The 143,194-nt window shown below is 48.8% G+C and overlaps 1 protein-coding gene across 2 annotated transcripts; it reads right to left on the bottom strand.

Moving 5' to 3' along the window:
• Window positions 1-32,837: 32,837 nt before the first annotated feature.
• On the bottom strand, window positions 32,838-131,308 carry WNT3A (Wnt family member 3A). Of its 2 annotated transcripts, none has more exons than XM_009085750.3 (4): window positions 130,973-131,308; window positions 76,541-76,782; window positions 40,074-40,339; window positions 32,838-36,708 (listed from the first exon to the last, which is right to left on the bottom strand). In XM_009085750.3, the coding sequence occupies exons 1-4, from the start codon at window positions 131,041-131,043 to the stop codon at window positions 36,229-36,231; spliced, it is 1,059 nt and encodes a 352-aa protein (XP_009083998.1). In that variant the 5' UTR covers window positions 131,044-131,308; the 3' UTR covers window positions 32,838-36,228. The 2 variants fall into 2 exon arrangements, with proteins under 2 accessions (XP_009083998.1, XP_050826822.1); XM_050970865.1 differs by lacking the exon at window positions 130,973-131,308 and adding an exon at window positions 129,886-130,925.
• Window positions 131,309-143,194: the final 11,886 nt, after the last annotated feature.

Genomic DNA, 143,194 nt, shown 5'->3' with positions numbered 1-143,194 from the left:
TGCATTTTGCCATTTTACCAGCAGGATACTGCTCATACCTCGGATTTCAAGTGGGAGAGGAAAATCAGATTAAGCCTGCCCAGTAACTCCTATTAAAATTTGTTGGTTTTCTTTCTTTTTTTTTTTTTTTTTTTACATAGATCTACACAGTGATGGAATTCCTTTGGCTTTCTGATAAATGCTTTGAACTTCCAGCTGTTCTTGTGAAGAGAAGAAACATCAAAGGCATTTCTGCAAAGGCCATTCATGTACCTGAGCAGCTCAGGGCTCTGTTCTCCTCCTGGGGTGCCTCGAGGAGACTGTGGGGAGGGACTGAGGGGTGTGAAAGTGTGGCTTCTCCTGGGAATTCAGGAGAATTCCCTCTTTTCTGTGACGGACTGGCCTCTTCAAAGCTTCAGTAAAGATCTTTTTCAATCCATTGCTGTTCTTCAAGGACCCACAACATCTCAGTACTGATTGCCCCTCATGTGCTGAGCTCCTTTCCCAGGTCTTTCAACAATTTGGAACAATCCTGTTTCAAACTACCAAACAGCAATCAATTAATTACATGGCATGGATTTATGGGTGAGGGACCCTCAGATGGTGACTTGGTTATAAAAAACAGGATCTGGCACTGCTCCCTTGTGGGAAATGGATTTGTAGAGACTCCTCAAAGGTTGGTAGAAGGTTGGTATGGTGTCCATCTGTGTGCAAACCTTGAGGTGAGAAATGCTGACTGGGAAATGCCATGGGATGGACAGACACTGCTGAGAGAGAAATGGAGCCAGGAACAGCTTCAAAGGGTGGCCTTGCAAATAAGGCTGGATCCTTTGGAGAAACAGAACAGGGAAGAGGCATTGGAGTGGGACCCACGAGGGGTAATTTTAGATGGGGGCTTTAAGGCGTTTTCAGCATGGTGTGGATAAAGCTGATAGGCCAAGAGACACTTACAGTGTATTGTAATTAGACAGTAATTAGCTTCTGATTGTGATAGAGATGTCTTGTGAAGGCTGAGGTAGAACAGAGGCTGGGCAGAGCTAAAGGATAAAGCAGGGATTGATTCCAAGGATCTCCTCCATGGATGCACCTTGGGCAGCAGCAGAGCCCAGCCAGGGCTGCACCCAAGATGACCCAAAATGGCCCCAAAATGCACCAGCGCTCCCGGGGTCTCTCCCTGGGATCAGCTCTGCTCCATTCCCACCTTGCAGTTCATTGTCCCAGCCCAGCTTTAGCCCAGGCACTCCCACCCTGCTTGTTTTTCTCTCTCCAGCCCACGGGGTTTGTGCTCCTGGGCTGAGATTGGGATCATTTGTCCTTGGTGCCCAGCTGGAGCAGGAATTGTTTTGTCTCCCTGCTCTGTGCACAGAGCTCACCATGCCCTGATGGGAAGCTCAGACCCACACACTAAAGCAGCACAGAATGGGAAAATATAAAAGCCAAACCTGAGGGATCAATTGTGTGAATGATAACATCTGTATTGTCTCACCCTTCATATGAGACTGAAAATGGAATAAAAGTTTTTAAAAGCCTCCCAGTAGCCCCAGCTCTGGGGCAGAAAAGGGTTTAATCCAACACTCCCTCAGCCCAGAAAGTTTCCCTGGTGAGGCTGGGACAGGGAGGGTGGAAGGGCTGTGCAGGGCTCTGGAGCCTGGAGGAACCCCCTCACACTTCATTCTTAATAAACCAAATGAGTGGGGGAGAAATGGATCAGAAGTGATGGAGACAACGTCAGGTGCATTTTTCTTTTTCTTTTTTTTTTTTTTTAGCATTTCAAATATCCATTTGAAAATAAATTTTTGAAACAAACGAATAATATTTTTGATAACAAAAACAGAATTGAGACAATTTCTCCAATATTCTTCCAGCTGAAGATTGGGAACTGCACATCTTCCTTGGGAAACACTGAAATAAAACAGTTCCATTTTCCTCAGACAGGTATTTTTATTTTGTCCTTTACAAGGCAAAATGAAGGAAAACCAGCAGTTAGACTGCCAATAAATCAAAATGCATTTCAGGACCAGCGATATGGGGCCAAAAAAAGAGATGGTGGATGAAGAAAAGTGACTTTGGCAGGCTCTTGCTTTCACCAAGGAACTCCCAGTGCCTGTCTGGAGGAAAGCCAGAGCAGCTGGAGAAGGAATGGCACAGCCAAATTTTGGGGCAGCCCAGACAACTCTTGCTGCCTCATCCAGGGCAGAAAGACTTTCCTTTAGATTTCCCTGATAACAGGAATTTTTTACAGCTCTTGCACTGCCTCTTTTCTACAAAACCTGAGGCTTTCCCCAGGAAATAGGGCTGGCACCCCTGCCCCTGCTGGGGAGGTTGGAGCAGATGATTTTTAAGGCCTCTTCCAACCCAAACCATTCTGTGATTTTGTGGTTCTGTGGAATATCTGCCTGGGCCCCTCAGGAGAACGTTTGGTGGGAGTTTTCTCAGCAGCACACAGGGAGTTTTCTCCCCTTGGAAGGGGATTTGGTGTTTCAGCCGTGGTGCAGCAGCACAAGGAGGTGGATGGTGCTGGCAGGGGTGAGCAGCAGGCACAGTCCTGCACTGGGGGCTGCAGAGACCTCTGGGTGTCACCTCAGCCTTGGAAACATCCCAGGGAAGGGTTCAGAGTCCAGTCTGCCAGGAAAAAACCCCACTGGGATAGAAAATTATTCAAGTCAGATTCTTCTCCTGCAGTGGGGGGATGCAGGAGGGGAGAGAAGATGGTTTGCCATGAAAAAAACCCAACTGGAATATAAAACTATCCAAATCTTCCAACCCAAACCATTCTGTGATTCTGTGGAATATCTGCCTGGGTCCCTCAGGAGAACATTTGGTGGGAGTTTTCTCAGCAGCACAATGGGAATTTTCTCCCCTTGGAAAGGGATTTGGTGTTTCAGCTGGAAAACAACTGGAATAGAAAATTATTCAAGTCTGATTCTTCTCCTGCCGTGGGGGGATGCAGGAGGGGAGAGAAGATGGTTTGCCATGAAAAAAACAAACAAAAAAACCCAAACAAAAAAAAACCCAAAAAAACCCAAAAAACCAAACCAAACAAAAATTAAAAAAAAAAAAAATCTGTAATCTAAAGTTATTCAAGTCTTCCAACCCACACCATTCTGTGATCCTGGAGGAAAACAAGAGCAATTTTGCTACAAAACATGCGGGATGGAGATGCCTTCATCCCGGGATGCAGGAGCAGCCGCTGCCCAAAGATGCTGGCAGACATCAAAGCCGAATGACCCTCCCTGGGCTGTGACCCGTCCCGCTCCTCCTGGCAAAATCAGCTCGGCAGGGATGGATATGCAGGAACGCCGTCCCCCCGGGCTGCTCCCGTCGTGGCCGGGGGGTTTGTGCGGGGCTGGGGGCTCGCAGGGAGCTGATTGCCCCCCGAGCCTTTTATATGGTCATTAGGGGAGCGGGAGGAGCGCGGTGCGGGGGCTCCAGCCCCTCTCTCAAGTACCTGCTAACAGGTCCCCTGCCTTTGGTCTCAGCCAGCTCCCAGGGCACCATTTCCTAAGCTAATAGGTGTGAGGGCAGCCAGGAATGTCACTCTTTTTTTCCTTTTTTTTTTTTCCTTTTTCTTTTTTTTTTATAGGGCTTTTCAAGGCAGGCTGTAAACCTCTTGTTTTCCTCCTCCTCCTCTGGGTTTGTTGCTCTGCTTCCTTCCCTTCCTCCCCTCTCCCAGGTGGTGTTAAAAGTCAACAAGTTCCTTTATCTCGGGGCTGGCTCCTTCTGGGGGATGCTGGAGCAAATCCACATTGCTGAGGAGGTGGCAGTCCCACATCCTTTGGGATTTTCCAAATCACAATTGAGGCTGTCCCCAACCTGGCTGTGGCTGGAGAAGGTGGCAGTCCTACATCCTTTAGGATTTTCCAGCTCCTCACAGGAGCTTTCCCCAGCTTGGCTGTGGCTGGAGGAAGGTGGCAGTCCCATTTTCTTTGGGATTTTCCAGGTCACAATTGAGGCTGTCCCCAACTTGGCTGTGGCTGGAGAAGGTGGCAGTCCTACATCCTTTAGGATTTTCCAGCTCCTCACAGGAGCTTTCCCCAACTTTGCTGTAGCAGGAAAAGGTGGCAGTCCCACATCCTTTGGGATTTTCCAGGTCACAATTGAGGCTGTCCCCAACTTGGCTGTGGCTGGAGAAGGTGGCAGTCCCATTTTCTTTGGGATTTTCCAAATCACAATTGAGGCTGTCCCCAACCTGGCTGTGGCTGGAGAAGGTGGCAGTCCTACATCCTTTAGGATTTTCCAGCTCCTCACAGGAGCTTTCCCCAGCTTGGCTGTGGCTGGAGGAGGTGGCAGTCCCATTTTCTTTAGGATTTTCCAGCTCCTCACAGGGGCTTTCCCCAGCCTGGCTGTGGCTGGAGGTACCCAGGCTTGGGGGCAGGGTCCTGTGTGGGGAAGTTGCAGCCAAAAAGGGCTGGAAATTCTCATTTTCCTTCAGTTTGCAGTGGTGCAGCTCAAGCAGTGCTGCAGGACTCGGGCTGGACTGGGTGATCCCAGAGGTGTTTTCCAAATTTAATGAGTTTTATGGTGAGCTGCAGAAATGCTGAGGACAGCCTGGCAGGGGATGGGAGCTGAGTTCTCCCTCCTGCCCTGGGAGCTTTCTGAGCTGCAGAAATCCCAGTTTGCCTTTTAGCTCCAGCCAGGATTCCAGAGCAGAAATCCCAGAGCATCTGGAGCCTGGCATGGGGCTGATCCTGCTTTATTCCCCCTGGGATAAAAGTGCTGTGAGCTCTGCTCCCAGTGCAGCCCAGCAAGGAGGGATCAGCCCCAAATCTGAGGCTGTTTCAGTGGCTTTGGCCCAAATCCCCAACATTTTCTTTGAATTCCAACATCCCAGGTCTGAAACAGGATTTTCTCCCCTCTCAGTGTAACATTGGGGTGAATATCCTTTGCTGTTACATTTTCCCTTTAGGAATTGCTGGATGATGTTGGGAAAAATTTCTGATTTCCCAACCAGCTTTGCAAAGATCTTCTCCTTCAGAGGAGGTGGATTGGGCTCTGCTCTTTAAAAACCAGATTTTAAAGCTGTGACTGCTGGAAAAGTAGCAAAAGTAGTTGCAGGAAAATCTTATAGGAAGGACCACTTTGGTTTCTCCAACCACCACAGTAAGAAAAATGATATTTATGAGCATTTCTTCAGGTGACAGAGAGCAGGGTGATGTCAGAAGAGTAACTGTGAGCTGTCAGGGGTGTTCTCCTGCTGTCTGAGCAAATTCCCCTGCCTCAGTTTCTCCCTGGAAAAAGAAGGATGGAGAGGCAGAGCTCTGCACTCTGGGAGCTGCAATGTGGCTTTGTCTGAAAGGGCTTTGAGGTCTCTCCCCTCCTGCATCCCCCCACTGCAGGAGAAGAATCTGACTTGAATAATTTTCTATCCCAGTGGGGTTTTTTCATGGCAGACTGGACTCCCAAATCCCTTTCCAAGGGGAGAAAACTCCCATTGTGCTGCTGAGAAAACTCCCACCAAATGTTCTCCTGAGGGACCCAGGCAGATATTCCACAGAATCACAGAATGGTTTGGGTTGGAAGATTTGGATAGTTTTATATTCCAGTTGGGTTTATTTCATAGCAAACCATGTTCTCTCCCCTTCCTGCATCCCCCCACTGCAGGAGAAGAATCAGACTTGAATAATTTTCTATCCCAGTGGGGTTTTTTCCTGGCAGACTGGACTCTGAACCCTTCCCTGGGATGTTTCCAAGGCTGAGGTGACACCCAGAGGTCTCTGCAGCCCCCAGTGCAGGACTGTGCCTGCTGCTCACCCCTGCCAGCACCATCCACCTCCTTGTGCTGCTGCACCACGGCTGAAACACCAAATCCCCTTCCAAGGGGAGAAAACTCCCTGTGTGCTGCTGAGAAAACTCCCACCAAATGTTCTCCTGAGGGGCCCAGGCAGATATTCCACAGAACCACAAAATCACAGAGTGGTTTGGGTTGGAAGAGGCCTTAAAAATCATCTGCTCCAACCTCCCAAGCAGGGACAGGGGTGCCAGCCCTATTTCCTGGGGAAAGCCTCAGGTTTTGTAGAAAAGAGGCAGCACAAGAGCTGTAAAAAATTCCTGTTATCAGGGAAATCTAAAGGAAAGTCTTTCTGCCCTGGATGAGGCAGCAAGAGTTGTCTGGGCTGCCCCAAAATTTGGCTGTGCCATTCCTTCTCCAGCTGCTCTGGCTTTCCCAGAAGAGAAACAGGGATTTTGCTGTTGACTTCCCCTGAATTTTTGGGCTGGGAAATCCTCCAAGTGGCCTCTGTGCCTGTTGTGGAGGGCAGTGCAAGATTTGAGGGCATGAAGCCTGGGCCATGTCCCTTAAAAACCTTGGAAAAATTCAGATGGGCTCCTACAGTGTCTCTAAATTTCCACAGGCAGAGGGGATGAAGGGCTGGATCATTCTCTCACCCTTTTTTTGGTCATGGGTTGGGTTTTGGACACCACCCTGGAGGTGGTGGGGATGGATGTGGGGTTCTTTGGGAAGTGCAGCCTGGGGTGTTGGGGGTTAATTGTATCAGGACAAATACCTGAGGAATTAATAATGATTTGCCTCTCCAGAAATGTAACGCAAGAAAAAACACGTTGGGAAATGTCAGAAAAATGCAGAGAAAAAACAAATTGTGGGGGTGGGGGGGCTGGTGGTGGGAGGAAGGTTTGGGACCCCGTTCTGGCTCGGTCTGGGGGTCACACAGGAGGATTTTCCCTGCTGGATGAGGTCACCCAGAACCCCAGGGCCTGGATCTGTCCTGTGCCCACCTCTGGCAGTCCAAAGGTTTTGGGGGATTTCGTGCAGGGCACGACCTGTCTTGCTGTGGTGCTGCAGCTCCATAAAAGGAGCTGGGAGGAAAAAATCCGTCTGCTCTGGAAGGAGAGGCAGGGCTGTGGTATGAAAGGCATTCCTGAAGAGGATGGATCACCTGGGCTCCTGTCAGAGTGCAAACCAGGGATGCAAACCCAGCACAAGCCATGAACAGCTGTGGTGGTTTGTCCCCATCTGGGGAACTCCTTGCTGTGCCATCATAAACAGGGAAAGGGAAAGGAAAAAAAGGAGAAATAAAGTGATGTACAGGAGTAAAAGCATCTGAAGGAGTGCTTGGGCCTCTGGAAGCTCACAAGTGCTCATGTTCCAGGGAATAAGTGAAGCAGAGGGAGATTGTTTTTACAACCCCCCCCCCCCCTAATTTTGCACATCAAGGATAAACAGCTGGCTTGGCATGGCAGCATCTCCAAATTCCTGGATTTCCCTGCTGCCATGGGACATGCCCAGAGGGATGGCAGTGCCTGGGGAGGGGACCTGAGGTGGCTGAGCCTTTTGGAATGACACAGGCAGACAGTCCAGGCCGGAGCCACGTCTCCAGGATGGCCCCTTATTCCCTGGCTGGGCCCTGCCAGGGATGTTGGGTGTCCCAGGGTGGGGACTGGGCAGCAGGACACATTCCTGCTTGGCAGCCTGGCTGTCCATGGTCCCCCACTGCTGGGATGGAAAATCCCACTTTCCCTGGAGGGTGAAACCCTTTGGTTTCTCTCATTCCCACTTGGTTCTCCTCGTTGATTCCACCATGGCTTTCCCCCAGGTGAGCCTGGAGTCAGTTTGGGACCTGCTGGCTCACGGATATTTTGGCAGCAGAAGAGTTTTGTGGTGGTTCCAGCTGTGGGTGTCTCTGGCTCTGCACTGAAGGCACTGAGACAGCAGTTCATGTTCACACTCAGGTGTTTATTATTCCTTATCACTAAAACAGTCTCACTGCTGGGAGTTCAGCAGCTTTTCATCAGAAGGCACAAAATGGCCACAATCTCTTGTTCCAAGGGCTTTTAACACTGAACTCTCCAATTCAGAGCTGACACCTGGATTATTTTCCCTTTTAACCCCATAACTGATCCCACAGAGCCCCCAGTGCAGACTTGTCTGCCCAATTACAAAATGCCACCCAAACCCATGGAGAAGAAGGATGAAGAAGCAGCCCAGGATGACACCCTGTGCCCTCCATCTTGCTTCCATCCACAACACCCTAAAAACCCCAAACCCTCAATTTCTCACCCAGTGACACACCTGCACTGCTCTCTAGAATCCATTGCACACTTGTGTGGGTTCCAGTCTGTCTTGGAGTCTGGGAAACTTTCTCCATGAGTGAGGGTCAGAGTCAGAGCTGCCCTGGGGGTCAGGGCACCCCAGAGCAGGCACAGAAATATTCCCAGTGCTCTGGGTTTGCACAGACTTTTGCCATGAATTTCCCTGTGGGCACCAGATTAAGGCAGGGCTGTTCAGGAATAACAAGATTTAGGTGTTTTCCTCCTGTTTTGGAGCCTTTGGGGATGCCCACCCTCCCTATTAAGCAAACCACCACAATCAATGCAGTCAGCTGCTGTCAGCTCCACTGCCAGAGAATGACACAGCTGGTTTTGGGGTCAGGAGGAGTTTTTTGATCAAGAAAAACTGGGAGCAGGGAGCTGCCTGACCCGGAGCCAGCTCCTTGATCGATGCTGTTGGGAGCTCGTGCTGCTGCCAAACAGCTGCTGAGCCACTTCTCAGCCACCACTTCCTCTGCCTCTTTTTGCCAGGAATAATTTTAGTCCTGAAGCTGTGGAGTTGTTGAAATGTGGAGAAGGAATTTGAGAAGAAATTTGCAGTGGTGCTGTGCCCGATAAATACGGCACAGAAGGAAAATACCTGGCTGCTTCCCAGACATCTATTCCGTTCAGCTTGGTGAATATTAGAATTAATTTATGAAAATCCAAGAACCTTCAGCAGCCTTAAAATGCAGAGATTGGATCCTGGCAGCTGGATTTTACTTCTGATATAATCCTGCCTGAATGACTTTTCCTGACGCTTCAGTCCCCCAGAGGAAAGAAGGGAAAAAAAAAAAAATAAAAAAGGAAAATCAGGACAATTTGTGTCCATTTACAGATCTGTGGTTCAACACCCCAGCTCATTCTCTCCTTTCTAATTGCTGCTTTCTTCTCTTTTGTTTCTCTCTGCAAGCAGCCGCAGCTTTCAGATGTTTTAGGGTCATTCCTCCATGTGCTGCAATGCTAATTATTTCTCCTGCCCTAATTGGCTTTTCCATATCACTCCCAGGCACCCAGGACACCCAATTCACATGAGAAACCTCCCCACAGCCACACTCAGGACAACACACAACAACAACAACAACAACAAAAAAAGACACTGGGGGGCAAACCATGGGTTGTGTCATTTCTTAATTGTGCTGTCTTAATTAGGGGGTTCCAAACCTGCAGCAGCCATGTGCCCAATCTGCCCCATGGTCACTTGGGACTGATGAAGATGGCAAAGATGAGAGCCAAGATTCCTTTTCTTGATGGTTTTTATCCACAATATGCAAAATATTCAAAGTGGAAACCCCTCCAAACACTTTCCAGCTCATGAATGATTTGGGAAAAAATCTCTCTCTCTCTCCCAGACAATCTGGGAATTGGTGCTGATGTCATGGAACAGATCCCATTCAGAAAAACTATTGACAGGAGTCCAAATTCCTCCAACTGTTAAATCTCCTTTAATTTCTCCTCTTTGTGGAGATATAAGCTGTGGGGGTTTTGTTTGTTTGTTTATTTCCCCCTTGTGGAGAGTAAGTTTTCATTTAATTTGCATGTTGGGTTGCTGCTCTTTTTGTGTTGCTTTTAATATATTCAGAGCATTTGGGGAGCCTGAGGTTTGGAGGCAGAGGAGGGGGAGATTGTTTTCATTGATGGATCTGGCTTTCAGAAGAGAAAGTGAAAAATTGGGGAAAATAAATTCCACGAGTGCCAGCACAGGCAAGGAAATGGAGGATTTTTTTTTTTCCATGCATTTTTCCCAGGAAAAATAAGCAAATCCCCGTATTTCCTCATTTTTTAATGGTACAGCTTTAATAGAAATAATTGCAAAAAGGACAAGGGGAAAAATGAAACAACCACCAAACAACTAGGCAGGGATTAAGGTAGATAAATTCCAGGGAAAGATTAATCAGAAGGATTCACAGGGGCATGCAGCTTTCAGCCAAAAACACGCTGGAAAATTAACAGAAAGAGGATTATGGAGAGCTTTCCATGGACATCCTCGTGCCCTGCCTGTTCAGATGGAGTTTTGCATCCTGTCCGTGAGGATGAGGCTGTGTGGGATGGGGATGGCAGCTGCAGGATGGTTTCTCTCTTATAAAATATATAAAGATCTCTTCTTTTCCCTCCCCTCCCCACTTCCAGCTTGCTCCTTTCCAAAGTGGAATTCCTAATTTCGTGTTTTAGAGCCCAAAATGAGCAACTCGTTACAAAGAGGAGTTTCCCTGCAGGCTGAGGATGGTGACAATGCTGAGGACCCTTGTCTCTGCCAGAGCAGGATTTAATGCTTCTCAAGGGTTTTAAAACACCCCAAAAGCAGCTGTGGGAAGTTTGTAGCTGTGCAATCTAATCAGATTTTACCCCCCGAGCTGCTGAGGTTTGCTGTGGTTACAACACCAGACCCGGAGCCAACCTGGCAAACCTCTGTTTTTTGGGGATCGTGTGGCCAAACCCATTTCAAAATGAGAGAGGAGGGTCCCTAAAGGCGACAGGGGATGTTCATTTTTGTCCCTCCAGCCCCCAAAAAAGCCCATTTAGTAACGCCAGCCACCCGAGGGATGCGCGGCCAGAGGCGGGGACAGGTGACACCCAGGGATGCTCAGCCAGGCTCAAACCTCGGCTTTTCCCACTCAGCGCCATCCCCGGCCCGATGTGAATTCCAGGAGACAATGAGAGCTGCCTGAGGCCGATGAAAAGCTCCTGCCCTGCTGGGTCTTGGGGGAGATAACCCCGACAAAACCCCCGCCGGGCTCCGCCGGGCTGCTGCCGCCCTCCCCCCGGGGTTGTGTCCCCGTGCTTGCAATTGGTGTGTGTGGCACCATTAAGAATTGATATGGTCGATATGAATGGCCATACTTCAAAACCCCTGAATAGACCCCGAGCTTGCCCCTACCACAAAAAAAAAAAAAAAAAAAAAAAAAAAAAAAAAAAAAAAAAAGAAACCAAAAAAAAAAAAAAAATTGGTGGGGGAAAAAAAAAAAAAGTCCCCTACTCAGCCTGGGAGGGAAAGTTTGTGTATCAATCTAGTTTTATAATAGTGTAATTTAGTGTCTAGGCCCGGGCTCTGGTGGTGATATTGTACTGCAATGAATGAGCCAGAGGGCTCCAGGCTGAGCAGGAGCTCGAGGACCCGGCTGCTCTATTCAGGCCAAACTAATCGGCTTCAGCTCAGCTCTCCGCCAAAGCTCCCCTCTCAGTAGTGGGTTTTTCTCTGGGTTTTTGTTACTGTTTCTTAAAGAGCTCAGCTGGCTGCTGAGAGTGAAAAGAATCAAATTATTAAAGATTTTGTGGAAAATCCAGTGAGAATGGGCCCATGCAAGAATAATAGCATTGTGCCACCGTGGGCCATTCCCAGCTTCCAGTCGGGAGAAATTGTCAACTCTGTCTTTGTTTTCTTAACCCTTTCAATGGAAACAAAATAATATTTAGCTCAGCACAAAATACCTTCTTTTTAATTTCTAATCCTTTCAGGTTCTTTTTTTTTTTCCTCTCCTTCCCCCCTTCTCCTCCTCCTCCTCTTCCTCCCTCTCTTTCTCTCTCCCCCTCTCCCTCTTTTTGTTGGCTGTCCTCTGAAATACATTTATATCCCTCATACATTCCCCTTTTCCTTGCCAGTTGGCCAGAGGGGCATCTGTTATCAGGAAAGCCCCTTCTTTTTTAAGCAGGATGTAAAATGGGTGATTAAATCCTTTATTAACAGTTGCCACCAGAAGAGGGAAGAGGAAAGGGAAGCGATTTCTTTCAAGCTTCTATTTTTAACATTTAGAAGCAGTTAATAAATGATTAGAGTGTTGTTCAGAGGGCTGGTTGTAAAATGTGCCATGTTTTTAAATGTCACTACATTTTAAATGTGGAGAAGTATTTAATTAGCATATTGCAGTGGCATTAAAGACCTGTAAGGAAATGTCTGTCTGTCCATCCTCAGCCCATCAGGGAAGATACAGCCAAGCCATTTAATCACTCTCCTCTTTTATTTAGGGACTAAGTAGCTTTTCCTGTGTGATCCATCTCGTTTCTGGGCTATTTTTCCTCTGCACACAGCAGTCCTGAATGCACTGAGAGAGGCATTGTCTGAGGGATGGGAGGAAAAGGCTGCTGGACACAGCGTGGATGTGGAACCTCAGCTCCCAGAGGAACTGGGGGTGGGCTGTGTGGAGCACCCCAGCTCTCCTGGGGAATGGAAGCCCATGCTCACAGCTCCTTTTTTTTTGGCTGCCACCTTTACCAGGCTTTCTCAGGAATGGAGGAGAAGCAGGAAAAGAGCGGAAAAAATTTGAAATTATTAAAATAAAACCTCTCCATCCCAAGAATCCGGCACCAGGGATGGGGTGACAAAGCACGATGCCAGATCTTCTCCTGGTGTAAAGCTGATGGCAGCAGCGCTAAGCTGGGCTTAAACTGGGTGAGCCTGTAGCCCTCCAAGTTATGACACTGATGGAAAGCTCAGGATCAGGGGCTGGGGGTGAAAATTAGGGGACAAAAGGGCACTCCTGTCCCATGGTGGGACATCCCTCCAGTCAGGGTTTCTTCCTCAGCTTTGCTCTGCTCCAACCTCTGGTAACAGAACGAGGTCATCTCGGAGAGTGGGGCAGGTGTGGGGCCACTGATGTGTGCTTGGGGCTGGGAGGGACTGTGTGTCCTGTGCCACAGACTGGGCACTGTCACAGACTGGGCAGTGACACAGGCTGGGCAGTGTCACAGACTGGGCAGTGTCACAGACTGGACACAATGTCACAAACCTGTGCCACACACTGGTCACAGTGTCACAAACCTGTGCCACAGACTGGGCAGTGTCACAGACTGGGCAGTGTCACAGACTGGACACAATGTCACAAACCTGTGCCACAGACTGGGCAGTGTCACAGACTGGGCAGCGTCACAGACTGGACACAATGTCACAAACCTGTGCCACAGACTGGTCACAGTGTCACAAACCTGTGCCACAGACTGGGCAGTGTCACAAACCTGTGCCACAGACTGGACAGTGTCACAGGCTGGGCAGTGTCACAGACTGGTCACAGTGTCACCAACCGGATAGTGTCACAAACCCATATCACAAACTGGACAGTGTCACAGGCTGGACAGTGTCACAAACCTGTGTCACCAACTGGACAATGTCACAGACTGGTCACAGTGCCACAGACTGGACAGTGTCACAGGCTGGACAGTGTCACAGACTGCACAGACTGGGCAGTGTAACAAACCTGGGTCACAAACTGGACACTGTCACAAACTGGACAGTGTCACAAACCCATTTTACAAACTGGGCACTGTTACAAACCCATGTCACAAACCTGTGTCACAAATTGGACAGTGTCACAAACCCATACCAAAAACTGGACAATGTCACAGACAGGACACAGTGTCACAGACTGGACAATGTTACAAACCCATGTCACAGACTGGACAGTGTCACAAACCTGTGTCACAAACTGGACAATGTCACAGACTGGTCACAGTGTCACAGACTGGGCAGTGTCACAGACTGGACAGTGTCACAGACTGGGCAGTGTCACAGACTGGACAGTGTCACAAACTGGACAGTGTCACAGACTGGTCACAGTGTCACAGACTGGGCAGTGTCACAGACTGGACAGTGTCACAAACTGGACAGTGTCACAGACTGGTCACAGTGTCACAGACTGGGCAGTGTCATAGACTGGTCACAGTGTCACAGACTTGACAGTGTCACAAACCTGTGTCACAAGCTGGACAGTGCCACAAACTGGACACAGTGTCACACACTGGACAGTGTAACAAAGCCATGTCACAGACTGGACACAGTGTCATAAACCTGTGTCACAAACTGGACAGCGTCACAGACTGGTCAGAGTGTCACAGACTGGGCAGTGTCACAGACTGGACAGTGTCACAAACCTGTGTCCCAAACTGGACAGTGTCACAGACTGTTACAGACAGACCTTCTGCCCTTCTGTCCCCAGCAGCTGAACCAGAGGACAGCTCCTGTGTTTTCCCTGTCACTAAGGGAGGGTCCCATCCAAGCCAGCCTCGCCAGCTGGCTTTGGGACAGGGAAGCTTATTCATGTTTTCAGAGCTCAGCCAAGCTCAGCCAGGAATGCTGAGATGTTTTAAACTGGGGGAAGGGCTCGGGGACCCAGGGAGGTGCCAGCTGGGAGGAGGGAGGCGTTGCATTACCCTGGTGTGCTCTGGAGCTGAGCCCCTTTTGTGTGCACTCCCAGGACAGAGCTGTCTCCCTACCCCTGGCATAATGCTGTCTTGGGAGGGGACTTTTTGTGGTTCTCCTGGCACTTGTTGAGAGGACAAGTCCACCCCTGCTTGCTTGAATCACCTACAGTGGCAGGAGAGGAAGGGAGGATGTGCTGCAGCACCCTGCTGGTGCTGAGGGATCTCACCGGTGAGTCAGCCCGGTGTAGGTGGGTGTTACACTGCAGCCCAAGACACTGACACGTCTGCTGATGAGCCAGACAGAGGAGCTGTTGATTATCTTCCTCTGGACAAGGTGTTTGCTCCCCATCCTACCTCAGGATGTTTCCTCTTCAGTCTGCTCCGAGGAAGGAGAGAGCATCGTGGTGCTTTCTGTCTGAGGTCATGGAATGTCCCAGAAAAACACTTGAACCACCTTGGTGTGATGCTGCTCCTGGCCCTTTTCAAGTGTAAAAACATCCCCAGATCTTTCAGAGCAGGTGATAAGAAGATCTTCTAAGGAATCCTGCCCTAGAGATCCCTCAGACGTTAGCTCATGGCCTCACATGCCTTTTCCTTGTTAGTCAAACCTCACCACCATGGCTCTGCTGCCCTGGATCCTTCTCCACCCATTCAGGAATGTCACCCATCCCTCACTGAACACCACGTCCTGTGGATGACAGGAGAGAACACCCAGTGTGGGAATCCACAAAATCAGAGGGGTTTGGGAAAGCTGCAAAAGGCAACCTCAGAGACAGCAGAACTGGGATTGGAGCTGAGCAGTGACCATGAGATTGGTCAGCAGAAAAATTATGTGAGAAGTGGAAAAGGACAAATAGAGCAATGGTCTGTGCATTAATGCTTGTCTAGAATAACTCCCTAAGCTGCAGCAAAGTCTATCCAGTGAGATATTAGGGAGTTCTAGGCTCAATAAGGAGCTCTGTGCATTGTGTTTGAAGGCTCACAAGCAGGTGTTGTATTTGAAATAAGCATTGTTTAACCAAAGGTACCTGTGCTTAGAGTGGTTGGATGGAACTATGGTCAGTGTGCTTTTCCTTTGTGTGATTGGTCAAAAAAGTTATAAAGTGAGTTGTAACATTGAGTTCTTGGTCTGCTGCCTGGGATGTGAGCTGATGGCATCTTCCCATTGCCATGACCACGGAATGAGAGTGATGCTGGAAAATCAAACAGCTCAAGGCCCATTCCTGGCAGTCCTGTCCCGTTGGTGATCTGTACACAGCCCCCAGCTGGGGTCTATGCACAGCACTGCCCATCAGGCTCCCCATGACTTTCATGCTTTCATGATTCCCACTCCTGGCCCCACAGCCACTCCCAGCACCCTTTGCTGGACACCTGGAAGGGGCTAAGCAGGGGTGGCTGAGGGTGTTTGCTGGAACAAAACCTTCTCAAGGACACTCTCATCCTGCTAACACTCAGCTGTCCTCACCTCAGGCTGGGAGATCAGACAAGGAGCATCACAGGGATCCTTCTCAAAGTGCCCTGTCTCTTGTGGTCACCTCTGTCCTCTTTGGTCTGCTCTTGGAGATGAGTTTTGCACCTCAGGGGGCTTTTGGCTGATCCTCTTCTCGAGCTGTAGGATGCTCATGGACCTGCTACAGCCCGTGCTGAAGATGCTGTAATACAAGAGACAAACTTGTATTGTGTCCTAAACTTGGCTATAAGCCTGGATTAGAAATTAAAGGCAAATAAGGCAGCCTAAGCTCTGGAACTGCATCAAAGGCAAAGCCAGGATAATGGGAAGGATCCAATTTCACAGTAAAGTTTGTTAAACAGGTGGGTGGTGGCTGTCGGTGCTGCACACGTCCCTTTATTAACAATTTAAAAATGAAAGGTCCCTGCCTGGAGACAGCTGGAGGAGCAGGGCTTTTTTGGGCTGATCCTTCCTCATGCAAGGTTCCTGCTAAACCCAGCAGAGCTACTCAGGCACGAGGACCATCCTGGATAAATGGAATATAGAAGCCAGGACAGCAATAAACCCTTGGCAGTCACCAATCTCCCTCTTTCATTTGTGGGTAGATCCATGAGTAAATAAGTTCCAGACAGAAATTATTCATCTGTTCATTCACACAAATATGTTTTTTGCTTCGGATGGCTCCTGAATTTTTCCTGGAATCAATTATACCCCGAGGTGTTCCCCTTGCACTGAGCCTCTGACTGCTTTCCCTCAGGTAGGCTCTGGTTAACGATGGCAATTTGGCAAAGAGAATTTGCCAGATGATTTTTTTCCTTTGGCTACAAATCTTAATGTCATCATTACTGGATAATCATTAAAGTCAGAGTTGGAAGAGCATTTTTAGATCTCTTTGTAATGTAAAAAAGGCTTTGCATAACCTTAGAAAAAGTTTAATAGCTTCATTCCAAGACTCTCCCATACATTTGTTTGCATTGTTCACTGGACAAGAATTATTAAAGGTGCCTTTTCTACCTACATCAGCACCAGGAGGAACAAATATGATTTTCATTTATTTTTGTGCATAACTTCGTGTGCCCTGTTGAATTATTGCTACCTTTTGCCTGATTTTTTTTCTTGCTCATGGGCACTTTCTGATTCAACTGCAGACCTTTTATATATCTGCACTTTTCCTCACCTTTACATTCTCAGCCATGTGACAGACGAGCTGAAAAAAACCAAAACCTCTTCCCTGGAGTTTTAGCACTCAGAACCAGGTTGGAGAAACATCCCCTGAGAAAAACCCAGAAAATAAACTGCATGGATCCAGCGTGAATCATTTCTAAGGTGTCACAATGTTTGAACAGACCTGATCATTTTGGCAGAGAAGTGCCTGGAGAGGCTGTTGGGCTGCTTGGCAGGGCCAGTGCTACACAAAACGGCCTTCTGAACAAAAGGGGGTGATTAAAACTGCCAGAAAAGAGCCCCAGATTTCCCATGAAATGTGGAATACTCCAGGCAGCAGAGCCTTTCCCTTCTGTGCTCCCCTCAGCTCCTTGGTTTTGTCACCTCTCAGTCAGAGGCAAGCAGGACAAGAGACATTCTTTGAGGGATTCTCTACAGGGGACACCACGCCGAGATCTGTGGTGCCACCTTAGGACTTGTCTTCATGGCAAATGTGACCAGAATGGCTATTTTGGAGTTAGCTTTCTCTGGTGTCACTGTTCCAGAGGAAAGAGATTTTATTCCAGATGAGTTACCCCGCTGAGGAGAGCGCTCGCTGTTTTGCAGCTAAACCACGTCGTGGGTAGAACAGCACATGGTAACCTGCAGAGAAATCTGACATCAAGAGGGCCAGATGTGATGAAGCCACATCAATGCCATACTCAGATCATGGTCTTATCTGCAGCATCATGTGGGGAAAATAGAGTATTCCTCCTTAAAATGTATTTTACTAAAACACCTTGCCCAGCAGGGGCTGCCCACCTTGTCTCTCTCGCCAGGTAATGGGGTGAGAGGCTTCTCCAGAAGGATCTCAGATGTTTCTTCCACCCAGTTCTTCCATCTTTGGGTGGAAGAATTGCTTTGTGTAAAATTTTTACCCCTCTTTGATCGGAAAGGGAGCCAAAATTCAGAGCTTAATCTAGAACTGCAAGAGTGGTGATGAACCAAATCCTCCTTCAGGTGACCTCTCTTCTCAGACAGGAGGTGGGACTCACCCTGCCAGCCCAGATCAGGCACAGGTTGTGTTCTCAGGGTGAGAACACCTCAGACAAAAGCTGTTGCAGTCCCTGAGATAAACATTTAAGATGCCAGCAGGTCACCTGTGGACAAAATCTGTGCACCTGAGTTCAGTGGTGTCTCAGAAATTGCCACCTTCTCATGAATTCCCCCACACTGCCACCTCTTGCCAAGCACTGATTTTGTGTGTGGCTCAGGTCCCTCCACGTGCATGTTCTGCCCTGGATTTAAAATGTTTTTAGGCCTTTTGGCTCCACTGGGAAGCTGGCCCCCACTGCTTGGCACAGACCTGCCTGCAGAAATATCCATCCTGTCCGTGGTGGGGGTGCTGATTCTGGGTTTTTAACCATTTATGGCCCATGGGGAGTGATAAAAACAAACAGCACATGTCCAGGCAGTGTCTCAGAGCCACAGAGCCTCTGCCCCAGAGGAGAGATGTCTGCATGGGTTCTCCCAGTTTGATGGAAAATAAATAATCTGAGCTTTTTTTTGGGGGGAAAGTGTGAGGATGTTCCCTCCAGTCAGGAATTGTTGGTAAAATTGGTCCAGCCCCTGAAAGATGCTCCACAAATGCAGGGGAAAATCAAGCCTACAATGGATTAAGGCCACTCAGGAATTTGTGGAGAGGGGGAATATCTTTTATTGGGCCATCTGATATGACCAGAGCAGAGAAATGTGCTTCTGGCTACACAAGATCTTCTTCTCATCTAGATTAGCAGAAATTAGGAGAGCTCAGACAAACGAAGTCGTTAGCTTAGACTGTGCCCTGTGGTGGTGAAGGGTTTGCAGCCTCCATCTGTGACGTAGGCTGAGCCTTATCTCATCAAGTTATGCTCAGAATGAACCCCAGGGGCCTCTTCCTGCTGCAATCATTTGTACAATCCCTGAGGATAAGGATGGACAGCTCTGGAGAGCACGGGCTGCAAGTCCAGCGTGTTGCAAGACCCAATGTGTGGATCCAAAATTGGCAAAAAGCATCTTACAAGGGCTGGGCTGGCCCTTGGAATGTGGGGATTCAATCCCTGCGATGCACGTGCAACCCTGGGGGAGTTATTTGCTGTGGGACCCATCTCACATCATTTACCAAAAATTGATGTCTAATGCAAGGTAGTGCTTCACCTTCTGCTTAATTAGAGAGGTCTGGCTGTCTGGAAAGGGATTTACCCCATCAATTTTGGGGGCAGAGCAAGACTCTAATTCCTGGTGTGGCATCAGCTTCACTTCAGCAGCTTTTGCAGAATGAGGCATCTCCATCTGCCTCTCCAGAAGGCAGCAAGAGACTCAACTCCTCAACTTCAGGAGACCAAAACCAAGTGAAACGAATCATATCCTGATTTCTTTGTGCTTCTGCCCCTCACTTGTAAAACAAAGGTGAGCAGGCTCTGCTCCGTCACAGGGAAGGTGTGGAGGGAGATGTGTTAAAGAAGGTGAGGTGTGTGCTGTGGTCACACAGCTGAAGCTGTGGCTGCTCATCCCTGGAAGTGCTCCAGACCAGGCTGGACAGGGCTTGGAGCACCCTGGGTTAGTGGGAAGTGTCCCTGGCCATGATTTGTTATCAAAGGAATGGTGGTGGGAAGGAATGGAGGGCTGCTGTCACTGGTGGGTGGTTGGTGCCCAAAACTGACCTCGGGAATGTTGATCTGAAAAGCTTGTCCAACACAGAGGAGCAAAGAGACTCTGTCTGTGTGGAAGCACCTCTGGTGATGGGCACTTTACAGCCCACAACAGCCACTGAAGACCCAGGGACCTCAGCAAATCCCAGAAAAAAATAAAATACGGATAATGGAAACTCTGCACTTCAGATCTTGAGGTGCCAGGAACAATGGGTAAAAAACAACATAATGTGGGGCAACAGTGCAGAATGCAGCTCATCTGGGTCACCTTTTCTTCCCTGTTATTTCATCCTCTGAGAGGAAAACTCCAGATCAAATCCCTGTGCTGGTGACCCTCTCTGGGTTTGGAGTCTGGAGGGATTTACAACCAGCTAAGGTGTCTGGATGAAGACATCAATGCCCTGGCTCTGACACCTGAAGTTCTTGAGAAGGTTTAATGCCATGAGAGTGGAGAATTTGAGGAATTATTGAGAGGATCTGCAGGATTAAATTCCAGATCCTGTTTTTAGTGCTGCAGCTCTTCTCTGAAGACAGATTTTGTCTTGGAGGACTCCAGGGATGAACCAACCCTCTGCCCCACCTGGACCTCTGCTGCCAAGTGCAGAAGAGCTTCTTTTGAAGCCTAGTGAGAGAAAACCTTACTTTTTTCCCTAATATTTTATTTAGAAAAGGACAAATCAAGATGAGCTTGATCATCACCCTTAGCATGTCCTCTGAGCTGAAGTGAGAGAGGACTGGGATGAGACAAACAGGCTGTTTACAGCAAAATCCAACATCTGAGGCAACGAGAAGAGATCCATTGTGTCATCAGACACATTTTGGCACCTTTTTGGCCCCAAAGAACAGCTGGAAGGTTTGCTGTTGAAGAGGGAGATGTGGCAGCACATGAAGGTGCTTCAGGCAAACTCAGTCTCTTAAGGGACACGTTCTTGTTGAGACATCCCCCTTCCAGAAACACCTCCCCCAACACACATTTCCTGCAATTTTCCTTGCAGGAAACCATTCAGCCACCAGATGTCTCTCCGTGCTGCCCTGCTGAACGAGGAGGACCAAAAATGGAAGTCAAGTCAAATGGAAAGAATGCTTATTTATGGATTTGCACTCTTGTCTTTGTTAAACCAGGCACTTGGAGTTGGTTTTTCACCACCTCGGTGGGTTTTGAGGCATCTCCACGGGATGAGGAGGCTGGAATAAATTGTCTCTGGAGCTCTTTTGGGCCATGGTGGCACTGTTGAAAGATTGGTGCCAATGAGGTCACTTTGGAGGTCAGAGGAGAGTTAAGGAAGAGATGGTCTTTAATGAAGGGATTCCAAAGTGAGAAATGTCCCAGACAGAGTCCCCAAAGAACATCCAGCTGTGAATTTAGAGCATGGAGAACACACCTGGAGAGGATTCAGTTCCAATCTCCACTGTTTCTCCAAACTGATGATTCCCAAGCTTTTCATCCATCCAAGATCCAAACTATCCAAACTCTGAGGCAACTTTTGCTTTCTCTTTGTATTGAGAAGTTTAAAGTTAAAGACCATTGTGTGAACTGGGCACTTCAGAACATTCCCAACAAATGGGGAGTTTCCTATGGAATTCCACATTCCTGAGACTAAGAGGTCATGAGCCTGGAATAAATGCAAGCTCCTCTGTCCTCAAAAATCATTTAATTCTGCTTGGTGGTCAGTCTGCAGCAGATGAGGAATGAAATGTCCCAAATTTCCTCTCTTTTCCCATGGGAAATCCACATTTTTCTTTAAGAACAGCAGCACAGACTGAGTTTGTGGAGCTTGTGGACTTGCAGCCTCTTAAATTTACCCTTCAAAATCACCCCCAATTTGGATTTACAGCCAGCTCCTGAATCCAACAGAAAAATCCAACAGAAATCCTGTGCAAGATGACAGCTCTGATGACTTTGGGTCTGGAAGAGGAGCCCACCCCCCACCACTGCCGACTGGGAAAGATCCAGCAGGGTGAGGGCTGGGTTTGAACACCTCCTGCAAGGTCTGAATCTTCCTTGCAGCCACAGAGTTGAAATCCAGCTGACTCAACTCAAGCCTTTTGTGCTTCTTCAGCAGCTGTTCAGATTAATGCCATCAGGGATTTATTATTTCATGGTCTGGGCAGACACTGAGGGCATTTTTTGGTCAAGAATTGGGGTTGTTTTGGTGTCTTCAGCTGCAAGTTTCTCCCTAGTTAGAGGTGGCCTTCACTCTTCAGGTCCTGTGATTTTCAAGAGGTTTTCCTTCTTATGGGATGCACTGTAGACTTCTCAGGGAGAGCTCATTTTGGGCCAGGGGCTGACATGTTCAAAGGGAAATTCGATACCAAAATTTATTTAACCCATTCAAAACACTTCTGAAACATATGAACATTTTCCTTAGTGTTTTATTCCTTTTTTTTGGATGCTTTTCTCTAAGTTCCACCTCACAGTGGAGAATCCTGCAAATCTGAGGCGAGGCATGCAATTTTGGGAAGGTTTCATCAGCCCTAATTTACACCTCTAAAAGTGAGATGCCCAGGTCCAAGTCAGTCAGCCCAGGCTTGTTTCGTGGTCAAGGGAGAGGAGAGTCACCCCGAGGGGAAGATTCATCTCTTAAAACAGACACCAGGGCTGGTCGTGCCAAGCACTTGCTGGACATGTCCCGCTCTCTCCTTGGCTGTAAAGATTTGTCAGGCTTTTAATCCTTTCAAAGTCAGGTGGAATGACCACTGTCTTCATTTCTTCAGTCAGACCAAGGGAAGAAATCACATTTTCTGAAAGCCATTCCACCCCGAAGTGTCGAAGGAACAGTGGTCTCTCAGGATCTGTTTCGTGGGTATTTCTGCCCACGGATTTATGATCGGCTGGATCTGGTTGTGCTGGCCCCATCCCCTGTCTCTGACACAGGCCAGGTGTAGGGGAAGAGCAGGAGAAGAGGACAAAGCCAGGGTGACATTCCACTCAGCTCCCAGCTGGGACATCCCATGGAAGACTTGAGTCTTTCGGTACAAAAACTCCTCACGTGCCCTGCTTTGGTGAACGCTGCCCAGCTGCTTCTTAAATTCAGATAAATTTAAATACCTACAGCTCCCTGTGGCAGAGATTTCCACCCTCAAACCCCGTGAGCAGAAAACCTCCTTTCTGCTGCTCTCACCCTAATTACAGTGGATGTCTCCTGGGTGTAATGGGATGAGAAATGGTGGGTGTTTGATCCACACTCACCTCTCAGCACTACTGTGTCCCAAAGCCTGGCTGCCCCAAGGATTTCTGTGGTGGATTGTGCCAGCTTGCACCACGTAACCTGTGCTTACAGAGCAGTTCCCACCTTCTCCATGCCAGCAAGCTCTAACCACCTGCTTGATGAGCCAGCAGAACGTTAAGATTTTTTATTGGCTTGTACTAATTGCAAGCCACAAGGGAGAAAAAGTAATTTCCTTGACATTACAGGTTTGATAAATGATGGTGAAAGGTGGACCTGGCTTTTCCCTAGTTAACTTATAGCTTTCTAGCTTTTCTCTAGTTAGCTTTTCATTGTGCTGTTAATAATCTGGTGTTTTTCTGCATTTAGAGGACTTGCAAGACACCTGCTTGACGTGTAGAGCTGTGTGACCTCCTTGGGTACAGCTGTTTTTACAGACAAATGGCTGAGGCAGCCCACAGCAGTGCTTGAGAGCTGGTTTTGCTTATCAGCATCACTGTGGATGGAAACAGAGATAGCCCAAAGCAGATCTCTGGGCCTGGGAGTTCTTTAGGACAGGGCACACCACCCTGTGCTGTGTTTGGGCATCACCCAGCACATGAGGGATGTCTCAGGATGGTGCTGGGCCCAGAGGCACCACCACAAAACAAGGGTTGTCACTGTGATCGAGGCTGTGATAGCAACAATGACACCTGGATCTCATTGTGCTCCCCAGCTATCAGAACATCCTAATGAAAGGGGAGGAAAACTAATCCATCCAAGTTGCACAGCCAGTCCTTTGGTCACATTTTATTCCATGTTTGGAGTGTCTGCTGCCTTTTAATGAGTAACCTTTCTCTCCCCCCAGCAGGAACAGCATCTGCTGCTAAGGCAAGGTGTGCCCAGCAAGCCCTGCCAGCCTGAAACAGCAGCTGGGAGCTGGGGAACCTTTTCAGGGCTCTTGAGGACCACTCAATTATCATTCATTAACAAGCCTAGAGGTTAGCTCCTTGCCAGCCCTCCGTGTGCCAAACTCCTCCTGTGTGACTGTGGTGCTTGGGGGGTGGTGTTCCCACTCCATGGCTGGACCAGGAACAAGTTTCCTTATTGATTTAGCTGTTCAATGCCAGCCAAAGTCCTTCCTTGCCCACTTCAGGACTATTTACCCGTCCTGCCCTCTCCACTTCATCGAGACACTGTTGTCCCAAGGGACACTGAGGAAAGCACAGCAGAGAGAAATCCCCTGCAAAGTCCTGGCATGGCAATGTGGAAGGTAAAACCATCTGCAGGTGCTTGAAGGGGCCGTGTCTCATTAAATTCTGCTCTCACAGTGACAATTCTTGGTCAAAAAAAACTCTCCCATCTTCATCCTGATTAACCAAAGGTCCCTTCTGGGACCTTGGGTCTGAAAAATAAGTAGGACCCAAGCTGCTTCTTTATTTTTGACAGCCCCTGGAATCTGGGTGTGTTGCTTGTGAAGGAGCAGCTTGAGGAACAGAAATTCCAGAGGAAGCATTTGTCCTCTGGAAAGCAGCAGTTTGTTGAAACTGGAATTCCAGCGGGGTTGCTCAAGACCAGGCTGGAGTTATCAGTCCCTGGTGACTCAGCCAGGCCTTCAAGCCTTTCTCTGATAGGGAGGGGAGGCTTGGACCTGGATTTCCATATGCTGCCACAAAGACCTTGACATTCCCAGGATGAAAGGCACTTCCTGCACCAGCCAGCTGCATTGATCAGGACAGAACAAACAGGTTCAAGGCTCTCCCCGGATTCCTGCATGAAATAAATTCTCACTGTAGTGAAGCTGGCACTTCTTCAGTACCACCACTCTTTCCCACAGACAGAATTGAGAATTATCTCACATTTTCCAGGAAAAAAAACTACAGAGCAAGGGTATTTCTGAGAGCTCAAGGGCTTGGTGAGGTGTAGTCAACAAAGCCTTGCTGTGCCTCCTGTCTGACAAAGGAGTAGATGAAATTTAGGGTGTTGGAATGTTCCTGAACCAGGAGAAATGGAAAAAAGATTCAGAGGGTCAGGTCCAGACCACGGATCTGTTTAAAATCACCATAAAGTGATTTAACCTTGCTGCCCTTGCACAAAACCAACTTGAGGAGGAACCGAGCTGACCTCACCCTAACACCACCACCAAGTTCATTAGGGAGCACCTCACCTGTTGACACTGGCAGGCAAATCCCAGACCAGGCTGTAGCCCTGTGGAATGCAAATCTGGCTGTGTGCCTCCAAATGACTGCATGGTGGGGGCAAAGAACCCTTCCACACCTGCAAATAAAAGAGATCAGTAAGCAAATTCCAAAGGCAGGCTGGGTAGCAGTGAGATGGCAGAGCTTTCAGGTTTTATTGGGTCACGGTGTGTTTCTTGATGGCCCGGTGAGCTGCTGGACAGGAGCTGCTTTCAGCTGGATTTCACAGCTTCAAAGGATGGTGGGTTGGACCGATTGCTCAAGCGGGATTCAACTTGCAGATGAAGACATCATAATTTGGGTGGCAGGATGCAAAGTGCTGCCTGCCTGTGCTCAGAGCCCTGAGCTCCTGCTGCAGCCTTTGGAGATGGGATTTTCCAGGTGCCTGACTGAGCACAGCTGTCCTGGGCCATCTCTGGTGTCTCACTGTCATTCCTCTGGCTATCCCCCTGCCAATCCAGAAGGACACAGACCACCCAGAGGGTCTGTATGGGTCAAATCCATGTGACATCCAGATTTCCAAAGGGATACAGGCAGCACTCAGCCCTAAAGGTGAAATGAATCCCTCAACTCACTGTGAACAACAACAGGAACTTGAAAGTCAGACCTCAAGTTCAGGCAAATTGGGCTCAGTCACTTGGCCAAAGTGTCTAATGCCTGGTGACACATCCTGGGGGATCTGAGACATCTCCCTGGAGCTCCCAGACATGGCCCAGAGCCGTGGTTCTCCTGGAGCAGCACCCAGAGGACAGGCAGAGCCTGGAGGGCATCCCTGTGCATGTTTGTGGCTCTGTGGGCACCTTGACTGGGGTGAGTGAATCCAGGAGCTGAGCCCCACTCCCTGCAGTCCTTGAAGCCTCTGGGGCCAGGCTGTGACTTCATGGAGGCTTTGGGGGCCTTGCTCAGGATGCCTTGTGAAGGCTGGCTGGGACAGAGACTAGGTGGAGCTAAAGAATAAAGTATTTCTTAGTAGAAGGTATTAAAGTCTAAGGTGTTTATTAAAAGGATCTCCTCCATGGATGCACCTTGGGCAGCAGCAGAGCCCAGCCAGGGCTGCACCCAAGATGACCCAAAATGGCCCCAAAATGCACCAGCGCTCCCGGGGTCTCTCCCTGGGATCAGCTCTGCTCCATTCCCACCTTGCAGTTCATTGTCCCAGCCCAGCTTTAGCCCAGGCACTCCCACCCTGCTTGTTTTTCTCTCTCCAGCCCACGGGGTTTGTGCTCCTGGCCTGAGATTGGGCTCATTTGTCCTTGGTGCCCAGCTGGAGCAGGAATTGTTTTGTCTCCCTGCTCTGTGCACAGAGCTCACCATGCCCTGATGTGAAGCTCAGCCCCACACACTAAAACAGCACAGAACCTGAAAAACATAAAAACTAAGACCTGAGGCATCACTCAGACTGGGGGTGGTTGGGTTCCACAGAGAGGTGTAAAAGAACTCGGGTACAGAACAATCTGCACGGTTCCTCTGGATCTGGCACATCCCAGGCTGGTTTGAGGTGCTGTTTGTGCAAGGAAAGCAGGAGAGGGGATGAAGTGCTGCCAGAAGTGTCAGCCTGGCCATGGTTTGCTGAGGAGCAGCTCAGTCAGTGCTGAGGTGAAGGACTGAGAAATTTGAGGCTGTTCAGCTGGAGGGGAGAAGGTCACAGCACCTTCCAGGACCTGAAGCAGCTGCATGAAAGCTGGAGAAGGACTTTTCATCAGGAACTGCAGTGACAGGAGAATGGGAAACGTCTTCATTCTTGAGGAGGGGGAATTTAGGTTAGGTACAGCAGAAATTCTCTCCTGTGAGGGTGGGCAGGCCCTGGCACAGGGTGCCCAGAGCAGCTGTGGCTGCCCCTGGATCCCTGGAAATGTCCAAGGCCAGGCTGGACAAGGCTTGGAGCAGCCTGGGATGGTGGAAGGTGTCCCTGCCCATGGCAGGGGTGGAATGAGATGAACTTCAAGCTTCCCTCCAACCCAAACCAATCTAATTGTAATTCTAATAATTCTAATTCTAATCCTAATTCTAATTCTAAATAATTCTAATTCTAATTCTAATTTTAAAGAATTCTAATTCTAATTCTATTCTATGATTTTTTTTGCTGGTGACCAAGCTGCACCAAGTTCAGTGCCCTGCTCCTCAAAGGAACATGGAGCTCTCAACTCCTTTCTGTCTGTCAGGTACCTGGTACCCCTCTGCAGCACCTCAGACCTTAAATTATGCCCGGGGATGAGGTTTGACTCTTGGCTCTCCTGTCAAATTATCTCCCACGTGGTTGTGGAGCAGTTTTAGGTGACTTTTGTGACCTGGGTTGTGTTGAGCAAAGGCCATGGCTCAGTGTGGCCGTAGCTTGTGCTGCCTTCCCATGGGGGAACAACTCTGTGACAAAAACAAAAGAAAACTTCAAGAGTTTCCCTAATAATGAAAAGTCCAGGTCATGATGCAGCAATAAGTTAACAAGACCTTGTTTTCTTTCATTCCTAAAAGGGTCTGGAGGGGCTACAAGCATGTGTAAGCTGAGAGTAACTGAGATGTCCACTCACGTCTTGGTTTTCACTATTCAGGGTAAAAAAAAAAAAAGGAAAAAAAAGAGTCTTGCTCAAACCTGGCAAAGCAGGCAACACAGCTTCACAAACAGGCTTATCTGAAGTGCTCTTTAATAAGAATGTTTATCATTTATTTCTGGAAAATATGCTGAGCCAGGAATGCTGAAAGCTCTCCGTGGTGTTTGACCTGTGCTGTTCAAAGCCAGGCATGGGGGGTGGTTTTGGGAGGGGGATATTTTGTCCCAGTGTGGTGCCCACCTCCCTTCCCAGGGAAAAGCTGTTGTGCATTTATAGATGTGTTCATTTAGAGCCTCATTTCCCCAGAAGGTGATTTATACCAGCTCAGGTCTGTGGTTTAAAGAATTGGGATCAATCTCTGGAGGTGTTTAGATCCCTCTGTCAGTTATAAAGAAGTCATCAGGGTTGGTTTTAGAGGAGGTTCAAGGCTCCCAGCCTAAAGAAATAACAGAGGAAGTAAGGAGTGATTGGAATTGGCAAAACCAGCATGAAATTTCTTATGGTCTTTCAGAGATATTGAGAAAACCCATCCCTTTGCCATGCTGGGTTTTACTGTTCTGGATGTGAGAACCCATCCCTCCCTTTGCCATGCTGGGTTTTACTGTTCTGGATGTGAGAACCCATCCCTCCCTTTGCCATGCTGGGTTTTTACTGTTCTGGATGTGAGAACCCCTCCCTCCCTTTGCCATGCTGGGTTTTACTGCTCTGGATGTGAGAACCCATCCCTCCCTTTGCCATGCTGGGTTTTACTGTTCTGGATGTGAGAACCCATCCCTCCCTTTGCCATGCTGGGTTTTACTGTTCTGGATGTGAGAACCCATCCCTTTGCCATGCTGGGTTTTACTGTTCTGGATGTGAGAACCCATCCCTCCCTTTGCCATGCTGGGTTTTTAGTGCTCTGGAGGAAGAAACTCGTCCCTGTCCTGGTGATGCTCAGCTGAGAAATGGACTCGTGGCAGTTTAGGTGGATTTGTTTTATTTACATTTGTGTTGTCCCCTCCCACAGATGCTGTGCATGGGTTACACGGTGACAGCACAGGTGACCTCTCTTCTTCCAAAGCACACAACTCCTGTCCTACAAGAGGAAGGCAGATTCATTACATTTATTTCTCCCCAGCTGAATTTCAGCCTGTGATATGAAATTCCATCCAGTCAAAACCAGGGAACAGTGGGAAAAAGCACCCAGACGCAGGTTAAAATTAACGCCTTTTTTTTTTTTTTTTTTTTTTAATTTTCATTATAAAGTTAACACATCTATCAAACTTAACTGGTAACAAAAAACAGTTACAAGACATTGCTAATGTGCTGTCAGTAGAAAATGGGGTAAAAGCCAATGAGGTCACAAGCACAACAGCAGAGCAACAACACTGTCCCGATGAGTTATTTCAGCAAATATATACTCTTACTAATATATACATTTATTCATAAAATAAATAATCATAAAAAAATCATCAGACTTAACAAAATACTGAGAGGGGAAAAAAAAAAAGAAAAAGGTGACAACTCTACTTTGTACAATAGCTTTGGAATGTCAGGTTGTATCATACATGCAATCTGTACACAGGGGTGAGGGCAGGGGTTACAGACAGTGATGGAGCTTTGAAGGAGGTGATGGTATCAGGCAGACAGTCTGTGGGAAGGGAAAGCAACAGCAAAAAAAACCCACTCACAAGAAGATACTTGTCCCTGACTGCTGGACAAGCATGTTTTGTACTGTGGGGGAATCCCCTGGGGTGCTGCAGGTTTGTGTTTTATGTCTTCCACACTGCTGGTGGGCTTGTCAGAGAGGCCAAAGCTACAACAGGTCTTGTTCGGGCAGGTTTGGTCCTGGGAGTGACAGAAAGTGATGCCACGAGGGACTGATGGAGAGGGTCCCCACTGGGATGAGGAGGAGGAGAAGGCTGAGCTGCCATCAGCTGGGGACAGGGGCAGTGGGACAACCAGGGCTACAGCAGAGACTCAGGAGGATTTTATCTGGTTTTGGAGTTTTTTGGGAGGCTGACCTGGAAAGACTCAGCCCTCTGGTGCTTTCCAAGGGGCAGCAGCAGGTGGCAAGTGTTGGCAAGGAGCTCTGACACCAGGGTGCCATCCCTCAAAGCCAGGGGTGACACTCAGCTGCTTGCCCAGCCCGTGTCTGTGGCAGACCTGCCTTCAGGATGTTTGGTGGAGTGGAATGAATGGAGAGAAATAAATAAATACTAATAAATAACAAGAAGAAATTCGGAAAAGAAAGGGAAATGGGGAAAGCTTCTCCTCCACTTTCCCCACTTCCATGCAGGGCTGTCCAAGACCTCCCTTGGTGTGCAGAGCATGTGTAAGAAAAGGTCTGCAGAGACAGAGGAGGAGATCATGGGGAACAGACCCCTGTGGCTTCAGGAACTTTCTCCACCTGGTGGTGTCCACCTAAGAGCAGGATTTTGCCTGTGGATGACTTGGTGGGACATGTCCATTCCCATTATGTGGGAGCAGAGATGCTCCCTTGGGGTCAAAGCCATGACAAACCAGGCAGTGAAGTGGATTAAATAATTCTTTTTACAGAGTAGCTCCACCTTCTGCTCCCCTGGAGACACTGGTACCTGATCTTTGTCGGTTTAAGTGAGAATTGAGGCCATGACCAGTTTCCCACCTCAGAGAATCTAAAGGGAGTTTGGAGTCTGGAGTGGGATCCTGCTCATGGATGAAGACACACACACCGGTGTCTGCATGGCAGTCAGACATCTAGACACCCATCTCTGATGGAGAAACATCTGCATGGGTCTGCCAGATATGCCCTGAGATCCAAGGGAAGCCCACATTCCTCCCGAGTAGATTTTAGGAGCCAGTGGGGTACCCTGGAGCATCCCAGCTGGCTCTAGACACCTATTTCAATAATTTAGTTCAGCCCTAAACGCTGAGTTTAGGCAAATAGAGCCCATAATTTGGCTTCTAGGGGGGGTTCAGGCACCTAGCACACATGCAGACACCTGCCTTGAAGCACCTCACTTTGTATTCCAAATCCCACTGTAGGTACCACTGCCTGGGAATCAACTCCTGGCCTCTTGTTCTTGAGGAAAACCTCCTCCTCCAAGGTGGAGATGCACCAAAGACCCCTCTGGAAAATGCAGCAAAGTGGGAAATGCAGCCAACTTAACCAAGGCCACAAAGACACTGGGAGTAGCAGGAACGAGGACTAAAGACCCCTTGTTTGAAATGGAGGCCAGAGGAGCCCCCATTTCCCACCAAACTGAGGAATCTGCACCCCACAGCTGTTTATGGGGACCTGAGGTGGGGGGTGAGGAGCTGCAGAGCAGGAACTTTGCTGGAGAACACAAGGGAGGGCAGGAAACAGGAGGGTGGAAGGGTTAAACCGTGGATAAAACAATCCAGCCAGATGCCACTGCTGCTTCCAGTGAGAGAGGGGAAATCAAGAAAAAAGAGATCCTCCCATCAAGAGAAGTCACAACTAAAGATTTAGCTTGCAGGGAGGTAGAAAACAGGAAACTATAGGTATGAAGAAGAGATGAGGTCTTGTCCTGCCCACCTTCTCTCCCATCACCCAACACCCTCTGACATCTCATCCCAACAGCTGCTGGAGCTCAGGAATGACAGATCTGAGCAAACACCCCCTGACTCTGGCACTGCCAGCAGGGTGATCCCTTCCCCTCAGCCCTGGGGCAGGACTCTGGAAGAGCCAGGGGTTGTTTCCCTGGTGCAGTGGCTGATATCTGCAGGGCCCTTGGGTTTGGTGCCTTTTATGGCCCTGTTTTCATCCTCCCAAATGCATTTTGTTAAAGCACCAAGGAAAGTCTGGAGTAATTTCTGTAGTGCAGATCCTGGGACTGGATTCACAACTCCCAGCTCCTGCAGAGCGCTCATGCTGCAACCCTGGATATCCCCAACAACAGCAAACACCAGATTTCCAGTACTGAAACCAATCTTTGAAGGTAAAAAAAAAAAAAGTGACCCAAAGCTCAGAGTTTTTCTCCCGTATATTAATTTAAGGATGGGGGCATGACAAGAATATGAACACACAATGACAAATACAACACAATCCAGGGACATTTCTGTGGCAGTACATCTGAATGCAATGAAAGCACCAAAAATATCTGAGACTGAGAGGCAGAAGGAATTGTTTTCTGAGGTTTGTTAATACAGAAAATCTGCAATGCTCAGCTGAGATGGCAGCACTGCAGGGCTGACGTGGTCGGTGCTGACTCAGGGATTTCTGTGCCATGTTGCATTTTGTGGTGTGGTTGTCTTTGCAATCCCCTCCAAAAATTAAATCTCAACTGCTTTAGTTCTGCACGTGAAGCTTCCCATAAGGAGTGGAAGCAATTTTGGACACTTGAGAATGCTTTGAGAAGACTGGGCCCAACATTCAGCTGAGAGAGATAACTGGGGTCAAGCAACAAAAATCTTCCCTCCCCATATTTCCATCTTCTCTGAGAAAGAGAAGCCCCCAAATTCTAAAATTAAACCAAAAGAAGGGCAAAAAAACCCCAACCCAGCCAACAAAACAACCAAACTCCTAAACTTTCCATTTCTTTCATAGAAAGAAAAGAGATGAGGCCAAATTCACCCCTTGCAGGTAACGCCACTGTCTTTAACACCTCGGGTGTGGAACTGATGGGGCCCATCCAACCCATCTGTTCAGCTAGAGGAGAGGTTGGATGGCAGCATGGGAGAGGATGGAATGATGGTCCTTTTGCACTTGTATTTTTTACGTCTGTTACTTTGTGGGGTGACACCTTGTCCCTTTTCCCCCCGTCCTGCCAGACAAACCATCTGCCTGAGCACAAACCTCACCAGTGGGCACTGAAGGGAAGGACACCAGGGAGCACAGAGGTGAAGATGGCCAGCTCCCACCTGTGAGAAATCAAGGATGTTTTCCTTTTGGTCATAAACTGGAGCATTACACCAGGGTGGGGGAGAGGGTCTGACAGAAAACCACGTCCAGAGAAGTGCCCCACTCAAGTGCCTACACAAAGACATCTCGGGTCATTTTGGACACCCAGCAGTCTCTGGCTGCCCAGGTTTATGATCTGTGTGGGTCTTAGACCATTGAAACAGGATCTGGACCCCAAGAGGACATTGTGGGGCACCTGTATTGTGCCACCAGATGTTTATGTTAGAGTGAAATGCCAAGACCCTTCCATAAGAAAGGTCCTACTGTTTTCCCAGGAGAACCTGAGGCAGAAGGCAGCTGTGGGTGGAATTCAGACCATCTCCTGTAGGGAAGGATGGCACCTCACTCATCACTGACTTTTTCTCACTGGTGCAGTGGAAACCCTGACTTGAGACACCCAGAGTAGGCAGTGGAGAGGGATCTCAGTTTTCCAAGGACACCTCCCAGATTCATGTGCAGCAGTGAGCAGTGGCCCAAGCCCCCTCTCCAAATCCACGGGGTCAGCCACAGGCCCAGCTCCCAGACCCCTGACAGGCTCTTTCCCCCTCTCAGGGATGGGCAGAGTCAGACCCAGGACTGGAACCCCCCCGGGTGTGCTCGGGAGGATGAACAGAATTCACGCAGGCATTTTTCATTGACTTTAGTAGCAGCTGCTCAGCCCCTTACATTGGATCATCACAGAGATGATTAATTACATCACAAACCCAAACAAGCACCCACAGGCTTCGTTAAAATCCCCTTGAATGGGGGGGGAGGAGTCTCCAGCCACTGAGCTGGTTCAAGCCTGACCCCAGCTTGGAGGGAAGGAGCACAGCTTCCAGCCCATCTCAGATGATGATCAGGTTGTAGCTTCACCTCCTTGACTCATGGTGGATTTCACATCATCAGTCTGGACCCGTGGAAGAGCTCACCGTCTGCTCTGAGCTCAGCAGCTGAAGTCAGAGATACACCCAGAGGGCCCTTAACCAAACATGACTTAGGTACCATCCTAAGTACAATGAATCACCTTCTGCATTAGTTTCTTGCCATTGATCCCAGCAGAAAATTAAGATAAATAGCTTAGACCGGATGAAATAAATTCCACTCTTGCAGTCAAAATTTTTTCACCTCTAGAGGCAATTGCTCAGCAAATGCCCAGTTTCAAAATTTTTTTCCCCCCTGATTCCCAAAAAGTTTCACCTGCTGGTGATGCTGGGCTTGTTCTGGTGCAAAAGCAGAAACGGTGGATGTGAACTTGCTGTGGATGGGCTGGGGGCAGATTCCAGCTCCCACTCGTGGAAGCCAAATCCTCCAGCCCATTTCTTCACTGGTGTGGCATAAGAGAAGGAGTTTGAAACCACTTGGCTTAACAATCTTAGGGTAGAACCAGTTGTGGGTGTGACCCCACTGAAGTCAATGGATTGAAGGGACTGTGGCCTGCAGTGATTTGAATTTTCACTGTTGTGTCACCATTTATTGACAGAAGTTCCTGGTAGGACGTGTCTGACATCTCTCACTGTGGCTGCTTGCACTGCATCATATTAAGTAAATCAGATGTATCTTCCCTTATCCCATCCTCTCCAATTCATCAATGTCTTCCACCCCTGATGTGGCTTTCTGGAGCATTTGCTTTCTTGACAGGTTGTGTTTGAATGTTGGTTATAGGTGCAATCTCCCCCTGCAGTGGCTTCCTTCTCTGTTTCCCATGACTGAGTTTTCCTTTTCTCCAAGACCGCACTATGTAAATTAGTCATGCATCCATTAATTGATCTTCATTTAAGTTTTCAGTGACCTCTTGCCTTCTCCACGTGGTGTGTGGCCATTGATGGGGTGCAGTGTTTACATGGACAGGTGCCACAGATTGATTTTCTCCCCATATTTTTCTTTGCTTCTCTTGATCTCCTCTCTCTTTCTCTCTCTCCTGCTCTCATTTCACTGCAGGTTTTTTTTGTTTTTTTTTTTGCAAAGCACTGATAAAAGTGCCTCCATCAATAAGCAAATCTTGCTTGTGCCCGTGGGCACAGCCCTGAGACAAATGGGTGATGCATAAACTGCACCAGCCTAGGAGTAGTCCCAGGAGACGCTGTGACTCAGAGCCAGCCCTTGGAGGCATCATTTCCTCCTGTTTTCTCTCTGAAGAGATTAAGCTCTGTTTGTTCCCTTCTTCTTCTGCATACTCCCTCCTTTGGTTCCTGGGAAAAGGCTGACACACAGAGAGGAGCACTCTGATTTCTCCACAAAGATTTCCAGGAGTGATCCAGCCAACGGCCATGATTACACTGCCATGAAAGGGGAATTAACTCATGCCCTGTTTCCCTTCCTCTGCTGAAGAGACAGAATAAACACCCATCCATTGTCCTTTTTCCAGGAGAGGAACCCAAAAGCAGGGGTGAGGCAAAGAGGACACAGGGCAAGTGCATCTGGGGCTAAAAGAGGCTGTGACTGTGCTTGGTTCACCCCTGGTTTAGCCCAGCATTGACCAGGAATAACCCAAGCAGGGTTACAGAGCTGTGAGTACAGAGGTGCTGGGCTGAGCCCATGGAGGAGGTGAGACCTGGCTCTGTGAACTGTGATCCTGATCTGGAATTGGAAGCAGAGCAACATGGAAAGATGGGCAGTCAGGGGTGAGCAGCAGAGATGGGCCAGCACTGCAAAGCTGGGATTTGGCTCTGTGTCCAAACCTACCCAAACTCTGGGCTGGTTCAGACTCTGGGTTTTGTCCATTTTAATCTGTGCCACTTCTATAGGTGGGCATGGCTGTAGGAATTAGCTGTGGAACAAGGTTTGGCTTGAGCCTGAGACTGCTCCAGCTTGTGGGGTGTGGTGGTGGCGGTGGGTTGCTTCACCCTCGTGTCAGGTAATGGGTGACAATGAGTCCTTCAGATCCGTGTTCCCAACAGACCTGTGGGCTCAGGCTGCTGCCAAGTGCCTGGGAAGCCTGCATCAGGTGCAGAGAGTGGAAGAACTAAGTGCACTTTCCACTGCAGGCGACAGACCTCCCCAACCAGGTGGGAGGGGTGAACACTTTCCCTTGCCATCCTTTCCCTGGGGTGCTGAGGAGATGGATGTCCTGCGCTCAGGAGTGAGTGCCCAGCCCCAGAGACTCACTGCACCACATGTTTCCAAGGAAGACTCCCTGGCTGAGCCACGTCCCAGGCTGGAGAGCTGGAGCAGCATTCCCAGTTGTGGGACTGTGTCCTTCTCAATGCACACAGAGTCCACTTCACACACAGGACACTGAACTTTTCTGTACTGTGCACATCACCTGTGTGCCAACAGGACATTTACAGGAAGTCATCAGCAGTTTTCTCTCTTTCTCTCCCTCCTCTTCTCCCTCCTTCCCTTTCTACAGATGTCGCAGGATCCTATGTCCAATCTGGCAGAAGCTACTACGCTAAAAATTTCACATCAAGAGCTTGCCCACTCTCCAGCTCTGCTAAATATTTGTAGACTTCTCTGGTTCCAAGGCAAAATCAAAGTAGTCATGCTCTTTATTTGAAAAATCCTTAATTTATCTGCTTTTATTTCTTTTGCTGCTGTTGCTCAAATTACACAGTCTGGCCATTCGGGTTTGCAGAGAGATCTCTCAGAAAGCTCCGTGCTGCTGTTCAGCACAGCCTCTGCCTGGCTGAGGGAAAAGGAGATGCTTAGGAAGATGCAAGTCTTTCAAAGGACACTTAATCACACCAGTCACTTCAGGTGGGTGGGAGCAGAGCAAATCCATGCTTTTGCTATTGCTCTTCTTTCCAGCTCGGTGTTGTGGGCTGGTGGAAAAAGCCGCTCTCCTTCCGGAGGCATCGGCGTCGGGGCAGAACTTGTGTGACTGCCAGATGCACCTCGGGACAGCCCAGAAGTCATTAGACCTATTCTATCCAACCAGTTTTAGCCTTTTTATTTTTAAATTTTTTTGTCCAGTTTTTTATTCTTTTTAATATCAAAAAAAAAGTCGACTTCTCTCACGTCTGCCAACCTCAGAGGAAGTAGGCTCAAAATCCGTTTCTCCACTCGGAGCCCGGCCAAGGGGTTTTACGCCTGATTTATTTGCACGTGTGGACGTCGTAGACTCGTATGCACTCCTGGCAGCGGACGTAGCAGCACCAGTGGAAGATACAGTGACACTTCTCTTTCCTTTTCTCAGTCCTCGTGTTGTGCCCGCGGCCGCAGCACAAAAGGTCACAACCGTCAATCCCGTGGGAAGTGACGTTGCAGATCCTGTCACGAGTCCCAAAGGAGCCTGTCTCAGGGTTGGGCTCGCAAAAGTTTGGTGAGTTCTCGTAGTAAACCAGGTCCTTCTCAGTGGGGGCCTTGAAGAAGTTGTATTTGGGCCGGAGGGTCTCCACCCAGCCGCGGGATTCCCGGTGTTTTTCCACCACCATTTCGGACGCGCTGTCGTACTTGTCCTTGAGGTAGTCGCCGATGACCCTGAAGTCTGGCTGGGACCACCAGCAGGTCTTCACTTCACAGCTGCCCGAGAGCCCGTGGCACTTGCACTTGAGGTGCATGAGCTCGATGATGGACTGCAAAAGAGAAGAAAGGCAAAGGAGAAGGAAGACGTTAACCTGCCATTAAAACTCTTCATGACATTCTGCCACTTGGCCATGATTTTCCAAGGAATTGTGGATGTTTTCAATTTATACTCTCGTGAACAAAAGTCCCCTTATCCCCCAGTCACTCCTGGGTCTAAGCCATAAAACTTCCGAAATTTACAGTTTCCAGTGACTGATTCTGACTCCCAGCTCAAATTTAAGGATTTACCAAAAACTTTCACCAAGGAGATTTATTAACTTCTGTCTTATCAATGTTCCTGTGGGAATATTACAGTGCTGTCACACAGGAAAAGAATTCAAACAAATCTGGGCAGAGAAGCAAAGAACACACAAAGCTACTCAAACAGTGCCTTCATGAACAGAAAATGCAGCTTTTCTGTTGGAAGTAAAAGGAAGATGAAATGTTCTGACTATCTAGAACTCCATCCTTTGCATATGTTTTGTGTTTATTTAAACAAACAAGGTTCAAGCCTTGCTATGACTACTTTCAGAAACTGAAAAAGGATTTATTTTTATTTTAAAGGCAGGGTTATGATTTTTCTAAAATCACTTCAAAGGGAAAAAACAAAAAAAGGAGCCCTACTTTTGATTTGAAAGGCTCAGGCTTCAACCTAAAACGCTTTCCTGGGATAAATGGGAGGGTGATTACTGATCCCAGAAGCTTGCTACTTGTTTTTATCTCTTATATAACAAGTTTAAATAAACAGAGGTGTTGTCCTCCAGTACTCTGGGGTGGGAGACAACCTTATGCAACAGCTCGATAATCTGCATTTTCAGAGCGATCAGCAAATTTCTGGGTACGTGAACAGGCGAGTGCCAGCCTGAGCCCAAGAGATTTGCCATGAATCAGCACCTTGGTGTTCACCAGGTGTTTTCCTGTGTTATTTACGGAGCATCACCCACCACAAAGCGGGCTGAAATTAGTGAGGAGAAAGAACCACAGGAGGTTTGGTTCGTATGATCCCACAGAGCTCAGTCAAAACTCCTGGAGGAGCAGTGGGGCTGGAGTTCCTATGGGAACCAATATGAAACATTGCCCGTAGGTTTAGCTGGGAACACTGGGGTTTGGAGGCCTGGAAGAGCTGTCCCAAGGGTGAGGATGGAAAACACCAGTGCTTTCTAAAATACTGGGATTCAGGTCATGGTGTGATGTCTGTGGGATTTCAGGTCATGGTCTGGCACCTGTAAAATGTCCTAGAAGAACTCAGAGTCGAGGAACAAGACTTAGAGTAAAAAGACCTCTGCAGGCCTGTGATCACAGGGATGTTTGTGTCACAGACATATTTTGTAAAAACTCCTTTTGCCAGGATTTTTTCTCCTGAGAAGCTGAGAGGCCTCAGAAAGGAAATGTAAACAATAATTATCTGCTGCTGTGGAATGCAGCAGGTGCATCTTTGATTGGTCTCATGTGAATTGTTTGTACTTGATGACCAGTCCCAGTCCAGCTGTGTCAGGACTCTGGTCAGTCAGAAGATTTTATTCTTCATTCCTTTCTAGCCTTCTGATGTCTCCTTTCTCTTTCTTTAGTGTAGTTTTAATAAATCATTTTCTTTTAATAGAATATGTATCATAAAACAATAAATCAGCCTTCTAAAACATGGAGACAAGATTCTCATCTCCTCCCTCCTCCTGGGGACCCACAACCACCACCACATGTTTGTTTGTTTTTTTCCAAGGATTCTCACTTTAAAACAAATTCTCACTTTAAAGGAAAGCCCTCCTTTCCACTCCACACAGCTTCTCCCCAGCCCTCTTTTTCCCACTACATATCCCAGTAACTGCCACCAGCACTGCCCCATCCCTGGGGGTACCTGGGATAATTTGGGCCGGAGCTGGAAGAAACCACATTATTCCTTGTGGTCGTCTCCATGGCAGACAATTTTGGTTTCTGGTGGTATTTCCCTTTCAGAAGTTGAATCCCAACAGCTCTGCTGTGGTGTGAGGTGGGATAACACCACAGGGAATTCACAGTATCCACTTCAGGAGCTCTCTCTCCAGAAACCCCAGCCTGCCTGAGGACGTGTCCCAGCACAGCAGCTGTGGTGGCTTTGGTACAGCTCACTGCACAAACGTCCTCCTGGATTTGTGCAAAACCCTCTGCTGTGGGGACAGGACCACATTGCCCTGTTCTCTCTTATCTCAGAGAAGCTGTGGCATAATCTCTGTTAGAAAGGGCTTTGTGGTTCGGTTCTACAAATTGTTTCCCACAAATTGCATTCTTCTGGATTGATGGGCTATTCTTGAGATGGAAAAAAAAAAAAAAAGAATATCCCCCTTTTGGGATTATTCCACCTAGGGAAAAGATTGATTGTACATATGGCAGATTTTGTGCCTTCTTTTCCCTTACAAGTTTTGTTCCAGGGTTGTTTGAAGTAAAAACAGCTTCAGGGCATGATCCAAGTTTAATCAGGAGGCACCAGAGCTACATTGCCTCTAATTTTGTTTAAATATTTCCTGGGAAATAGAACAGGGTTGAGGAGATGGGTTGTGGGAAAAGCTCTCCTGGCTCTTCTCCTCCCTCAAGGCTGCAGAGAAGGGGAATGGACAATTGTACTCCAACTTCAGGAGCCCCACAGTCAATGGAAGGGAGCAGGCACAATTAGGGCATTATTAACTGAGTTAATAACTCTAACAGTGGAATCACAGAGTGATTTGGGTTGGAAGGGACCTTAAAAATTGCTCAGTTCCAACCACCCTGGAATGGGCAGGGACTCCTTCTGCTAGCCCTGTCCAGCCTGGCCTTGGACACTTCCAGGAATGGGGCAACCACAACTTCTGGGGGTAGATATCCTCGTAAAATGGGATGAAATCCCAACTTCTGGGGGTAGATATCCTCGTAAGATGGGATGAAATCCCAACTTCTGGGGGTAGATATCCTCGTAAGATGGGATGAAATCCCAACTTCTGGGGGTAGATATCCTCGTAAGATGGGATGAAATCCCAACTTCTGGGGGTAGATATCCTCGTAAGATGGGATGAAATCCCAACTTCTGGGGGTAGATAGCCTCATAAAATGGGATGAAATCCCAACTTCTAGGGGTAGATAGCCTCATAAAATGGGATGAAATCCCATCCTACACCTGCCTTGATCCATCCTCTATGAAAGAGATCTGGACAGCTGACTCCAAGGCAGGCATTTACAGCTGAGTGGGTGAATTCATGTGGAGCTTTCGCAGACCAGGAATGATCTAGAACTCTCACAGGACAGGTACTACCATTTTGGGACAGAAATGTGCCCAGATTTAGGTCTTTTGAGCCCCCTTAATCCCCTCCCACCACTCACCCTATCAGCTAAGAAAATACCAGCAGGAAAGGAGGAAATGAAAGGTCCTTACTGTCCTTCCAGCTTCGTTGTTGTGCCTGTTCATGGCCGAGCGGGCGTCGGGCCGGTTCTCCCGCGCGTCCGCGAACTCCCGGGACACCATGCTCCCGAACTCCACGTCCTCACTGCAGCCTCCCCACTTCCAGCCCTCGCCAGGAGAGCCCTTGTGGCGCGTGTCACACCCGCAGATGGTGGCCGAGCCCTCGGCACAGGACCTGGTGACAGCGAAAGCCACCCCGGCGGAGGCGATGGCGTGGACGAAGGCCGACTCCCTGGTGGCTGCGAGAGAGAGGAGTCAGTCAGGAAGTGTCACTGGGATATTTTATGAAAAATCCCTTCGCCAGGATTTCTTCTCCTGGCAAGGTGAGGAGCCTCAGCTTCTCCATGTTTTGCTCCTCTGGAATGTGATTTGGAGAACTGTTTACCCAGCATGTGAATTGTTTTTACTTAATAACCAATCCCAGTCCAGCTGTGTCAAGACTCTTGACACAGGGTTTTTATTATTCATTCTTTTCTAACCTTCTGATGTCTCTTTCTTTAGTGTAGTTTTAGTATATAATTTTCTTTTAATATAATATCATAATATAATAAATCAGGCCTTCTAAGAACTTTGAGTCAATTCTCATCTCTCACCTCGCCCCTCACAATACTGCAACAAGGAAGGGCCAGTGAAGGATGGATTTGGTCAGCCCTGCGAACACCTCCTCTGGAGGGCATGGCAGAAGGCCAGGGAATTCTCCTCTTCCCTGTGGTCTAGCTTGGACCTGCTCCAAAAGATGTTTTTTTCTGCTAGGAAATGAGCTCCTGCACAGACAGGACCAGGCTTGATTCAAGGCCACTGAGGTCAGCCAAAAAGTTCTGGCTGGGGTCATCCTCAGGTCTTTGGACAGGGCCATGGCACCACAGACAGCTGTGCAAACCTGAATTTCAGGGGGCACAGGGAATATTCTGTCTGGTAGTGTGCAGTCAAGGCACCACACAGCCCGACCCTGAGCCATGGGCTTCTCTTCAGAATTTGGGTATGCTCCCAAAAAAATAAAAAATGCAGGTTTGCACTTAACAACAGCCTCATGCTTAACCTGGTGATGGGACCTGCACCAGTAAAGCTCCTCTTCCTTGACAGGGAGAGGTGCTGGTGGCTGGAAGGCAGGAAAATGCCAGGATGGTCACATCCTCAGTCCTCAGGATGTAAACCAAACCTTGTCCCCTCCCTCCATCCCTTTTTCCCTGAGGCTGTGGCTCTCACTGGGTGACAGCACTCAAGGTACACCTTGCACCTGCCCCACGTTTTCCTCCCTTGCCTAATCGAGGTCCCTGCCAAGGGGACTGGAAATGAGGGAAATGAGCTTTCCTTTGTGCCCACTGCCGGGGTGGGATCAGCCAGAAGATGGCACGGCTAAGGACTGAGGAGTTTTAGTCTTTGTGGAGAGCTTCCCTCACAGCCTTCCATCCCAGGGAGGGCTGGGCAAGGAAGGGGAGCAGGGAAGGCTTTCCTGGATGGCAGAGCTTTTTCCACGCTGTGCCAAAATGAAAACCAGTCTTTTCAAACTGCTTTGCAAGTAGGGAATACCCCAAGATATCAAATTTATTTCCCTTTCTCCTCGCAGTTTTGATTTCTTCACTCACAAGAAATGACCCCACAGTTCAACACCACACCTCAGAAAACAGCAGTAGGGGGAAAATGGGATTTTTACCATGAGCAGGGCTGTTCTCAAACCCTTGGGGCAGTTCTAAGCAGGTACAATGATTCTGATAACTGGCCTCCCTTAACCTCCTGTATTATTCCCCACTCACCCTGTGCTGACAGACCAGTTATCCTAGAAATTGTGTTCTTCCTGACACTCTTCAGGTGATTCCCCTGGGACATTGAAATAATAATGGATCCATAAAATCACAAGGTCACATTTTCAGTTGGTGCAACTTCACCAAAGCTTCTACTGAGCTTTGTATCACCCAACTACTCAAAAGCCACTCAAACCTTCCCTGCACCATATTTTGCTGATCTGAGCTTTCCCTGGGCATTTTGGCTCAATCTTTGCCTTCCAGATGCTTCCACTAATGTGAAGAGAGTTTAATGCACCAAGCCAAAAACTCAACATGTTTTCGGGGAGCAATCCCAGCTGTGGAGCAGTCCTGGCTGGATTTTAGGCTTAAGCAAGAACTCAAGCTTTGCTTTGGGAAGGCTACCAAATACAACAATATGCAAATCCCATAATGTGCATGAACTTACAGGCTGAAGGGATGAGCAATGTCCTGGAACATGTTTGCCAGGGCACTTGGGGAGGTTATTAAGTCACCGAGGGCTACAACCAAAAAAACAAAAAGAAAAGGAAAATGCAGGAACCCTCAGGTCCCCAGTGTGATTTTGAAAAACCCTTGTTCAGCACCTGGCCAGCCTGGAGGATGCCAGCATCCTGCAAATGATGACCATGCAGTTCTTGATTGTGAAAGCTCAGCTTAGAGCATGGACAGGAGAGTGCTGTTCACACAGGACTGGGGACTCTGCATCTTGCTCTTGCCAAAGTCCAGGTGGGATCCAGAAACCAAATTTTGGGGGTGGAGTGCCTCATATGAGGTGTCCAAGAACATTTCTGAGCAGCCCTGGAGTCTCTGAAGAATGAAAGGCTGCTCACAAAAGCCAGTGAGGTGAGCTGGGGGGGTGGATGCCATTATAATCTGGCAGGGAGGTGGAAGGGGCAGTGTCTGGCCAGGGAAAGGCTGACACACCTCCCACCCCCTCCCAGTGTGGCCCAACTGATCTTGAAACCTTTCCATAACATCACAGAATGGTTGGATTGGAAGGTCCTTAAAGGTCATGTGGTTCCAGCATTCCCAGTTTTCCTACTCAGGGCTGCTTTCACCCCATTCTCCACCCAGCCTGTGTTTGGGATTGGGATTGGCCTGACCCTTGTGCAGGACTGGATTGGTAAAGGGTTCTCCAAACCTGCCTGAAAGCTCACACAGCCTTGCACATCTGTGGGCAAACTCTGAGATAAGGCGTGCTGACTTAGGAAGGCCATGGAATAGAGATGGCATTGCTGAGAGAGAGACTGAGCTGGGAACAAGTTTCAAAAGAAACTTGCAAAAAGACCAGATATTTTGGAGAATTAGAACTGCAAAAGATGCATTGTAGCAAGACCACAATGGGTGGGGTAGAATTATAGGTGATTATAGGTGATTAGAATAAGAGGTGATTGGTGTTAGAAGTATTAGCAGCATTGCCTGGCAAAAGCTAATAGGCTGAAAAATATTTATAAGGTATCTATTTATAAGGTAATATTTATAAGGTAATCAGGAGATAAGTTGGCTTCTGATGGAATGACGTTGAGTTTTTCATCACGTCTCACCCTTCATCGAGACTGATAATGGAATAAAATCTTTTAAAAGGCCTCTCAGTTGCCCCATCTCTGTAGAGTTGGGATTTTCCAACACAGGAAACACCTCGCACTCAGCCTTGCTGAGCTTCATGCACAGAGCCACATCTCCATCCTTCCCTCCAGCATCTGCCTGCACCACTCAGCCTGGTGTCACCAGCAAAGCGGGTGACAATCCTGAGGGTGCCCTGGATCCCACTGTCCTTGTCACCAGCAAGCAGTGCCAGCCCCAACCCCCAAGGAACACCACTGGAGTGCCACCATCCAGATAATTCCTGACCCACCAGGTGGTCCATCCATCAAATCCAGGTATCTCCAATTTAGAGACCAGGATGATGTGCTTTCCTAAAGCTCCTTGCTCAGGCCAGCTCTCATCTCTTGGGAATCCCCTGTTCCTCTGCTCAGGAGAGATCTGATCCAGGTCTTTGGCTTACTGGGAAGGAACTGAGGGTGCTGAACTGATGTTTGCAAACCTCGTGGAGACCCCTTGTGCCTTGCCAAGCTTGGACCAGGAAGAAAATGTCTACAGCCGTGGTGTTTGTGCAGGAAAACTTCTCCTGTGCGGGGATGAGAGGGGGGCCTTGGCTTGGGAGTCCACGGCTTGTGGATCCCAGCTTGGACTCAGCAGGAGCCATCAGCTCACTGGTGCTTCCCTGGGCATTCCCCTCACTACAAGAAAGACCTGGAGGGGCTGGAGCATGTCCAGGGAAGGGAATGGAGCTGGGAAGGGGCTGGAGCACCAGGAGGGGCTGAGGGAGCTGGGAAAGGGCTCAGCCTGGAGAAAAGGAGGCTCAGGGGGGACCTTGTGGCTCTGCACAACTCCTGACAGGAGGGGACAGCCAGTGGGGTTGGGCTCTGCTCCAGGGAACAGGGACAGGAGGAGAGGGAATGGCCTCAAGTTGTGTCAAGGGTTGGATATTAGGGAAATTTGGATATTTGGGTTGGGTATTAGGGAAAATTTCTTCATTGAAAGGGTTGTCAGGCACTGGCACAGCTGCCCAGGGCCGTGGTGGACGGTGCCTGTTCCCAAGTGCCACATCCTTTTAATCCCTCCAGGAGTCACCTGGAGGGATTAAAAGGATGTGGCACTTGGGAACATGGGATTCCAGTGGATGTGGCAGTGCTGGGTTCATCTTTGGGCTCAGTGACCCTGCTGGTCTTTTCCAAGCTTAAGGATTCTACAGTCCAGCGATCCTGTCCAGGTGCAGAGCTCAAACCCCAGGGAGCTTCAGGCAGCACAGCCTGGAGAATTCCCACATTTGCCAGGCCTTGGCCAAGCAGTGCCAGGCAGACAGTTTTGGCTGCAGACACCAAACCCTAAATCTCAGCTCCATCACCTAAACTCCGCACAGTTTTTAGCCCTCGTTGAAAGCCAGGAGGCGATTGATGGGATTTGCCTTAAGAAGCACCAATTACAGCGAGCTCTGCTCTTCCCAGAACCCGCCGGGTGCCTTTTACAGCCTGGACAGGACTCAATCACTGCCCTGCTTTTGAAATGCAGCCACCACTTAAGAGCACACAACAGGAAGCAAATCGCCTTGTATCTGATCGTAACTACCTGGGGAATGCAGGCAGGCAGGGCAAAGGAGCTCAGCTCTGGCCCCGGGGCACCGAGGTGAGGAGTTTGTCTCTTGAGAAAGTCGCAGCCGCTCTCTTAATGACTCCACGAAATTAGGGCACTGGGTTTAACATCTCCTACCCCCTAAGTTAAGGCAGCGGGTTCAATATTGACGCAGATGGAGCCGTGCCATGGTGTGAGTCACGTCCTGCCACCTCCCAAGCCATGGGACATGTCCTGCCTTCCCCGAGCATCCCCGACCCTGCCGGGCTCCCAAAAACCTTCCCCGGTGTAGCCGGGGGCGGTGCGGCTGCAGGAATGGAGCGGGAGCGCAGGGAGATGGAGATAAGCAGAAGGAAAGCATGCACTTGTAATGGAAATGAGGGCTTATTAAGGTGCCATATAAAAATGCAAGAGATTTGGCGAAGATAGCAGGAAAGTGCCGTGTGTTTGTCAGGGCGCCGCGTTCCTCTCGGGGTGGTTCTGGTGGCAGGAGGCAGCAGCTGGTTAGGGCTTGGAGAAAGCTTCTGGAAAGTCACCTGGAGGGAGGAGTTGGCAGGGACCAATGTCTCACGGGGATGTTGACTTCAGAGCATTTCAACCACTTTATTTTGGTCACCAAAGCTCTGGCTTCAGTTTGATTCCTGCCTGCTCCCGAGTTTCCCTGCAGGGTGCAGAGACTTGGATATCTGCTGCTTCTGCTCAATTCCCTCTCCGTTCTGGAGGGACTGAATGGCAGTGAAAAGGTGACTTACAGAGGGCCTTAGGGGTGTCCCCTAAAGCAGAGCTCTCTCTGGAAAGGGTTGCTAAGAAGCCCAGACTGAAATCTGAGAAACTGAACGTCCCCTGAATATTCTGGGCAGAACCTCTCTGACCACTTGTCCCAGCACCAAACCCACCTCAGATGCACAAACACTTGGCTGAGTAGTTTAATTTGACAATAGAGGCCTGAGGATGATGTGACCCAAGATTTGCAGGGCTGTTTTTTGTGACTTTGGACAAATCCTTCAGTCCCTCTGTGCTTCTCCTTCCTTATCTGTCCACCCGAGGACAATCCTGCTTATCTCCCCAGGAGCCTGAAATGCTGAATTCAGTGATGTCTTCAGAATTGCAGGCAGAAGGGATTGGAGCCCAGCAGAGGGTTCTCAGATTGTGGGATGAGGAAGGCAGATGAATAACTGCATGAATATCTCAGCTGCCTGATATGTGGAAACTGCTCTGGTGTGCTCTTCTGCCCAGACAGTGAGTTGTTTTCCCTGAGTCTTTCCCTGAATGATGAAATGATCAACCCCAGGTCAGGTAGGTATCCCAGATATGTGGCAAGATGGACTGTGGTCATGCAGCAGGATGACCAGAATGGTTTATTCTGCTCTGAAAATCCCTTTTTACCACATCTGTATAGCAACACCGAGCCCTGCCATCCCCATTCTTGAAACCCTAAATCTTTCCTTTTTGAAACAGAGTGCTCGGAGTGAAGCACTGACTTAGTGCCTTTTGGGGCTGGATAATGTACAAAGAACATGGAAAAGAACAGAAATGTCCCAGACAATGAAGGAAAGAATTCCCAGCCATGTCTGCCCTTGAGGAGAGGCTCCAGCTCCTATTCCATGGTTGGAAAGCCAGTGGAAAGGTGTGGCTGTGAGCCCTGAATTTCTGACACAGACCTCTGGAGCGCCCTTGGGAGAGGCATTTGGCTAAAAATGGAATGAAACAGAGGAAATGGTTTATCTGTTCAGTAGGACTGTGGGGAGGAGTCGTGCTGGCTCCTCTGAGCTTTGTTTTTCAAAGCTAAGAGTCTCCAGAAAGGTACCTCTACTCCAGCTTCTTGAGACTCCCATCTTTGAGGGGTGGAAGGTGCCAAGGCTTTCCAACACCTTTCTGGTAGGGCAGATTCCCTGGGTACACCAGGGAGTGTGAGAAAGGGTTTCATTCCCTCCTTGGCTCCAGGGGATATAAACCCACAGCTGTCAGCTAAGATTTGCACAACAGTTGACACTACACTGACTCCTGATTAAAATGGAAAAAACCCCACCAAATAAACTAAATAAACCCTAAGAACTAATAGACTGGAAATAAAGCTGGGAACAACCTGGTGTTTGTGGTGTTTGGAGCAGCACAACCCAGCCTTTTACACTGGGGGCTCATCTTAGCTCAGTGTTCCCTGGTTCCTGTGGTCCTTCTGCACCTTTGGCATCCCAGGCATTGGAAGGTGCTGCCCAAAGGAAAAACGTGGTGAGGAATTTGTGAGGAGCTTTGGAAGCCCAGCCTTGACTGAGGTGGGGTGAAGCACAAGATCTCTGAGGAATGACTGAGGGAGCTGGGGGTGCTCAGCCTGGAGAAAAGGAGACTCAGGGGTGCCCCCATCCCTCTGACAGCTCCTGAAAGGTGCCTGTGCTCAGCTGGGGCTGGGCTCTGTCTGCAGCAGCACTGACACACCCAGAGCTCACAGCCTCCAGCTGCACCCAGGGAAATACAGGCTGGAGAGCAGGGAAAAGTTTTCCCAGAAAGGTGATAAAGTTCTGGAATGGCTGCCCAGGAAGGTGGTGGAGTCCCCATCCCTGGGTGTGTTTGACAAAGCCTGGATGTGGCACTGGGTGCCAGGGCTGAGTTGAGCTGTTGGGGCTGGGCTGGACTGGATGACCTTGAAGGTCTCTTCCAACCTGGTCATTCTGGGAATTCTGGGAATTCTGTGAATTTGGGTTTTGACTGCAGCACAAAGATCACCACCCAGCTGCTCTCTTTGAACCCAGTCAGAAACATCTCCATGAAGACAAACCAGAAGGCTCTGAATGAAAGCTCACACTGCATCACTTTGGATGAAAAAGAAGAATCCCAGAAAAGATTAATACAGAACGAGCCAGCTCGGTTGTTGAGGAGCTGGTGGCCCCTGGGAGAAGGAGTTTCTTTAGGCTCTGACAGCCTTGCAGGCACAGCTGCTTTCTGAACAGCAGGAGTGAAATCCAGAGGGACTGGTGAGTCAGAGCTCCCAGGATTTGCAGAAGCACAGGGAGGCATCACTGCTGGCTTATACCAACACAAATGGCAGTGCCTGCTGGCCCTGAGATCCACGTGCAGGAGGAGCAGGGCAGCCCAGCCTGTCCCAGATTCCAGCAGAGGATACCCCAGTCCCTCAGCACAGCTGGGCTCTGCTGAACTTGCTGATCAGCAGCTCGCTGAAAGCCAAAAACGGAGAGTTCAGGAGGTGGGGATGGTGTCCCCCACCTCACAGTGCTCCTTGGGAGCTTGGAAGTGAACTGGGGAGAGACTTCTCAGCAGGGCCTGCTGAACTAAACCAGGGGCAATGGTTTTAAACTAAAAAGATGTGGATCCAGACACAAAGAAGTAATTTTTTATGATGAGGGTGGTGAAGGACTGGAGCAGGTTGTCCAAAGAGGTGGTGGATGCCCCATCCCTGGAAGCAGCCAAGGTGAAATCAGGAGGGGCTTTGAGCAAGCTGATCTATTGGAAAGGTGTCCCTGCTCATGCAGGGAGTTGGACTAGATGGATTTTAAAGGTCTCTTCCAACTTAAACCATTCTAAGAAATGAAGGTGCACATTTTCACAGGACGTATTTCTCCTCAGGGAAAGGAGTGATGGTGGGGAAAAAGGAAAAAAAAAAGTTAAAAGCCTTTTTTTTTTTTTTTTTGAATGATCACCAAGCAGGAAATCATTTGCCAATCAGAACTATTAAATATTGGCCCAGCAGCAGGGGAAGGCAGAGAACAGGGAACTCCTTGGCACAGGCTGGCTGACAGATCCATCCACAGGCTGTGCCCAAGTGCTGGAGGGCAACAAGCTCTGTTCCCATTGCAGGGGAGGAGGAGGAGGAGGATGATCACAGGGGTGTCATGGCTCCTGGGACCCTGACAGTGCTCAAGGGGAAAACACTGGGAACGTTGGAAACCAAATATTGGCTCTGGCAACCTCGGAGGCAGCTGAGCTTCAGCTACCCCACATTCCTCTGGATTGTAGCAGGAGAGGATCCCATCTCAGATCAAGCAACCCAAATGTTTTACACAAGTCTGGCTCAGCCTCCAGCTCCCCTCAGCTTCCCTCTGGAGAGGTCCCTGTTTCCAGAGCTCCCATTTCCCTCGACCCATCCTCACCATCTGCACCTCCTCGATTACCCCTTTACTCCTTAAAAAGGGGCTCCTTGTCCCACAAGGGCTGTTTGCTTTCCCCCCATTAGGATGGAAGATTCCCACCCTTGCATGTGCTCAGCACGAGGACTCTAAGAGGAGAGGACAAGCCAGGATTCCTGCTGGGAGGGAGACTCGTTCCCAAATTCCGCAGAGTGAGCAGTGCTCATCCTGCTTATGTTGGAAAATCCCTTCCTAAAGGAAGAGGTGCTGAGATTCTGAGATCTTTAAAGCCTTTGCTTCTTTCCTTGGTGTCACTCCCAAGCCTAAACCACCAAGTGCCCTGGCCCTGATTTTCTGCTGGACCACAGGGAGCCCTTGTGGAGCCCTGAGGAGCCTCCAGAGGCTTTGGGGAGGTCAGAGCCTGGTGACTGCACAAAGGGCCTCTCTGGACAGGGGGGCTCCAACGCTCTGCCTCAGTTTCCCCATCTGCAAAGCAGTGGGCAGACAGCTCCTCTTACCCTTTCTAGCCTGAGCTTGGGGCACCTTTTCAGCCTGCAGCATTCCACAGGGCAGGGGTGAAGGACAGGGGTGTTCTCCTCAGCCAGTGCTGCCTGGTGCCTTAGCACCCCATGAGTGATGCTGCTGCTGGGGTCACTGCTTATTCATGGAGCCTTCCAGAAGATTCTCAGCACCTGGAGCTGCCCCTGGGCTGAGCTGTGGTCACCTCATTGCAAAGGGGTGGGACTGGAGGACATGAAAATGTCCCTTCCAACCCAAAATATCCCACTATTCTATGACACAGAGACTTTCTAACTGGTTACAGGTCTTGGCAGCAGCTCCAGGATGCTCCAGAGCAGCTCTGCATTGCACTAGGATGTGCTCAGGGTTACATCAACTCCATCAATCTCATCCTGAAGACCTTGATAACTTGGGAACCTTTGGAGAGGAGCAGAGCCCAAATGGCTGCCTGGATCCCTTGGGAGCAGAAGGATCACTAATGGCATTCCTCAAAGATCTCTTTGTGAGACTGCAGGCAGAGAATTACAGAATCACAGAATGGTTTGGATGGGAAGGGACCTCAGGATTGTCTCTTTCCAAGCCCCTAGTGCACACCTTCCACTGGCCCAGGTTACTCAGAGCCCCATCCAGCCCAGCCCTGAGCATTTCCAGGGATGGGAATCCACAGCTCCAGTCTCCCTGCAGCTCTACAGACTGGCCTGAAAGATCTGGAGTCATTCCCCAAGCTCCTGCTGCCATTGCCTTGGGTCACATCCCCTCCTCTTCAGCAGCATTCCCACGTGGGTTTATCTCCAAACCCAGGGAAGCCCACTCCACCAGAGCAGCAGTCCTTGGGGCTGCAGGTGACTGAGGCTTTCCCTGGAATGGGATGAGGGGGGCTCCCAGAGCAGCTGCAGCTCTGGCAGAAATGCAGCACCCACAGCACAGCAGGTGATGCCAACCAGGAGCTGTGCCACAGCTCTGTGTGACACCACAGCCTGTCCCCTTCCTCACAGAGAGCCCTGCCAGCTCCGTGCCCAGCTGGTTCTGCAGTTTCTCATCAAAATCCAGCTCCAGGCTTTGCTTGGCTTTTTTAACCACCAAAAAATCAGGCCCCTAAATGCAAAGACTTATGCAAATGCATAATAACAAGAAGTTAACCACACTTTTGCATATCTTAAAGGAAAGGTTAGGTTTGGGTCCCATCTGTGTTTTGAACGGAGTTCTGATTGAGTTCTTGTTTCCTCTGAACCAGCTGTGCTAGTGTCAACACATCCCTGGGAAGATGAAAGGCCCTGAAAAGACATTTGATCAGATTAGCAGTGATTCAGCTCATTGGAGGGAAATTATTAAATGGGCAATTCCTGCCAGGGAACACGAAGGCGATCCAGATAAGAGGGAATGTTGGATTGAAGGAGGTTGGATTAGTGCAGCCTGTAAAACCCTGACAGCCAAGTTTCCCCAAAACATCTGAGTGATGGGGGTCTTTCCTCATTCTTTTTCTTTTCACTTTCTCCCTGTTGCTTGCTCCTGGTTCTCCTTGCACAACAGAGCTGAACCCTCCAGCGTGGTGCTCAAACCTCCAAACATTTTTGCACTTTCAAACCTTTCTCACACTTCCAAACCTTTTTTGCACCCCCAGACCTTTCAGGCTGTACCTGGAACAGGTAGAGCCAGCTTGCCCAAGGCCAGGGCAGCCTGCAAACCTTGTGCCCTGGGAGCAGGGCCAGCGCTCCCTGCTGCCCTCCGTGCCCAGGGTGGCTCGGAGGCTGGAATGCTCTCATTAATTCTCGACTGTCAAACCAACCCCAGGTGATCTCGCAGGTAACCAGACCCCCAAGATAGGCAAATCAGCAGGACGGTCTGGTATCAGTAACCCGAGTCTGATACCTGCAAAGCAAACACCCCCTTATCTCTGTGCCTATCGCCCTATCTCTCTGCTGATCTAATCATCACCGTGTATGTCTCCCTACCTACCCTGCTTAATGCTTTATCTGTCTTTCTGCTGGCTTGGTCACGTGTGAAACGCTCTGATCCCTCCCTCCCTCCATCCATCCATCCCTTGAATGCCTTCTCCTGAATATTCCATCTTCCTGGAGCAGCACGGTCCTCTCGATCCGCCCCGAATTGCCCCTGGTCTCCCCAACATCCCTGGGAGGCTCCGGACAAAAGGAAGCTGTGTGCCAGTCGGGGGTGATTAGCAGAGATAGAGGGCGCTCATTGTGGCAGGACAGGGTCCTTAATGAAAGGGGAAGGAGGAGAAGGAGCGGGGAAGGACTGGGGTGAAATCCTCCCGGGTGCCTTCCAGGTTAAAAGATCATTGGGGTCCCTCCTGGCTTTGGGAAAGAAAAAAAAAAAAAAAAAAAAAAGGCAAGAAAAAGAAGGCAAGCCCCAAAAACCGCTATGCAAAACAGCCCCAACAATCAGTAGGATACAGGGGAAGCAAAAAAAAAAAAGAATATAATTGTATTCTGTTATCAGAAGCAACATGGTTGAACAAAAGGATCTCCTTCGCCCACCTGAGAATGGAATGCGAGGCTCCATTTCGCTGCTCTGATCGTATTTGACAGCCCCCCTCGAGACTGCCTGGTTGGTATGGCAAATCATCCTTATTACCTGCTGGGGGGAATGAATCCCCCTTTGTGCTGGCACTGTCACGCCGCATTAGGCTGACAATGGCCCGAGATATTTTATATGAAATTTGCCCTCACTTGTGATTAGCCAGCACCAACTAAGTCATAGCAACCTAGAACTATGCATTGGCCGGGCCCCGTTGTCGGCCGAAAGGGAAATCCCTATTCAAATGGTTTAATAAAACAATCTAAAGGGCGTGTGAATCGTGAAAAGCATTTTCACTTTTCTCTTTAGCTTAATCTCATGGTCGCTGGGATATTGTGCTCCGAGCAGACCCCAGCAGGGTGTGGGCTAAGGTCCCCCATCAACTTCTTTTACAGCCTCCTTTTCTGCGAGTTAATGATATACCGGTGTGATTGCCTCCCGCAGCAAGAAGAAACACGCATTTGATGAAAAGGATGGACCTCCTAACACATCCTAAATGGCAACAATTTCTCATCCAAAGGTCACAGGTCATAACCTGGATTTTGAATCACCACCCAGATCTTTTTCAAAGCCCTGCTAAAGCTGGGGGATTCGGCGAGGCCGTTTTACACACACACACACACAGACACGGCGTTATCTCCAGAGGTTCCTGCTCTGCTTGAGACCCGAGCTAAGAGCTTGGAAACAATTGGATTTCCCCCTGGTTTGTGGGCTACACTTTGCTGCTTTTCACATCCTCTCAGCGCTGGGGAGAGGTGGGCAGTGCAGGGATGTGCAGCCCCTGAGGGTCACCTGGAGCTCAGCAGCACCTGGGCTACAAGAAACACCCTGGCTTGAATCTCAGTTGCCCCTTCGCCCCAAACCTGTCCCACTCCCAGCCCCAAACATCCCCTCCAGCAGGGCTTTGAGGTCTCAAAACACTCCCCAGCTGCTTGAAGGTGTGGGGAAGCTCCCCCAGTGCTGACCCCTCCACAGATGAGATTTCCCACCACGGGTGAGATGCAGCCACAGAGGTTTGGAGTGGGGTGGGGTGGGAGGAGGGAGAGGGAGACACACAGGGATCCCCTTCTGCATTTGCGCCCCACTTCCTCACTGGGGCTGAGAGGAAGCAAGGCTGGATCTCACCATTTACCTAAGCAGAGGAAAGCTTTGCCTCTGCAAGACAGGGCTGGAAATCCCCAGGATAACAAGCTCCCTCATGAACCTCCCCAGCCCAGTCCCCGAGCACAAACCAAAGGGGAAGGGGAAAGCAGCACAGGAACCTGCTCAGGTTTCCCCACTCTCCTCTCCTCTTGACTCCCCTCACAAAGCCTTAAGCCAGGTGGGGAGTTCATCTCCTGCTTAAACACCAAGATTCTCCTTCCAGGTTTTCCCACTGGTGCCCAGCAGGAAGAGTGGGGCTGCTTGTGAGGGACCCTCTTGGCTTCCAAAATCCACATTAACCTCTCCTAAAAGGTGCTCACATGAGCTGTGTTGTGTTTCCACTGCAGCTCCCCACATAATTGCAAGCTATCTGGGGCAGGGAATGGTTCTGTTATTAAGTGCTTGTACACTATTTAGCACAATGGGGCCCTGATCTCTGCTTGGGGCCTCAGAGTCTACTGTAATACAAATAATTAACCATAATAGAGCTGGGAAAATATCTTAATAAAACCATGGAATCAATTTGAGGCAATTAAGCAATTTTTCGGCTTGCAGAAATTTTTTGCTTTACAGGCTCCATTTGGAGAAGGGAGGGGGTCTGGGTGCTGGAGGAGCTGCTTACCTCCCTGCAGCAGGCTTGGGCAATCTGGGTTTTTGGGGCTTTTTGGGGTTGTTTTCTTTTTTTGTTGTTGTTTTATTTTTTTTTTCCTGTGGGTTCCAGTTTCACCCAGTTGGGGAAGCAGAAAAATTTGATGTAGCTCCCACAGCATAAAAGCCACTTTTTATAAATAGTTGGTGAGAGGAAGCATGGTTTGGAGGCTGGATCTGTGGTCCCTAAGGGAGAAGGGGCTCAGTCCTACAAAACAGGACTTTCAAACAGCTCCTCTGCCTCAGCTGCCCACCTGTGAGATGGAGAGCCATCATTATCTTCCCACTTTCTAATCCCAAACACTCGAGGACAATGCTGGGGAATTTCAGATCTATTCAGACACACAGGAATAAGGAAATTGCAAAGCCCCAGACACAGGCTGGATGATGTACAAGCAATTTTAAATCAGCAGATAAGCTGGGGATGACAGATATTCTGATTATAGTTGGAGCTCTTGTATAAATCTCAAGCAGAAAAGGGAGATCAATACATTGAACACTTGTCTGAAATTTCTCCATCACTGGGGGAGTGCACATGAGGGCACTGCAAATCCAAAGGATCCCCTGCCTCACCCAGCCAAAGCAGGAACCTCAAAAACTGAGCTACAGCTCCCTTTCCAGAAGGAAACAGCTCCACCTGCCATGAACACATCTGCTGGCCTGGTGGATGAAGAACTTTGTCATGCAGACATTTTTATGGCCCTGGGCAGGAACATTTATCAAAGAACCACAGAGGGGGTTTGGGTTGGAAGGGACCTCAAAAGTCAGGTTTAAACCCCTCTGCCATGGCAGGGACACCTTCCACTGCCCCAGGTTGCTCCAAGTTCCATCCAGCCTTGGGCACTTCCAGGGATCCAGGAGGAGCCACAGCTTCCCTGGAAAACCTGTGCCAGGGCCTCTCCACCCTCCCAGCCAGGAATTCCTTCCCAAAATCCCACCTAACCATTCCCTCTCCACCTTAAAACCATCTCCCCTCTCCTATCACGACTTGCTCTTTCACCCTGACCAACAATTGAGTTCTGAGACTCCCCTTGAATCTTGCAATCCTAAGAAGACACAATCAAAATAATCAGAATAGAAAAAGTGGGAAAAACCCAAATTTCCTCCTTACATTGTGCATTGCCAGCATGGCTGAGAAAAGTCTGTGAGCTGGTGATCAGCCTGGTGCTGATCCCAGCTATGGAGAAATCAGTCCTGGAGGTTAAAAATGGAAGAAGATTATCCCGGCCACAATTTCAAAGTAGACTTCACCCTCTACTGCATCAGGTCCTAAAAATGTTTCGTTTCAGCCACCATGAGGAGCCAGCTGCCATTGTGTTGGGCTGAAAATGTCACTGGTGGGGTTTGGGAAGCTGAGCAAAACACAGAAAGTGAATACATTGCATGGGGACCCCTGGGAATCTGTCACACCCCGAATAAGACATGAGATCTTGTGCTCTTGGTGAATATCAGACCACAGAAATGTGATTTGTGGATGTTCTCCACTGGCTTCAGTGTCAAATCATAGACAGAGGTATAAATAATAATAATAATAATAATAATAATAATAAACAGCACTAAAACAGCCAGAGCTTGTATCTGCTTGTGATTTAAAACATGAAGCTCTCACCTTGCCCTCACCAATATAAATGGGCTACTTGACCTCAAAAAAACCCCAAAAAATCAAATAACCTGCTGTAGAAGCAGAGGATACCAACCACCTCCAGATCATTTTCTTAATCAGTCATCATTTGTATTCACAAGACAAACCAATTTCATTCATCTGATGCTTTCCTTGTTTTATCCAGGTTTCTTAAGCTCAAATAATGACCACCTCTAATTAGAGAGATGCCCTGTGCACACACTGGTCATGTCCAGGAATCCTCTCTCCTCTGGAGATGATCTCTTCCAGCCTGAACTGCACATGGGTTTTGCCCTCTGAAGCAAGGAAAGCACTGGGCACCCAGACTGGGAATAACCTCTGGCTTGGGACTGGGGTCCCTCTGAAGGGACCAGGGCTGTGGGAGAAGGGGAAGAGCAGGGAGCTGCTCTGGGGTTTGATTCCTGCTCAGCCTCTGGCTCTGGGCTCACCCACTGTAAGCCAAATGATAACAGATCCTTTGATGAACCCTTCCCTTGCTCAGGCTATGTGCCATTTCAGTAGGTTTCCTTCTTCTCTTTCGCATTCTGAGGGTTTTTCAGAGCAAGAAACCCCACAATTCCAGCTTTGGCTTCTCATTCTTGCTGCTGTCAATTCACCAAATGCCTGCTGGCTCTTATATCAACCCTGCCTTCGTATTTAAGGACTGGACATGATTTTATTCCTGATTTGACATCTGAGGTTCTGTTTCAGGTTCTTGAAGAGCATCCACACCCCCCAGCTCTGGGTGTGTGCTCTCCAGAGTTGGTGGGAACAACTCATGGCTCCTTATCCATGATATTAACTCGGAGGGGAGGTGATGACCTGCCCAAATTTTGGTGACTTTTGTGGGAGGGAAAGGCACTTGTCAAGCTGCTGGAGGAGCCCAGCACCTTAAGGATTTCCTGCCAGTGCACATTGCTTTCATCCCTGCCTATCTTAGAGCAACAAAATCAAAGCTCCGCATCCTGCGGTCCCTCAGGATGGGAATTGCTGAAGATTCCTCTCTTGCTGTTAAATGTGAGCTCCCTGGGTGGCAACACTGCTGCTGCCCTGTGCAATGAGTGGGGGGGAGATGACATGTGAAGTGCAAAAAAACTGGGGGGAAAAAATAAATAAAGAACAACCGAGCAGCCTTCGGAAATGTCTATGCAAATCAGATGCTGAATAAATCGAGTCAAGGAAAAATAGATATTTTGGCCATCAGCAGAAAAACACGTGGCCTGATTCTCCTCTTGGCCTGGTGTCATTTATATCTAAGTCAGTGGAAGTGGCAGAAAAGTTAAGTCAGTGTAATTAAAGGTGCAGCTTGGTATTAAAATATTCTTTTTTTCCTAGAAAAACTGACTTTGTTTATGATACACTTTTGACTTTGCACTGGATAGACAGCCAGGCTCAGCCCGTGCCTGCAGGAACCCAGAACATCCCTCTGGCTGCCCTGGAGGGCTCGAGCCCCTGGGAGGGGGCTCAGAGACCTTGGCACAAAGCCAAAGACCCCTGTGCCTTGGATTTTAACCCATGGAGAAAATTACCAACTTCATGTGAAGATTTGCAAGCCACGAGAATTTGAGTAGAATGACAGGGAATTTATCACAGGGTGAAAAAGTAGAATTTTGGGGATTTAGAATGGGGGTTCAAGAGGCAAGATGGAGGAATCTGGGTGTGTCCTGTGCTTCTTCTCCTTCTTCTTGTCCTCCATCTTCTGCTGGGATGGTGACACTTCTGGGTTGGTTTGGAGCAGAGACAGACTGTCTGACACAGGTGATAGGGATTGGGAAATTATTGTAAATAAAGAACAGGTAGGTTTTAGTATGAAAAGCCAACAGCACCCCAAGGGCAGGGACTGTGCCACAACCCGACCTGCCTGACACACTTCAGCAGATCAGAAAAAGAATATAATTGATAACAGCAAATAAATAACCTTGAAAACCACAGCCAAAGAATCCTGACTCCTTCTTTGATCTCAGGGCTGGGAAAAAGAGACTTTCCAACACCTCGGGGTCATCCTGACCACAGAGACCCCGAGATGTGCTCCAGAAACACTTAAAATCACAGATCCCAGACTTGGACCTCTCACCCTGCTGCCCAAAGGCAGGACCCAGTGTGCCTGAGCCACGCTGACAGATATTTGTTTGATGTTTTTGTTCTCCAAAACCTCCCAGGTCGGGGCTCCCACCCCATCCCGGGGCCATCCCTGCTCAGCCTCGCTGCCCTCTCCGTTACTCTGCTCCTCCCAAACTCTGCCTGGATGTGGAGGAGAACTTGTCCAGTTCACCTGGAGGGGGTGGGAGTGAAGGGGAGGATGGAGCTGGGGAGTTGTGTAACAGAGCTCAGCTCCCTGGGCTCTGTGAGTTATTCCTGCGTAAGCAAGGGAGCCCTTAATTTCCAATTCCACTGGGAACCTCGCCTTTCTCCTGGCCTTTTTTGAATTTGTTCCCTCTCCACGCTCCTCATGCTAATTTCCCTTCCCTCTCAGCATCTCTCCCATGTGCCCTCGGAGGGAGAGGCTGCTGTAACACGAGCAGTCCCTGACTGAATCATCCCTTGGCTTCTCCATGACTAACACCCCTGCTATTTGTCTAACTATTTCCACTGATGTACATTTAATATGTAAAAAGTTAATTAAAGCCTTATTCATAAAAAAAAATATCTGGGCCAATTTAATATTTTTTTTATAAATACCTCAAGGTAATATTTCAGTTAGGGACTAAATACCAGAAAACACTGTCAGATTCACCACCACCACCTCCCCATCTCTAATCAAAGCACCAGGTTTGGATATTATAAAGGAAAAGCCACCAAAACCACAACAGCATTTAGAGGAATTCGCTCTGCAGGTGCAGAGATCAGTCCTGAGAGAAGCTGAGAACATCCAGCTCTCGTGGAAGTCACTCTGAGGAGGAGCCAGTTCCGTGCCCAGAGCTCCTTCCCAAGTGGATCTGTGCTCATGCTGGGCTTGGAGAACCTGCTGAATCTTTCTGATCAGTTTGGTCCAGCAACCTTTAATCATGCAAATGGTTCAAGTCTTCCGTGCAGCTCCAGACTTGCCAGCAAAAGGGTTTGCAGCACTGAAATTGGGATTTGTCCTGGCACAACAAAGCTGCTGATGGTGCCAGGCTGGAAAATGCATCCCAACGAGCAGATGCTTCTCCCTGATCAGCTGGGAGGAGTGGAAATTCTGGAGCTTGTGAATCACATGGTCCAAACAGGCTGGGCAGTATCACCCAGGAGCTCAGTGGATGCATTGGTGCTTCATGGGATCCCAGAATGATGGAACGGTTTGGGCTGGAGAGGAACTGGAAGATCACTCAGTCCCACCCCTGCCATGGCAGGGACACCTTCCACTGTCCCAGGGTGTTCCAAGCCCTGTCCAGCCCGGCCTTGGGCACTGCCAGGGATCCAGGGGCAGCCACAGCTGCTCTGGGCACCTGTGCCAGGGCCTGCCCACCTTCACAGGGAAGAATTTTTTGCCCAATATCCCACCTAACCCTCTTCCCCTTCAGCTTAAACCACTGCCATTTAACCTGTGAATGTCCCATCCCCTGGAGGTGACCCCAGAACAGATGGCAAAGTGGCAAAGCCACCTCCAGAAAGTGAATTCTGCCAGAGTCAGGAAGAAGTTCTTTACTCAGAGGGTGGTAAGGCTGCCCAGGAGAATCTGGGGAGGCCCCACCCCTGGAAGAATCCAAGGCCAGGTTGAACAGGGCTTGGAGCACCCTGGGACAGTGGAAGGGAGTTGGAAGGGGATGTGTTTTGAGGTCCCTTCCAACCCAAACCATTCCAGGAGTCTGATTCTGGGAATACTCAAAATTTGCCCCACCAAAAGGGAGCCCAATGAAAATGCCACGTGGAAGGAGCAGTCCCCAAACTCTCCAGCAAAGGCCAAGCCATGAAATTCATTCTGCAGAAGATCTCCAGGCCCATTTAACCCAGGCCTTCATTTCAGGAATTTTTATAGGATCACTGCAAAAGCTCCTTCAGAGAGGAGCAGTGGGATTCCTGGAGGAGCTGCTGGCAGGTGATTTCCCTCCATGGAGCCTTGCAGGGCACACCCAGGAGCTGTCAGAAATGCTAATATGGGAGCACAGGCCTCCACTGGAAATCTTAAAGAGGGGATTAGAACAGATGAGTCCTGACTGAGCTCTCCAGAACAACAGCAGAGATAAATCTGGCTGCTCCTTTGGAGGGTGTTAAAGGAGGATTTCCTGGGAGGTGGATCCCCTCAGTGGGGTGTTATTGTGTGGGCTGTGGGGAGGGAAGGAATGGATTAAGCCCCTGGCAAAGGGATGTGGGGGCTTTGCCTGTGCTGACAATGGATCCGAGCTGGGGAGGGTGGAGGGCTGCCCGTGGGTGGAGGAAATCAGGGGTGGCTCCTGGCTTTTTCCTGGAGGCCACACTGCTGCTCTGGAGCTGAGGATTACTGCTGAGATGTTCAGCCATGGCTCTGCTGGACCTCCTGGAGTGCAGGAGGCAGAGGCTGGGTCACCCACACCCTGCCCAGTCCTGTCCTGCAGCAGAACAATGCCAGCGCTGGTAGGAAATGTTATAAATGTCACATCCTGCCCACCAATCACTCCTAGGTATCACCATCCTCTTGACTTCCTTGAAGATGCACAAGTTTTTTTCTGCTGTTTCTTGTGAATTTTGGGATGTTTTCCTTCCAATCTCCATGTTTGATATCTGTTGTGGATGATAGTGCTTTGGGCACCACCACCTGCCTTGGTGCTCATTTTGGGGATTGGTGGAAACTCACACAGAGGTCAGGAACTGAGAGCTCAGCTGAGCAAAGCAGAGAGAGATTTTGGTGAGGAACTGCAGGGATTCTTTGAATTTCAGGGCCTGTGTTTGCCCTTATTTTAATGCTGAGCGCAACACGCGGCCTGTGATGCTCAGAGTCCTCTTGAATAAATCCATTTTTTAACCCAAGACACAAAATGCCCAATATCTGCAGATCCCCACAGTCCCACAGAGCTGCTTAGAGGTCAAGCACTGAGATGAAGAGCTCCCAGTTCTACACAAGGAAGACAAATCTTTCACCCAAGCTGGTTGACCTCAGTTGGGTTAAATCAGTTTTTATGGCAGGGCAGTCTGTGCACTTTCCTGGGCGAGGTTCAAGGCAGGTTTGGGTTTTATCTTGGGTGAGGAGCAGAATCCAAGCTCTGAGGGCTGGAATGATCCCCAGCAGCTCCTGGATCCCTCGTGGCTCTGCAATATTTTGCTGATGGTGGCTGGCTGTGGCCTGTGGGCAGCAGGGCTGTGCCCAGGGGGTGGTGGAGCCCAGCACCACAGGCTGGCTCACTCTGGGATGTGGTTTTCCTGCTCAGGTCAGCTCCAGAGGAGCCACCCCCACCCTCTGAGGGAGTCCTGGCTCACCACCAGGCTGATGTGGAGCCACCATCCCACACTGAGGTTCATCCCAAGCTGCCTGATCCCCATCAGGACCGAGCTTAGCTCCTCTGTCATTTTAAGCCAGCCTAACTTCCCCCAGCCTGAGCTAAGAGCACCCTCCTCATTCTGGCAGCGTCGATGGAAGCAAATAAAAGCCGAAAGCACCACGAGTCAGCGACAAACCTCACAAAAGAAGGTGCAGCCCTGCATTTACAAACCACCTCCAAGCCTCTTAAATATCAGAAGACCCCTCCCTAGCCAGAAAAGCCCAATGTACTTCCAGCTTTTAGCCAACCACAGCAGTGGTCAGCCCCATAAAATGGGTAAGTGCATGCAGGGCATTGTCCTGGACGCAGTGACCTCACTGAGTCCCAGCAGCAGTGATTACAGGCTCTTCTCCAGCTGGAATGCTGATCCCTATGGTTTGAAATTGCATCTACCCCACTCTCCAGGCTGGGAAGAACTAATATTTTGTAGCCAGCACCAGGGTAAGAGGCTTGTCCCACCGCTGGTGGGTGTTGGAGCAAAGTTTATGTGAAGAACCAGGTTAAATATGGAAATATGTTTGGAATCCTTAAAAAAAATCAACTCATGAAACAAAACAAATGCTTTTTGCACTTCACTGTTTCTTTAAAAAAATAAAAAAAACCACTTTATGGCTTTATGTCAGGTTGGTGTGAGGATTTCAGGGATGTCACAGCAGCTTTAACATGCACTGGAAACATCCAAGGTGAGGCTGGATGGGGATCTGAGCAACCTGACCCAGTCCAAGGTGTCCCTGCTCACAGCAGGGCTTGGACAAGGTGACCTTCAAAGATCCCTTCCAAAAATCACCTCCATTTCCCTCCTTTTTTCCCCAATCTTCTCCTTTGGATCCTGACCCTTTTCCTGCTGGCTCCAGAGTGGGAAGAAGGAAAAGCTGGGAAGAGGGAAAAGGGAAGAGCAGGAAAAAGGAAAGGCAGGAAAGATCAGGAAATTATTCCCACAAAAAAAACCTGCTGACATCACCTCCATTTTCCTCCTTTTTTCCCCAACTTTTTATTTTTCATCCCAGTCCTTCCTGACCCTTTTCCAGCCAGCCCAGGTGGCTCAGAAGCAGGAAGAGGGAAAAGTAGGAAAAGAAAAAGCAGGAAAAGAGGAGAGCAGGAAGAAAGAAGGGCAGGAAAGAGGAAAGATCAGGAAATTGCTCCTGCTACAAAACCCACGGACATCACCCCCATTTTCCTCCTTTTTTCCCCATCCAATCCTATGGTTTTCCCAAACTATCCTATAAATGAACAAAAGTGTGAATGACTGATGGGGCAGGAATGTTTTGGAGGTCAGTGGTTGGCATTGCTTGAAGTGGGGAGATTGCAGGGAGAGTTTTTAACTTTAAATTTGTTGTATTGCAGCTGGAAATAGATGATCTTAAAGGCCCCTTCCAACCCAAACCATTCTGTGGTTCTCTGAATTCATTCTTCTCAGAATTATTTTATTCTCTTAAAAATAATTTAAAATAATATCATCAAATAATCAATTGGTTATTGATTATTTGCTGATATTATTTTAAATTATTTTTTTAAATTATATTTAAGGAAATTATATAAAATTTAAAATTTTATTTTAAAATTATTTGGTATTATTTTAGTTCCTGAAAACACTGGAAACACAGACCTGAGAGCTGAGGTGGTGATTTTCTGCTGGTTGGGAAGTTCAGAAGTTCTGTCCTCATGAGAACCAACACCAGCAGACAAAACCCATTTGTCTTTCCCCATGGAAAAACAATGAGATGATAAATTCTCAAATTCTCAAATGATGAGAATTTGATGATAAAACATTTGTATCTCCTCAGTCTTCCCTGATCCACAGAGATCAGTGGCATCAGGGCATGTCTGGGCCAGGGTAATAATTAATAAAGGCATAAACAAAAGTTTACAGAATTTAATATTTGCCCTGAGAGTCACCAAATCATGTCTGAAGTGTTCAGGGGCAAGTGGTGGATCTTGGAGGAGAAGACTCCTTGTTCAGAGGGGCAAAATGCAAAGAATATTCTCAATTTTAGGCACTTTCCAAGGATACAACTGGAATATAATTCTCACCAGAGTACCACAGAATGTTTTCCATAAAACCTGGGCTCCACAGAGCTCCCAGCTACCCCCTCAGGATTCATTCACATCTTCAAATTCACCTCTCGAGGAATCTGCATCTGGAATCCAACCAGGAAAGCAGACTGGAGAAACAAACTCCTCCACCAAACCCAACTGCACTGAAATGAATTTTCACCCTTTGTTTTCCTCTAAGGAAAATCCGAGCAATTTCCTGGGGGAGCATCTTCATGTCAGGACTCAGCAGTTGGAACTTGGGAATAAACCCCAGATTTGGGTCTTATCTCCTACAGCAATCTTTTAGAGAGCTGTGAGGCTCTGTAAATGAATTTAGAGGGGTGTTTGGGTGACCACTGCTCAACTTTAATTCAGGATTTAGGCAGAATGAAGGAGTTTGGGGTTCATACCATGACTAAGGTTAGTAACTAGTGTCAAAAAAAAACTTAATATATCCTAGGAAATTCTGTTCTGCTTTATTTTTAAGAGTTGAAAATCTGATGGACCGTGTAAGAGTCTGACTTTTTGGGCTGATTAAGGGTTTTATCTTGTTAATGTCAGATTTTTTTTTTGTTTGTTTGAGAAGATAAAATCATTCAGCCTCAATAATACAAAACCCACTTCTATATTCTATGAAACACTAGAGGTGTGAGTCTACGATGGTCTAATGATTTTATATTTTAGTACAAGATCACATTAAAATTAAAAAGAAATAAAATGCCTGACTTTCAATAATTCAAATGAAACTATCTGAAATGTGGAAAAATAAAAAAAAAAATTAAAAAGTCAGAAAAAAACCAGAGTTGTGATTTTTTTTTTTTCCCCTGGAAATTAAGGGGAACCTGCAAAACATCTCCAGTTTGGTGCAGCTTCTTTTTCTGCTGGAAAACTGGCTCAGAAGAAGAAACAAACCCACTTTTTGACGAGATGCAATATCTCCTAGGCTGAATCTGGCGTGCTTAGCCTAAGGGGTCTCCAACTTTTTCATGGCTCGGGGTGAGCAGAAACATCTCCCGGTGCCCTCCCCACCCATTCACACTCCCACAACATCCCTGTGGCAACAGCTTCCCTGGGAAAGCAGCGTGATTAGGAAAGGATAAACCGTAATTATTAGCTATCATTGAAGGTGATTTAGCACCTGGAAGCAATGGGGAGGAGATGGTGCCAGGTGCTGAGTCAGCAGAGTGCAGCCTTCCCAGGGAAGCGTCGCTGCCCCGTCCATCAAACTGCAGGGGAAACGCTCATGGAGGCCAATCAAAGCTCCTGGGTTGGGTTTCAGGAGCTGCAGGGCCCTGCTTGAGACCCCCTCTGGAATATCCAGGTGGCTCCATGGGAGATGGAGAGGCAGAGGAAGGAGGATCTGCTCTGCTGGATCCAGCACCAGAGCCAGAACCTCTCTTCTCTGCCTTGTTCCCCACCCACTGCTCCTGGCTGGGTCCTGAGTGCTTTGTGAACTCTTTTCTTCTCTGGGAAGGGTGAGATGAGTCAAAATGAAAGGAAAAGTGAAAGACACTTTCTGTTTCTCCAGTCAGGACCTGCTCCCAGGGCTTGAGGACAGCTCTGCATTTCCCTGGGTCTGGTGGCTTTCTGCATTTCTCTTTGTGTTTTCACAGCAGCATGCCAACATTTGGGTTGGAAGGGACCTCAAAGAGCATCCAGGGCCACCCCTGCCATGGCAGGGACACTTCCACTGTCCCAGGGTGCTCCCAGCCCCATCCAGCCTGGCCTTGGGCACTGCCAGGGATCCAGGGGCAGCCACAGCTTCCATCTGTGCCAGGGCCTCTCCACTCTCTGAGTAAAGAACCTCCTGACATCTCTAGAATTCACACTCTACAGATGGCTTTGCCATCAGATTTTATGGTCACTGTCGCTCTGATTTCTGAAGTTTGTCTGAGCCTTCTGATGCTGACATTCTTGTAACGAACTTCCTCACACACTTTATGTAAACAACTCATTGTTTTGCATTCCTTTATAGAAGAGGAGAAATTTGGTGGGCTGTTGGTTTGTCCAGTGTCATGGGAGAGGTGGCACTGTCACCCTCCAATCCACTGTCACTTTTGGAAATCTATAAATGCTGGAGTCAGAAAACAAACTTCCCTTTTCTTCACCTTGAGAGCAGCAGTGTGTGCTCGTGTTGTTTCGTGTCCTACAGTGAGAGGTCACATCCAGCCAAAGCTCCAGAACTTCCCTGAGGTTCCTCCCACCTCCTTAAAAAGCCTGCCCAGACCAAAACCAGCCCACAAGAGTTTCCTTCAAGCCCTTCCCTGGCGCATTTCCAGACTGTGACACATTCACATCCCTCTCTTCTGGGCCCACCTGGCCGTGCCCTCTCCAGGAGCACCTCTGGGAGCACAGGAGGTGGGCAGGAGACAGAGCACCACACACTGCAGGGCTTTGTGTCTTGGGGTCAGCTTCACACAGCCCTCACTGCATCAGCTTCACCCACCTCATGCTGTTCCCCAAAAAATGCCACTTCTGGGCACCTCCTTGGCACAGGAGAACTCCCCACCTACATCAGGTGGAGCTCTCCGACCCCTTGGCATCCCCCAGGATTTTGGAGCTCCCCAAAACCTGCCTTCCTCTTTTTTCCTCACTGCTCAGCCTCCAGTCAGCTGTGCCCTCATCATTCCTGGGAGCACATCATTCACCTGCCCAGCAGAAATCCAGAGTCACACCAACCCTCCTGAGCCATTCCCTCTCCTGGTGACTGATCCTGCTTCTCTCTTAACCCTGTGGATCCTCACAGATGGCCAAGTCCTCACTTTGAAGGAGATGCTCCCAGAAAGATCAGGCTGAGGAAACAAGGAGTGAGAGAGGCTGAACCATCCAGGCACAGGATTCCTCCTGCACCAGAGCTCAGCAGGGAATGTGTTAAGCAATATCCTGCTGGGAAACTCCGTGGTGCTCTGCAGCATTCCCCTGCCAAGCAAGTCCATCACAGGAAAAAACAGGCAGGGCGTCTTTATCCACCCTGGCTCTCCTTTATCTCCTTGAGGATGGAGAGGAGGAAAATCTCTGCTGGTTAAACAGGAATCCAGCTGATGCCTCAGGTTTCAGCTTTTATATTTTCCCATTCTGTGCTGCTTTAGGGTGTGGGTCTGAGCTTCCCATCAGGGCATGGTGAGCTCTGTGCCCAGAGCAGGGAGACAAAACAATTCCTGCTCCAGCTGGGCACCAAGGACAAATGAGCCAAATCTCAGGCCAGGAGCACAAACCCCGTGGGCTGGAGAGAGAAAAACAAGCAGGGTGGGAGTGCCTGGGCTAAAGCTGGGCTGGGACAATGAACTGCAAGGTGGGAATGGAGCAGAGCTGATCCCAGGGAGAGACCCCGGGAGCGCTGGTGCATTTTGGGGCCATTTTGGGTCATCTTGGGTGCAGCCCTGGCTGGGCTCTGCTGCTGCCCAAGGTGCATCCATGGAGGAGATCCTTGGAATCAATCCCTGCTCTATTCTTTAGCTCTGTCCAGCCTCTGCTCTAGATCAGCCCACACCCAGATGATCCCACAGCCCCTTCTGGCCTTAACATCCCCTCCTCCATTCAGCACTGCCAGCTCCCAGCTCATCTCCCAGGGAAGAAAAGCCACATTCACGAGCTTGGATCCCTCTTTGTCAGGAGGGAATAGAAGACACATTTTCCACTCCTTTTGGCTCTTTGGGACGTAGCAGACACATTTCTGTCCTCAACCAGCCAAACCCACCCAGGGCACGGCACTCCCTGGTTTCGGAGCCATCCCAAAGCAGCTCCCAGCTCATCCCCCTTCCCCCCAGCATCCGGGTGAAGGCGACCAAGCCTTTGCTGTCGCTGTTTCCCCGCTTGGCTCCCGTCCATTCCTCTGTGTGTGTGTGTGTGTTTGTGCCTCCCGTGGCGCGCCAAGGGCCCGTTTGGGGCCGGGATTCTCCCGGGACAAAGGGATGCTAATTCAGCTCCCTCTGCTGTTCCCTTTTGTCTAGGGCTAGCTCCCACGCTTGGACTTGGCACTCTGGGGATGCGGCAGAGGGAGCTCCTTGTTGCGACCAACCTGAGCCCGCTCTGGGGAATGTACCCAGCAGGGAAAGGGGAAGGAGGGCAGGGGGGGAGGAAATCAATCCGTAATTCCGCGCAGCGCGCTCCCTGCCAGCGCGGCGCATTGGGAGCGCAGCCCCAGGCTGGAGTTTCCAGTGCTGGGAGAGACGCCACCGGTTCTGTAGCCACGGGCTGTCTTGTTGCTTTTCCCCTCCCCTGATGCCCTGTCTAATGGTTAAGTAGCCAGGAAAAAAAAAAAAAAAACAAAACCAAAACCAAACACACAAAAAAAAAAAAAAAACCAAAAAAAACCAACAAAAAAAAAACCACCTCCAAAAACCCCCAAAAAACCAAACCAAACCAAACCAAAACAAAAAAACCCAAAAAAACCCAAAAACACAAAAAACCCCAAAACCCAAAAAACACCGCCTAAAACCAACACAAAACAACAAAAAAAGAAAAAGAAAAAAAATCCCAAACCCCCCCAAAAACACCAACCCCCCCCCCCGCAAAAAACCTTAAAAAATCCACAAAAAAAACCCCACCAACCAACCAACCAACCAAACAAACAAACAAACAAAAACAAAAACGAAAAACCAAACCAAGCAAAAAGCCCCTGCGTGTCAGGGTTGACAGATGAGTGGGAGGTGGAGGGAGCACAGAGAGCAAACGGGATGGGCTCCTGGAATTGCTGCCATTTCCTTTTCCCCATCACTCCTCTCAGGGTTTGCAGCCTGTGCAGGCTGTTGGCTGTTTCCAGCTGTTTCCAGCTGTTTCCATGGGCTGTCTCCTCTCCAGATGCACAGGAGCCAGATCTTTATCCCGGGCTCACTGTGCAGGCAGGGAGCTGATGAGGTCAGAGCCTCTAAGAACCCCCCAAAACCCGAGGGCACTGGGGATGGAGAGGCAGATGCAGCCAGGTGTGATGTTAACCACGGTCTCCTGGGCGCCATCCCTGCCCAGGGTTTGTCCTCGCACACCTCAGAAGTCACCAGAGGATGAAGTGACCCCTCTGATGGTCCTACCTGGCTCCAGCAGCAAGAGGAGGAGCTCCTCCCCACCTCAGTGCACTCCTGCTCCCAAAAGCTGAGGGATAACACCTTGGCACCTCTCCTCAGCATCTCTGTTTGCTGCCTTTGCAACCCTGCAGCTCTTGCCAAGGCTCAGGGGGAGCTGCAAATCCCCCAGGACTCTGTGGGCTGCAGCCACAGCTCCTCCAGACCTTCCCAAACTGCTTGTCCAGCGTGCTGCAGCTCCAACACGCTGCCAGCACTGAGCTAACCACCCAAAAGCCAGGTCAGGAATGCTGAATTTGGGCTGGAATGGGCTCAGCAGTGCAGCATCCCCTCAGCCCACGCAGCAATCCTCTCTCCAAGATCAATTCCCATGGGCTGGAATGGGCTCAGCAGTGCAGCATCCCCTCAGCCCTCACAGCAATCCCCCTCCAAACTCAATTCCCAAGGGCTGGAATGGGCTCAGCAGTGCACCATCCCCTCAGCCCTCACAGCAATCCCACTCCAAACTCAATTCCCAAGGGCTGGAATGGGCTCAGCAGTGCAGCATCCCCTCAGCCCTCACAGCAATCCCACTCCAAACTCAATTCCCAAGGGCTGGAATGGGCTCAGCAGTGCAGCATCCCCTCAGCCCTCACAGCAATCCCACTCCAAACTCAATTCCCACAGGGTGGAATGGGCTCAGCAGTGCAGCATCCCCTCAGCCCTCACAGCAATCCCCACTCCAAGATCAATTCCCACAGGGTGGAATGGGCTCAGCAGTGCAGCATCCCCTCAGCCTGTGCAGCAATCCCCTCTCCAAGCTCAACTTCCACAGGCTGGAATGGGCTCAGCAGTGCAGCATCCCCTCAGCCCTCACAGCAATCCCACTCCAAACTCAATTCCCAAGGGCTGGAATGGGCTCAGCAGTGCAGCATCCCCTCAGCCCTCACAGCAATCCCACTCCAAGCTCAATTCCCAAGGGCTGGAATGGGCTCAGCAGTGCAGCATCCCCTCAGCCCTCACAGCAATCCCCACTCCAAGCTCAATTCCCATGGGCTGGAATGGGCTCAGCAGTGCAGCATCCCCTCAGCCCTCACAGCAATCCCCACTCCAAGCTCAATTCCCACTAAACCCAACTGGAGCTCCTGTCTGGAGGCAGAACATGCCAGCCTCTCCCCCAGCAGCGCTGGCAAACCTCTGGATTTCTGCATCCTGCTGGCTGAGCAGAGCTTGCACAGTCACATTTTCAATCCTGATCCTTCCAGTTTCCTTCCCCATAGTTACAGGGCAGAGTTTGTAGATCTCCGTTGTTGATACCAGGGCAGCTGCCCAAATTGCCATTAGCGGGGAGGTAGACGGGGTGGGGCTGGAAATCAGATCCTCTTGGGAAGAGTTTCATGAGAGAGAGAGGAGAGAGAGTACCTCCTACATGTAACAAACCTCCTGGATGGATCAGTATCTTGTGGCTTTCTGTTCATGCCTTACTTTATTGCAGAAGTGGAGAAGGATGATCCACAGCAGGGAAAAGGAGGGGGGAAAGTCTCCAAACTCCGTTTTGCTCGGAGACAACTGAGATGCCAGAATGCCATCAGGAAAATATGATGAGATCTGCTAAATGTCTTAATTTTACATCGTTATGAGATGTTATGGCTTGAGTAGCAAAGGACTGGCTGCACTCAGTGGTCCAGGAGATCCTTTCCATGTGCCATGTGGTTCCATTATTAAAATCATGGAACCCCCTCTCCAGCTGGGGCTGGATGTCAGGATTGCTTTCTAACAGGAGAAACTGGGAACAATCTGCCCCCAAAATGGGCCTCTAAGAAGCACCCATGGAAGTCTGAGGCTGTAGCCCTAGGCTCCCTCTATAGTCAATGGAGAGAAATAAACATCTTGCTATGATTCATGTTATCCTGAGATAGGTGTCTGAGATAGGTCAGATGAATTGCTCCCCGGAGATGCCGACTGCTCTCCACTGACTACAAAGGGAGCCTGGGGTGACTGCTCAGACTCTGACAGCTAACTCTGGGAGATGAGATCAGGCCCATCAGGGAGCCTGGGGAGTGATGCTGTTATGACACAGCAAGAAAAAAAAACAACATGGAGGAGACTTGTGACTCCAAGGGATTATACCTGAATTTAAAAGTGTGGTTCCATTCTCGCCCGATCTGGAGAAAAACTCGCATGGATTTCACCAGACATGAGATGAGCTTCCTCATCCACAATGGTGAAGAGTCAGCCCTTGAACACAGCTTGCTTTGGGCTTTCTTGAGAGAAAGAACACATGGGGCTCATCCCCAGGATGTCTAGAGTCCAAAATAAACCAAACTTCACATGATCCCAGCCCAAAGTCAGCCTGGCAGCAAAGGTGACAGTGCCCAGCATTCCACAAGGAACTGGATGTGATTTGAGTCCCACCTCTCTCAGGAGCTAGACAGATGCCAGCTCTGCCCTTCATGTAGTCCCTGGGAGCAAGAGCCTTCTCCTCCAGGGCCGGTCTCCCTGGATTCCCTCAGTGATTGATGGAGAGATGTAGAAACGTCAGGGTGTGAATAATTGAATCCAAACTGTCTGGAATACCTCAGATGAATCATGCCCTGGAGGACCCCAGCAACAACTGGAACTACCTCGACCTGTCTCACTGTCTGGCATCAAGGACCCACAGTTTTGCTGACCCACTGCTCTTCTGCAAGCCCCAGTTTCAACTTTTTAGGAAGAAGCAAAGGAAATGGTGAGTGCTAGAAGAGAAGATGGAGGGGCTGGTTGTCAACACCAGAGCGGTGGAGGAGATTTGTAAAGAGGAGGCTGTCTATCCCTTGGTGATATGTCAAGGCAAAATGTCCTTTGGGAAGAGATGTTGCAGTCAAATTCAGATTTTGGTTTCATTCCAGAAGTCTCGAGGGGAAATTCTCCAGTCTGGATCATGCAAGGAGCCTGCTTGGATAATAACAGTCACGTCAGGCCACGAACAGGCACTGTGTGCTCTGCTGTGGGAAGGAGTGAGGCTCTGGAGATCCAGGGATTTCAGATCCCTGCTGGTAACATGCTCTCCACTGCCAGGGAACCTTCAAAGGGGTTATTTGGTGTCACTTTCTGAAGGACACTGTAGGACAGTGTCATCTGCAGGAACGTGGTGAGGGAAGACAATAGGAAATGTTTCGGGTTTGTGGTCATTCTGGGGAAGAAAACAGGGAAATCCCATCCCACCTTGATCTGAGCTGGAAGTGCTGGAAGGCAAGACACCCCCCCAGGTTAACAGCAAAGCAGTGCAGTGGTCTGAAATACCCCACATTTCATCCCATGCTCAGCCTGGTGGGAGCACACACAGGAGCTGCACCAAAAGGAGACTCAGGAGAAAAGGAGACTCAGGGGTGCCCTCATCACTCTCACAGCTCCTGAAAAGTGCCTGTGCTCAGCTGGGGCTGGGCTCTGTCTCCAGGTGACACAACCAGAGCACGCAGTCTCGAGGGAAATACAGGCTGGATATCAGGAGAAAGTTTTTCCCAGGAAGAGTGATAAAGTTCTGGAATGGCTGCCCGGGGAGGTGGTGGAGTCCCCATCCCTGGGGGTGTTTGACAAAGCCTGGATGTGGCACTGGGTGCCAGGGCTGAGTTGAGCTGTTGGGGCTGGGTTGGACTGGATGACCTTGAAGGTCTCTTCCAACCTGGTCACTCTGGGAATTCTGTGAACTCCGTGAATTCTGTGAATTCCATTAATTCTGTGAATTCAGTGAAAGGACTGGGCTTTGCTGGACACAGACAGGATTAACCCTGGCAGACACGAGCAGAGGGTCACTCCAGCACTGCTGTGACTCCCGACATTTGCCTGGAGCGGGCTCAGCAGCCGGCCATTATTTCCGGAGTGAATTTTTGCCCCCTGGGCCTTGGTCACCCATCAGGCTCTCATTTGTCCGCTGGGGAATTTGCAGTACATCCTCACAGGGCACATCCCATGGGTGCAGAGCCACGGGACAGCCCTGCCCTGGCTCCTTCCCACCCCCTCGAGCACGCAGGAAGGGCAGGAGTGGCTTCCCAAGGCTGCACACGAGTGTTAAAGTCTAATAAACAAGCCCTGCCGGCCGGAGCTGAAAGAATCCGAGCCCTCTCCAACAAAGCATTTAATCCAGTTTGGCGTAACCTTTGACATTATTAGGGATCTCAGTGACCCTAATCCAATCAGATTGATTAACTAAAGCGGAGACCCCATCAGCAGACCCCCCTCTGGCCTCTGCTATTTAGCCCTGACCAAACAGTGGGAGAGACGTGCCGTATTTACACCACAATGGGTCGGCGCTGAGAACCTGTTTCATTACAGAGAGACTTAAACTCCCATTACTCCATCAATGTATCATTCTTCAATAGTTCATTAAAAGCTGCTCCTCCACAATAACTATTAACCATTTCTCAGCCCAGCTGGCAGGTTTAAAGCCCTGGCCAGTCTTTAGCAGAAGGAGGTGGGAGTGAGTGAAAGAAATAGATAGACAAGGGCTCCCTTTTTGAATTTAAACGAACAGCGGGCTTAAATACTTGGAGGTAATTTACTTTTATTGAATGGGGGGGAGGAGAGAGAGGAAACTTTTATTTTGACTTAATTACGTGCCGAGGTCCTTTAAAGAGACAGGGCCGTGATAAGCTTTAATTGTATTACTTCTCTTGAGATTGGTTCATATTTCTGCCCAGAGGAGTTTCAAAGAGAGCTCGCGCGGCACCGAGAGACTCTGAACTCACAGCTCGAGCATGAACAGCCTCTCCAGGCCACAAAAGCTAAAATAAGGGCAAAAGGCACAATTCCCAACCCATGGCACTTCAGCTGGAGGTGGAAAATGCCTGCCAGGTTGCACTGCTCACTTTCTGCTGTCAGGGATGGGTTGTCCTTCTCCTACATCCTCCAGAGTTTTATCCTGCCTCCTTTTAGAGGCAACTCAAAAATCTCCCCTTCTCCCTGGGGAACTGAAAGGAGCAACAACTGCATTAAAACCTGCCAGGCCTCTCAGGCAAGTGGCTGAGCATGAGCTGGGGCTCAGTGGTCACGTCAGGTCATGTGGCCATTGCCATGTTTTTCTCCACTTCATAAAACACAGGTGGAGAAACAAATAACAGTATTTTCCCTTTCAGTACTACAGTATTTTTCCTTTTGATGTTACCGTTGCAAACATTCAAGTGGGAGGTTCTTTCTACTGTCCAGCAGTTGAGATTTGGGCTTCTGGGAGACTAGACATGAGTTGTAGTGTCTTTATATCAGAAGTGATAAGCAGATTAAGTCCAGGTAGAGAGAAAGAAATCAGACTCAATTCTTTCCCCATACAGGAATCTTTTTTTGCATTCCAAGGAGTCCAAACTGACCAAAACTCCCATTTCCTGCAGATTTGCAAGGAAGACCCAACAATGGCACCTGTCTGATTGTCTCTGCATGAAGCTGCACACCTGCCCATACAATCCCAAGACCACAGAGGAGGAGAAAAACCCTGTCCCACAGCCCTGATCCTAAAGCTCATCTCATTACACCCCTGCCATGGGCAGGGACACCTTCCACCTTCCCAGGTTGCTCCAAGCCCACCCCACCTGGCCTTGGACACTCCCAGGGATAGAAAGTCCACACCTGTCTGGATAATTGAATAAACAGGGTGGGATGGGGGATTTCTGCTCTTCCTCTGCCCTGTGTGACATACAAAGGGCAAGAGGGATTTAGGGTCAAGTGTTGCCTTCAACAGCAGCAGGTCAGGTTCCCCTGGACATCATCATTCCCTGGTAGCTGAGCCCATCAGTGCCATTCCTGTTTAATGTGTGATTCACTCCAAAATCCCAGAATTGTTAGGGCTGGAAGGGAAGATTAGGTCTGGCTAAAAAAGATTATGCATAAGTATAGTCTTAGCTAAGACATGTGGGCTCTTTCTCCATAAAAGGCTGAGGGGGGAAAAGAGCCTGGTTTTAGATGAGATATCAGAACATGGCTCTTAACAGGACCAGAGTCTGCTGACAGTTTGGCACTGCTGAATCACAGTTCCAGGCCAGTCCTGAATGAGCAATGAGCTCCCACAGCAGCAAGGGCAGCCCAGACAGTGAGGCAGCCTCAGCGAGATTTGGGCCTGGAAAGGATTTCCTGGAGGCATTAAAACTGATCCTTTTCAGTGAAAGGAGTGCAGATAGCCTGGGAGGCACAGGGGAGATGCTGCAGGAGCTGCTGAGGGAGGATGGGGTCCCCCCTGACTCCCAGGGGAGCTGCACTCAGACCCTGGGTGACTTCAAATCCAAGCTGCAAACCAGATTTTTGCTTCCTTGCTTTCTCTCTCTCCTTTTCCCCTTCTCTCTCTCTGGGTAGGAGCTCAAGTATGTTCCTACCCTGGGGGATCTGCCGCACAAGAATGCGACTGAGCTGTTTTTTTTTTGCTCCCCCCCCTCCTGCTGTAGGTGAAGTAAAACTGAAGGGTGGTTTGATTCTCCCTCAAGGAACAACATTCTTCAGTTATGAAATCGTCCCAGTCTCCTCTCCCTCCCTGAGCCTGGCTACCGAGAGCCCCCAGTGTGGAGCAGGGACAGAGCCCTGGTGCCGGCCCCGCTGGGAGGTGAGGGAATTTGGCAGAGGGTGGGATTGGGGTTCCTCTGGTCAGCAGGGAGGTGAGGAGCAGTTCATCCACGAGGAGATGTGGGGTGTAAAATCCCAGACTGTCTGGGAGAACATTGCCCAGGGAGGTCTTGGACTCCCCATCCCTGGAAGTCCTCAAGGCTGGGTTGGATGGGGCTTGGAGCAACGTGCTCTGGGGGAAGAAAATGCCCAAATCTGTTCTGATTTGGGGGAAAAACTAAAAAAAACAGATGGGAAGCCCTGCAGAACACACCCCAAGGTGGGTATGGATCAATTACATACACCAGAGTGCCTGAAAATATTGCAAAGGTGCCTTCCTCTTTTATATGAGAGAAGGAAGGAGGAAGGGAGGGAGGATGGGACGGGAAGGGAGGGAGGGAGCGAGGTGACACGGAGAGGGAGCCGATAGGGAGGCAACCGGAGGAAGGGAGGGAGGGAGGGAGGGAGGGAGCGGAGGAGGGAGGGCGGGCGGAGGGAGGGAGGGAGGGAGGGACGGGAGGAAGGGAGGGACGGGAGGACCTTTCAGGGGGGCAGGAATCACTGTCACGTGTATCAGGAATGAGGAAAGGAAGGAAGGAAAGGCACAGTGGACCAGCGACACACAGGAAGGACAGGAAGGAAGGAAGGAAGAGGAAGGAAAGGAATAGGAAAGGAAGCGAGACGCGAAAAAACCACAGGCAAAGGGGGGCGAGGTCAATGGAAGGGAAGGAAGGAAGGAAGAAGGGGCAGGAGAGGAAGGACCTAGCGAAGGACGGAGGAAGGACAGGAAAGGTAAAATGGGATAAGGTAAAGGAAGGAAGGAAGTGAAAGGAAGGAAGGAAGGAAGGAACGGAAGGAAGGAAAGGAAGGAAAGGAAAAGGAGAGGAAGGACAGGAAGGACAGGAAAGGTTAAAAGGAACAGGAAGGAAGGAAGGAAGGAAGGAAGAGGAAGGAAGGAAGGACGGAAAAGGGAAAGGCAGGAAGGACAGGAAGGACTGACGGAAGGCAAGGACGGAAGGAAGGAAGGAAGGACGGAGGAATGGACGGAAGGACTGGAAGAAGGAAGAAGAAAGGAAGAAGGAAAGGAAGGAAGGAAGGAAGGAAGGAAGGAAGGAAGGAAGGAAGGACAGGAAGGAACGCGAACGGAAGGAGGAAGGAAAGGAAGGAAGGAAGAAGGGAAGGCGAGGAAAGGAAGGAAGGACGGAGCCCTGGTGTGTGCTTAAAGGACAGGTTATTAAAAACCTTACTCCAGGACTAGCGAGACCAGCAGGACCAGGCTGGGTTTTAAAAGACACCTGACAGGTTCAAAGAAGGATAGAGGAGCTCTCACAGGCCCCTGCCAACTTACAAGGGAAAAGACCAGATACTTCAGCTTAGCTTAGGGCTTAAATCTCACAAGATTCAACAACCTAGGTAAAAAAATCTCTGAGAATTCCCACTTCTGTCAAGGGGTGCAGAAACTGTTGCCTGAATTGAACACTGTCCTAATTTATTATGTTCACAGCCAAGGAAAGTAGAAGCATTATTGATGGTGATTTCCCCAGGCCCTCACTGTATTTCCCCTGATCTTCACTGTATTTCATAATGGTATAAAAACTGCTGTTATCTGATAGTCCAGTCCCTAGGAACCATCCCCCACAGCCCATCATTCCCCTCTGCCATCCTCTGGAGAGATGAAATCACAGCACGGGCTCAGAAAAGGAGCCAGGTAACACAAACCCTCTGTGCTCCTTCCCAGGATGCAGGATCATGGGATAACTCATGCTGAAAGGCACTCAGGGAGGTCTCCAGTCCAACCTCCTGCTCCCAGCTGGAACTGGGATAACCCCACTCCTTTATCCAGCTCCAGCCCTGTCTCTTGCAGGACATTTTTCAGAACATTTTTTTCAGAAAGCAACGAGTTCACAGGAGGTTTCTCAAGACTTCTGCTGCCAATTCCACCACAGATCATTCCAAACCCGTAGCTCCTCACTCACCTTTATCCAGCACGGGCCCAAAGATGGCCAAGCTGTCGTTGACAGTGGTGCAGTTCCACCTTCTCCCTCGAAACTGGTGCTGGCATTCCTGGATGCCAATCTTCACCCCTTCTGCCACGCTGGGCATGATCTCCACGTAGTTCCGACAGAAGCGCAGCTGCTTGGGCACCAGGCCCGGGATGCTCCCACACAGGATGGGCTGAGTCCCCAGGGAGGAGTACTGGTGGCCAATGGCCAGGGACCTGGGCAAGAAAAACAGGGGAAAAGAGATGCTGTGAGGTTGGGATTCACCTTTGTGCTTGGTTAAGAAGAATGGGGACAGGAAATCAATGTCCTTAGTTCCTCGGCATTCCTCCTCAGCAGAAAGCACAATTTTCATGGTTATCCTTCCCCAAAAACAACATTTCCTGCAGTTCCCTACAGGTCCAGCAAGGCAGCAAACTCTGCTGTTAATACATTCCTTTCATTTACCCCCCCAAAGCCTGAATCCAACACTGTGCTGTGAAAGCACTTCCTGCCTCCTGACAGGCACGGAAGGAAGAAAGGCAGAACGGATAAGGGCAGTCACGGACTACTTCCGTAAGTATTACCTTCATGCATTCATTCCTGCCGTCCTTAAGAGAAGTCCTGAGTCTTAGCTATCCGTCCATGCTTCCGGCCTTCGTTCCTTCCTTTGCCTTCCTTTCATTCTTCCTGTCCTTCCTTCCTTCCTGCCGTCCGTCCTTCCTTCCTTTCCTTTCCAATAATTTCCTTTTCCACCAGGGGGTCACACATGGATTTCTTTCTTTGAGACAGAAACACACCCCTAAAAGCTTTTTTATAGGAAATTCTGGCAGCGAAGTCAAAAGCACTTTTGGAGCTACCCAAAGGAATAACTCCAGCAGCTGAAACCATCAAGCTCTGAGTCTTTGCAAAGGCAGCACCAAGAATTTGGGAAGGGGAACAGCATCATTCTGTGGGGCTCTGGTTAAAGTGAGGGGAGTGAAATTAAAGCCAAACCAACAACCAAAACCCAATCCCAATTAAACTTGATTGCAAACTGTGCTCAGCCCAGTGGAAGTCTTGAAAGGAGTGTCCATGAACCTTAATGTTGGTGAAGCCTTGGAGACAAACAAGTCAGCTCTGCAGGGAGATCAGCAGATATGCACCTAATTAGATAGATTTTAAAGTGTTTCTTACTGGTGCTTCTAATAATAACCTTGATTACTAAAACTGAAGGGATTTTTAGAGTATAATTTCCTTTTCTTCTAATTAAATCTCTTGATTGTCTTCTCTGCCCTGAATTAATGACAAAGAGGAACCTGCCTGGGCAGTGTGTATTTCTGTTTACATTCATTTTTTTGCTGTGTGGTTTTCATTTGGGAACAGCCTGGTGTGTTTAAATTACCAACAGGGCTGTCAGGGAATAAAGCCTTCACTCTCTTTTGCTCTGACTTGAAAAATAACACCAGAATTCCATCGTTGCCAAAGTCCAGAAGAAAATTTGCTTGACTTTAGCTGTTCTCTAGGCTAGGATAAAAATTATTTTAAAATTACTTTGTTTTAAAAAGAAGGGTCCTTGCAGCCAATTAACTCCTCTGCTGGAGGGGACCTGGCTGGAGGGGACAGAGGTGAGAAGAAGGTGACATTCACATGGTCAGGAGCCACATCTCAAGGGCTTTGCCAACTGCAGACTAAGCCTTACAAATCCATCCTTTCCAGGCAAATAAGGACATCCATTTCGGGATCCCAAATGGCTCCAGCTAGGAGTTTAGAACCTGGATAATCAGCTCAGCCAAGAACGTGCCCTCCACTAAATGAACTTCAGGTGGACAAGGTGGAAGGTGAGTGGGAAAGCAAAGGATCTCCAGCTGATTTCTTGAACTTGGGTGCCTCTCTCCACCTCTGCTGGACTTCTGGGAGATGGTTAATCTCCACATTAGAGGACAATTCATCCTACCCCAGGCAGGGAGGCTGAGACAAACAGCATGACCTGCCCTCCAGAAGTGCCCCTTCTCTCCACTGCATTAAAAGGGGGAAGGAGCTCACCCTGACCCAAAACTGTGTCCCTGTCACCCACACTCCAGTGCTTGCTGGGGTGTCCCAGCTCACCCCAGGCTGCTTCTGCAATCAGAGAGCAGCAGACATTTCCATGCCCCTGCCCAGCTGAGGTGCGTGCTTTGGGCTGGGCTGAATCATGGCCTTGCCCCCACTGGCTGTGCTGGCCAGACTCAACCCCCCCTGGGTGGCTGGGGCATGTCTGCACCCTGGAAGTCTCCAGGTGAATCTCACCACCATCCCTGACAACCAGGATGGAGCAGTTCCTTGAAACTGTCCCACCCAGGGAAGTTCAGCCCTGGGTTGAAGGCCCTGCAGAGACCTCAGCTGGAGGAAGGAGACGAGTTCCTGCAGGAACCTGCAGGAGAAAACTGAGGAAAGGACCCATTAAACTCATTCTCCTTATCTCAGTGGCTAGATATGGGGTTTTCTGAGCTTTAGATTAATTCACACAGCTGGCAGAAAGCCATCTGTGAAATGGAGCCCATGCCAAGTGTACATTTTTGTTTCGGTGTTAAATATTATACAAAGCACTGGACTAAAATTTCTAGACTAAAGATACCTTCTAAAACATTGTTTCAGGCTTCAGAGGACTTGTTGAGTTGCCTCTGTCACCTTGTTGAGTTTTAGGGTGCCGCATACCCAAATTTTAATCCTTTGAACTCCCACAAGACTGGGATTTAGGAGGTATTCCCAGCTTTAGGATTGGGAGGGAAGTGGTCCCATCTCTGTAAACCATCTGGAGAGATGCCCTTCATTGAAGTCTCCAGGGAAAAACATCAGCTTACTTGTTCCTACTCATCCTCCAGCCATTGATGACAGAGAGTACAAAATGTGGATGTTTTCTGGTGTCCGAGCTTAACTCTGGTGGGAACATCTGTAGAGTTTGTTTCCACATCAGCTGCAGCCACCAACATCCTTCCCAAAGCTTTCCAAAGCCCCTCACCCAGTTCCCAACAAAGATAAATCATCCACTGAGGTACCATCGACCTGCTGCAGGCTCCATCCACAATGCTGTGAGGCCAGAAGGATTTTCCTGAGCTGTATCAGTAGGACCCTGATGAAGTTTGGGATTCCAACCTCATAAACTTTAATCATGTGAACACCAAACTCAAACCTGTCTCTGGGTTGTTTTTTTTTGGTGGTTACTACCACCAGTGGTAAAATGAAAATAGCAGTCATAGGAAGAGGAGTTTGTAGGTTGGTGCCCTCAACTATTCGTTTCCGTTGCTGGGAAGATTATCTAAGATTTAAAAAAAACAACCCAAAAACATATAGAAATACCTCTAATTGCTTTTTCACACTGCTCCCTGCTCGGTACAGCAGGGAAACAGTCACACCTCACTTTGATCTGTGTTACAGTCTGGAAAGTTTAACCTGCAAAAGACAATCCCCTTGTTCCCAAGGTGTCATCAGGCCCCGCAGGTTGATGGTGCCACGCAAATCTGGCATTTCATGGGGCACTGTGGAGTCACTTGACTCTCAGCTGGAGGTGCAGGCTGGAATCTCAAAACATCTCCCTGTGAGAGGTGGCTCTGCTGCAGAGCAGAGCTGAGCACCTTCCTCCTCCTGCTCCTCCTCCTCCTCCTGCTCCTGGAGTGTGATAACATCTCCCCGAGCACCCTCTTTTGGTTTCTACTTTGCTTCCAGGTGTAAACACTTTCTCCCTCTCTAAAGTCAATTTATCTTTAGGAGAACCCAGTTCTTTCAGCTCCCTGTCATTATTATTGATCATCAGGTGGGAACCTTATGAACCTTCCAACCTTCTCCTCCACCCAGAAAAAACCCAACAACAACCCAACAACCAAACCTTTAGAAAAGATTGGGAAAGTCTATAAAGATCAGAATCTCTTTTCAGCGTTGCTCAACTCTCTCGTGGCTCCCATCATTCATTTTTTTCCTCACTGTTTCCAATGATCAAACCTGGCATTTGCATTTTTCCACTCTCCTGAGTCCTCCTCCTAAACAACCTCCTTCACGTGGGCAGTTTTGAAAATGTGATGTCGAGAAATGGGCTGAGTGTCATCTCCTGTGGTCCAACCAGGCATCACCTTCAAACTCCCTGAGCACCTCCTGGATGCACCGACCCCAGTCTCTCCTTTTCCATGGGGAATTCCTGCCGCTCTCAATTTTCCAAACACACTCGTGCCCAGAACAGGCTCTGCTCAAGTCTGAACCAAGGGAAAGGGTCAAAGAGCTGTTCCTTTCAAACCAACCAGGCTTTTCTTCCCATTAGCACAGGAGGAGCCATGAAAACACTGCTCTGTATGTCCACAGCCAAAGTTCTTAGCTTATCTTTCAGCCTTGCATGCCCTGAAGTGTTTAATTCAACCTCCAGTGAGCATTTTTCTTTGCCAACACACCTAGAGAGCTCTTCATTTCCCTTATCTCAATCTATCTGCTCCTTCAGCAGAGCCGTTGTAAATAAGTACCTGGCCACCTTCTTAATAAATTACATGTACCCTCCCTCTTGGAATGGACACCCCAGCCAGATTAGGAGGGAGAAATATGCAGGAAATACCTGCTCAGAGCTTTTTTTTTTTTTTTTCAGAAAAAGAGAAGGTTTCAGCTCTGGATGACCTGACTGTACAGCACCACTCTGCTGACTCTTCAAGGTCACCACCTTCTCAGCCTGTCAAAAGTCCTTGAGACATCAGGAGCAGCCTGTGGAGGCTCCTACAGCTGCTTGCTTCTCCCTGGATTCTCTCATTCCTGAGCTTTGTTTTGCTGTTCATCCTGGAGAGGCTTTTTGAGAGCTTTCTCCAGGGATGTCCTTCCCGGGTCCCCAACACAGGGAAAATAATTTCATTTATTAATGCTGCACAGCAAGGCTGCAACTTGCCAAACGACCCAGGGTAAGACCCTGAAGGCACCTAAATCCCTCCAAACATTCCAAACTGAGCACCAGGAGTGACTTTGCTCCTTTTGTCCAGCTAGTCCTGGTGAAGAAGTCCAATCAAAGGATGTCCATCTGCCCATAACAGAGGGGATTTATGTTCTCTTGTAGGTGCCTTCAGTGCTTCTCCCTTTGCAGGGAACCCCCTAACAGCAAGATGCCAATCTCCTCCAAACCCTTTCCTATAATCCATCCAGCTTTCCAGAGGTTCAGCTCAGCCCCTGTTCCTTTCCAACTCATTTTGGCTGCCACTCTGTGGTGCCACATCCCTTAGAAGAATCTCAGCCACGTGATGACAGAGGGGACAACTTGTGAGAAGTGGTTTCTCTAAAAAAAGCATTTTCACAACACATCTGTGGAATTATGATCCCAAAATACTGAAATTGAGCAGATGGCTGGAGAAGTGTCCCTAGGTTGTGAAAGGCTGTAAGGAAAACCCCTGCAGGGCTGTCTCACATCTCCTGGCACCACAGTGGGCAGCCCCCACTCCCTCCTACAACATCCCAAACTGACCCTCTCTCATCTCTCACCACAACCTTCAAGGTGACCAGCATGAAATCCATGCACCTGAGGCTGCCTAAAACCACTTTTTTTTTTTGAGAAATGAGCAGCTGGAAGGCTGTGAAGGCTCCAAAAATGGGGGCTGCCATGCATGGCTAATGGCTCTGAATGTCAAGAGGCTCCTGGGGCAGGGTCTGTAAGTCAGTTCCCAAAACCCCTCACCACACAGGGCTGCCCAAGACAGATGGAATTTGGTGTCCATCTGACATGGAAGCTGGGAAGGACATCCCAGAGGTTGAGACCAGGAGCAGGAGATGGAATCTTTTCTGTGTCTTTTCCACTCTGGAGACACAAATGCTCATGAGACTCTTGGGCAGACACGTGGGGAGGACATGGACTGCTGGGGTGAGCCCAAAGAAGAGCTGCAAAGTTGATTGGAGGGATGGAGCGTGGTTCCTACAAGGAAAGGCTGAGAGAATTTTATTTGTTCAGCTTGGAAAAGAGAAGAGTTTCAGGGTGTCTTCACTGTGGCCTTCCTGGACATGAAGGGACACACAAGAAGGGTGGAGAGACAAAATTTATGAGCCTGGAGTGGCAGGACAAGGGAGAATGGCTTCAAACTGCCAGAGGGGAGGGATGGATGGGATGTTGGGAAGGAATTGTTCCCTGGCAGGATGCTGAGGGCCTGGCACAGGTGCCCAGAGAAGCTGTGGCTGCCCCTGGATCCCTGGCAGTGCCCAAGGCCAGGCTGAACAGGGCTTGGAGCAGCCTGGGACAGTGGAAGGTGTCTCTGCCATGGCAGGAGCAGAATGGAATGATCTTTAAGGTCCCTCCTACTCAGGCCATTCATTGATTTTATGATTCTGTGGTTTGAACCACCAGCCCAGAGGCCAGGTGGGTGGACAGGCAGGAAAACTTCTAATTCTACATTCACTGAATGGCCTTATTTTTCACAGAAAACACCAATATTCCAGCATATGCTGTGTTTTTTTTTCTCTGTTTTACTATGAAAACTAAACCTAGAGGAATTTTAGAATGAAAAGAAGAGGAACTTGTCACACCCCATTATTTTAAATGGCAAAGGAAATCCTTCTGCTCACCAACATCCCTCCTGCATCAAAGTGGTTTTATTCTATGACATTAAAACCATCCTAAACCCAAGCAACTACAAATTGTGGACAATAGCAAAAATTTTAATCGTTGTTTTAGTTGAAAACTTGAAAACCACCTTAACACAGATCAGCAAAATGATAGGTTTGGCTCTAGAAGACACGAATCAAGTAACTGATTGCAACCAAAGATGTTTTTTCAGATTGGGGGTTGTTTTTTTGTTTTGCATGGACCAGTAACAATCAAGCTTAGGCCTCAGCAGTCCAATTACAGAAGTGCCATACCTTAATTCAGAAATTACCACTCTCTGCACCATTGATTGCACTGGGGTCTTCAACACTTGGCTCTGGGCATCTCGCTATCAGGACTAAGACATTTCAAAGAGGCTCACAGAAAGAAATCTAAGCCTGTTAGACAGCACAAATTCACTGTACAGCTGTCTGTCCTTCCAGATGTTTTTTTTTTCCTCCAGCCTAGAAAAGAAAAAGGCTGCAACCTACTGGGTTAACTGTTCTTGCTGGATAATTCTTCCTTCACCTCCAAGAACAGCACACAGGCTATATTTAAATCCTTTTTTCCCCTCTAACCCCGAAAGTATGCACATAATTTTGTGGCCGAGTCCAACCCTGCGAACACCCAGAGGTTTGGAGGTGACTTTTCTCCCATAATGATTCCCTCACCCTTGCCCTGTATGAATAACAGCAGTGCTGATGGTGATGATGATGCAGCAGCCCCGTGTTTCTGCAGCACCTTTCATCAGAGGATCTCTGAGCGTGGGACTCACCTCACCCCGCTTTGACCATTTGGAAGTTGGGAATCTCGGCCAAGCTCGCTGTCTACCCGAGCCCATGGAGCAAGATCAGCATCTCCAGAGGGCAGCTCAGCCCATCCTGAGAGAGATGCCTCAGATAGGTGGGCTGAATCACTGGAGATGCCCAGGAGGCAGCACTGGCTGTGGAAAAATGAGGAGCATAAACTGGACACTTTTTTTTTTTTTTTTTCCCCCCAAGCTGAAAGCAGGAATTGGGAATTTCACCTTTTTATTTTTTTTTTTCCTTTTTTTTGGCAGAATCTCAGAAATCCTTGGAGAGCTGGAAGAGGAGGCCAAGGAAGGTCTTTGCTATCTCTAAGGTGGAGCACGACAGATTGTTTAGAGTGGTTTGAGGATGGATTTGAAAAATAATAAGCTCAGTGGCAGCTTCAAGTGGGTGCTAAGAAAGCAAAATTCCCTGAGCTGAGGTTTGGCCGGGACAGCGAATTCCCACAGGAACTAAGGCACACCACAACACTCAGCACCTTCCACTCTGAGTGTAAGAGATGTTCCTTTGACTTTGTCTTCCCTTAGGATCTACAGAACAGAGGAGGAGAGAGAATACAAGTATTAACAGCCCAGTTCCTTGGAAAAAGTCCTTGGAACTCTTTAATTACCCAAGGCAATTAACTCCTTTGCTACACATGTCATCTGAAAAACAACCCAGGCAGCAGAATAATGGCCCCTCCAACCACGTTTTCAAGCCTGGACCCAGGTCCCAGTGACCCTGGTGGTGCTCCCATGCCTCATCCTACACTTGGGGCTGCTCCCTGGAGGTCTCCCCGCCTGGGATCTGCCTCCATGCAGCTCCATGTACCTCCTGAAATGTGCCAGGATGGCAGTGCAGGGTTTTAGAGATGTATAAGCCTTAACATTTTAATCTGCCACCTACACTGCACTTTATGAGCGCTGTAAATCTCGTGGTTATAATGAACTCATCTAATGATATTGCTGATGGATAAATTTACCTGGGACGAGGAACAACAGTTACTTGCAAATGAAAGGGGAGTAATTTAAAGTTTCATGTAAACACCTTTGCTGCCTTACTTCTGACTTCTCCCAGCCTAACCCCTCTCAGGGTTTCATGACAAATGGAAAGAATGTGTGTTTGTGAGGCAACCGCTGGCTGGCCTGGAAAAGAACCTGCCTCCTTCTCCCCAGCACAATGCTTATATAACTTGGGCACTGGAATGAAGTTTTAGGTGAAAATAGCTCTAATTTTCTGGGTCAGGTGTGCTAAATTAGGGGAATGGAGGGAAGGGATAAAGCAACATATTAGGCAATGAAAAATGCCTACACAATGCAAAGATATTTAGACTCCTACTCTGAATTTCAATAATAATTAGGACTGTGGCTAGTCCTAATGCTCCCAGTTCTCCCCCCCACACACCCCTAAAGCATCCCAACTTGAACCTTTTTTAAATGCTCAGCAATATAAAGTACATATTGTGGTTTCAAACCTCTCATTAAGGCTCATCCCCCTGCGCTGAGGTCTGGCCTGGGCTATGTCAGTGCTAAATACCTTGGAGGACTGGGCTCAAAGACCTCAGATCCCTGCAAAGATTGGATTTGGACTTCTAAATTGCTTAAGTGCTTAAGCGCTTGGGGGAATTTTATCCTGAAACTCCTCTGCCATGAATTCTGAAAGGAGGACCACGGATGGAGAGCGCCGTCGTTTTGAGGTTTTGGGTAAGAACAGCAGGGTTTTCACTGTCCACTGCTCTCATCAAGCAAATTACTCTCATTTCTCACCCTTTCTTTGGAGACTCTCATTTCCCACCCCTTTCCTGGAGAAGGTGCTGTGAATATGCATGGGGTGGTGCTGGGCACACACAGACCCTCACACACACACACCGGGCTGCGAGTTCCTCCTCTGGCTTTCACTGACTCACCAGGCTCACCAAATGTGTGAACTCACGCTATAATGTTCTCCCAGAAAAATAACAAATTGATTTCATTTTTACAGGCTACAGCATGCTATATAATTGGAGACACTGCCTTGTCAACTCAGACCGGTCTGACCCGACCAGAGACATTGCTTACAGCTGTTTACGGAGCCATAAAGTTTCCTCCTCTTTGTTTTTCCTTCCTTTTGCACTCTCTCTCTCTTTTCTTTCTTTCTTTTTTTTTTTTTTATCTTTTTCTTTTCCCCTCTAACGAATCCTCCAAGTACTTTTTGTTCTGGTCATAAAATATTCCTAAGGAAAGTGCAGGAAGCCTTGATTTAGAGAAGCACTTCAGCCAGTGCCTCATGTTAACACTGGGGCTTGAGCAGGTATTTAAAACTGAGCATGTGTTTAAGGGCTTTTATGGCACCCAGTCAGTCAATAAGGAACTTGTCACACTGTTATGGGCTTTGTTTTTTAATGTAATTATCGATACCAAATGAGAAGCTTGGATTGGGCAACCTCAGGGATTGTTTCCTTTGCAGACCCACAGCACAGCTCCAGTTTCATCGGGAATTTTGCCATTCCTCGTTGTCACTGGGTCCAAATCTTAATCATCTGAGGAAGGGCAAACTCCTACATCATTTTATCAACTCCACTGAAACTGCCACCTAGGACTGGGCACAGTTTTTTACAGGACAAAAAAACCCACTCTGATTTCTTCTGAGTTTGGCAGATTTGCCAAGCACTCGCAATAAGCTCAATTTTTCTGACCAATGTTAAAATAACAGTTTTATAGAGGAGGAATTTGCAAGCAACTGTATTTTGTGTAAAAATCTTTTATCTTAGAATATTCAGAACCTCAAAAGCTAAGTGAAATGTTTTGATTTTTTTTGGAATAAAAGGTTTTCTGATCACATGCCTGATTTTGCTCCCATGAAAAAGTTGCTTCACTTTGAACTAATGAACTGGAAAAAAAAAAAAAAAGTCCCAAACCCAAAAGGGCTTTTCATCTACTTGCACTATCCATCAAAATACCTTCTAAGTACTTGGCAATAAATTATGGCTGTGCTTCCTTTCATATCACTCATTCATCATGGAATCTGCTCCTCCTTTGGCCTGAAATGTCACAATTCTCCTCTCATTGAGAGCCTCTGAACCACTCAGGGGCTGATCAAGAGGGAATCAGCTGTTCCAGAGTCCCAAACAGACAAAACCACATCTTAAATCTTCTCTGAGGACCACTTCTGTCCCAGAGTGGACTAAGGGGAATATTTGTCTGGATCCTGGTCCTGCCATATGGGAAAGGAACGTGAGAGGAGGTCGGGAAGGACAAACTTCCCTCCAGAAAGAGGTTTCAGGTCTGTATTCCAGCTTTTGGGAAAATGTGGAAAGCAGCAGAAGGCAGAGAGCTCCTTGTGCTCTCCTTCCCTCTCTTTGGGAAGAGCTGCAGCAGAAGATGACCTGGTCTTAGAGAATAAAAAATCCACATGGAGGAAGGGCATGAACAGCACCAGAGCCCAAAGAGAAAACAGCTCTTACTTGGCACTAAAACAGCAACGAGAGTGCCACGAGGCCAAAGCTCAAACTTTACTGCTTATAAAATGTTTTGTTTTTTTTCCCTCAAATGAAAGTGCAGTTTGCAATTTCAGCTGCAACAGAACAACTGGATTTTTTTTTTTTTTTTTTTTTTTTTTTTTTTTTTTTTTTGCAAAGAAACTGCTTTGCATGGGAAAAAATCCTCATGGCTCCTTGACATGTTTGAGCTAGATCTCAGTAAAATTAAAGAGGTACAGACTGATGAGTCGCTCAGAGGTACAGGAAAAATGCCAGTGGATGTCCTGGCATTTGTATACACCTTGAGAGAGAGAAAAAGTCTCTCTCAGAGATCATCTCTCACAACAGAAAGAATAACAACCACAGTAAACCCTGGTGCAGAGAAAGAAGGGAAAGGTTTAATTTGCTTTTCAGCAGTGACTTTTAGCATTGTCTGCAGACTGCTCCTGTTCACTGAAAGGGATGTGCTGGACCTCCTTCAGCCCAAAATTCATCCTGCTGGGAAGGGAGCAGGCAGGGAGGTTCCAGCCATGAGGCAGCTTCATTTCCTTGGGTTGCAAAGAAAAATCCCTCCATTTGGCAACCCCTCAACAGTGACAATGACCTAAAGTCAAGGTTTTATAATCTGTTTTGGAGAAAGAAAGCCATATTTCTATCTATCTATCTATCTATCTATCTATCTATCTATCTATCTATCTATCTATCTATCTATCTATATTTATTTATTTATATTTATTTATATATGTTTAGACTAGGTGTTCACAGGAATTCTTCCCTGTGAGGGTGGTGGAAGGCTGGGATGGAATTCCCAGAGAAGCTGTGACTGTCCCTGGATCCCTGGAAGTGTCCAAGGCCAGGTTGGATGGGGCTTGGAGCACCTTGGGATGGTGGAAGGTGTCCCTGCCATGGCAGGGGTGGCCCTGGATGGGCTTTAAGGTCCCTCCCAACCCAAACCATTCCATGATTTTATGACTCTCAAGCAAGAGGCCACCCACTCTCCAAATCTCTTGGGTGAAAAAACGGTGATTTATACGCAAGGTTCTTCCAGAGCTGGTCTGAATTCCAAACCCAGAGCCAGAGCATTGTGGCACCAGGTGTGCAGCACCAGAGAGCACAGGGAAGGACCAAGCCTTCCTCTCCAGGCCCTTCTCCCTAAACCTGCTGGGCTCTGCTGCTCTCACACCAGGAGCTGCAGCTCAAAGAGTTTCTTCTCCAGGTGGTTTGGCAGATGTGGTGCCTTGGTGCTCCTCAGAGGAACAGAGCTGCTCCCCAGGATGGAAACTCCTTGGCTGGTGAGGCAGTGCCTGGATGGAGAACATCTGGAAGGGGTGAGGCTGTGAATGGCAAAGAAACTGGGGAAGGAGGAAGAATCATGGAGCAGAAACACAGAATGGCCTGGGTTGGAAAGGACCTTGAAGGGACCTTAAATCTACTTCCAGCCCCCTGGCATGGCAGGGACACCTTCCACCATCCCAGGCTGATCCAAGCCCCGTCCAACCTGGCCTTGGATCCTTCCAGGGGCAGCCACAACTTCTCTGGCCAACCTGTGCCAGGGCCTCAGCAGCCTCACAGGGAAGAAATCCTTCCTAATATCTAACCCAGCCCTCCTCTCCTTCCGTGTGCAGCCATTCCCCCTTGTCCTGCCCTTGTAGATAGTTAATCTCCATCTTTCTTGTAGCTCCCTTCAGGTCCTGGCCACAATTAGATCACCCTGAACCCTTCTCTTGTCCAGGCTGAACCATCCCCATTGCAGGCAGGAGGGGAAAGATTTTGAGGAAAGAAAGTGGGTCAGGAGTTGTCCTTGCAGCAGCACAAACTACCCCAAATCCCTGACTTGGGGGATGGAATAAGATTTTGGGTGAAGAGCCAACGACCCCTCAGTGCTGGGGGCATGGAGGCTCCGTGGAAGGATCTGGGAATCTCTCCAGGGGCAGCAGCAGCACCTGCAGAGCTGAGCAGCATCCCAGCCTTAATGATTTCTGTCTGAGAGTGGCTGGGGAGCTGCAGACAGGCTGCCAGATGGTGATCAGCTCGTGGAGGGGTGATCACTGCTAGGCAAAGATACCAGCTTTGACATGCAGCAGGGGAAGCAGCCAAGAATTTGGGAAAGCAATCCCAGCTTTCTGCTGCAAGCTCCTGTGCCAAGATCCCTCCTGTGTTTACTTTAGAAACCAGAGACGAGCTCTCCTCAGCATAATAATAATAATAATAATAATAATAATAATAATAATAATAATAATAATAATAATAATAATAATAATAATAATAATAATAAAGCTTCAGGGTCACTCAGCTTAGCAGATGGATTCCTTCCAGCTTGGATTTCTCTGCAGAACTGAAGTGCTGGTGGATCTGGGGGATCATGCAATGTTCATAACTGGGTTTCACAGGAAATCTGAACGGTGACAAAGCCATTCTGTGGGAAGGGAGCTCCACTGGAGACAAAGCAAACCCACCCATGGATCTCAGGTGGGGCCAGAGTGGCCACAGGGACCATGCAGCCTCTGCAGAGGCAGCTCTGTCTCACCAAAGAGCTGCTCACTCCCTGCTCTTCAGCTTTCCCGTGCTCCTAGATCCCAAATACAGAATCAGAGAATCATGGAATGGCTTGTGTGTGAATGGTTTGTCTGGGGACTTCACAGGTCACCCACTCCAACCTTCTTGTCATGATCAGGAATGTCTTCAACCAGATCAGGCTGCTCAGAGCCCCATCCAGCCTGACCATGGGTGTTTGCAGGGATGGGACCCACCACCTCTCCAGGCAACCTGTGCCAGTGAAAATGCATCAGAATGAGGGAAAGCAGGGATCTAAAGGAGATATTTTGACTGGCCAGGAATATTTAACTGAACAAACCACTCAGGATTTTAGCAACTTTTTTTTTTCCTTTAAATAAAACAATATAGGAATTTTCAACTGCCCATACTGCCTGGACAAGAGAAAGCTCAGTTTTAAAGGAATTTCACAGGAATAACATTGTAAATGGTATAGAGGCTTTACAATACTGTCTTAGAGCACAACCCTGGGGTTTATTACAATGCTGAACTAATTAATTAATGGAACTCAGTTCCACAGGCTATCACCGAGGTTCAGAGGAACAGAAGGGGATTTAGCAGCAATAGGAAGGGCTCAGTTGTTCCACACAAAGCAGGAACACCTGGAGGTCTGACAGCACAAAGACACCGGGGGTTTGAAGGTCTCCAAGCTCTTCACCTGCAGGACATCCCCCCATTTATCCCCAACCAGGAGGGCAGAGAGGGCACTTTCTTTGGAAGGGACTGCTCAACTGCAGGGCTGAAAATGGCAGTGGAAGCAAAGCCATGAGCACGAGGAGTGTTCACCCCCGATGCCACCATCAGATGTTCTCTGCCTTGTGCTCCCTTCCCTCGTGTACCCACACATGGACACACCTACTGACACATCCCTGGGTTTGGAGGCTCAGCTGAACATTTCTCTGCTCTGGTGCACCCAAGCATCCACCACAAACATCGAGGGTGCCCTCAAGGAACTCTTTCTTACACTCTTTTACCTACTAATACTGACTAGTGACGTTTGGAAGCTCAGGACAAGGGGTGAAGTCTCCAAAAGCTGGTGAGGTATTTCAGGACATGCCAGGGTCAGTGGACAGGGACATCTCTTGGGGCTCAAACCTGGCTCCCAAGTGCCACAGGTTTTCTGCAGGACCCGTGCAGTGGCTTCCAGCCCTGCCTGGGTGTCTCAGGTACCACTGCGAATCTACACCAGGATTTGGAGCCTCGATGGGGCCCCCTCAGCTGAGGATGGCCACAACACAGAGCTGAGCCAGCCATCCCACATGTCCCAGGTGTGCAGTGGGAAGAACTGGACACAGTTAGGAGACAAGAACTTAGCCTAGCCAAGATAGCAATTTCAATTAGAAGTGATGGAGTTAAGTCCACTTCAGTGCTGGGCTCCACTGGCCATGAAAGGCAAATGCTACCTGTGCATCCCTGGCAGTGCCCAAGGCCAGGCTGGACAGGGCTTGGAGCACCCTGGGACAGTGCAAGGTGTCCCTGCCTCCAACATGGATGGAATGGGATGATCTTTAAGGTGCCTCCCAACCCAAACCATTCCATGATTCTGTGATTCCTCAGCTGTGAGTTACTGGCAGTGCAGGTGTCCAACGGGACAAATCCCACCTTGATCTCAGGATTATTTAGTCAGGTGATGAACAAGAGCTTTGTGTTCACCTGTACCAAACCCTCTGAGCTCCACAGAGACTTGCTGAGAGCAGAAGGGGGGCTGCAGTGGGGTAGAAACCCCTTCCATGGGAATTATAGCAAACACAGGAGCAAAGACCCAAGCCCAGCAATTCCCACTGTAGACCAAGCCAGGGACATCCTCACTAGGACTCAAAATTCTGGACTGAAGATCCAGCACTGTTCCACTCATTTGACTCCCTGTGAGATGGTTTTTCCTCAGCTGGGGCAGGGGAACTGGTGAGAGGCAGTCACAAAAGCTCAGGAATCCTGCCGAGCTCCCTTCCAACAACACTGTAATCTCATGGATTCATCAACGTGTGTAATTACCAGGTTAGACCACCCATTAACTCATCTCCTCTACACCACTGGCCTGAATCACCTCCTCCAGCAAGGTGCCCACTCTTGATCCAGAGATATCCAGAGACAGGGAATCTGCCAGTTCCCCCAGGGATGTGCTGCCCCTTCCTCCCTGTAAGAGCTGCTGGAGCCACTCTCTCGTGGCAGTGGTGGCAGAGAGGTTTCTGCAGAAGGACTGTGGCTTTCCACACATGGCACTTGCAGGTGCTAATTTTGACTCTGCTGAAATCACTGAGACCTGAATCCTGCCTAGAAGAGGAAGCAAGAAGAGGACGACAGTCAGTCCCCCATAATTTTTAACCTGGGTTTGGTTTATGCCCTTAAAAATAATAATTAGAGGCTTCCCCCTCTCCCGGCAAGAGATCATTTCTTGCTTCTGCTGTAAAAACGAGTTTGTAGGTGAACACACTGGCTCTCTCCTGGAAGTGCTTGTGCTGGGTATTCACTGCAAGGAGGCTGATCTCACCAGGTGGGTGGTGGGGAGGAGGGGAAGCTTTGGGGTTTTTAAGGAGGCTGCTGAGGGAGGATGGGGACCTACCTGCCCTCCACCCCACGCTGCCTTCCCCTCTCTCCCCAGCACGGCTCACCTCCTTTTCCTTTCTGAGCAGCAAACTGCTGCTGCTGCTGCTGTTATTGACACATATTTCAAACAAGCCCGTGCAAGGGACTCGAGACACATTACATTGCACATGGTGCCCCGGGCCACACATTCGCCTCCTTACACCGACAGCACGTTTTGCTTCATAAAGAATGTGCAGGCCTTCACCTGGAGCTATTTATCTGCTGTGCTCCAAAGAAAGGAGAGGGGGAGAAAGCCCCACATGCCCACGTTGGCTGTTAACCCCAAGCTCCAAACCCCACAAGTGGCCAAGCATTGACCTCTCTGGCTGTGAGGTCTGGGCCGCTGTCTGCTGATGGTCCTGGACAGATGCCTGCAGTCCATTCCCAATCTTTCCGGGCACCTGAATTTAGGAAAACCCCTTTTTGCACCCTGACTGACCCACGCACACAGCTCCCAGCACATGCTCCATCAGGGAACACAACCAGAGCTCCCAGACTCCTGCATCACCCCACCCTGGAAGAGGAAGCCTATCTGGTGATTAAAAGTTGCTGATACACACCTCTTTCCAGGATCAGGATAATCTTCCCTTGCTGTTAGCAACATTTTTTTTCCCCCTGCTCTCTCTAAATCTTTCCATCATTGTTATTACAACGATAACAACAATAATTATTACTATTATGCCTTGAACCTGAGTCTGAGATTAGGGCTCCCATTGTGTTCAGAGCTCGGTGGAGAAGTGTCAGGGAGATGATTCCTGCTGTGAAAAGCTCATTTTCTGCACTCAGGCAGGACATGAAGGGGTGGAAGAAAGAGAGAAGGGGCCAGGAATGAGGTAGGATGGGAGGCAGCAGCAAGGAGAAAGTGAAGAGCAGTCAGCAGAATAGCAGGAGTCAGCACTGGTGCATTGCCTAAGCAAACCCCACTCCTTGTCTGTGTCCACACATGTCAAATCTCGACAGGGAGAAGGGGAATGCTCCCTTCAGTCTCCCAGCTGCAGAAATGTGGATTCTATTATTTTTCTTTTTCTTTTTTTTTTTTTTTTTTTGTGTTTTTGACACAGCAGCAGGAGAGCACTCTTCAGCAGCTGCTCACAGCCATTGCCTCTTCTCTGGTAGACCCCTGCTCCCAAAAATTGCCAAACTCCCAGAACAAAAACCCCTTCCTCTGTGGCAAAATCAGGGTGGAGAACTTTCCTCCACAAAACCCCCTGCTCTACTCTTACCTTGAAAAGAAATACCTGCACTCCTGTCCTTTTGGGGGCTGGAAAGCTGCCAGGGATCCGGGGTAAGGAGTTGCTAACATCGTGCCATACTAATAATTCTTCATTTCACCCACCTTTTTTTCTGTCTCTTTAGATTAGATTTGAAGTGCTGCAGGGCAGGGACTGTCTCTTGCTATGTGCACACACTGCTCAGGACAAGGAAGCTTTCCACTTCCTTGGAACTGGCAACTGACTGCTAAGGCATAATCATAAATAACAGGGAAGGTCTTGAAAGGCAAAATGACAACAGGCTGGCTGAGAGGGGCTGGGAGGGGTCTGGAAAAGTTTTGAAAGCTTTTTTTTTGGTTTGGTAAATGATTAAAAACAAAAGGACATATTTGCTGGTTCTAAGAAATCAATGATTCTACTGGGACTGTGATACAGGAGCACTGAACTACAGGGGGAGGATAAAAGAAAAATCTGTCCAGGTAGAGCATGAGAAGTTTAAGAAAAGTGAATGCAATTCCTTAATTCACCTTTGCTCTTACAAAAAAACCAAGAAAATAAATGTAGGTGCAATCCCACGGGGTGGTTTAAAGCCATCCATCAGCTCCCAGCACTGCTCATGAATCTCACCCCAATCTCACTCACCCCAATCCTCTGTGCACTCAAAGACCAGGTGAGAAGAATAGAAATTGCGAATATAAATTTGGACACAAAAAGGCAGATAACTGAAAAGGAAAGCCCAGAGTGGATAACCCGTGGTCAGCAGTGCTGAGAACATGAGGGTGACCAATAAATAATTGTTTAATGTGTTGTTAGAGAACATACAGAGATATTCAAACACACATTTGTAGTCCCTAATAATGTATTAACCTCCTGTAGATGAACAAGGAGATAAAGGAGGAAGGGAATCTTGGATATTCCTGGATAACTACTGTTAACATTTGTAATAAATCTCCAAGTGATGATGGAAAACAAGGGAATGCCAAATAGGTTAGGAATCCACTGTGTTGTTAAAGAGCGAATGGATAACTGTAAATCTGTTATCTGGCCCAAAAGGGAACTGGATGATACAAGAATGAACCCACAGAGGATGGAAAAATTGTAATATAATTAGTGGTAGTAACCACAGGTCTATGGAAAACTAATTTCGTGCAATTTTTAAATGAGACTGTTAAAGAGAGGTGATAAAAGTGATGTTGGTACAGCATTTTTAGTCAGAATGTAAAGAAAAAGAGGGAATAAAGAATTCAAAATGGTCATATTTAGGATCAGCACAGTGCAAAAGACATACACGGGGTGTTGACAACGTTCCAGTGACACTTTGCCAAGCAAAGTGACACTCTGCCATCAAACAAAGCTGTTTTTAACAGGAACTCCCTGAGATCATCTCAGTGCTACTGAACTTTCTTACCAACAGCCCAAAAACCTCCACCACACCATCACTGAGAGAGCCTGAAGGATGTGGAAACATCAGAGGGCTGAGAGTGAAGGATACAGGAGTGCAAAGAGAGGGGTCAGGATGTCACCACCCAAAGCCACCTCCATGCCCCAGGTGCCAAGGCAGGCTTGTGGGAGTGACAGGAGCCATGGCAAATGCCCAGGAGGGTGTGGGGATCTGGGGACTGACCCCCAGGATGGGGATGCTGAGCACAGCAGGGCTGCAGAGTGAGCCCAGAGGAGGAGGGAATAACCCAGAACTCAGCCCAGAGGAGGACTGATCCCTCAGGTTTGGCTTTTATATTTTCAGATTCTGTGCTGCTTTAGTGTGTGGGTCTGAGCTTCCCATCAGGGCATGGTGAGCTCTGTGCCCAGAGCAGGGAGACAAAACAATTCCTGCTCCAGCTGGGCACCAAGGACAAATGAGCCCAATCCCAGCCCAGGAGCACAAACCCCGTGGGCTGGAGAGAGAAAAACAAGCAGGGTGGGAGTGCCTGGGCTAAAGCTGGGCTGGGACAATGAACTGCAAGGTGGGAATGGAGCAGAGCTGATCCCAGGGAGAGACCCCGGGAGCGCTGGGGCATTTTGGGGCCATTTTGGGTCATCTTGGGTGCAGCCCTGGCTGGGCTCTGCTGCTGCCCAAGGTGCATCCATGGAGGAGATCCTTGGAATCAATCCCTGCTTTATCCTTTAGCTCTGTCCAGGCTCTGGTTCTAGGCCAGCCTGCACAAGGCATCAGGACAGGACCTGAACTGCCACATCCAGATGTACTGACAAGCTGGAGAAGGCCTGGAAAAGCAGGAGGACATCCAAATCTGAGAGGAATGACTGATCCACACCATCTGCTACATCATCCTTCCCTTCAGAGGAGGATATTGGACACGGGACTCAAGTCACACACAGAGATTCTTTGAATATCACCAAACTTCTCTCTGGTGCTCAGAACTGGAGTTTTAACCAGAATTATTCATTCCTTTCTTGATCTTTCACATTACAGTGTGTTCCAACAAATTCCTCTGAGGTTTAAGAGGTCTGAACCATGAGCCACAGGAATTTTAGGAAATGCCACCCGGGGCATCTCTTTGAATGCTCTAACTCAAACAGGGGTTGTTAGACCTGACAAAGGAGCCACCAGGTGTAGCCCTCACGGTCCTAATGGTCCTGAAGATACAGAGTCATACCGAGATTTCCTTGGAGGTTTCCCACCCAAGTAGTGACTCAAGCCCCTTATTGTTTTCGGGAAGGAATCTGACACGATCAGGCCCGAGATGATCCACGGCTCCAGGTCACAAAGTCCCCTATCACCGAGTGCTGTAAAATTCCCTGATCAGAGGAGCATTCCCCACGAGCCCTCAAAGGGCTGAGCACAGCGTTCTGCCTCAGACAATGGGATGCAATATATCTACAACCATATAAATAGCGAGCTGGATGAGACTTGGATAAGATCATGGCTTTACAATGCCGCCCCTCCTGCTTTTAACCCATCCCAGTGTCGGCTGAAACCGGGATGTGGCAAGCCTCAAAGGGATTTATGCCTTGGAATTAGCAGCCTTCTCCAGCCTTACAGGAATAAGGATGTTGATTCTCACCAGCAAATTGCTCCCACTCAGCACCGACTTTCCTCCTTGATCCTTTTAGCACCACCTTTTGTTGAGAGCATCTAATCACTTATCAGCAAGGGTCTTCAGCTAAAAACCATTTGGGAACACCTCAGCTGTGGCCCTTTCATTCATTGTCCAGCAGCATCCTGCTCAACAAAGGCTTTTGCACCGGGGCTTTCCTGTAAGTGAGCCCGGACCCTGGGTCCCCAGTGTTGGGAAAGACACCCTGTGCCAGCACAGGGGAAGGGATTGCTGTGCTGCAATTCCCATGCTGCTTGCTGTGACAGGACAGAAATGTCTCTTGGGTACCCAGAATTTGGTTGGCGCCAGAGCTCTGGGAACAGACTGCAAGGCGTGGGTTGTTTTTGGATGAATCATGTTTTTAATCATCAAACACTGCCAATCAGAACTGCAGCAGATTTTCCCCAGAATTTTTTTTTTTTTTTTATGGTGTGTATGTGTGTTTTACCTTAAGAGTGACAATTTCAATTTCAGGCTCCCAATTCTGGATTAAGCACACACAGGAACCTCCTGAGCACTGAGTAACAAAAATTCTCAACCCTCTTGGGAGAGATGGAGAGTTGGAGATGGAGAACCTTCAGCACTGACAGATTTTGTGGGTTGTGAAACTGTCCCAACACTAGGCTGGAGATAATAATCATCCCAGCGTGCACAAGGATCAATTCTATCAGTAAATTACCTTAATTAGAAGAGAAGGTGATGCAGTTATTAAGGTGTGAGCATGGGACTGTGGACTGGGGGCATTTTGGTTTGCCTCAATTTCCTACCTGTGAAGTGGGAATAATATCACCATCCCCATCCATGGAAACAGCCATTCCATTAGGGAATTAAGGACAAAGCTGTTGACACGTAGATGATGGATTATTAATGAATGAGCTGTATTTCAGTGGTGAACTGCTGATGGATCACTGGGTGGGTGTTCTTTAGAGGAGTTCCAGAGGTGCACATCCTGTCTCTGCTGATTACCAGATATTTGTCAGTGGTTATGAAAACCTCACTTCCACTGTGGTAAGCCTATAAACACAATTTTGGGTGAGGGAGGCTCCACTTCCATTTCTATTTAGGAATCTCCCCACTTCATCAATAAATTTTATCCTTTTAATCTTTGGAACAACACCAAGCGCTGTTGTTTTCTGCATTTCCACTCAAGTCTTGTCTGATCACTGAGGTTTTTTTAAGTTTTCAACCTTTCAACTCACTCTGCTAAGTAGGGCAGGTGGTGAGGGGCTGGAAATTTCCTTTTCCCCCTCCTGGGTCAATTCCATTTGTTCCTGATTTACCCTGTGCCCCAGCTGAGAGATGGATCAATGAGACACAGGCAAGAATGTAAGGACAGGATGTCCCACGTGCTAAAACATGTGGTTAAGTGCTTGGCTCAAGGAAAGTTTTCAGAAGGATTAGATTTAATGCAAGGAAAATGAGTAATCCCACGCATGACCCAGGCTTCCCTGTGTTGGCTGCTTCACACTGGACCCTGCTCTGAAGAAACGGCTGCCCCAAGAGTTTTAGGACTTTCTTAATTTAAAACCGTGAAAAACTCAAAGAATTTTAATAAATAAATAAGTAAACTAGAACCAAAACCCACAAAACCCCTCTTGGGTCAAACTTCCAATAAATCCATGTTCAGGTCTACTTTACCAACCAAAATTATCCACTGAAGGATTTCATTCAAAACTTGTTTACTGAGGGCATTATTTATTCACATCAGTTGCTGAACAGATAAAGATCTACAGGGGTGCTCGAGCAGGAGTGGACAAAACTGGGCATGCAGGAGGAAGCCTTGATCCATAGCCTGATCCAAAATCTATTCCAGAACAAGAGATTTTCAATAAAAAGACCTCCAGGGAGCCTCTGCCTCTCCAGCTGGATGGAGCTGCCTCCAAGGGGAGCCCAAACCAATAAACTGAGATAGGAAATGAGAGCAGGGGGGTGACACAGTTGTGTCTTTGCACAGTGTGTATATTCAATGTATTTTCACCCATTCTTTCTATTTCTGCAACTTCTTAAATGATGGCCAACAGGAAAAATCCAGGAGAGAGCACAGGTAGGAAGCTCAGGTGAACCCAGGGAAGACTCAACAACTGTCTAAGACATGGCGCTCACAAAAGCAGGTTTGCCTTAAGAGAATCACACAAACCTGACCCAGATCGGATCCCTGAGCCTCCCACCCACTTTAAACTTTTGAATTCATCCACTGTTGCATGTGGTTTGTACATTATTAGTGTCTACTTTTATCAGCTCCCCTCTAAAACCACTTGGGAGCTTCTGTTTGTGGGTTTTTAGGATAGGTGGGAAAAAAACCATTGGGGCAGCCAAATCAAACCTCTAATTTTTGATAATATCATTCTTCCGGTTGTTTTTTCTGCTATTTCTCCTCTTTTTATCAGAAAAAGGTAAGGAATTGTGGTCAGGCTGTGCCCACCCAGAGCTCAGCTCCTGAAGATTGGAAATCAAAGAGCATTTTGCCAGTTCCCTTCACTGGAAGTGCATCACTTCAAAGAGCTTCGAGTGAAATCAATATTTCCTGGAAAGAGCTGGCCTCAGAGGGCTTTGGATAAAGTCCATCAGGATTCTGGTCATGGTTTTACACCCTGAGCCCTCTGCAGAGCTGCTGGCAGCTTTTGGATACCCCGTGCAAACGAGATCAACTTAGTGGGCAACCAAGATTGGGGATTTGATCCAAGTGAGGAGATAAGAATCCCAAAGGGCAGCTTTATGGCTTTGTTACTGATAAGGTGGCAGAGCAGGGACTAATCTAGATACCAGCATAATTGATAATAACCTTGGAGCTTCTCAGAGCTGTTTAATGACCCAGGAATCCGGGGAATGCTGCTGCATGGCAGAGCTCCTGCCCTGTGCCTGACACAGTTCCTACCTGGGGCTGTGGGAGCAGGTATTGGGTCAAGACTGAGCAAAAGGATTTCTCCAGCCCCAAATGTTGCATGCCTGAGATCTTAACTCCTCAAACACCACCCCCCCCAAACCTGGGATACCACACCAAGAAGGTGAAGAAAAATGTGCTTCCCTCTTGGATAATTCAGCACCTGGGAGACAATCCAAATCCAGCAGGCGAGCTCCCATCCAGGAGCTGGGGAGCTGCGTGTCACACCTCAGCCTGGAATCAAACAGATTCCAGTAGCTATGGGAAAACATGCAAACAGTGACTTCCAGCTGAGACAAGTTCAGCACAGCTCGGCCAACGGGGTGGAGGCTCCATTTTTGACTCACCTAATGGAGCTCCTGCCCAAGGACCACGAGGGTCCCTGTGCAGGGAGCCACGAGGTCCAGCCAGGGCTGGGGGAAGGAGTGCAGAGATCTCTGGGTGGATCTGGCTGCCAGCTGGATGGGAAGTGTGAGATCCTGCTGCCGAGCTTGTCTCAGCTGGAAGGAGCTCAGCACAGACATAATCCATCCCTGCTCTGTCCTTTCTGTGCAAATCTCATCCCAAGGCGTTTTGGAGCAGCACAGGGTGCACCACGGTAAGGCTGCTGGAATCCAGGGATCTCTGTCAGCTCCCTGGGATGGCAGGCCCTCAGGTGGGGACAAGCAGCACTCCTGGACTTTTAGAAAGCCAGCACTCAGGTCCTTAACAGCATTTAGTGTGTCCCTAAGGATACCAGCCTCACCTTGGCTGCGATGGCAAAACCCTTCCTCCTTCCAGCTGCATTTACACGGGGATCTGATGTAACTCCACAGCCAAGAGCACGCTGGGATTCCATCCCACTCGTGGACACCCCCAAAAATTAGTGTGCAAGTTCCATATGCCCTCCTCCTACCAGTGTCTTGCCAGGTCAGTCAATAACCCTGACTGTTTGCTGCATTTATGTGCATTTTTGGCCATTTTCTGCGAGGAGCCTCTTCTTAAACAGCAGATCTTTGATTAAGGAAGATGCTGGCTGCTTTTCAGCAGGGTGCTAAAGAGAGAAGCATCACAGCCCTTAAACAATGCTGATCCTGAGAGTCTTTGTACCTCGGCTGTGGGTACAGCCCTCTCACACCCTTTAATGATGGGGAGTTGAGAAATGACCACCTCACACACTGAGGGTGTGTCCAAAGGAGGGGAATAGCTGTGTCCTACTCCTCTGAGTGGCACCAGATCAATTCCTCACTTCGTCCCCACTCAGAGAAGTCTAAAGGAGAGCACTGGCCTGAGCTGAGGGGCTCTGACAAAGAATTTCCTGTTCTCATGCACTCAGGAGCTTCTCAAAAGCTCATTTGCAGGGGGTAGGACCAACCTCGCTGAACATAAACCACCTAAAAATGCAGTTACCTAAACATAGCCTGGCTATTCACCCACAGATCTGATGAAAGGAAAGGTTCTTACAGGCAGCAACTCAATCACAACTCAGCTATGGCAACCTAAGTGAGAGAATTCCCATTTGTGGAATGTCAGAATAGTTTGGGTTGGAAGGGACAAGCTCCTGTGTCCAACCCCCCTGCCATGACCAGGGACATCTTCAAGCATGTGGGGCTGTTGAGAACCCAGACCAACCTGGCCTTGAATGCTCCCAGGGATGGGTGATCCACATCTCTGGGCCAGTGCCTCACCACTTCCATCATAAAAAACGTATTCCTGACATCTAATCTGGATCAAGCCTTCCCTAGTTCAAAAACACTGAGCCCTGTCCTGCCTCAGCTGGTCCTGCTGAAATGTTTGTGCCCCTCTTTCTTGCAAACCCCTTCAGGCACGGGAAGGGGCTCTAAGGTCTCCTTAGACCTTCTCTTCTCCAGGCTGAGCAATCCCAGCCCTCTCAGCATCTCTGTGGCCTCCTCTGGCCCTGCTCCTGTGTGGAAGATTCCAGAGCTGGATGCAGAATTCCCAGTGGGGGCTCCTGGGAGCAGAGAGGAATCATCGCCTCCCTCACCCGTGGGGATGCAGCCCTGGATTTCTGCTCCCAGTGCACATGGCCAGGGGATGTCCAGCCTCTCACCCACCAGCACCCCCAAATTCAGCTCCCCAGGGCTGCTCTCAATCCCTTCATCCCCAGCCTGGACTGATCCCAGGGTTCTCCCAGGTTTTCCTAGGAACTTGCCCTGGCCCTGTTGAACCTCTGCAGCTTGTCCAGGTCCCTGAGGTGCCACCTGCACCACCCAGCTTGGTGTTGTCTGCAGAGGGTGCCCTCAATCCCACTGATCCACGTCACTGATAAGGGAATCACACAGCACTGGACACCACAGAGACCCCTGAGGGACCCTGGGGGTCACGGATCTCCATGTGGACATTGAGCCACCACCCTCTGGATGTGACCACCCAACGAATTCCTGGCACTAAGCAATCCTCCCATCAAATCCACCCCTCTCCAGTTTAGAGGGAAGGATGTTGTTGGCACTGAATACAGCGACTGATCAGGTTAAGATAAATTTCAGAATTAACTTGAAGGCACTCAAACCTGGTCACAGTGAATTATTGCAGACAGCAGGGAGTTATAATTGTACAGCTGTTATCCCTGGTACACAAAGTCACAAATTGGCAATTTCACCATTTTGTATCCAAACAATGAATGTCCAAGTCCTGAGGCTGAGGAACAGATAAATGCTTGGAGAATCCATCCAGCCATATCCTGAATTCCAGCCCTTCCATCACCTGTCCCTTTTCGTTGGATTCTGCAATGACTTCACTGAAGTCAGGGCACCTCTGGATATTCTCACCAGCTGAAGACAAACCCTTACTCAACTCCAGTAAAATATCACTCATTTGGTACCACCCAGCCATAAAATGGAAACCTCCATCACACATTCCCATGGTCTTGCCCGGGATCACATTGAATAAATCAAATTATGATACTTCCATCACTTTAACATCACTCCTCCACAGTGTAATTCTAAATTCTAGATTCTAGAGCATGAAAGCAAGATGTTTTCTCTGATATTTCACTGGTATCCCCCTTTCTTTCCTTCTCCAAGTTGTGCTCCTGGTACCCTGCAGAACGATCCCTCCTTGCTTTCCTCTAGTACACACATCTAAGCCTTCTATCAAGCCTAACAACTTTCTATAAATCCATTTCCCACACATACACCTGACAAACGCTTGAGAGCCATTATCCTCTTGTTCTTTGGCCCAGATGAGCACCTACAGCCAATCCTTGCCCACCAGCACCAGCCCTTCCAACTCTGGCTCTTTGCCTGCCCTCCAGTTTGTCAACACCTTCCTGGCATGGGCAGGGGATGGAGCCCTGCAGTCCAGGCATGCTGGACCACCCCACCAGCCCCATCCTGGGCTGGGATGTGTCTCCTGGGGGTTCTGCTGGCCTGTCACCCCTCATTTCCCACTCAGCTGAGGGGTGTGTGCCCGTGCAGAGCCCGTTCCCTCCCGTGGGTCTGTGTGCGCACGTCAGCATGGCACCCCTGCAATCCAGGCATGCTGGAGGACCCCACCAGCTCTGTCCTGGGCTGGGATGTGTCTCCTGGGGGTTCTGCTGGCCTGTCACCCCTCATTTCACCCTCAGCTGAGGGGTGTGTGCCCGTGCAGAGCCCATTCCCTCCCGAGGGTCCGTGTGCGGGTGCGCGTGTCGGCACGGCAATGCTTTTCATAAACGCGGAGGCCGCGGCTCTGCCTGCCTCTGTTTGCTCACCAAGGTGACGAGAAGCAAGGTACTGGCACACAATGAATGAGATCAAGTAATTCACAAGTTGCTGCCTGCCAGCAGAGCTGCTGCAACTGTCCATGCGTGTCCTCCGAGCCTCCACCAAGACGGCGAGGCTTAAATCTCTTCCTTTGCCCTTGACTCTGGATTAAGCTGAGGTCATGCACAGGTGTTGCAGGGCTGCTGAGGGCTGTGAACGTGTCAAGCCACAGCAGCTCTGCTGCAATCAGTCATCTGAGGATGATGCATTTTTTTTGCTGCAAAGGAAGTTCAGCGCTTTGATAACCTGCCTGTCTTCAGCGCAGCTGCTTCTGGTGGTGAATTGAAGATTATCCCGTGTAACGCCATGACTTATCCTTCTAGGTAAGGTAAACACCTTAATTTTCCTCTCCAGCAATAATCAGACCCAGATCTAAATCAGTACTACTTGATTACTCTTGAAAGTGAGAACTACTCAAAGTCAATTTAGGGTCAGTGGCAGGTAGTAGGCTACCAGTGTCAGGAAAGTGTGGGATTCCTTCACCTCCACACATCAAAGTGAACTTCCACTTCCCTGAACGTTGGCTCAACCCGATCCAAACCAGCTGAACCAAAACACAGGGGCTTGGTCATTCTTTTCTTTCCCATTTTCGGGTTGCCTGGGGAAGCTGTTGATGCCTCAGCCCTGGAAGTTCTCAAGTTGGAAAGGCCTGGAGCAGCCTGGCCTGGTGGGAGGTGTCCCTGCTCGTTGTGTGTGGGGCGGAATGGGACTGGAGGATAATCCTCCAGAGCCATCCCAACCCCTTAGCATTCCAGAATTCCCTAATTCTGTATTTCATCCCCCTGTCTCCATGATCAACAGCTCCCTGTGATGGCCAAGAGCTCCATGGCCAGGCTCTCAGCCATCATTCCCATTATTCCCAGGATAAATCTGCACTGCTGCACAGAAGTTACCTGCCCTTACTTTACATAACACCATTCCCAGCCAGGCAGCAGACATTCCAAAGCAAACCTCCCAAGTGCTGCCTTTTGGGAGAAATTGTACTCGCCTGCTTGAAATTCTCTGGATATTTTTTATTTTTTTCCCCCCCATAGTTTATCACATGTTGAATTCTCAGGCTGGAATTCAACTGCTTGAGCACAGGTGTGTTGAGTACCATTTGAGGTGCTTTCCAGCACCCTCCTGGCTCCAGCCTGCCTCCCTAAATCATGTGGATTCCTGGGGTGACACAGAGCACCCCTTTGGATGGCACTGCACACCCCTGCCCGCACAACTACAGGGAGCCTTAAACCTCCACTGACTTGGATCACTCAACCAGACACTGGTAGAAAGCCAAATAAAAATATCTGGATCTGAAGCTCAGGAGTCAATTCAATTAGCTAAATATTTCCTAAAATTTTTCCATGTGAAAACCCCTCTGTGAGATACTTACACTAGACAAGATCATGAGGGACCTGTGGGAAAGCTGCTCATGGACTCCAGGGAAATCTCAAATGGTTTTAATCACCTGCACTCAGCCAAATGTATCAAACTAGGGAGTGTTATCACTGTTCTCTTTGGAAATTCACTGTTTCCACAGGATTAAAGTCTTTCAATCCTTTTCCCTGCTTGGCATTGTACAGGAAATTAGGAATCCCAAAACTGAGATTATGGAAAGGACTATCTGTATTAGGGAAGGAAACTTGGAAAAAGTTATCTATATTAGGGAAAGGGAACTTGCAGCATTGCAGGCTATTGGAAGATCCTGATTTGAAAGAGTAAATAAGTGCTTGGGTCATTATTTCTAAGCTCAAAGCCTCTTCATTCATCTCCTGTGCACTCAGTACCTTGGAACTTGACCAGTTCTATGATTTTGGCTCGCATGGAGGCAGGAATTGCACCCTGCAGAGAATTCCCAGCTCTCTGAGTCATCATGAACACCCATAAAATGAATAGAAATCACTAATGATTTACCTACGTGGGACAGCATCACCAGGAGTGGAAGAACATTCCCACCTGCTCCTCACAAACCCTGAAACACAAGCAGTCAGCAGCAATTGAATAAACTGCAACAGCATGCCTCAAAGTGAGCAATTCTTCTCTGAAAGGTGCTCCAGACTTAGGACATGGATTCTGAGATATCAGCAGGTCTGACATGGGATCTCTGGGAGAGCTGAGGCCTTTTGAGAGGCTCCTTGTATGGCACAAGATCCTCATCATCTGTGACAAAACTGATCAAACTGTAATGGGGGGGTCCATTTGTCATCCATTTGTCCATTGTGATCCCTTTGTCATCCAGCTCCTGATCTCCAGGAGCCATGGAGTGGTCTCCATCTGAGACAGCCATCCAGCTTTCCCTCTCAGCACTTCAGGGAATGAAGAAACACCATTGGAGGGCACAGTCCAAGGTGTTTTCACTCCGTTTTTTTAAAAAGATCTCCAGGGTAAGAATCATGTCTCACTACAATCACCCATTTCTCCACCTTATTGACCACAGAGGAGACAGGAAAAGATGTCTCTGCTGCAGAAGTCTGAGTGTGGATGTCCTGGAGCACATCCTGAAGGAATCACTGCTCAGACACCACAACAAATCCCACTTAGGGCTCAATCTCATGGTCAAGCAAGAGAGGAGCTCAAATTACTCCCTCCTGCTAGCTGACCCACAGCAATCCTACAGATGTGAATCCCTAGCCTACAGCAAATGCTGGCGAATGTGATTTAAATTAACCCTTTTTTATTGTGGGTAAGCAAAGTCTAATTACCTCACTAGCTGCAGGCTAGTGAGCACACAGACAGGTACCAGGGGTCAGCTGATGTGTGGTAACTTGCTGCACCACAGAAACTCGATCAGGACTTTAATTTGCTAGGACTTCCACACGCAGGCAAACCCTTAGACCTGGATTCTAATTTCTCCCGAGGCCTCGGGCAGTACAAAACTGACTAAAAGTTGTATTGAGGAGAGGGAGAGGTCACAGAGATGGCCTGACAAGGTGGACTTCGGTATTGCTCCAAAGCCCTCCACTTTGTACAAATCTAACAGTGGGAACAATAAAAAAAACCCTTAAATTCCTTATTTTTTTCCAGCTGAAAGCATTGAAGCTGCTTGTATCAAAGAGCAGCAAATCTGTTTCACCAGAGCAGCCAGCATCCCTTACAACAGAGCCATGCCAAGTAGAAAACAACAAAATGCATCTATTTCTCACAAATAAATCAGTTTTTAGGCAGGTTAATGCCTAAATAGGACTTTTGCTTCTGAGGCAGGAAACAACAAATTAATGTCACCAAAGGTCCTTAATCATGGGTACCATGATAGTCCAGGACTAAGTCAGGTCTAAGTCACAAACTCAACCTCTTTATTGTTGGAAGAGACAACTTTCAAGGCAGACACCAAAAGTTTTACCCTCCCATCCCACCTCTGCTCTCTGCTCCCCAGACAGGTGTGATCAGCAGAGTTATGGCCATGAGCAGGGTCCTGCTCACCTCACCAGCCTGGGACAAAGCACAGGAATGCTTCATTCCAAACCCCCAGTGGTCCAGAGGGTCCACAGGACACTCCTGGAATTATCTGCTCCAAGCACTCTTGACATGACAAGCTCCCAACCAGATACCTGGATTATACAAAGCATTTTTTCCACTTTGGAAGTGAAATGGGAAACAGCTCACTAAAACCAGACTCAGCTCAGAAGCAGACCTGAAGTGAGGTGAAGCTGATGAATCCCCAAATCCCCCAAGAGAAAGGATGGATTCTCCCAGCCTGCTGACATCATTAAGGTCTCAGCTCAAAATTCTTCTCAAAAAATGCATTTCAGCCCAACTATTTCCCCAAAAATAGGGGAAAAATGTGGTGGAATCCTCATTGCAATCCTAAAAAATGAGCCCACAGACTTTCACATCTCATATCCACTTTCAGATGGGTCAAACTATCAATCACTAATGCTGGAATTTCCTGGGATGGAATTCAATTCACAGACTGAGACAAACACAGGGATGGATGGATGGATGGATGGATGGATGGATGGATGGATGGATGGATGGATGGATGGATGGATGGAGGGATGGATGGATGGATGGATGGATGGATGGATGGATGGATGATGGATGGAAGGACGGACGGAAGGATGGATGGATGGACGGATGGATGGAGGGATGGATGGATGGATGGATGGATGGATGATGGATGGATGATGGATGGATGGATGGATGGATGGATGGATGGACGGATGGATGGATAAAAAAATGTCCAGCAGGGCTAATTCTGCCTTTACTAAACTGACTGTATACAGGATATTTGGTGATTAAACCTTATCCATCCAGGGCTGCAGGGGAGCCCAGTCACCTGTGGGATCAAGCTGTCAGTATTTTAAGAAAGCCCTGGAAATATGGACCTGTTTTATGCTAAAGAGCTGAGCTTGCTGCTCCCACCTTTCCCTCTGACTTCCTAAACAAGGCATGGATTGCACTGCACAAAAAATGAAAGAGTTTCTTAAATCCCAGGGGAAACACGATGCAAAGAACAGGAAAGCAAAGGGAAAGGTGTTCGGACATTGTGGAGCCACAGGAAAGCAGATGGATGTTTCAACTGGAGAAAAAATAGGTAAATTCTGTTCAAATTTTGCAGAGCTGAAACTTTGCACCAACTTAGAAACACAAACGTAATCACTTTTGGCATGAAGGTAAGAATGGGGAAATCATCATGAAAACCAGGTTGCCATGGAGCTCTGGCAATCAGGGGAGACCAGATGTGATGATATCCCTCAGTTCTTAGGATGTTTTGGGGGAACCTCCCCGTTCCAGGTCACCTCCTCCGAGCTCACATCCACAAGAGCCTGATGAAACACCCAGGCTGGCTCTTAGGAAATCAGTCTGGAGACAGAGGCTTTCTCACTGCAGAGGTTTGCAGCAGAGCAGAGCAAGAAGGAAGCTTCCAGAGCGTGGTTAGAAAGTTCCCTGGAGTCAGGGCTGCTGGAGGATTAGCACAATTAGATTTTGGGAGGACGTGTAGGTACTAGCAAACTTCTCAAGTCATGACTCTGTGCAAGCAGCAGCTCTTGCCTCTTCCTCAGCCACAGAGGAGCTGAGGGCTCACCTCTGAGCTGTAGTGTGACATTTGTCACCTGCTGTCCCCATCCTCCAGGCTATGGAGCTGTGCCAGTTCACACCATTCCAGCTTTAAACAGGTTCTCAAGGCTGCAGGACTTCAATAGATATGGACAAAAACAAACCCCTCTGGATTCACCAGGACTGGAATTTCACACATGCTCATGGCAGAAACCAATGCTCAATGGAGTTCTTCTGATCTCCCTGGAACACCTTAAAGTTAGGAATTCAGATAATGCTATCACCCCAAACCTCTCTGACCTTGTAACAGAATCATCAGGGCCACAGAAGATCAACTTGCTCTGTCCTAAGATAGAAGGCTGGAATAGGTGGGGTTGAATTGCCCTCTGGGGGAGTTAGTCCCTAAAAAAGGGTTCTACATGGAAATTGTGAGCCAGAGGTTTCATTTTGGGTGACAAAAACTTGCCACGATGAATCTTATCCTCCTGAGCCATAGGCACACACAAAAAATATCCAACAGCAAATTCAGGGGAGGGGTTTTTAAATCAACTCTCATCTTGATTTTAAACCAAAAGAAAAGAGATTTTGATGAGATATTAGGAAGAAATTCTTGGCTGTGAGGGTGGGGAGGCCCTGGCACAGGTTGCCCAGAGAAGCTGTGGCTGCCCATGGATCCCTGGAAGTGTCCAAGGCCAGGCTGGACAGGTCTGGAACAATCTGGGATCAAGGAAGGTGTCCCTGCCCATGGAAGGGGGTTGGAATGAGATGATTTTCAAGGTCCCTTCCAATTAAACCCTCTCTTCCAATTAAACCCCTTCTATGTTTCCATTATTTCTGTGATTCTGTAGCTAACAAACACTGTCAGCCACTCAGTATTTCTCCAAATCACTGTTAAGGCTCTACCCAGCCATTTCCAGTCACAAACCATGAGCTGCCCTCTGAAGGGTGCCGTGATGAAAAAACTGCTGCTGTTTTCTCAACAAGGTCTTGGCTGCACCCCTCACAGCCACAAATGGTTATACTGTCCTGCTAACAATGCTCCAGCCCTAAAGAAAAATGTGAATTTTCAGACCTGAGGTCAGCAACCCTTCCCTAGAGTGGCCAGAACCAGCTGCTCCACAGAAAAAATATAAGTGCCCTGCACAGGATTTTCATGGAGCATCATTTCCTTGCAAAAATCTTATTCTGGTCTTCATTAGCCAGATGTCACTTTAAGCCCAGAAATGAAAGTCCCAAAATATTCTTTGTTATCAACGACGACAGCGCAGAATTTTTTGCAATAACTGCAAATATTTCCTGGAAAAAAAATGTATTGAAAACCACCGTGTTTAAATCAGAAGAGTCAGAAGAAGAAGATTTGGGTCTTTTACCTCTTTTCTCCAGGCAAAATCAAGAAGGAAGGTCAAGGACCTGACAAACACCTCAGGTTTCTCATCAGCCTCTCTTGAAATAGGGATAAAAACCTCCCAGACACCAACTGGCATCACATCAATGACATTTGTGGGGTGCCCAGGCACCCAGTCATCCCTCCCAACTTTACCTGTCTAAAAGGGAGGTGTTCAGGCTGTTTCTGGAGTGGATGGAGAGAGATAGACAACTCCAGACAGTGATTCATCACATCCACTAGAGAGATCCCAATCTCAGGAAGGATGAATCGCCCTCAGAGGGTGCCCAGCTTTCTAAGATGGTTGGCTCAGATAGTTGAGCATTACATGGCTAAAATTAAGTGAATTTGGTCCAGAGGTCTCTTAGGGAAGGTTCTGTCACCCAACAGAGCAGAGATACCACTCCTGGTGTGCTTGGGGACTCAAGGTGTGCTTGGACATCCTGAGAAAACCCTGATTTCAAAGCAGAGCTGCCCCCAGTTGGTGCAAGCCTCCCTCGAGGATGAATTGAATCTTCCCCGTCTCACCTGAAAGGAGATGCCTCAGATAACTTGAGTCAGCCCTTGGGATCATCATGAGACAAAGTCCCAGCCCATAAGCAAGTGGGTTGTGAGTTTGGTGGGTATTTTTGTTTGACTGGAACATTCAGTCCAGTTCTCGGAATGTTTTAAAGGCATTTTCCCTGGCTCAGTCCTTGGGCTCGTGAACGGCTATGCTGTGCCTGCTCCTGGGCAAGGTTTCTGTCTGTGCAGCACTGGAAGACTCACAGACCACTGCCCCAAGGCCTTTCCTTCTCAAAATCCAGGTCTTCCCCTCAGAACACTTCGTGGCCATTTCCCAGATCTATGGAAAGCACTTGGAAAACACCCGGTGACCTCAAGGCAACCTGGGAGCATCGCTCATCCCACAGCCACACCACCCCTTCTCCACTGGCTAAGGAGCTTTTTATGTGCCTGAATTCACATCTCCACATGTTTAAATCTCTTCAGGGCTCGGGAGCAGGCTGTGAGAAACAGGAATGTTAATATTCTGTCAGTGCCCAGAAGGTCTCTGACTATGAGGCAAGAAAAGCTGGTGTGGTGTCTGTAGATTATCTGCCCTTGTGGGCTGGCCCTGGCCACCAGGACCTCAAGGACCTCAAGTTCCCTGCCAAAGCAGTGGAGTCAATCCCAGCAAATCCTTTCTGGCAAACCAAAGATGAACCGAAATAACTGCAATTTGAAATGAAGAAATGGCAAATCTGTGGTTTATGTAAAGCAGAGGAGTTTGATTTTTCTTTTTCGGGGTGGCTTTTCAAGGGTACTGAGGTTAGAGGCACAGCCCCAAGTTACTGGGAGTCAAACCAGGGTGTGAGCCATGTGAACAGCCATGTGAACGTTCTTACCCCCTGGTAAATATGAACCATCTCGTGTTTATTGCAGGGAAAGAGCATTCACACGGGCAGTTACCACAGAAAAACTGGCATCTGATGGGTTCACACCCTAACTTACCTCGTGGTAATTTGTTCAGGTGCCCATCCCCTCAGGTGCCATTCCCAAAGTGAAGGTGGAGGACGCAATGTCCCCTTTATCCTCCGAGTCAGCAACTCCGTGGTTATGGCACCAGCCCATGGGATGGGAAAATGAGCTTCACCAGCTTCCTCTGCTCCATCCCAAGCAGGGCTTTGAGACCAAGCTTCCCAAATCTCAGCAGCACACCTGAACCTACAGATTCTGCCATTCCCCAGAACCACCAAATCAATTATTCACATTGGCTGAGGCTGGGCCAAGGCTGGGGATTGAGCCAGGAGCCTGTGGAGCTCCCATCTCCCATCCTAGCTGAGAGCTGGGTGCACAGATGGATTTTGTGAGTCTGAAGGTTACCAAAGTTCTGCAATTCTGCCTTTGCATGCCCCAAAACCCCATCCAGCTCCAAGCCAAGTTTTGCTGCACGTTGTCAGATAGGTACAAGCCTTAACTGGGCTCCTTCTCTGCCCTGCACTGGGATGGGGGAGATGGGACTGAGATACGCCTCTAATTTCCATATATTATTACTCTGTGTCCCTGATAGCAGGGATAACAACGTGCTGTGCATCAGCCCAGCACAGGAAAACTCTCCCTGCTCCCAGGCTTCACCCCAACCCCTGCAACCCAGCCCAGTGCCCAAGCACAGAAAATGAACAGAACTGCCCCGGTATTTAGGGATAAACACAAAGCAAACCTGGCACTTTCCTGGCCCAGAATCAAAGGCTGAAGCAACTGGAAGGATCAAGACCTAAAGGAGCTCAGAGTCTTAAGCCACGAGACAAAGGAATTGCTCCAAAGCAGAACTTTCCTGGCCCAGAATCAAGGTATGAAGCAAGCTTGGAGGATCCTGAAGGATCTCAGGGTCCAAGACACAAGGCAAACAGGTTGTCCCAAAGTTTGTTACAGTCAAAGGAAGATTTCCTATGGCTTCCAGCTGCCTTTGGAGCAGAAGCCAAAGCTGAGAAGAGGGATGTGTGATCTACCTATCTATGCACACACATGTAATCATATTTATGTATTTCTCTACCTTCCTTCACAATCAATGCTTTTTCTCCCCACAGAACTCTCACAGGAGGGGTTCAAACTTCTGGACTTTTCTAGGACACATCACTGGGAGCTGCCAGCACCAATCCACCAGGGAAGAAGGCAGTGGCACACAGCTGTGATCAGGAACCAAGGACCCCCAAAGCATGGGAGTCCTTCATTCTCCTTAAACACAACGGGGAGGTTCCTCCTCTTCATCCCTTCCTCAGCCACACAGAGCAGTGAGGAGATCCCTGGCATGGCCCATTCCTCTCCTAAATCACATCTCAGGATGGAGGGAAGGGAAAGGGAAAAGGGAAAAGGGAAAAGGGAAAAGGGAAAAGGGAAAAGGGAAAAGGGACTCTCTGATGATCAGAGGGCTGGAGCAACCATCCTGCAAAGACACGCTGAGAGAGCTGGGATTGTTCATCCTGGAGAACTGGGAAGATCTCACTGTGGCCTTACAGTAATTAAAGGGGGCTTATAAAAAAGAGGGAGAGAGATTTCTTACATGGGCAGATAGGGATTGGACAACAAAACCAGTTTTAACTAAATGAGAAGAGATTCAAATGAGATGTTAGGAGGAAGTTCTTTACCCAGAGGGTGTAGAACTTCCTCCTAACATCATGGGATGGGGCATTCACAGCTGATGGACCCCTAACATGTAGGGTCCATCAGCTGTGGATGCCCCATCCCTGGAAGTGTCCAAGGCCAGGTTGGATGGGGCCCTGAGACACCTGAAGCAGTGAATGGCATCCCTGCCCATCACACGGGGTTGGAACTGGGTGACCTCAAAGGTCCCTTCCAACCCAACCCATTCTGTGCTCTGTAATTCTGTGAAACAGGGTGAACAGAAGAAAACAAACAACAGAACAAGGGGTTATTCTGTGGGCACTGACACTGGTGGGCACTGACTCTTCTGTGGGCACTGACACTGGTGGGCACTGACTCTTCTGTCTGGATTTGGGATGTCCAGGGAACACGGATGCACACGCACTCCTCCTCACACCCTCCAGCCCCTGGCAGGGCACTGCTCACGTTTCTACCCCATTTCACTGCCATTTTCCCATTTTGGTGAGATCTGTGAATAGCTAACATTTTTCAGAACCTCTGCCAAATGAAGCTCACGGGGCCAAGAGGTTTAAATGCCATTATGGGGACAAACAGGCAGCAGGATTGCTTAAGCCTTGGAGCATGTAGAAACCAGTTCTGAGAGATGGATTAGGGCAGCAGTGGATCTGAGAGCCCTCCCATGAGCCCTTCCTTGCCCCCAGCCTGGGTCCCTCTCCAGGGCCTGAAGGAGCCCTTTGCACAAGCAATTACAGCTTTTACTGCAGAAAAACACATTGCAAAGGCCTGAACTTCACAAAAAAAGGGTCAACGTGGCTGAAAATTACACAAATTACACCTGAGATGTCTCTGTCTATTCTTTCCTAAGAAAGAATTATTATTTTCCTAATAATAAAGTCTAACTTAGCACAGTAACGCCCAAGGCTAAGTCCATGCCTAACTTGGCACCCAGACAGATTTAAAACCTGTGTAGAGACCTGAAGTTTAGTCAGTTTAGAGTTCACATCACTTCCCTCCCTCTTCCCTTATATTGATGCCACTGTATTCTTCTGGCATCAAAGAAAATCCCAGGCACCTTTCCTGACATCTCTAAGATCAAGGAAATTTGAGATAAACCCAACTCTTCCTCATTCACAGCAACAGAAACAGTCTGGGAATTCGAGGGGCAGACAGCACAAGCCTATGAATAAATGTGTACAGATCCTATCAGCAAGGTCAGCAGAACCATGAAAAGGTGAAGCTCAGAAGGCAGCAGGAGCTGGTGAGTCCAGCTGCAGGGATTTTGGGATCAGAACCACGACTGGTTTGGAGGGTGCTCCCTGTCAAGGTGCCTCCACTTGGCAGCTCACTGATGGCTACAGAAAACTCAGTGCAAATGACCAAATCTTGGACAAATGATGCTTTGCCAAGAGCATTTTTCCTGAGTCAGCCTCTGCCCTGAAACACCACAGATCCCAAAAAGGAGAGACTTTTGCAGGAATACAAATTCCTGGTCCATGGGAACCAAGGGCAGGATGAGCTTAAGGATTTGGGCAAGATGGAATGAAATCATCTGACCTAACCTTGCTCACCCAGGAGTCGGGCTCCCAGCTGGTCTGCTGGGTTCTGCTGATCCCCAGCAGAGAGAGACCCTTCCCTCCTGAGATGGACCCTGACAGGGCTGCTGAGCCACAGCCAGGAGGTGCCAGCCCTCCCTGGAGGAGTGCAGAGGGGGCTGGGGTGGCTCCCTGAGCTGGGATGAGCAGCTCTGAGGCAGTGCAGGGTGATGAACCCGGCTCAGCAGGGCTGCTGTGTGTCAGCACTGTGTGTGCACAGCCCTCAGCTCCTCGCTCCTGCTCCGACTCACACGTGTCCAGCTGCCCTGGCTCTTATCCTCACCCAAAAATTGCTGGTTTTAACAGTGAGTCAAAGGTAAGTCTGGGCCAGCTTCTCCTCCTGGCTCTGCTCAGTGAGCCCACACTGTCCCTTGGAGTGGGACACGAGCAGCTGCCCCTGCAGGAAAATCTAATTTTCTGATTCTCCTCTGGCCAGGACACCCAGCTATTTGCTGAGGCTTGTGAAAGGCAGAGAAGAAGTATGGCCAGAGCTGCCAAGGATGTGTTTTAGCTCCTGAACTGCCTCGGCCCCTGGTTAATCACAAAGTCTGCAGCTCAAGGTTTTGCAGGCTGCCCTGCCCTTCTGGAACCAGAGCTTGCCAAAATGGGCTCTTGCATACCAGAACCCACCAAGAGCCTGGTTTGCCCCATTTTGGAGCCTGTCTGCAGGACAGAATTCCTCGATTTATTCTGAGTGCCAGTGCTGGGGCAGCAGGAGCCACCACCACTGTCACCATGGCTGTCAGACACCACCAAGGCACCCCTGGCTGTAGATTTAAAGCCCACACAAACACAATACAATATCTACAATACAACAATACATAGAATAAAACCTATGCAGACTACACAAATCCTGAATTAGTTTCTCTGTTAGAATTTGGAGACTCTCCTGGCCAATTGCAGTTTTAGGGCTCTGTTAGGAAGCTGTGCTGGGAACAGCCCGTGTTAGGCTGAGCTTGACCCTCTCGTTCACCAGCAGACCAGACTACACATGAGTCAGCAGGACAAACGGACTCGATGCTCCTGGGGATCACAGACTTCCCATTTGCCCGTGGGCAACTTACACCGAGGGTTTCAGTGGCCACGGAATTAGCATTTCCCTGTCTGATGCCCGATCTTCTGCTAATGTTTCTTATCTACTGCCTTTCAACTGGGCTGTTTGCCCCATCTGTCTGGGCCGTGTACTCTCCCAGGCAAAACCCAGTTCCCTCTGTGCCCTCAGCCCTCTCTGAGTGACTCTGAGGTTTTGCAATCATTCCCTAATGCCCATGAGCCATCCTGCTAGGAAAAAGCAGTGATGCAGTGAGCTCCTTCCTTCCCGGGATGATATTCCTGTTAGCAGTGACTCAGAGTTAGCTGAGTGCTCATATCCATGACTTCTTCACCATTCTGATTTAGGCAGGTTTAATCCAGCCTGGAGCACGTGAGGATGGATGAGGTGATTTCTGGATTTAACGGTGGTGGATGTGGTTACACCTATTTTTGCAAGCCCACAGTGGGATGGATCTCAGTTCACCCAAGGCATTTGAGAGTCAGACAGCTAAATCTGTGCTGCTTAAAGCCTGTCCTGTGAGAGGAACTTAAACCTTCCCTACAGCCTCCTTGTGTGTAGAACAGAGGGATTTCAGCTACAGCAGGACTCCTACTGACTGACCCTGCAACTCGGAGAGCTGAGAAAACACATAAAAATAACGAGGGTATGTGGCCAAAGAATGTGAGGAAAAGCTCCCTGTTCTTTGTCTAAACATCATCTGAGCTGTTACTACAGATGACACCAGCGAGAGCTTTAGAGGTTTTGGAGGTGTCACAGCCTGTGAAGGAGGCAGCCTTCCTCATACTCCACCAACCAGGGCCCCATCTCCCTTGAGCAGGCAGCACCACTCTCACACCTGCCTGTGCAAGCTCAAAAACAACACCCCATACAAAATCAATACAGTGGCACAGCATCCCCTTTGACAATTTTTTTTTTTTTTTTCAATGGAAAACTCCCAGAGCAGCTACTTCAGATCTGGACAATCTCCTACCATATTTCACTCTGGTACTGTAAGAATAATAATAATAAAAAAAATTAAAACAAAAATAGAGAGCAATAAAAACAGCTCAACCAATAGCCTGTTCTGTGAGAGGAAAGAAGCACTTCAAAAAGAGCAACAGAGCTGATCCACTTTTCCTCAGGAGCGTGTTCATGGCCCAGTCACTGCAGCCCACTGACAGGGGGCAGCTCAATAAAATCAGCCAGCTGATCACTCTTCAGCAATGCCATCCATAAATCTGAGGCATAAAACACAAATTACGTGTCCAAGCAGCTCCACACTTCCCTCCTGCCCTTCCCACCCAGCCTGTTGATTTCTCTGAGCACTTCCAGCAGCAAATCTTCCCAGGGGATGACCCAAGCCCAGCCCTGCTGATGCTGCAGCACTGCAGCTCTCAGGGCATGGACACTGGGCTGCCAGGTCCTTTCTCTGCAGATGAAAAATCAGCACACATTGCTCCAGCCAGCTGGGAAAGGGGATGGGCTGGGCTGAGCTTCCCAGCCCCTGAATCCTTCCCTGGGGGAAAGGAACAGAATATCTCAGAAGGGTGGATGGGGCTCTGAAGCACCTGGGGTGGTGGGAGGTGTCCCTGCCCATGGCATGGGGTGGGACTGGATGGGCTCTAAAGTCCCTTCCAATCCAAACCACTCTGGGATTCTGGGATCCACAGGAGGGCTCTGCCCTCAGAGCCTTCAGGATGGATCTTCAGCATCCCAAATCCATGGGATCAGGGTGGTGCCCAGCCCTCCTGGTCTGGATCACTAATGCAGCTTATTGCACAGCAAATCCACCCCCATGGCCGCTCCCACAACGTGCAAGAAACTGAAAGTTCACAAGAATTCCCTTCAAAAGCCCTTCTGAGAGATGGGGTTTTTGCTCAGTTCCTCTACACCCATGAAAAGCAACACCAGGACTTCAAGTGAAGAGTTTTTAAAGGTGATTTTGTCACCAAAGATTCACATGGAAGGGTCCCCCAATGGAAACCTCCCCTTTCAGCACTCCACATGTCTCTGGAGGGCATCAAATGCCCAAATGGAAGTTCACAATTCCCTTCAAAAGCCCTTCTGAGATGGGATTTTTGCTCAGTTCCTCTACACCCATGGAAAGCAACACCCAGGATTTCAAGTGAAGAGTTTTTAAACGGAACATGGTCACTAAAGATTCACATTGAAAGATCCCCTAATGGAAACATCTCTTTTCAGCATTCCACATGTCTGTATAGAACATAAAATGTTGAGATGCAAGTGGACAAGAATTCCCTTCAAAAGCCCTTCTGAGATATGGAATTTTTGCTCAGTTCCTCTACACCCGTGGAAAGCAGCACCAGGACTTCAAGTGAAGAGTTTTTAAAGGGAACGTGGTCACTAAAGATTCACATTGAAAGATCCCCTAATGGAAACATCTCTTTTCAGCATTCCACATGTCTAGTGTAGAGAGTAAAATGCCGAGATGCAAGTTGACAAGAATTCCCTTCAAAAGCCTTCTGAGATATGGAATTTTTGCTCAATTCCTCTACACCTATGGAAAGCAACACCCAGGACTTCAAGTGAAGAGTTTTTAAAGGTGATTTGGTCACTAAAGATTCACATTGAAGATCCCCAATGGAAACATCTCTTTTCAGCACTCCATGTGTCTGTGTAGAATATAAATGCCCAGATGCAAATTTACAAGAATTCCCTTCAAAAGCCCTTCTGAGATATGGAATTTTTGCTCAGTTCCTCTACACCCGTGGAAAGCAGCACCAGGACTTCAAGTGAAGAGTTTTTAAAGGTGATTTTGTCACCAAAGATTCACATGGAAGGGTCTCCCAATGGAAACATCCCCTTTCAGCACTCCACGTGTCTATGGAGGGCATCAAATGCCCAAATGGAAGTTCACAATTCCCTTCAAAAGCCCTTCTGAGATGAGATTTTTGCTCAGTTCCTTTACACCCATGGAAAGCAACACCAGGACTTCAAGTGAAGAGTTTTTAAAGGGAACATGGTCACCAAAGATTCACATTGAAAATCCCCTAATGGAAACATCTCTTTTCAGCATTCCATGTGTCTATGGAGGGCATAAAATGCCCAAATGCAAGTTCATAATTCCCTTCAAAAGCCCTTCTGAGAGATGGAATTTTTGCTCAGTTCCTTTACATCCATGGAAAATGTCACCGACATGTTCTATGAAAAATCCTTTCCTTAGGATTTTCATAGAACATGTCGGTGACAGGAAAACAACACCAGGACATCAAGTGAAAAGTTTTTAAAGGTGATTTGGTCACTAAAAATTCACATTGAAATCCCCTAATGGAAACATCTCTTTTCAGCATTCCACATGTCTGTGTAGAATATAAAATGCCCAGATGCAAGTGGACAAGAATTCCCTTCAAAAGCCCTTCTGAGATATGGAATTTTTGCTCAGTTCCTCTACACCCGTGGAAAGCAGCACCAGGACTTCAAGTGAAGAGTTTTTAAAGGTGATTTTGTCACCAAAGATTCACATGGAAGGGTCTCCCAATGGAAACCTCCCCTTTCAGCACGTTGTCTGTGTAGGACATAAAAGACCCAGATGCTCCTGACTTTTAGGGGTGTTTCAAAGCCAAACCTGCCCTGTCTAAAGGGAGGCATCTTTGTTCCAGTCATCCAGGATCCTCTCCCAGGCAAAGGCTGGGAATCTGGGATGGGATGGGACCCACCTCATCCCAAAGGAAATGTCTGACAGGTGTCAGATGAGCTGGATCTCATCTCTCACCACGAACTCTGAAGGAAATTCACCGTTTTTCAGGAATATTCAGGAAGATTCTCCTTCCAGGAGGGATCAAAACCAATCACAGATCTCCCAAAAACCAGCATGAGCCAGATTTTTGTGTCTCTGGAGGAGATGTGGCTCTCCCAGCAAATCCTGCACATCCTATCTGATGCCCAGTGGGATTCCCATGACATTCAGGGGCTTTTGGATGGACTGTCCAGACTGTCCCATTTCTTCCCAGCTACAGCAGGCTCAGGGAAAAAAGGGAATTCTCCCTTGTGTCCCTGAGCCTGCTGAGGATTGAGATTTGTTTTCTGTCACAGCACACAGCCCTGTCTAGCAACAGGCCCCACTGTTGTTCTCCTGGGGGCAGAGGGACAGACTGAATGGAAGGCTTGGAACTGTTCAGGGAGCCCCTCTGCTGCTTCCCACCCTCTATTAGACACTGGGAATATCTCTATTAATTGGAAATATCTCTATTAGACACTGGGAATATCTCTATTAATTGGAAATATATCTATTAGACACTGGAAATATCTCTATTAATTGTAAATATCTCTATTAATTGGAAATATCTCTATTAATTGGAAATATGTCTATTAGACATTGGAAATATCTCTATTAACTGGAAATATCTCTATTACATTGGAATATCTCATTAATTGGAAATATCTCTATTAGACATTGAAATATCTCTATTAACTTGGAAATATCTCTATTAATTGAAATCTCTATTAGACATGGAAATATCTCTATTAATTGGAAATATCTCTATTAGACTAGAAATTCTCTATTAATTGGAAATATCTCTATTAACATTGGAAATATCTCTATTAGACATTGGAAATATCTCTATTAGACATTGGAAATACCTCTATTACATTGGAAATATCTCTTAAATTCTTTATAGACACTGGAAATATCTCTATTAATTGGAAATATCTCTATTAGACACTGGAAATATCTCTATTAGACATTGGAAATATCTCTATTAGACACTGGAAATATCTCTATTAATTGGAAATATCTCTATTAGACATTGGGAATATCTCTATTAATTATAAATATCTCTGTTAGGCACTGGGAATATCTCTGTTAGACGAGGTGCACCCCTCTGGAGGCACAAGGATCTCCTGCTCTGCCCAGTGAGGTCTGGATTTGCCTCACAGGCTCAGCTGCAGCAGAGATGGGCTCTGCCTCTTCTCCCTGCTGGGAATTCTGTTGGATAGAGCTGGCTGCCCTGGAAAGAGGGGTTTGCATAATTTTTGCCCTAAACCTGCATCTTCCAGCAGAAATACAAACCTGGAAAGTGAAATCAAGGGGCATGGACTGGGAAAAGGGGAAGGGGTTTGATTTCAGAGAACTGAGAGCAAAGCCAAGTCAGAGGAATTCCTGAAATGCTGAAACATCTGTGGCTGTGTCCCTCTGCCAAGATAACTGCCAGGACAGGGCCACAGGGAAATCACCTCCAATCTCTCCCTAAGAAGTTCTGAGATAAAGTTCAATCACAATCTGGAGGTAAGGACTTGTGGGTGTGACTCTGGATGTGCCCAAGAGCACCAGGAGGGTGCATTTGTTCTCTGGAGTGCCCTGGATTAAAGGCAGGATTAAATGTTTTACAGAGGAAGCTGCAAAACCCTCAAAGACCCCAAAATATTGAGAGCCTCAATATTTTAGAGAGGAAGCTGCTGAGGCTTTCAGCAGCTGGGCTGAGACAGGACAAAAGATGAATTTCCAGAGGAGAGGGGTGGTCTAGAAGTTTCTAGAACCTCATGAAGGCTCCTGCACCCATTCCAATGCACCCATGAGCACCAAAGAGATTATAAAATAAAGGGAAACGATGGATAAAAAGTCCATGCCTTGATTTGACCCATGGGAACTCATGCCTGGCAACAGGAATGATGGATTTAACAACCAGGAAATGAGCAAGTGTGCAAAGACTTTTGGTTTTGGGTGTATCCTGACCAAAGCTGGAGGATGTTGGTGGAAGCACCTCTGAGCTGGTCTCCTCAATCCAGCTGGCACAGAGGACTGCACCAGCCAAGCTCCATCAAACACCTGAGAGAGGAATTGCTCCAGAAGTGCCCAGTTCTCCTCAAGGAAAGGAGCCAGGAGCCCCTGGCTGGGATGGAGAGATGGGAATTGCAGCCATGGGCTGGGGGAAGTGAATTCCACCCCGAGGCTTTGCCTGCAGAGGGACATGGAGCGATCTGAGGTGCTCTGGGATTCCCCCAGCTGCTGCCAAGGAAGGAGCAGCTCACCCGTGGGTTGTGGGCAGCCCCTGCCAGGCCCCTGAGGGTGGCCAGGATGTCACCAGCCCCTTAACCCGGCAGGGGCTCCTGGTGGGAACCTGGGCATGCCCATCTGTGGGCTGGACACCATTCCAGGGAGGCCTGTTCAAACTGGGAACACTGGGAATGGTGCCTGGAGACCAGGAAAGCTCCTGAACCCACGATGAACCCCAGGGCAGGCTGGAAATGGGAGGGTCTGCCATGCCTTGAGCTCTAGGAACAGCTGAGGCAACCCCTGAGCCTTCTCCAAGAGACTTTGAGCCTACAGAACCCATGGGAGAGGAAAAATGACCTTCCAGACACCTGGAACCCCTTGCAAGGTCAGTGATGGGGAAGGGAACCAGCCACGTGCTCTGATGGGACTTTGCTGGCCAAGCCTGAGAGCGCAAAGGAGAAAAGAATTTCACAGCATGAAGGAATATCCACCTTGGGAAAGGGCAGCAGCATTCCCTGCCAATAATTATCACTGAATCCACGGAAGAATGACTGACTGGTTTGACACCAGGACAGAAACCATGGTGAGGAGGAGACCAAAGGCACCTGGGACTCCTTTGATGGGCCAGTCTCTACAAATGCAAAGCACCCTCTGGGCAGCAGCAGCACCCAGATGGGAAGGGGGCTGTGAATATGCAGGTGACAAACCAGGAAGAGGGACAAACACCACCTTTGTGATGCAGAATGCTCTCCCCTGGCTCCCAGGCTGCCTTTAAAGCCGTGCCCTATGTTAGGAGCTGAGAACAAGGGAGTTAATGTATCAGCTCTCCTTCCCTCCCCTTGGCTTTTGGGAGTTCCTGGAGCATCTGGAGTGAACTCATGAACTGATGGATTTTTAGAGGTTGTGCTAAGACAACAGGAGTTGAATCCTGCCCCTTTTAAAGGGACAAAAGGGGAAGAGAGCATCACGAATGGCACAGGACAGATGGAAACAGCTGGCACGGACATTTTCATGAGTGGCTTTTCTGCAAGACCAGCCCCAGAGCTGATCCAGCAAAAGCTCTGATGGATACCCCATGGGAAGGCTCCTGCCTGAGAGCTCCTCCAGTTCCAGGGTTAAACCCCACTGAACTGCCCTGCTCTGGGCTGTGACAGCAAAGCAGAGATGGGTTTAGAGAGACCTTCTGGGCTGGGGACATTCCTGCTGCAGCCTTGGCTGGGCAGGTGGAGGAGACCTGTGTGCTCTGGCCAGTGTTTCTGCCCTGCCATTTCCCCTTTCTGTCACAGAATCACAGAATTCCCAGAATGACCAGGTTGGAAGAGACCTTCAAGGTCATTGAGTCCAACCCAACCCCAACAGCTCAACTCAGCCCTGGCACCCAGTGCCACATCCAGGCTTTGTCAAACACACCCAGGGATGGGGACTCCACCACCTCCCCGGGCAGAACATTCCAGAACTTTATCACTCTTCCTGGGAAAAACTTTTCCCTGCTCTCCAGCCTGTATTTCCCTGGGTGCAGCTCCAGGCTGTGTTTTCCCCACATTCCAGGGGTTTAACCCCAGTTTATCCTGTCTGGGCAGAAATCACTGAGCTCCACACCACCAGATCTCTGGGTGCCTCTTCAGAACCTTCTCCTTCCCCACCACCTCCCCCAGACCTCCTCATCCTCCTCCCCTCTTCCCAGCCACACTGTCCATCCCACAGTGGGCAGCAGCATGACTCCAGTCCTGCCCTGGGAAGGGAATCTCCCCGTGGATGGGGTGGGACCTGTCCCTCCCTGCTGGCAGGACGAGGCTGTCACCCCCAGGTGTGCTGCCCATGCTGGGAGCAGCTCCCAGGGGCTCATCCTGCCTGGCTGCCCGCAGGATTCCCTGGTGCTAGGCGCTGTCATTGTCCCCACAAAGCCCTTTGAAATGCAGCCGGGCCCTTTGAATCGGCACTCAGGAATCCTGAGCAAGGGCACAGCCCAGGGACACCCCCTGCTTGTCCCTCTGGGATTTTCCTGCCCTCTCCGAGTGGCATTCACATTCTCTGGAAAAATCCCTTCACCCAGGATTCTCCTCCTGGGAAGCTGAGAAGCCTCAAAGAAAAAGGAAAACAATTCTGATCTCCTTTGCTTCTCCTGTGCTGTGCCCATGTGGAATGTGTTTGGAGATTGTTCACCCCCAGGTGATTGTTCCATTGCATTCTGCTGGGAGTTGTTTTCACTCTTTGGCCAATCAGGGCCAGGCTGTGTCAGGGCTCTGGAGAGAGTCAGGAGTTTTCATTATTATCTTTTTAGCCTCCTGTCTGTATCCTTTCTGTATTCTTCAGTATAGTTTAGTACAGTATAGTATTAAAGTATTACACTGTAGTATGTATGTGTGTGTGTATATGTGTGTGTGTATATATATATATATATATACATATATATACACACACACATATGCATATAAATAGAGAGTATTATATGTATATTATATCTGTATTTTATATATGCCATATATTATAATTATATGTATTATATTTATATACATATATAATATATAGTGTATATATAATACTATATATACTATAAATATAGTATTATATTTTATAGATAATATATCATATATAGATAATATATAATACAGATAATAGATAATATAGATATGTCTTATCTATATTATATATTATCTGTATTATATATTATCTATATATGATATATTATATATATCTATATATTTTTTATATATAGTATTATAGTATAGCATTCTTTAATAGATATATTATCTATATATATAGATATATATCGATATATCTATATATATGTTTTACATGTATAGTATTGTAGTATAGCATTCTTTATATAATATAGCACCATAAAATAATAAATGAGCCTTCTGAGAACATGGAGTCAGATTCATCATCCCTCCCTGCCACAGGGCACCCTGCAAATGAAACATTCCTGTGCATGCAAAGGAAATACATCTGCTCCTCCTGAGGTCTCACGTGGAATAATCCCCTCCTCCTGCGCTCCTGCTGAGCACCAGAGGTGCAGGGATTGATGCAGGGGCTGCAGAGCTGCAGTGCTGCTGCATGGCTGCAGCTGGGTGGGAGGGAATTGGGATGGCACCAGGAAAGGGATCCCGCAGGGCTGGGATGGAGGCACCAGTGAGTCAGCCTTGACTTCCTTCTCTAGGAGACACCACGGTACAAATCAAGGCTCCACCAGCCTGAATCTTTTGGAAGCAATGGTCAAGAAGTCTTTTTTTGGCCAACAGAAAGCAACGTGATTCCCACCCCTCAGTTCAGTTTCCCTGGTTGAAGATGTCCCCTGCTCACTGCAGGACCAGATGACCTTTTAAAGGTTCCTTCCAACCCAAACTGCTCCAAGCCCTCAAAACTTCTCCAGTGAGAATTCTCAGAGGTGCTCAAATGTCTGCAAAGGGCAGGTTCCACCTCCAGGGCTCCCTGGAAACAGCTGGGGAGCAAAAGGATTCCCTTTTCTTTATCTGACTTTGGAAAGGCTTTTTGTTGGATGCAATTCCTTCAGCCAGTGCTCTCAATATCGAGTTGCTGATTTTCAGGGTAATTTCTCTGATAAAGTCCTCTTACAAATGGAAAGGAAAAACCAATTATACGTAGCAGAACAGGACAATTTGATAAAATGAAGCTGAGCAGAGGAGGGATTTGGGATTTTCTTTAGCTCACACTGGGCTCTCTGGGGAAGTCCCAGCCCTCCCCATCTTTCCAACAGGCACTTCTTCTTAAAACCTTGCAAAATTTTCAGTTCCTGCTGAGAAAAAACCTCCTGGTGTGATCCTGGTTATCAATCTCACCACAACTGGACAAAAAGAACAACACAAACACCATCAGTGTTTGTTTCTTCAGTCCCACCAAAAATGGAGATGGGAAATTTCCCTTCCCTTCTGGACACAGCATGGGCAAGAGCTGGTTGTTACCACTCAGATCTGCACAGAAAGATCCCCTGGAGCCTTTTCCCTGTGCCCCTGTGCTGCTGCTGGGGTGCAGAGCACCCATCCCAAATCCCAAACTGGGGGAGAGCTGAGAGGGGCCTAAACCATCACTCTGTGATTCCTCTCTGCCTGGCAAACAGGGCTGGGGAGATGCTGCTGTCAGGCAGAAAACACAGGCACAAAAAGGCAATTCCAAGGCTGGGGACAAAGGGGGGACAGGGATGGATGCAGAGCAGTTGCACTGCTCCACTTGCTGCAACCCAAAATGCAGGGAGCTCTCAGAACTTTGGGCCTGGGAGCCAAAGCTGAGAATTAAACCCAGGAATTGATCAGAGACCTCGGAAAAGGCTTCCAAACTGAGGTGCTGGAAGGGAGAATGTGGATTTACAGATTAAAGCAGAGACACAGGGCAAGTAGAGGAAAGTTTAGAGTTTTAGAGTTCAGGATATAGAAAAAAAAATAGATGTAGTGACAAAGGTAAGAAGTTTTTGTAGGTTTGTGTGCCACAACATGAGTGGCTGAGAAAGCTTACACTGAGTCCATAAGACAAAATATTTAAAGATTGGGTCAGAAGCATAAATATCCTCATTGGCAGTGTTTTATTGGTCAATAATTCCCTAGAAGGCCTCGTAACTGAGGGTGTTGTGACCCTCTGAGCCGTGCAGTGAAGGTGTGAGCTGAGCTCAGCCTTCCTGCCTATGGAGAAGGCAAGAAAAATAAACCCCATCATCAAAAACAACTCTAACTCATCCAGGATTCCCACACACCCTGATGGATTTTAACATCTCACCTCAACCTGCTGCAGGTTGGCACAGGTGAATGCCAGGAGATGCAATTCCTACCTGGGAGCTCTGGAGATGGCTGCAGGAGCCCTGGCGCCAGCACCTGGCTGGGCTGGCCCTCAGGTGACCTCCCAGGGCTCTGCCTCCCTCCTGGCCCACCAGGGGAGATCACCCCGAGGCAAGCAGGGCTGGGGTTGGATCTGCAGCAGACCAGGGTTGGGTTTGTGAGAGGAGCCAGGGCCTGTTTTAGGTTTGTCTCACTTTAAAATGGGGGATGTTCCACATTGAGGGGGACAGATCCCAGGGAAGAACAGAGAGCACCAGGCAGGAGCTCATCCCTGCACTGCTGCTGCTGTGGGGATGGCACAGGGTGGTGGTTCCAGCTGTGGGTTTCTGTGGGTCTGCACTGAAGGCACTGAGACAGCAGTTCATGTTCACACTCAGGTGTTTATTGTTCCTTATCACTAAAACAGTCTCACTGCTGGGAGTTCAGCAGCTTTTCATCAGAAGGCACAAAATGGCCACAATCTCTTGTTCCAAGGGCTTTTGAGACTGAACCATCCAATTCAGAGCTGACACCTGGATTATTTTCCCTTTTAACCCCATAACTGATCCCACAGAGCCCCCAGTGCAGACTTGTCTGCCCAATTACAAAATGCCACCCAAACCCATGGAGAAGGAGGAAGAAGAAGGATGAAGAAGCAGCCCAGGATGACACCCTGTGCCCTCCATCTTGCTTCCATCCACAGCACCCTAAAAACCCCAAACCCTCAATTTCTCACCCAGTGACACACCCACACTGCTCTCTAGAATCCATTGCACACTTGCGTGGGTTCCAGTCTGTCTTGGAGTCTGGGAAACTTTCTCCATGAGTGAGGGTCAGAGTCAGAGCTGCCCTGGGGGTCAGGGCACCCCAGAGCAGGCACAGCAATATTCCCAGGGCCCTGGGTTTGCACCCCACAGAGCAGGGACAGGCTCAGGAGCTGCACTGAGCATTGCTGCAGTGATGTCCCTGCTGTTGGCAGGGCCCCCCTGAGCTCACAATTCCTGAATCGCAAAAAATACAGAGGAAAGAGCTGCTGGATCCCTCTCCCCAGCCCTCTCAGAAAGGGGATCCTGCAGGACATCCCACCCTGCAGGGATGAGGAAATCCCTGGAGCTGCTGGGCAATGAGAGCAAAGCCAGGCCACAGCAGGGCAACACCTCCACACACATCCCCACCCTGCACAGGCCTGGCACCTCCAGGAACCCTCTGACAATTCCCAGCTTCTCAGGGGGCTGATCCCATCCCAGCCCGACAGGGGGGTGACACAGGAGCTGTGAGAGGGGACAGGGGAAGGGACAGACCCTGCTGCCCTGGGTGATGCCACCACACCAAATCCTGTTGTTCCATTGGAGCTCCTCGTCCCATCCCTCTCCAGGCACAGAATTTACCCCCACACCCCCGTGAGCTGCCTCACACCCGGGAGAAATGATGCCAGTTACTTTTTCCTACACCAAAGGGTCTCCCTGTACTTCCAGCTCAGCCCAGAGAGCCTCTCCTGGATCATCTCCCCCAGGAGCAGCATCCTGGGCTGCAGCAGAGTAACATTCCCATCATGGAAGCTCTGTGTTAATTGTTATTGACCTTTTTTTTTCCCCCTTTCTGAATCATTTCTGCCCACTGGCTGTGCTCAGACCACTTATCATGGGTTGAAAAATAAAATAAATTAAATTAAAGGGTTTTTTTTCCCTCCCCCATTCCATGTGGAGTCGGTCACGGCAGTGCAAGCCAGCTGGAAAAAAGTTTCAATTCTGTTCATGCTGCTCCTGTGAGTCCCCACAGACCCCAGACTGCCCCAGGACAGGGACAGGTTACATTTAATCCTCCCTCACCCATGAATTTTGCTCCAGAATTCCCTCAGCCTTCCTTCACTCATTCCAATCTCGTTTTTTATTATTCTTTTTTTTTTTTTTGAACAAACCAAAAAATGAACAGCACTAACTTTATAAAAAAAAGCAGCAAAACCCGAAAACTATCTGATTTTTGCAGTTAATCTGGCCCCCTGGGTGTGGGAGAGCCTGCTGCTGCTCCCAGGAGCTGCTCTGGGTTGAGCAGCTCAGTGCTGCACTGCACTGGGGCAGGTCCTGGGAGGCTCCTGAGGCACAACAAACCCCTCCAGCACACCCCAAACCCTGGCTCCTCAACCCCAACAGCAACCAGCCCCTCTTCCTGCGTTATTTTTAAACCATTATTTCCAAAGCTTCTTCTATCCCAGTTTGTAAATGGATTATTTGCTGCTTTTTTTTTTTTTTTTTTTTTTTAAGGTTTTAAGGAACTCACAGAGCCTCCCCTCCCACCCCCAGCATCATCACAGAGAGATATTTTCCTTTTCCCTTCACTGAACTTTTCCCAAAGCTGCCAGGACAGTGGGAATCTGCTGGGTCTGGCTCACCCAGGTGCCCTGTGCCAGGGTGGGAGCAGCTCAGCCTGAGCAGGAGCTGTGAGGGGGCAGACAGAGCTCACAGCACCTGACCCCCCGGAGAAATTCACATTTCCCCCGATTTTGGGACAACAATTAAGCAAAACTCCCAGGAAAATATCATTTCTCAGCCCCTGCTTTTTGCACTGGTTTTCCCCAAGTGGAAATATCCACAGGATGAGTCGATGCTTCAATTAAAAACCATCAGGGGGGAGGGAGGGGGCACAATTTGGGGCTGGAGAATGACAGATTTTCTGCTCTCAACACCCAAATCACCGTGAGCTGATGGAGGGGAGATGCTCGGGGTGGGAGGTGACCAGACCAAAAAAATTCCCGGTTCTCTCTCCCAAAAAAAAAAAGAAAAACAACAACAACAAAACAAAGGGAAGAGCGGGACACAATGAAATGAAAATCAAATCAAGCAGGAGGGCGGATTGGGGTGAATTCGGGACCAGCTGGGCTGGCCTGGGAGAGAAGGAATTTGGGATGTGCATCCCGGGGACCCCAGGGCCACCTTGCAGACCCCAAATCCCACATCCCCAGCGCTCTCCAGCCACGGGGGGGGGGGGTTCATACCTGGCTTGGGGGTGAATAAAGAGGGAAAGGTTGGGGATGAATAAAGAGGGAAAGGTTGGGGATGAATCAAGAGGGAAAGGGCTGGGAGGGCGAGGGGGAATTTCGGCAGCCAATGCAACAGCTCCGGGCCTCTCCCGCGACTCCCCCAGCCCAATCCAGCCCTGCTTTGCATTTCCATGGCCTAAGGGGGGTTTCTCCTTGCGAAAGAACCGTCTGAAACCGCTGCTGGCACCGGGCAGGGACGGGGGGGAAAAGCCACCCCGGAGCCCGCGGTGTCACCGCTGCACACCTGAGGATGCCCCGGCTCCCGCGGGCACCTCCTGCCCCTCTCCCCAGAGCCTTTTCCCGTCTTTTCCCCATTTCCCGCAGCTCCGGGGACAGGAGACCACAGGGACCGAGGGGACCGAGGGGACACGGGGGGACAGCGGGGGGCCAGGACCGCGCTCCCCTCGCCGGGTGCCAAGCGAATATTTCTGTCGGTATTAGAGGAATGCGTTTCCTTCTCCAATCAGGAATGCGAGCAGAGTTTCTAATTATAAGTTAGATGGTGGCTGGGAATAAAAGATTGCTTTTTAATGACTCCCGTCCAGGTGCTCTCGCTGCCTGTCTTCCCAAGCACACATTTGCATTTTATTGCTTTTTTTTTTTCTTTTCTTTTCCTTTTTTTTTTTTTTTTTTTTTCCTCCCATCCCAACGAATTCCCTGCTTTCAGACATACCTGAAATAGTTGGAGAGGCTGCTGCCTTCAACACCCTCACCTCTGCACCGCCGGACAGGGGGGACCGCGCATCCCGCGCCCGCGGAGGGCGGCGGGGGGGGAGCACGGATTAATTAAAAAATTCATTAACAGCACGGGGATGATTGGGGTTTTGTTGGTTTTTTTTTTTTAAAGGGGGGGCGTTTGGGAGCCCCCCCCCGGCTCAGCCCGCGGAGCCTCCCCGCGCTAGGGCTTCCCCGAGCCCAATTAGCTCCGCGGGGTAATTAGAGCCGATCGTGCGCTTACATGCCTTGCCCAGCACCATTTGCTTTTCGTGGGGGAGCGAGCGAGAAAAGGCTCTTAAAGGCGTAGGGTGCAGGGCGCGGAGAAAGGAGGAAAAGCGGCGAAACCCCCCCAAAAAACAAGGTGCGCATCCCCGCGCAAGGGGCGCGCGGGCTTTGCGCGGATTTTGCGCGGATTTTTGTCTCCCCCCAGCCCCGACCTTGCTCTGCCTTCCCCCAACCCAGCTTGTGCAGCTTCACCTCCTTTTTTTCTTCCCGTTTCCCACCCCGATTTTTTCCTTTTTCCTATATATATTTTTTTTAATTCACCCCTCAATATTCCTTAAAGCGAATTGGGGGGGGGGGGGGGGAAGAAAAAGCCACCCAAAAGTTTTGCCGCTTTCCCCCCCTTCCTTCCACCTGACTAGCTCGAAATCACCTTGAAATGCTCATGTCAACTTCTATCATTATCTCTTTAATTCAGGCAGCGCCTTTTGTTCTTCCCAGGAGAGGATCAAAGCGCTCAGGGAAAAAAAAAAAAATAACTTTCCGATCGCTCCCTCTCGCTCTCTCTCTTTTACAGTAGGAGAAGGAGAGATCAGGTATAACCCAGTCAAAATAAACAAAGTGAATGCATAAATAAAAGAGGTGAAATGCAGGTTCTAAGAACTTGCTGGCGCTGGAACAATCCCACCTCTTTAGCTGAGTGGCAACGAAAGGAGAATTTCAAGTCATCTTAAGCGCAGGGGTTGCAGAGAAAACAGAGGAGGGGAAAAATAAATGAAAATGAGCGAAAAAAAAAAAAAAAGAAGAAGAATAAAACTTACCACCAGATTGGGTAACTTGACAGAGCCTGACTCAACCCACAAAGAAACAGGAAATATCCAAAAGAGGCCATTGATGAAAAGTTGTCTTTCTTTTTTTTTTTTTTTTAACCAGAGTTGCCAAAAACCTTCCTTTCTTCTGAGGCAGGATGATTATTTTAATAATAATAATAATAATAACAATAATTTAAACCAAAAAAAAAAAAAAAAAAAAAAAGTCAAATGAAGTGAACTCAACCCGACCAGGTAAATCCTCTCTTGCTTCCTCTACTACTCTCAAGGAAAAAAAAAATCTCAGAGAGGTAAAAAACTCTTCTCTCAGCCAAGACACTGAAGGCAAATATTAAAAAAAAAAAAAAAAAAAAAAAAAAAGAAAAAAAAAAAGTTTGAAGTAGCTCTCTTAAAAAGGACCCAATCAGCACTTATTGCCAAAGGGAGAATTCTGATGCTTTGGCTTGTTCTGTCAATCAGGAGCGTGAAGTCAGGAATGAGCTAATTGCGAGGAGATAGTGTTTTAATACTCATTAGGGGGCACGTTGGCCCACAAGCCGAGGGATAAAATGTAGTTTTAAAAAGGGGAAGGAAGATTTAGGGGGTTTAAATAGACAGGGGGGACCCCTGTGGATTTGGGTAGCTATAACAACCTGCCCGGATTTCACTCCCTGGGTCGAAGCTACTAAAATGCAAAAAAAAAAAAAAAAAAAAAAAAAAAAGTGTGAAAGGTTTTTTTTTTTTCTTTCCTTCTTTTCAAAATTAGTATTTTCTCAATTTTCTTCTTCTTGCCATTCTGTCTTCTTCTTGTCAAAGCCCCTTTTCCTCGCGGGGACCGTTGGGATGCATTTGAACCAACTTTCTAGAAACTTTCGGTCGGTCCCTTTTTGGGGGCTTTTTTTCCTCCTTTTTTCATGGGAAAAAAAAAAAAAAAAAAAAAAAAAAAAAGAGGATTTCCACCCAGGCACGCAGCCCCTTCCCCACCAGTCCAAGCAGCCGCAGATCCAAGAGCTCCACTGAAGACATCTGCTAAAAACTCGACTTTTTCCATGCAAATCTGCAAAGGGCTCCTCCAGCTCATCCCAATTTCCAGGAATCCCAGCCCCGGACATTGGGAAGGCGCCGCTGCAACGACTTCATCCACCAGATCCACCCCACAGGGCAGCAGTAATTGAGCTCTTTTTTAATTTCTCTCTCGACACATTGTCCCAATTTCTCTCTTTTCGGCGCCGGTGGTGGGGGGTGATTTCGGCCGTCCCAAAAATTCGGATTTTTCTTTTTTTCCATGGGGCAGAAAGGACAAAAAAAAAAAAAAAAAAAAAAAAAAAAAACCCAAACCAAAAGGGGAGGGGGGGATCATAATTAATATTATTATGAAGATGTAGCTCCTCGATTGCCGGTCCGTGGTGGGATTTGCTGCTCCTCTGGAACATCTTGGCTAAAGCTGGCTGGGGCTGGGAGCAAGTGTCACCCACAGCTGACAGGCGTCCCCTTCCCTGGCTCATCTGAAAGGGGCTGGAGAGGCGAAAAGAGGGGATGGAGGCATTGCCTGAGCGAGGAGATATTTCTCCCGATCCTCTTTTCCATGGCCACATATATATTTATATATATATTTTTTTAAAATTTATTTATTTATTTTTGGTGGTTGTAGCTGCTTGCCGCTTGTTTTTTTTTTTTTTTTTTTTTTTTCCCTGGGTTTCGCCGCTTTTTTGTTTGTTATTTTCCAAAGGACTCAGCGGGGCTGGAGGAGATTTTTATTCATTTCTTTGCCTGGCTTTTATTTTATCTGCGAATCAGAAAATTTCTGTGGCTCGCAGGGAGCGAAGAGAGGCACAATTTTTAATCACTTTGTTGGGGGAAGCCTTGCAACCCCGCATTAGCTCAAATCAAAATGTGCTTTCATCCTCATTAAGAGCCGCATTTATATTTTCCCTTAGTAGGGAATATTTCTATTTACACACACAGGGCTTTACATGCATAAATATAAAGATATGTTTGTGTGGAGCGAGATGGAGAGATATATTCATTCTAGTGAAATTATACTAGAAATGCAGTTCATTCGGGGATATTTAAATCACCGGGAATTTGGCAGGGGTCGGGCCCTGATTATTTTCTTTCGGCTTGGATGACAAGCGATTGCAAATGTGAGCTCTGGCAAGTGCTCCGAGATTTAATCGCTGCGCGGAGCCGATCCCAGCGCCTTCCAGAGGGGGAACGGATGCTCTGCGAGGCTCTCCCAGCAAATCCCCGCCGTGTTGATGCTGCAATTATAGCCAGGGTATTAAATTGAAATCCATTTCCCCTCCTGCTCCTCCTTGGGCAGCTCCTCCAACCCCCCCCGGAGCAGCCCAAGGGGTTGGAGGAGGGAATTTTATTGCATAAGGTGGGATGAGGGAGAAGGAGGAGGGGTGGTGGTGGTGGTGGTGGTGTTGTGTGTGTGTGAAAAATCATCTTAAGGACTTTCCCTGTGTATTAGAGAAAATCCCATCCAATTATGGCATTACTGGAAAGAACCAAACACCGCGACTTTCAAAGGAGGGGATTTCTCTGTCTTTTCAAGGGGAATTGCTCACGCTGCAGACTGGAACACACACACACACACACCCGCACACACTCACAGCCAAAGGGCAGGACGGACGGACGGACGGACGGACGGGGCAGGACACACATCCCTCCCAGCTAATCTCCCCTCCTTTTGTTCCCGGGGAGAGCTGCAAACCTCTCCCAAAGGCTCTGCCCCTCCCTGCAGGAAGCAGCTTTACCTGCAGGTACAAATTCAGCCACTCTCCCTTTTCTTCCCCCCCCCCCCCCTTTGCTCTGCAGCTGCCGCTGGCTGGGGAGGAGGAGGAGGATGGAGATAATCCACTTTGTCAGGGGCGGACAGACACACAGACACGGCCCGGGATGGGCTGCCTTCCCTCTCTCTGACGCCAGCAGCTTTTAATGCCACTGATCCCAAGGTGCTGGGCTGGCTGAGGGTTATTCCCAGCCCTGGGAATGCTCCTGAACATTGGATATCCATCAGCAGAGTTACTTCTGCCCCTCCAAGGGCCGGGCTTTGCATTGGAATGGGTAAAAAAGGTGCCACCACCCTTGGGGACACAGGGCAGGTGGCACTGCTGGCACTGCCCAAAGCTGCAGGGTTCTCCCAGGGGGTGATTTCAGGCCAGGCTGGTCCATTTTCCAGTCCCTTTTCCCCCAAATATTTGCACATCCTTCAGGCACTGGGATGGGCAGGACCTTTGGCTTCTTCTCTCCATGATCTGCTCATCGATATCCAGGGAGTTCTGAGGGAATTTTGGAGGGGAGGAGTTGCCCAGAGAAGCTGGGAAATTGTGAGCCCTGCTGCTCACTCTGACACCAGCAGCTTTTAATGCCACTGATCCCAAGGTGCTGGGCTGGCTGAGGGTTATTCCCAGCCCTGGGAATGCTCCTGAGATTGGATATCCATCAGCAGAGTCATTTCTACACCTCCAAGGGCCAGGATTTGCATTGGAATGGGTAAAAAAGGTGCCACCACCCTTGGGGACGCAGGTGGCACTGCTGGCACTGCCCAAAGCTGCAGGATTCTCCCAGGGGGTGATTTCAGGCCAGGCTGGTCCATTTTCCCCCAAATATTTCAGACACACGTTGGAATGGGCAGGACCTGGCTTTGGCTTCTTCTCTCCTGGATCTGCTCATCCATATCTGGGGGATTTTAGGGGAGAAATTGCCCAGGGAAGCTGGGACTGCCCCTGGAAGTGTCCAAGGCCAGGTTGGACAGGGCTTGGAGCAGCCTGGGATGGTGGGATGGGGTTGAAGGTCCCTTCCAACCCAACCCAACCCCTTGCAGGGCTCTGTAACCCCACAAGAACCTGCTGCAGGAGCAGGAGCAGGAGCTGGACACCTCCAGTGGCCGGGGTGGGAGGACACACGGGGCTGGAATGTCTCCTGCAGGCAGTGCTGCTTCTGTCCTGCTTACTCACCCTGGTGGCCCAGCTGGCAGCTCCAGGGGCAGCTGGAGCCTGTCAGGAGAGCTGGATTTAGGAACATGAGGCAGCCAGCCTCCACAGGGAGCAGCTGCTCCCAGGACAGGCACATCCAGGCTGCTGCCATGCCACAGGAGGGAAGGGATGAGGGAGCTCTGGAGGGATCCAGACTGGTCACACTTCTCAAATGGCCCCTGAGTCACTTGTCCTGCTCCCCTTGCCCTGTGCCCTCCCGGGCAGAGCTGCAGGGTGGGGGGAGCAGCCTCATGGAGACCCTGCCAGAACCAGGGAAGAACAAGCTCCTGGTGGGGAAGGAGGTTTTGGTTCATTTTTAGGAGGACACCCATGATTCACCCCTTCCCTCCTTCCCATCTCAACTCCCACTGGGAAACTCTGAACATTTTGCTGCTTCTGCAAATTTCAGCTGGGCTGAAATTCCAGAAGTTTCCAATGTTCTGGCTGGGCTGTGGTTCATCTTCCCAAGTCACAATTTTCTCCCTCTGTGCCCCTCTCATCACCCTCTGCTCTCCAAGGATGCTGCAGCCACCCTGGCACAGTGGGAGGATGGCACAGCCTGGTTTTCCTGCCGTGCCCACAGGCCCCAACTGGCTCGTGGGGAGCACTGGGAGTGCCAGGAAATGCCCACCAGGCAGCTCTGCAACCCTCCCTCCCTAAAGGCAGCCCTGCTGTGGAACACCCAGAGCATGCAGGAGACACAGATATATTAAAAAATACAATAATATTTTTAATATATTTATAAATTTATATTATATTATTAAATACTAAATTAATATAATATAATATAATATAATATAATATAATATAATATAATATAATATAATATAATATAATATATATAATATAATCTAATACTAATATCATCTATAATATAACATAATATACTATAATATACCTTTAGTATATTACATATATTTCAATCTAGTACATATAGTATGTATTTAATATATAACCTATATTTATCAATATATTGATATTATATATTTATCTATATTATATTTTCATATGGTTAAAATTATATAAAATATATATATATATAAATATACAATAAAATATATATTTATATATAATTATATATATCTTTTATATATTATAGAAAAAATCTTTTCTTTCGTTCTTTCTTTTTCTTTCTTTCGTTCTTTCTTTCTTTCTTTTCTTTCTTTCTTTCTTCTTTCTTTCTTTCTTTCTTTCTTCTTTCTTTCTTTCTTTCTTTCTTTCTTTCTTCTTCTCTCTCTCTCTCTTCTCTTCTTTCTTTCGTTCTTTATTAAAAATACATAATGAAACTTTATTCTCCTATTTACATGAGATGATCCAGATGCTGGGGCTCTGGATTCCTGGCTGCTGGGGTGAAGGAGGCCAGGCTTTGTCGTGGCCCTGTTGGTTTGTGCCGTTTTTCATCTCTCCCTTTTAACATCCCTGAAGAGTGAGATCCATCTCAGCCGTGCCACCCCCACCCAGCAGCCACAGCAGCACCAAAGTGACAATTTGGTCTCCATGCAGCTCACCAGAGTGGGGCAGGAGGCAGGGGTGGGCACGTGTGGCTGGGGAGGTGGCTCTGGGCAGCCCTGGTGACACGGTGGGTCTGGAGCTCCATCGCTGTCCCCTCACCAGGGCAGGTCTGGCCATGCTGGAGAGGAGATTTTTCCTAAAGAATTCCACCTCTCCTTCCCCCTTGGTTCCCCCCGGGCTCAGGGGGGACCTGAGCAGCTGATGCAGCCCTGGAGGTGGGGTGGGCTCCTCCTGGAGCTCCTTCCTGCCTTGGGATCTGCTCTGCTCCCATCTCCTGGCAGCTGGAGCTGCCCACGGGCCCTGAGGAGGAGGCGCTGATAGCACTGAGCAGATCAGGGCAAATTGGGCTGTGCTTCTCAGCTCTTCAGGCTTCAAAGAGCTTTCAGCAGGCATGAAAGGCGCCAGCAAACATTGGACATTGCCCCAACACCCCTGGCTGTGCCTGGGATGTGCCCGGGTCATTCCCTGTGCCACTGGAATGTTGTCATTTCTGTGTCCTTGTGTTATCCTCTGATCTCAGGGCTCCGGGGGGGAATGGGGGATGTGGAGGGTAAAGCCCAGGGCTGGAATGAGCCCGGGAGGGGTTGGATCCATCAGCTGGATGGAGGCAGAGCAGCCAGAGGTGCCCTGGGCTGCCCCAGCCCTGTGGCACAGCAGAGCAGCTCTGCCATGGGTGCTGATCCTTTGCAATTCCAGGACTTTTCCAGTCCTGCTGCCCAGCCCTGGGTGACAGAAATGTCCTTTTGAGGAGGGTCCCCTGATGTTTTGTGTGCCTCCAGCTTCCCCACGGGCTCCAGTGCTGACCCTTCCTTCCTTCCAGCCTCTGCCACACGTCCTGGAGTGTCCTAAAGCACCCAGGAGCTGCTTTAGGAGGACACTAGGTGACAAAGGCGGGGGTTGAGTGGCTGCTGGTGGCTCTGCTCCTGCCTTTGCCACCACTCTGCCATGTGGCTTTGTCCCAGCTGGGTCCCTCTGCTGGGATGGTCACTGCTTTAGGGCAGGACACCTTTCCTGGCGGGGACAGCGAGACTCAGGGAGGAACCTGAGCCTCTCTGCCACCTCTTTTTGCCCCTTCCCTCCACCTCCTGTCCCCTGGATGGGGCAGGGCCACCTGCCCCGTGTGTGGCGCTGTCACCCGTGTAGCTTTGGCCCACCTAGTGGTGCAGAGGGAGAACAAACCTGCCCGGGGAGAAGGGAGGGTGGAGAACACAGCCCCAGCACGGAGATCTGCAGCTCCTCACCCGGGCTCTGCTCTCCTTCCCCTGCCACCAAAGCAGGGTGTGTGTCCCTGTCCCCTGAGGAGACACAGGGCTCTCAGAGAGCTGCTGGGTTGCCGGGCCCTGCCCTGGAGGGTGAGAGAGGAGTGGTGGGTGCTGCTCTTCTCTGCCTCCTCCGTGCATGGCCACTGCTCTGGGCTGGTGTCACCTGGCAGCTCCTTCTGTCCCCTGCCCAACAGCCATGGGGACATCAGCCAGCCCTGCCCCTGTGCCCTCAGGCAGGGCAGGTTCCTGGGCTAGGAAACGTCTTCTGTTGGCCACTGGACACAGCAGGGCCTCCAGCCAGGTGTCCCCTGGCAAGTGACAGCCAAAGGGGACCCAGCGTGGGTGTCCAGCTCTGGCAGGAGGGTTAAAAAGCCCAAGAGCTCAGTGCTAGAGCTCGTCCAGATGGACACTCCCTGTCCTTGTCCCTGCCACCCAAACCCACTGAGCTGGCACTGCCATCCATCACAGTGTCCAAGGCCAGGCTGGTCTGCTGGGAAGTGTCCCTGGCAGGTGTCCCATGGTGTCCCAGGAGGTGTCCCATGGTATCCCAAGAGGTGTCCCAAGTGTCCCATGGTGTCCCTGGCAGGGAAGTGTCCCATGGTGTCCCATGAGGTGTCCCATGGTGTCCCAAGTGTCACATGGTGTCCCTGGCAGGTGTCCCATGGTGTCCCAAGTGTCCCTGGCAGGTGTCCCATGGTGTCCCATGGAGGTGTCCCATGGTATCCCAAGTGTCCCATGGCAGGGCACGGGACAAGGTGATTTTTAAGGTTCCTTCCGTGATTCTGTGGCTCTGATCTTCTCCAGAACTTTCCACGCCCTCTTGGGGTGGTGGCAGGGGGAGTCAGAGCCTGGCTGGTGGTGAGGGAGACCTGTCCAGGTGGTCTCCAGCAGCAAAGTCACTTTGTGGAGATCCTTCTCCGAAAAGGGAGTGCTGTGAGGATAATTTGGGATCTTCCTTAGAGGATGAGGTTTGGGGAAAACCGATTTATTTTGAAGGCAAAGCGACCCTTTGGAGGAACACCTGAGTCCATGAGGAGCAATCCTGCTTTTCTGGCCCACTGAAAACTCCAGAATCATTGAGAAAATAACCCAAAATTTGAGCTGAGGACCCTGATCAGTGGCAGTGGGGCCCTGAGGAAATGCCATAAATTGACCTGACCTGTGTGGTGTGTGCTTGCTCCCGTGTGTGGAACTTCTCCAGGCCAGATTCAGATTAAAATCCCATTAATCAGCAGTGGAAGCTGATCATCTCCAGGGCCCCAATCCTGCTGGGAAGTGTAGAAACAACCATTCACAGGAGGCTGGGGGCCACTGACTGAGGAAATGAAATCTTTCCAAGAGAATCATTAAAAAAATATTAAAAAAATAAAATAATCGCCTGTTCGCTTTGAGAGAAGCATTTTGGGGTCAGGTGTTTTGGCTCCTGGGGCCAAATCCTGCACCCCTTTCTGGACACATCCCTGGTGCCAGTCTCAGGCTCTGCAGGGAGGGCAGCTTGGTGAAGATGCACCTCCAAAGGGCTTCAGTTCCTTGGCAGGGAAGAGATTTTGGTGAGTGGAATGAAACATCCTTTGGGGGCCCTTGTTTTCTGCCCCTCCTTCATCATCTGCTTCATTTACCACCTTCACCCAAACTCCCCAAATCAGGAAAGCTGACCAGCATTAACTGGAATTAGATGATTTTTAATGTCCTTTCCAACCAAGATTATTCTGTGACTTTATTAAGAGTTCCTCCAAATTCACACTTAGATTTTTAATGTCCCTTCCAACCAAAAATTCCAACCAAATTCTATGATTTTATTGAGTTCCCCAGAATTCCCACTTGGACTTTTAATGTCCCTTCCAACCAAAAATTCCAACCAAATTCTATGATTTTATTGAGTTCCCCAGAATTCCCACTTGGACTTTTAATGTCCCTTCCAACCAAAAATTCCAACCAAATTCTATGATTTTGTTGAGTTCCTCCCAATTCCCACTTGGACTTTTAATGTCCCTTCCAAGCAAAAATATTCTATGATTTTACAAAGATTTCCTTCAAATTCACACTTAGAGTAAGGGCTGGCTTTACAATTTTTACTCTGCTCCATCTGATTTCTCTGTATTTATTTTGAGGGTGGAGATATACATTGGATTCAGGGAAGGAAAAAGAGAGGAAAGCCAAGTGTTTGTGAGCCAGAAAGAACAATGAGATGAACAGTTATTTATTAAATCGTGGATGCACTGATGTTGAAATTTTCTAATCCCTTTCTAACACCCAATTCAAATCACTCCCTTTCAAAGGGCTGGCCACACTCCTGCTGCAGGTGCAAACAAAGGAAAAAACAAATTTAAAATTTAAACCAGAATTTGATCCCTTTGTGAACTCGCTCCTCACCCCCCTCTTTGAAACTCAAGTGATAGCATCGCTGAGATGAATGTTGGGATTCAGCCTCGTGTTTGCAAATCAATATGCATTTTAAACAGGGATTACTCTGGGCTGCTGACAAGCACTGGACTGAAAAACTGCCCAGACTGGAGTGTCTTCTCTTCAGCCACAGAGCAAGTTAATTAAGATACATTAAAATCACTAAATAGGAACACAGGGTACAATTTGAGAGCACGGGAGCATCTGCAGTTACTGCCTGATGTTGCACTAGTGCCTTGGTCGAGGTCTTCAAACCTTTAAATGTGGTTTTAAAGTGCAGAATGTAATTTTTTTAGATTATTTTTTCCCTTTTTTTTTTTTTTTTTGGCATTAGGTTTGTTTTAAAACAGCCTAATGGGAAACATCCCAGTGGCAAAGTTGTGGTGCAGCCACAGGGTGGGAAAGAGGAGCTTGGAGGGGGCCAGAGGTGAGGAATGGTGAGATAAGAGATAATGAATAATGAAATAAATAATGAATAATGGCATATCTCCCCTGCACCCCAAAATCCCCTGCCAAGGGCTGGCTGGGTGCTTTGCTGCAGGAGAATCTGGTGCCAGGGGGAGAAGAGCTGGTGCAAAATCCGTGGAAGGAAAGATCTGCCTGCGCCCAGGGGAGGACGAGACCCGCACGGTTTGACCGAGGCAGTTCAAAAAAAACCCACAAACCCCCAGCAAGGTGCTAAAACCTCCGTCGGGTGAGGTGTTGACAAGGGATCCCGGTTGATAAATAAACAGAAAGGAGCTCTCCCTTGCAAAGCCTGAATGACAAAGAGCGAGAACCAGGAGCTGGAGAGTGTCCCTGACCATTTTCATCACAAAAGCTGATGGTGGGGGGCAGGTTTTAACACGGCAACAAGTCTGACTTTCTCTCCCTTTCTCCCTCCTTTTTTTTCTTTTCCCCTTTCCCCCCTCTTCCCCTCCCTCTTATAAACACAGAGGACAAGAGGTCATATCCCCAGGGTTTAAAGAGCCACTTCTCCCCCTTCCAGGGAGGGTGGATGTTCTTTCAGCCTGTTTACAAATTAGTCCAAGTTATGATGTCTTCATGCACTTGCCGGGTGGCCACCTGTCCCCAGCTCCCTCCTGCTGCCTCCACTCCGTGTGCAGGAGTGACACCTGCAGATGGTTTCTGGCCCAGCAGCCAAAGCCGCTGGTTAAAATGGGGCGAAAAGCCACGAATCCGGTTCTTTGCTGCGGTGCCTGGAGCGGGGGTGTCCGTGGGATGATTTGGGGAAGGGCTGAGTGCCCAGGCAGGGATGCTGATGGATTTGATGCTGTTCATTCCTACGGGGGAATGAATTCAAGCTGAAAAAAGGTTTCGATTTGATATTAGGGAGAATTTTTTTGGCTGTGAGGGTGGGCAGGCCCTGGCACAGGGTGCCCAGAGCAGCTGTGGCTGCCCTTGGATCCCTGGCAGTGCCCAAGGCCAGGCTGGATGAGGCTTGCAGCACCTGGGACAGTGGGAGGTGTCCCTGCCCATGGCAGGAGGGTCGAAACCAGATCATCTTTAAGGTCTTTTCCACCCCAAACCATCCTCTGGTTCCACTGAGGGAATTTTGCCACGGAATTTGGAGCATTTTGGAAGCAAAAGCCTCTCCGGGGCTGCACCTCTCCGGTTTGCTCTCAGCCTCGTGTTTACAGGACCAAAATCAATCCCACATCCTCCCATTCTTCCCACTCTTTAAAAAAGCTGTTTCCAAGCCCTGGGCATGAAGCAACGTGGCTTTAGCAGCAAGAAATTCAGTGGGAAACGCAGCTAATGATGCTTGGTGCACCTTCCCCCTTCCTCTGCGGGCTCCGATAAGGGCTGAGCTCCCTTTTCTCCCGGGGGAAAGGAGGCAAATGCAGTAATAAAGGTTTGTTTTATTTTTTTTTTCTTCCCCCCTACCTGTGCCCTTATTTTCATACACCTTAATCTCACTGAAACTTTTATCTTCCTGCCAGCGTGGGCTGGGATTGGCCGAGGGGGGCAGAAGTTGGAGGGGAGGAAACGAGCGGATGGAGACGCTCGCTCGACATAATCAGCTCACCCAAGTTTCCCAAGGAAACCAGACTTCAAATGCTTCACAAGGCTTGCAGGAGCTGCTTACAAATCCCAGTCATGAGCCAGAACCCCCAGTGCCAGGCACTGCACCAACATATTCCTGCACACAATCCTTTCCCCAGGCCAGGGCTCAGGAGTTGAAAACGAGGAGTTGAAGGTTGGCAAGCGCCCGCTTTTCAATATGAATGTGGAGCAACTCCCTTAATGTGGGTTGGATTTGGCTGCAGCCTGCCAAGGAGCAGAGCTGGGCTCTGCTGGAGTTGGTTTTTTTCATGGGAATGGCAAGGAAATCACAGGGCTTGATGAACTTTGCCTCTGAACAGCCCTACTTGGCTTTGATCCTGCCCAGAAATCCTCTTGGCTCCCTGGAGTAAAATCTGCAGGGCTTGGCCCCATTGGAAGCTGTAATTTTTTTTTTTTAATTTTAAAGAGAAAAAAAGAAAGGATTCTACTCTTTCTCTGCAGGTAGTAAAAGTGCTTGGGTCTTCACAGGGCACTGGGTCACCCACATGGCATTGCCCTGCTGGTGTCACACCAGGGATGAGCTGGGCCAGAGTCTGGAAAATGCCTTTATTTACCAAAGCAAGGGTTAACTCCTGGAGCTGCTATAGGACCCACTAAAAAGGTTATTTCTCCTTTTAGGCACGGGTTAAGCTCCTGCAGAACTTCCCAGGAATCAGTGGACAGGAGGAGAAAGGAACTCTGTGGCAGGAAGGGATTTCTGGGGATATCTGGGTGAGCTCAGAAGTCCTGGCTCTCCTGGGAGGACTTGACCCATCTTTGCCCAGCCTTGCTTTTCCCAAAAAAGGGATTGCTGTGCTCCCATCCCTGAGGCTGGATCTTCATCCAGCAGGTGGTTCATGGATGGAGTTCATCTCTGTTTGATCCTCTCCTCCTCCTGTCCTCACCTTCCTTCCTTCTCAGTGGGCTCCTGGCAGCTGGAGCTGCCCACATCTGCACACCCTGCAGATTTGGAAGACACCCAGAAATTTTCACCCCAGACAGCAGGAATCTGCTCTTTCTCCTCTCCT

This window comes from Serinus canaria, chromosome 2, assembly GCF_022539315.1.
Source record: "Serinus canaria isolate serCan28SL12 chromosome 2, serCan2020, whole genome shotgun sequence".
In the NCBI taxonomy this organism is placed as follows: domain Eukaryota; kingdom Metazoa; phylum Chordata; class Aves; order Passeriformes; family Fringillidae; genus Serinus; species Serinus canaria.
Note: the sequence above shows the minus strand (reverse complement) of the source record. Positions and strands in the feature narration are given on the sequence as shown.

Coding starts and splice junctions, on each gene's coding strand:
- WNT3A (XM_009085750.3), bottom strand. CDS start 131,043: ATGGCCTCTTTTGGATATTTCCTGTTTCTTTGTGGGTTGAGTCAGGCT. Junction 76,783..130,972: donor TCAAGTTACCCAATCTGGTG/GTAAGTTTTATT, acceptor TTTCTTGCCCAG/GTCCCTGGCCATTGGCCACC. Junction 40,340..76,540: donor TGGGCCCGTGCTGGATAAAG/GTGAGTGAGGAG, acceptor TCTCTCTCGCAG/CCACCAGGGAGTCGGCCTTC.